The sequence below is a fragment of the Archocentrus centrarchus genome, chromosome 21 (genome assembly GCF_007364275.1).
Source record: "Archocentrus centrarchus isolate MPI-CPG fArcCen1 chromosome 21, fArcCen1, whole genome shotgun sequence".
Taxonomy (NCBI): Eukaryota; Metazoa; Chordata; class Actinopteri; order Cichliformes; family Cichlidae; genus Archocentrus; species Archocentrus centrarchus.
Genome location: NC_044366.1, coordinates 12,822,768 through 12,943,270, shown reverse-complemented (window position 1 = coordinate 12,943,270; position 120,503 = coordinate 12,822,768). Strand labels below are relative to the sequence as shown.

At 39.2% G+C, this 120,503-nt stretch overlaps 4 protein-coding genes across 6 annotated transcripts; 3 read left to right on the top strand and 1 right to left on the bottom strand.

The window, feature by feature from the left end:
* Window positions 1-12,137: 12,137 nt before the first annotated feature.
* htr1fa (5-hydroxytryptamine (serotonin) receptor 1Fa) lies at window positions 12,138-41,059 on the top strand. The gene is made up of 3 exons (XM_030758531.1): window positions 12,138-12,264; window positions 36,403-36,525; window positions 38,199-41,059. The coding sequence occupies exon 3, from the start codon at window positions 38,200-38,202 to the stop codon at window positions 39,397-39,399; it is 1,200 nt and encodes a 399-aa protein (XP_030614391.1). The 5' UTR covers window positions 12,138-12,264; window positions 36,403-36,525; window position 38,199; the 3' UTR covers window positions 39,400-41,059.
* Window positions 41,060-43,108: 2,049 nt separating this feature from the next.
* LOC115801176 (uncharacterized) lies at window positions 43,109-55,298 on the top strand. 3 transcript variants are annotated; one of them, XM_030758913.1, is made up of 12 exons: window positions 43,109-43,242; window positions 45,379-45,524; window positions 46,149-46,230; window positions 46,447-46,582; window positions 46,932-47,134; window positions 47,460-47,596; window positions 48,682-48,823; window positions 49,077-49,361; window positions 49,492-50,844; window positions 51,143-51,921; window positions 52,095-53,164; window positions 53,269-55,298. In XM_030758913.1, the coding sequence occupies exons 1-12, from the start codon at window positions 43,117-43,119 to the stop codon at window positions 53,271-53,273; spliced, it is 4,464 nt and encodes a 1,487-aa protein (XP_030614773.1). In that variant the 5' UTR covers window positions 43,109-43,116; the 3' UTR covers window positions 53,274-55,298. The 3 variants fall into 3 exon arrangements, with proteins under 3 accessions (XP_030614773.1, XP_030614772.1, XP_030614774.1); XM_030758912.1 differs by lacking the exon at window positions 53,269-55,298 and having other exon boundaries at window positions 52,095-53,260; XM_030758914.1 differs by lacking the exons at window positions 43,109-43,242; window positions 53,269-55,298 and adding an exon at window positions 43,315-43,423 and having other exon boundaries at window positions 52,095-53,260.
* A 118-nt stretch (window positions 55,299-55,416) lies between these two features.
* Window positions 55,417-64,316, bottom strand: LOC115800136 (uncharacterized). The gene is given in 12 exon segments (XM_075074461.1): window positions 55,417-57,774; window positions 57,901-58,044; window positions 58,329-58,418; window positions 58,504-58,641; window positions 58,837-59,034; window positions 59,306-59,379; window positions 60,311-60,348; window positions 60,350-60,491; window positions 60,613-60,753; window positions 61,356-61,473; window positions 61,601-61,831; window positions 64,182-64,316. Coding segments are annotated over 11 exon segments (1,443 nt in total). The 5' UTR covers window positions 64,182-64,316; the 3' UTR covers window positions 55,417-57,645.
* Window positions 64,317-65,269: 953 nt separating this feature from the next.
* On the top strand, window positions 65,270-68,739 carry c21h3orf38 (chromosome 21 C3orf38 homolog). The gene is made up of 4 exons (XM_030758420.1): window positions 65,270-65,486; window positions 65,776-65,951; window positions 66,829-67,040; window positions 67,235-68,739. The coding sequence occupies exons 1-4, from the start codon at window positions 65,360-65,362 to the stop codon at window positions 67,599-67,601; spliced, it is 882 nt and encodes a 293-aa protein (XP_030614280.1). The 5' UTR covers window positions 65,270-65,359; the 3' UTR covers window positions 67,602-68,739.
* Window positions 68,740-120,503: the final 51,764 nt, after the last annotated feature.

The following is a 120,503-nucleotide window of genomic DNA, read 5'->3' as shown; positions in this document are numbered from 1 at the left end:
TTATTCCAGCTTGAAATAATGCATTATTCTCAAAAAAAAAGACTGCTTCACACCACTCTGTTTCCACTCTGTGATGTGCTATTTTAAATGCAAGCTATCATGTCATGATGTCATTACCCTCTTTCTTAAGAGTATTAGTTCAAGATAATGTTTTACTGATAGATTGCATAGATAAACATACCATGAGCGAAAGCCAGTCAGGTCTCGCTTCTAAATTATGTAAGCAATGTAAAATAAAAAAATATTAATAATAATAAAAAAGCCTTACTTCTATTAATTTAATGGCAAGATGGACAATTTGGCTAAGACCTCAAGGACACAAAGCTGGTGGGGGGAAAAAAATCACTTAAGCCAATGACCAGATTTAGAAACAGAGAGTGCCAGGTTTTAACTTAGGCTTATACAATAATTATTTCTCCTGCAGAGAAGAAAGAAAACCCCCAACTATCTCGCTCAGGGACTATTGTCTCATTTCAGTGCTGTGTGTTCCTCTGCCCATTATAGCATATCAGCAAAGATGCCCTCATTTTCCCATTCAGTGAGTTAGCCTATGTGAATGTGTTTAATGGCAATGTGCATTGTCATCGCTGTTCATCAGATTAGACTGGTATTATCTGTATCTGCCTCTCTTTTTTAGTGCTGCCTCAGTCGTCACTGAGATGTGAGAGTGACTGCTTTTCTGAGAATGGCACATCTTCTCTTGACTGAACTAGCTGAGCTAGACGCATATTTTTGCTTGTGTTCAAGTGCGCTTGTGCGCACATGTGTTTACATGTGTGTGATCTTTTTAGCGTGTGCCAGCATCCTCTATTATCCTATTTGTGAGCTCACCCTCAGATGGCACTTTCCATTGCTTGCGTTGTTCAGCTGGACCAAGGGAACACTGAGCAGAGGCCAAACCCGCTGCAATCTGCAGTAATGTGTTGACTGGCACAGACCTTTACTGGGTTTGACTGATAAGTGCTTTCAGATGCCTGATACCCATGTCAATTTTTAGACTGCCGCTGCCAGAATTTTTGTGCTGACACACAATAAACTTGGATTTGACTTTTTATACTCCAAAAGCTCTCCTGAAATGCAAGAATTCATGGCCAAGATATGAAGCAGCTTTTGGAGTGTCACAAGACACTTGGACATGCCAGTGAAAGCCAGATTAATGAGCGGAGACACTCACATGAGTTCTGCATTTCCATAAGGGAGAGTGACACAGGTTTCATTAAAACCTCCCACATGGATACTAGGAGTTAGTGCAAATAGGCAAATGTCACTTAAAAGGTACATTTTTGTTTGTCGTGGTTAAGTACGGCAATACAGTGTAAAGTAAAGTACAGTGTGTCCCAGACAAAGGCTGCATGCATACAGTAGTTCCATAAATCCAAAATGAGTTTGGTACTGTCACAGGATAAAATGATCAGAACAACCTTTCTCACTTACCACTGGCAGTGAGATATTGGTTTAACTTGGAGAATTTCCACTATTTATGTTTGGTGCCCAGTCTTATGTATAAAAAAAAAAAATGTTTTTAGCTAAAGCAGCATGCCTCTAGGGATGACGGATGGCAGTGACAGTTGGTCCACTACTTTAGTCCAGACTGAAATATCTCGACCGCGTTAGAGTTGGCAGCGCATTTTGTGTGAACATGATGTAAGAAATAATGACATTAAAATGTCTCAGAAAGCTGAAAGATGTAACAGATGCTACCTTGTTACTGGTGACAATAATGATAATGCTGAAGGACTAAAGTTGTCCTGTTCAGCCAACCACTCCGACCTGCAGACCTCATTTCCTGGATCCCAGATGACTGCCAGGTTTGCTCGAGCACATAGTTTGTTAATTCAGTGACAGCTGATGTTATTTATTTACTAGCGCTTGTTCTAAACACAGAGTAGCTGGAATATTTTCCACTTATTTCACTGAAATAAAATGGCAGTTCAGTCAAACTGAAAGATAGGATGAGCATCTTATGCATTCTTAAGCAATCAGATTGAGATATTAGACATGATATATCTTGTTTGTATACCTGTAAAATCTAATATAAGCCACTGTCAAGCCATAAGTTTCACCTTTATAAAAAATAACTATATTTTGACTCTGCAAATAAAACAATGGGAGATGTGCTTCTGATGTTGCAACATTTATTTATCCATCCATCCATCCATTTTCTTCCGCTTATCCGGGGCCGGGTCGCGGGGGCAGAAGCCTAAGCAGAGAAGCCCAGGCTTCCCTCTCCCCAGCCACCTCCTCCAGCTCATCCGGAGGGACCCCAAGGCGTTCCCAGGCCAGCCGAGATACATAATCTCTCCAGCGTGTCCTGGGTCTACCACGGGGCCTCTTCCCGGTGGGACATGCCCGGAACACCTCACCCAGGAGGCGGCCAGGAGGCATCCTAATCAGATGCCCGAGCCACCTCAACTGGCTCCTTTCGATGTGGAGGAGCAGCGGCTCTACTCTGAGCCCCTCCCGGATGGCCGCACTCCTCACCTTATCTCTAAGGGAGAGGCCAGCCACCCTTCGAAGGAACATTTACTGTATTTAATCATTTTTAAAACTAATGACCTCAAAGTTGCACCTTGAATTTATTGTTTTAGGCCTAATTATTAAATATTAGCACGGCAAACTTAAATTATTTAAAATTGATGAGCCTATCCAAGTTGTCATAGGGCAAAAGGCAGGGTACACCCTGTACAGGTTGCCAGCCTGTCTCAGGGCCAACACAGAGAGACAGACAACCACTCACATTCACATTCACACCTATGGGCAATTTAGAACTGCATGTCTTTGGACTGTACCTGGAGAAAACCCATGCAGACATGTGGAGAACATGTAAACTCCACACAGAAAGGCCCGGGCCAGATGATGGATTAAATGTATCAATATGACCACAACATAATGCAGTTAAACAGATTTTTTTTTTTTTTTTTTTTTTAATCTTCATGAGCCTTTTATTGTCACAGATTCTTGTTGAGACTGTGCCAGGTTGATGGTGGTTCTACTTGTTGGTCATTTTTAAAGCTTGTGGTGGTGGTGTTGTGTAAGGTGTTCCTGAGAATGAAGACTGTTAGAGAAAGAGAAATCTCCTGAATGTGAACATTATATTCAGAGCTAAAATCCTTGAGGCATACATACATTTTCGATTATAAATGAAAGATCTTTGAAGTCAAGATTATTTATATAGCACATTTAAAACAACAAAGTTGACCAAAGTGCTGCACATTAAAGTATATAGCCCCAAGAACTACACAAATCTGCACAAAACACAACATTAAATGATGAAATAAATAAAAAGCAATTGTCTAAAAGGATGTTATACTGCAGGCAAATGACAAGGATAAAAGTTAAAATATGAGCTGCTGCATTCTATGCTACCTGCAGGTGGCGTACAGATGATTGAGCTATGCCAAAGTACAGGGAATTATAGTAGTCTAGGTGGGAAGTGATAAAAGCATGAATAACTTTTTCCAGGTCCTGTTGCGGGAGATAAGGTTTTACCTTAGCAATGACTCTGAGTTGATAAAAACTACTTTTACTAACAGCACTTATTTGCTTATCCATTTTAAAACAGCAGCATGACAGTGAGGATCCATATGACTCAGAGTGCCAGAAGAGTTCCTTGAGGGGTCAAATTTACCAAAGCATATATCCTCGGTTTTGTTTCCATTAAGATTTTGGAAATTGTTTTTCATCCAGGACTTAATGTCACTGAGACAGTTCAGCAGAGGCTCCCATGGATCTCTGCCATTCACTTTGATGGGCATATACACCTGGATGACACCAGCGAAACAGTGGAAATAAATATTATGGTTCCTAAAAATAGACCCTAGAGGCAACATATACAGCGAGAAAAGAATTGGGCCCAGAATAGACCCTTGAGGCACTCCACAAGAAAGGTGTGCTGCTGTAGAAAAACACTCTCCTAGACAAACAGAGAAACTTCTATTAGTAAGATATGATCTGAACCAAGTCAGAACTGTGCCTTTGATTCTGACTTCATGTTCTAGATGGGATAGAAGGATCTCGTGGTCCACAGAGTCAAACGCAGCAGACAAGTCTAGAAGTACTAAAACTGCGGGGCTACCAGAGTCAACAGTTAAAAGTAGCTCATTAAAAACTCTTGAAAGACCCGTTTCTGTGTTGTGATGCAATCTAAACACCTGACTGAAACTTTTCCCATATAAAATGCAAGCTTAAAAATGCCTGGAGTTGCTTGAAAACAACTTTTTCAAGAACCTTGGACAGAAAAAATGGTAATTTAGATATCGGTCTGTAGTTTGAAAGAACAGCAGGGTCAAGGTTCTTTTTTTTACATGTAATTAGAGGCTACAACAGCATGTTTAAAGGCAGCTGGAACACAACCAGATGCAAGAGAACTGTTAATCAGAGCAAGAATAGTTGGTCCCACTGAATCAAAAGCCTCTTTAAAAAGGCGAGAGAGAACACAGTCTGTGGGAGAATTTACAGGTCTCATGATGAACCACCTCCTTTATTGTGGAGAGTCTGACAGGCTCAGACTGCTCAAAGACAGCTCTGTTGGGAGGAGGTACTGACAGATCTGTTTCAGCCTGAGGTGATAAAGGTCTGAGAGCAGAAATTTTTTTCCACAAAAAAATTTCTTAAAGTTTTCACACAGTGCAGGACAGACCTCAGCTTGGTTTACATCTCAGCGGGGATTAGCTAGTGAATTAAAAACACTGAAAAGAAAATGAGGCCTGTGAATGTTACTTGAAACAATGTTAGAGAATTAAGCAGACTTTACATATTTGACTGCTTTCTGATATTTTAACAAACAGTCACGCAGGATCTCTAAGGAGGCATGGAGCTTGTCCTTTTTCCACCTTCTCTCAGCACATCTGCACTCACGTCTGAGAGCGCGGGTTGTCTCATCCAGCTAGGGCTGAGAGGAAGGTTTAGTGTGTCTGATTGTAAAAGGGGCAATACAGTCCAATACAGCAGTGCAAGTAGATATAAAACAGTTAGTAAGATGCTCAGTACTCAAGCTCGAGCAAAAGTCCAAATTGCTTAAGTCAGAGTTTTTAAAAGCAGTGGTAAAAACTACAGCATTTGAAGAGTTAACAAACGCACATGACACGCAGAGGATCCTCGAATTATCCCAGAGCTGGGGACTGCTGTTGTAAATAAAACAGGAATATGGTTCGATTTCAGTGGTTGAACATGGCGCTGTTTGTGAGAATCTGCATCTGCTTCTTATTTGGAAATTCTGTTGGATCTTGAGGCAAAGGTATAGAGTCTGTCATTATATCTGGGAAGATTTTTGAAGTTTAAAAGAATTTACACGTATCAGATTTTTTCAGTGTGTCTACATGTTTCTGTGTGTGTGTGTGTGTGTGTCCATATGTCAATATTCCCACAGTTTAAGGTTCTTTAATCACAAAGGGAGGGAGTACCTGAAAGCACTAACACACTGCAGGAATCAACCAAGGTCACTAGCAGTGAAAACCTCTCTTTTTCAACAAAGACTCTATTCAACTAATATAACTGAACCGTAGTTTTATATTTTTTGTAGTTATAGTTTTTTTAAGCACGTGTGGCAACAGAAAGCAGAAGTTTATGAAACAGAAAAGGCCCTTAACAGCCTGTTGCTTCTTTTAAACAGAAACTATGTATATATGTATGTGACCAGAGGTCAGCCTGTAAAACTTTGTATTCCCTAACACCAAATACTTTTGAATTTCAGTCATTTAGCAGTTGCTGAAGGTAGCAAGAATTTTGCCTTGCCAGATGGTCACTGACCGGTCTCTAGGCCTGGGTAGCTGGGGCTTATATAGTGAATATATACCCATCTGTTAAAAACACATTGGATTTGGGGAAGTTCCTCATTGGCTCCAAGGCAGAAATGCCTTGTGAAGGCACAATGGATATGTATTAGCATGGGGTGCCTATGCAGCCCAATGTACAGCACTGTACAGTGTACTTTGTGTTGTGGCAGTTTACTCCTACAACAAGTTTAAATTTCCTTTGAATTGTGATAGAATAGCCCTTCTGCATGTCAGAGCATGCAGAATGTGAGCTGTAAGACTGAAACAACTTTGTTAGGCTTTCTGTTGTATGTTCTCCATAGTAATTAGTGGGCTCTGTGACTGGGAAGGTGGAAAATATGACAACATTTATTTTGAATTGGGTCATTTTTCTAAATGAAAAGATGCTATACAATAACACTTATTAGTGTTTAGGAATCTTGCAACACGGGTGTCAAAATCATTCCAATAATGTTGTCAGGTAATAGTACAATACAAGTGGTCCAGGTTACTCTGCTTTATTGCTGCATTGGCCAGCCCTAATTGTGCCTGTTTACTGTAAACTAGAGGGCAGGAAATCATTAGGTAATGATTGTGTCGTGATGACATTAAAGAAGCCGTGCCATCCATCTGCCCCTCTTAAATGACTAATAGCTGATGGTGAAGAATAGAGTATTGGCATGTTATACAAGTGTGACCTGAGGTTGTTTCGCGCTGTCTACCTTCACTACAGTTCCCACGCTGTGAACAGAACATTTGGTACAAATTATTTGTGTTGCTCTTGATATTCAATTGTGTAGGTGGTGAAATAGCTGATTTGTTTTGGAAATAATGGACTGCAGTTCAGTAAAGCAGGAAAAATTATATTTGAATGCTCTTTTACCAAGTGCTCCTTCATCCTTAAACCTTCAATTTATTGCTCTTGTAGTGGAAGAGCACTGCATCTCGCCAAAAGCAGGCAGTGGGAGTATACAAGTGTGCATACTAAAGAAAGAAAGGAAAAAAAAAAAAAACAACTTTAAGTTTAGAGAACAGATGTTCCTCTGGCTGTCAACAGATATGTGAGAAAAGACATGAGACACTGTCTGATGATTCAAATGAGCCGTAATCACCAAAAGATCTATGTTGTCACACAGCAGAGGTTTGTATCTTTGCAGGGGTGCCATCAAATCTTGAGCATCTTTTACTGCTCTCATACTATCCATCCACCCAGTTCCAAGTTTGCCTGAAGTATCTATGAAACCTGAGGAGGGAGAGTGATATCAACACTCAAATGAAGGTGATGGAAAAGAACTATAGAGTATATGTTTTTCTTATACTATTGAAATTATGATTCTGTGGCTATATCTGTAGCAGGAGCAAATATCAAACCTTGGTACTCGGCACATTTTATGTTCTTACTACAAGCAAGGAAAGTAAGCAGACAAGGAAACAACTGTACTGATTATAATTCATAAAATTGTAACAGGTGTTAAACACAGCCACAAACCAGTCTTGCATTTAAGGAATAAATTGTATTTTTTGCTAAAGAAGAGTAAAACAATGCACTGTCCAATGCGCATGCTGTAATTTGGCGTTTTTACAAACAAGGCAGTGTTTTAAATGCTAACTTATTTTCTGACTCTAGTCTTTTGACTAGAAATGTGAGCAGATTGGAATGCATTTGACTGCATCCAGGAAGTCCAAAGACATGCAATTAGTGGGGTTAGGTTAATTGGTGACTCTAAACTGCCCATAGGTGTAAATGGTTGTCTGTTTCTCTGTGTTAGCCCTGCGACAGCCCGGTGACCTGTCCAAGGTGTACCCCACCTGCCCCTATATGGCAGCTGGGGTAGACTCCAGCCCTTCCACAATTGGAAAAGCATAAGAAAATGGATAGATGGATCTTTTATAAAACTGTATTTTTTTTTTTTTTTTGTGATTCCATCTGAATTAAAAAAATGTTGCTATTGTATTAAATAACTCAGCTAGATGTGCAGTATGAGACAGTTTTTCAGTTTTTTTGTACCTTCTTGCTTCAAATTTTTTGCAACAATACACAAAAACATTGTGTAGCCATAAAAACAACACTGAATAAAACATACGTTTCCCAGTGTGAAGGCCATACTGATGTAACCCCTCGTTATTCTGAGCTATCTAGATATCCTATCATGGCTAAATAAATGGCAGACAACATACCAGTTCTACAGTCCTTCAGAATACCTGCAGAGTTTGTGTGTCAAGTCTGTTGACCTTGTTGCATAACGTGCATGACGGCATAAAAGAATGAGTAAAATAGAACGTATAACAGTAGGAGTAGACAAGCAAGCACTGTTGTGTTGTTTTTTTTTTTTTAACTGTGGCAAACTTATAGTAATTGCAAGTGTTATTTTTTTAAACACAATATCTTCTTTCTATGAAAGATGAAAGGCTAGACAATGTATCAGATACTATATTAAATTCAGTGATGAGTCAGTGAATAAAATGCTTGAATAATCAACCACTTAAAATATTAATGATTCAGAAACGTTATTCTGTTTAACATGCCATGTATGATTATTAAAAAGGAAGACAACATTAAAAGTGTCAGATTCTGCAGTTCAAAACAGTGATAAGCAGACACACGTGACTAAAGCATGATGAGGGTTCATTAAATTTTCAGTTCAGTAATCTTCAAACTGATAAGATGGCAAAAAAAAGTCACTGGTAATTAGCAGCAACAACTGTGATTGTAATTTCTCTATTGAGAGCTCCTAATAAAGTCTCTTTGTAATGCAGAACAGAAATAGAAGCTTGGTGTGAGTATGAAGTTTTAGCTTTCTCAACTCATTAAAAATTGGGATGGGAGATCTGGTGGCAATAGATAGATAACAGTAAAAGATGGTAAATGAAAAGCCAATAAGGCTAAAAGACGGACTACCTGAGCCGAGTCTCCTCTTGCAGGTACCTGGAACTGGACTCCTGCACTGCCCCTAGAAATTGATTTAATCATAAAGCATGTTATTAGTGTTTACCTAGGAGAGCAACCTGCCCAAATGTAAATAGTTTATGCACTCTGCTTGCATATGAAAGCACAGAGCTACTAGCTCATACAGCTACACATTAATGTGCACATAGAGTTACTGCTAAAGAAAAATTTGCCATTACATGTGTTTTCCACAAACCATGCATACACACAAATCTGTGCTTGACTTGTGCAAATTTTTGAAGATTCATCAATATTTTCATCTATGAAATGTTTCATATAGTGCAATTTAAGAACTATATATATTTTAACTAAATGCTTAGCATATTAAAACTTTATTAATTGAAAACAACATTCAATACCATTAGTTTTCCTACTGCATATGTTGGCTTTCCAGTATGTTAAATAACCATAACATTTATTTGTTTCATCCTTGCTGGATGCCATCACTTTCACCCTCATTTCTTTGCAATATCCAAGGTATAGAGGTCTGTCCAATTATTGCACTGAGTCTCTGATCTTGGTTTGACAGATCAGGCAGTCCTTGTCCTCATCCTGCCACCTTCCTCTGCCACAGTTCTTGCCTTAGGGGACACAACATTCAACACCTTAATTATTGCAACCCGAGCCTTTGATTGCAAACAGCGTGCATGTTGCTCTTAATTTGGAATGATTCTAATTCACTACATTGAAATGATGATAGGAACAAAACTGGCTCATAAACATGCTTTATGGATTGATAATTCTGCATTTTTTACACAAAGCAAGAATATCTAAGTGCAAAAATTAGTGATTGAATCCTGCATTTTTGACCGACTACCTTTCTGAACCTCACCAAACATCAAGAACCAAGGCAAGCACTTTGAAATGTATCACTAAGTTAAAGTTTTCAAATCTTCTAATTGATGTTTCATTTTTATAGACCCATTCTTTTGTTTGTATTGTTTTTTTAAATGTAAGCTTTTACAATAAAAAAAAGTAAATATTCAGTCATCAGTATGCAAACATAGGGTTGGAACCTTCAGAACTGCATTGATTATTCATGGCATAGATTAAACAAGGTTCTGGAAACATTCCTCAGAGATTTTGCTTCATATTGGCATGATAGCATCACACAGTCAGCTGCATATCCATGATGTAAATCTCCCATTTCACCACATCCCAAAGGTGTTCTATGGGATTGAGATCTGGTTACTGTCAAGGTCATTTGAGTACAGTAAAACAAGAAATCAGTTTAAGATGATGCGGTCAAAAATGATAGACATGGTTGGCAAGAATACTTAGGAAGGTTGTGGTCTTTAAATTATTCTTTGTTGGTACTAAGGGGCTTAAAGTGTACTAAGAAAACATCCTCCACACCATTACACCAACACCACCCTGAACCATTGATACATGTTTTCATATACACCAAATGCTGACCCTGCCATTCAAATATTACAGCAGAAATTAAGACTCATCAGACCAGGCAACATTTTTGAGCCCATGTATAGTATGTACTTTGCCTGAGACTGGGCTCAGGTTTGAATGTACTGTAAAGCCTCAGTTTCCTGCTCTTAGCTAACAGCAGTGGTACCCAGCGTTCTTCTGCTGCTGCAGCCCATCTGCTAAAAAGAAGATGCTCTTCTGCACACCTTGGTTGTACCAAGAGGTTGAGTTAGTCTTGCCTTCCTATCAGCTCAAAGCAGTCTGTCCATTCTCCCCTGACCTCTGGCATCACTTAAATCGCCTTTCTTCCCTTTTCTGATGCTCGCTTTGAGCTTCAGCAGGTCACCTGGACCACGTCTATATGCCTAACTGGTTGCTGCCATGCAATTGGCTAATTAGATATTTGTGTTAACAAGAGCTGAAAAGGTGTACCTAATGAAGTTACAGGTGAGTGTACATCATAAAAAATGTCATTCATCACAGATCTATTGGACATGAATATAACATAGATGGCTTTCCCCAAAGGTTCAACACTTTGATGAAATGAATTTGAGGTGGATTTCTTAAAAGAAAGGACATTCTTGTGGTTTCCCAGAGTTACTCAAATGCAATTCTCTTCTCCCAGAGAAAGGGGCACTTACTATACATCTAGAGAAGCCCAAGAGTCAGTATATCAAATATCATTTCAGTTTCAGAAAAGAGTTTCTTTTAAAAAAAAAGAAGAAATAAAGGCAGTTTGTTACATGCTGTTGGTGTTTCTTTTGAGGAGCATAAAATCAGCTGATCTAGATGTTGTAGAGGTTAAGGCCGTACAGAGACTTATCTCTGAGGAAATTGAACATTTGTCTAAAAGTCACAGCTTACAAGGACAAATTTTTTCACTCTGTCTATATATGATACAGTGAAGGTTTTGTATCATTTGGCAACCAATACTTTGTTCTCAGTGACTAATAGGAGCTTCAGCTTCTCTCAAGTGTTGTTGTAGGCAGCAGCCATGATAATGCTTTATCACTGTGGCCAAGACAAGTGAACCGCACTGCAGAAAATTTCCAGCTTTATGACCAATTTATTTTCTTTTTCCAGCCTTATGCTATTCTTATTAAATCAAAGGAAGCAAAATAAGTCCTCTGTACCTGATCAGTCCTTACGACACATCACTAAGTGGCCATGTTTTAGCTCCACACCCTGCTATAAAACCAATCTACATTCAATAATCAGTCATGAGAAACTAAACATGAACCAGTGATTTCTTACAGGAAACTACACATTTACATAACACTCCACTAAATACACAGCAGAGAGCTGCAGTGCTCAGAGGGAGGTGAGTTGAGAGATTGATAACACACACCTCCAGCTCCAGATCACAAGCCAGCTCATTTTATAATCAGTGTTTTCCAATTCACTAATGATGACCAACATCTCAACTGCTAATACAACCAAAATTACATCTACTCCCTCTTTTTTCTAGTGCCTTCATACTTGTTTGCATTCTTTAATTAATCTTTTCATCACTTCCTCGTGAACCCTGCACAGATTTCACACTTCGTATGTAAAATAAGTGTGCGTCTGTAATACTGTGACTTTGCTTGCTAATGTGACCAAAATGCACATTTTAGACATCGTTTACTATTGCTACAAAGTCACACGGCAAGTTCAAGTTAAAATCATCCTTTAATCCACCTGATGCATGCATGCGCATGACTTGAGTGTGGCTCCAACACAATAAAACAACTTAATATCCTCTTTTTGCACCTATTACCCCGTTTCCGTCATATAAGATACCATACGCTCCATTAGACTAAGGTCAAAGCGAACCACTAGCAGGCTAGGCGACTTTCTGGCGCATCTGGCAAAGTTTTATACAAAATGTCATAATAATGCCCGTCTCCTTATTCGCCTTCATTACTGGAGGGCTGTTATTACTCTTATCTTGTCTTCACACCTCCTCCTTACTGACGCATCTCTCAGAGCTCTGTCTATGCTGGCCAAGAGGCGCGCTCTCGTCTGCGCGTCCCCTTCCGTCGGCACACTGACGGGTGTCGGCGTGAGCGTCGTTGAGCTGTGAATGGACATTAATGGGGAATGTAATGCACTTCTTTCAGTGACTGGTTTCTTCTGTCGTTTAATCGCTGCAGCGGAAGAGTAAGTAAGTTTATTTTCTGCAGGTTGTGCATTTATTGAAAGACAGACTGTGGTCAGCTTTTGAATTCAAGGACCGATATTAGGAAGTACTTTCTAGACAGAGATAGATTTCTATGTACCAAGTGCATATTTGGCTTAATTGATATTGCATAAATATTGTGTTGGTACCCTAATTGGTATTTGAAATGTCACTCAAATATTGCAGCGTTGTCTCTGTACGTGTATAAATCAAAGCAGAGTCCCCACTTTGCCTCCACCTTTGTGCAAAGCACAACTATTTTCATGCATATAATTCGATAAAGTCGGAACTTGATGTTCAAAAAGACTTCGACACGATGTACTATCTTCACATCTGTACCTTTCTATTTTATTATTATTATTTTTTTGTTAAAGTTGCATTCCTTCGTTTTCCATTTTTATTCAGTTTTTTTTTTTTTTTTTTTTAACCTCTCAGCTCTAACACAGCGACTTCTGTTTTAATTATGTAAGAGGGAGAACAACAAATTAATATACCTGCTCTTGGTACAGGCTGTTTTGTATTAGCTGAGTACTGCGTGGATCTTCATAGCTTATCAAGAGTGAATTATGGTGAGGAGATTCATCTTCTCTTGAAATGTTCTTCTGAAAGCAAAAGCTCTGTAGTTGCTACATGTGTGTTTGTGAATATCTAATACATCCACATTCTCTGGCTGCTCATAATGAGCCTCACATCAGAGGGAGATTTTATAGCAAGCAACCAGGTCTCCAAATACCTGCTGGAATTCAGCTGGGAGGCTTTTTTACTGCAATGAAATAGTTCTTTGACCAGCAGCAGGTTCACTTGCTTTCCTGGACCAACCCATGGAAGATCAAACCCACAACATTACATCAAGTGTGATCAAGGAGGAGGATGATGTGTGGTAGAAGAAAGGCAGAGCCTTGAATGTGAAGGGAGTGTGTATGTTTGTGTGTGTTACAGCATATGTGGAGGATTAGTTTTATAATGAAATGTGTTGGTATGACAAAGAGACAGTGAGGAGCAGTGATGAAAGGGGAGGTTTTCTTTTGTGATAAGTACACATGGCAGAAATGGTAACGATAAGAATCTTTTGATGGAAAATATAGTAAGGTTAACTTATGGTTAAGGTTGTGCAATGACTTGGTTAATGGAGAAAGTCTGTGTTTTCACTTAAGAGAAATGTAAATGCTAATTGCAGGGCTGATCTCAACTGGGCACATTAAATGCACATCCACCATCCTACTCTCTGCCTATATATGAAGGACGTACATCTTCCTGCACTGACATTAATATTGAGATAAGATGCACATATGGATGTAACTCCCAGGATACTAAGGTGGTCCATGTGTATGCATGCACAGCTAAGTGCCATCATGCCATCTTTCAGAAGCTCGAGGACAGTATTAAGGACTCTTTCATTTAATGACGTGAAATATTTGAGAAGGTCTCCACACTGGGCTCTTTTTCTGGTCAAGGTGACACATTTACTTATGGTACTTAATTACAGCGGTGAAGTTATCTCAGAAAGAAAAATAGTGGACCTCAGTGATGAGTAGCAGAGTCATACCAAGGACATGTCGTGGCTCGTGGTGTTCTGAGTCCTCAGAGTAGCAAACATTTAGTGTAGCTCATGCTAATTGATTCCTGGAGATATCAAGAACCAAACTGGTGCTTGGCCATGTTATGTTTCACCTGAAACTCCAGCTACCATGATTTTAAAAATCTAAGTCACTGCCAAAACCATTCAAAAAATTAGCAGTATAAATTTATTCTATACTGTTAAAAGCAGTAGTAAAGTAAAAGCATCCAGTCTCATTTTCATTCACGTTTTGTCTTATCTCATCCTTGCTTGTGATCATGCTTGCTTCTGCAAGCACCATATTTCCCTCATTAGCTCATTAAAGCTTCATATGTCTTTGCCAATACATTTGATTTTGGGCAGTTTCAAAGGTCCATTTATAGATGGGAAATTTATGAGCTCACATTTTACTAGTCACAGTTTTAATAGTAATGATTTTCACTACTTATACTGTATGTTTCTTAACAAGGGTTCAGGGACCTTTAGAGAGGGTGGTTGGTGGGGTTGGGAAGACATACAAAAATTTCAATAAAAAATGCAAAGCCAAAGCAAAGAGAAGCATTAAAAGCAAACAAAACATAGAAAATGAAAAAAAAAATCAATAATAATAAAATATTTAGTAACATAAAAATGAAAAGCACAAAATGGCAAGGGTGCAACAGTAAAAACAGGCACCCATGTCAAGCATTCACAAAAGCTCTCTATTCCACTAATTCACCCAGAGTGCATCACGATATTCTACGTGAGGAATGATAAAAGCATCCCTACAACTTTATGTAAATCGGAATATGACATTAATATTTCCCTTACACTGAAAGGTAGCTGAAAAAATATGCATCTGAGAACTTCTGAGAGACAATGTTGGTAAACTTAAGGCTGCAATCTTCAGCTGCAGGATTATTATTATTATTACTCCAAAAGAGATGAGCAGCAGAGAGAAGTGCCCTATGGCAATACTGAAAAATTTCTGCATTGAGGCATTGTGTTCTGAATATTTTACAGTCTGACTTTTTGCAGCCCCTCAAAGGAAACTAGCAAACAACGTATAGAGTAGGTGAACTAAACCAAAGGTGCAGAGGATATGTTTGTTCAACTTAAAATCATATTTACCTAGTGTTCCCCTTCTGTTTGTCATGCTCATATAAACTTGCTCTGTTTGTATCAGAGTGGATTTCAGTGCTGAGCTGAGAGCTTTTTCATTTAAAATAAGACTGTTTAAACATTAAAAGGTATGTAATATCTGTAGTTTTGTGGTTGGTACACAGACAAGGCCTGGTGTTTCTGTTTATACATCACTTTATACTTTGAAGGTGGCACCATTATTTGATATTATCAGCAGTGCAAATGAGAGAAAAAAAGAGTGTATCAGCAAAGTAGAGCACCTTATAATCTTTGTATTCGTTTACTGTTTTTTCCCCTCTTAAAATATATGTTATCCTTTATATATGACCAGTCTTTTACCTCATAATGTAATTTCATTAGGGCAAATGCAGCTTTCAAGACTTTTGGTCTTTCCAAGGTAATCAAATGAGGGCTGGCACATTTTTCATAAAAGTAATGGCTTAAATAGTTTTAAAGAAAGACCTTTCAGCTTATTATTATCTTGTCTTCTTTCCATTTCCCTCTGGCTGCAAACAAAGCCCAGCCACAAAGCGGATGTACATCTTTTCACTGACACATGTCACAGAATCAAGAGCCTCAATCAAAACCTGTCTAGACACATCTGACCAATTGCTACCAGACAATGATAATATGTCTTGTTGAACTCTCTGTCATGTAGCACTGCCTATTCTAAAAAAAGGCGTGCATTACTGCTTTCCAGCTACCTTAAAAAGTCCAAAGCCTCTAGGAATCAGTGTTTAATTAATTGTCACCAGTACATGGCAGATGAAAATTCAAATTAAGTGTTCATATGCCAACATTAGCGGCCAAAAGACACCAAATTCTAGACAGCTCTTGTTTTGTTTTTTTCAATTTTGAAGGCAACAATCAAAACCATGACAGCAGAGAACAAATACACTATATTGTTAAAAGTATTTGCTCCTCTGCCTTTATATGCAAATGAACTTGAGTGACATGCCATTCTTATTTCATAAGGTTTAATATGATGTTGGCCCACCTTTTGCAGCTATAACAACTTCAACTCTTCTGGAAAGGGTCTCCACAAGGTTTAGGAGTGTGCTTATGGGAATTTTTGACCATTCTTCTAGAAGCACATTCGTGAGGTCAGACACTGATGTTGGACAAGAAGGCCTGGCTTGCCAGTCAAGTTCTTCCACATCAAACTTCCTCATCCATGCCTTTATGGACCTTGCTTTGTGCACTGTCATGTTGGAACAGGAAGGGGCCATCCTCAAACTGTTTACACAAAGTTGGGAAATTGTCCAAAATATCTTGGAATGCTGAAGCATTAAGAGTTCCTTTCACTGGAACCAAGGCGTCAAGCCCAACTCCTGAAAAACAACTCCACACCATAATCCCCCCTCCACCGAAATTTGCACGGCACACCACAGTCAGATGAGTACCATTATCCTGGCAACCGCTAAACACAGACTCATCCATCAGATTGCCAGATGGAGAAGTGTGATTCATCACTCCAGAGAACACATCTCCACTGTTTTAGAATTCAGTGGCATTGTGCTTTACACCACTGCATCCAGCCACATGAAGTTTGGAGGTCTGTAGTGATTGACTCTGCAGAAAGTTGGAGACGTCTGCACACTATGCACCTTAGCATCCGCTGAGCCTGCTCCGTGATTTTACGTGGCCTATCACTTCGTGATGGAGTTGCTGTCATTCCCAATCGCTTCCACTTTGTCATAATACCACTAACAGCTAACTATGGAATATTTAGTAGCAAGGACATTTCACTGGACTTGCTGCATCCTATCACGGTACCACACTGGAATTCACTGAGACCCATTCTTTCACAAATGTTTGTAGAAGCAGTCTGCATGCCTAGGTGCTTGGTTTTATACACCTGTGGCCATGGAAGTGATTGGAGCACCTGAATTCAATGATTTGGATGGGTGAGTGAATACTTTTGGCAATATAGTGTAGCAGTAGTGCATGTTCTCATTTTTGAGAATATTATACTTGTCTAAATATTAAAAATTAATTAAAGAGATTAAACAGTAAGGGATTTTGTAAATGCAATGAATACAAACTGTAAAATAAATAAATAAATATGGGGTAAACTATTATGTCTGAAGAGTCCATCATCCAGTCCCATCTAATTGAGTGGATCTTGTCCTGGACTTTGAGAAATGGTCTCCCCCTATGGCATCTTATGTGAAATTGACTCCTAATGGAACAGCAGAAAAAAAAAAAAAGCATAAAAACCCACTAACGACACCTAGAGGCTGTAATGTCCATTACATAGAGTGTTCAGAGGAATAAACCACTCATCATACTTATCTGCACATCTTAAAAGCTTATGTAATAATATGACTTAGATAGATTTGTTTTCTGAGAGCAATGGAGTAAAGAGCATAGGATCTCATATTTCCATCCATGTATTCTATTCTATGTCTGTATATCCTCTGGGGGCTGCATCAAAGAGACAGCCCAAAAAGTATTTTAGGGACCTGAAAGTCTCACAGAGTCTTTGCATTCTTCCAAGAGGCAATGGTGTAGCATAGATCCCCTTTCCCTGCCATTTATTCCCTTTAAAATTAGTCATTTAGTTTTAATGAACAAATCAGTGAAACAAGGTCCAAAATGCAATTATTATATATAAAAGGCCATTTTATGATGTGAAAATGTTATTAAAAAGGTTTATAAAAGGATGAAGGCACAAAAATGTCACTGTTTGTTTAATTTTTTTAAAGCACAAAGAAACACACGTGTGCTGGTAGATGTGTTAAGTATTTGGTTATATTTTTGTTAAACGGGGGTGATTGTTTGTTGGAAATACCATAAGATGAAGAAGTTCAAGCTGCGTTTGCATCCTGCTGTTCCTTTTTTATCGGATAAGTTCTAATAGATTTATTAAAAAATAGATCACCATCAGAAGCAAAGTGAAAAGAGACTAGATAACTAGGGATGCCTTCTAAAGCCTAAAAATGGCTTAGATGCTGACATCTATCTATGAAAACATTCCCTACCTCCTCCTCAGTTGCTAGCATGCAGCCAGCCCTCACTCTCCCTGTACATCTATAAGCCTCATGCAGGCTCTGTGGCGTTAGTGTCCGTTTGCATAGGTCTTTGGCTCTGTAAATGCAGGTGTGCTTGTATGTGGTCCTCCAGTTCAAATACAGCATGTAGCTCAACAGCGATGATGCTGTGTGTAGGTAGGCTTTATTGTTGAAAAATTGTCTTGTACTGTAAAGAGAGTGGCATCAATGTTCAACATGAAGAGGAAGAAGCACAGAAAAAATATCAAATATTAAAACAAACAAACAAAAAAAACAGCTGGGGATCCGGGTCAGGGACATCTATGCTTATATTTGTCTACTAGGTAGTGACTGAAAGAATGAGACTGCAGATACAAGAGGTAGAAATTGTTTTTCTTCCGCAGGGTGAATGGGTTGTCCCCTAGTGATAGGGTCTAGAGCTGCTACTCCTCCACATAGAAAGAAGCCATTTGGTTCAGACATCTGACTATGAAGCCTCCTGGGTATATCCTAGGTGAGGTGGGATGTTCTGGGCATGTAGGAAGGAGGCCCCTCTTGGAAATGTTTTGGCATCCCCCGAGATGAGCTGTAGAAGCTGCCCTGGCAGAGGGAGGTTTGGGCTTCTCTGCTTAGACGACCTGGCCCCAGATAAGTGGCAGAAAATGGATGGATGGATGGGAAGCGCAAGCAATGGCACTTCACAAAAAAGTTATTGGTCTATTATGATACAGTACCTGTCTTCAATGTAGCAGGTGTTAAACTAAATGACAGACAACAACACAAACAAGAGTTCCACATACTGTCCCCTCGTGACAGTACACAGCTACCACATGCAGAAGATGCTCTGCAGAGCTCTGCATACACACAACCATGCAGAGCACTTCACTCACGGCAGGAAGCGACACAATGCTCGCCCACACTACTGAAGTGTGTTTTTTGGAAATCAGGATAGTTTGGTACACAGAGAGGGTGGTGTTCCAGTGGGACAGGTGAGAAAAGAAACCACGGGAAGTGTCAAAACACAGACAGTGCCATTAGCTTATTGGACAACACCTAGATGGTGGTAGGCATGACTGCGACTAGTCGACTATGCATTGAAATGTTCTGTTAGACTAGTTGACTAGTTTATTCTCTCATTTTAACAAGTAGTAAATTATTCACCGGGAACCTCCCTAGATGGCAGCTATAAAACCAAACAAAACTGTCAGTTTAACAAATACTGGGAAGCTTTTATTGCTTTTACAGAAATGTAGAGAGTCATCATATTCAGTAGCATTATCTTTACTTTACCTGTCTTTCAAGGCCTCCATTTCATGTGTCTGCTCTGTTCTTGTGTGTGTGTGTCAGGGTGACACACACAGAAAGGGAGAAGAGGCAACACAAATGCACAAATCTTGAAACAGAGCAGCAGCATGGTGCAGAAGCTCTCAGAGTACATCAACACCAGTATTTTTTTCTTTTTAAAACATGTAATTTTACCAAACGTAGGATCCTGATATGTTTAAGGATCCCTAATACAGCTAAGCGCACACATTCATGGTGATTCCATCTTTCTAGTGGTATTTTTGTGTAAGCAGTGCTTTTTTTTAACACAGGTAAAACACACACACACACACACACACACACACACACACACACACACACACACACACACACACACACACACACACACACACACACACACACACAGACACACACACAGACTCAGAGCTTAAAAGTAATACAAACAATGAATAAAACTGGTGTTGAAAGCAAATCAAAAAGTAAAACTTAAATATCTTCATAAATATGTAAAACCAGACTTGGTTCACAGATATTACCCAAATGGCTGTTGGAGCAGATATGCCTTTAGAAACTACAAATGCTGGATGTGCAGGTAGAGCATTCCACTGTTCAGATGCCACAGCCTCAAAAGCTTTGGATCATTAGGCAACCTGTGTGACCACATGCACAGGAGCCTGCCAGTGGAATACTTTGTACATAAGGATATGACTTTAAAAATTGCTCCTGAATGGGAAAAGGAGCCAGTGAAGAGAAATATGTAGAGAGGTGCTATAAGCTTGTCTGCTTGACCTAGTAGCAGCAAAGGACATGGGCCCAAGAAACTGCATAATCACTGGAGTAGAATTTTCTGGAGGACCTCTGTCTTATCTGTTGTGAGCTCTAAGGCATTGTCTGCTGCCTGCTCACTGCTAGTATTAGGACAGTTGAGCCTCCATAAACTCCATAAGGTTTTTCTCATAAGGAAAATAAAGGTAAATATCCTTAAAGTGGTATCTGATATTAAAACTCTCAATATGTCCCAAGAACAACAACTATAAACAGTGTAACAGAACTGAGCCTCACTGGACTCTATAAGACAATAGGGAGGGATCAGAGTCTTCAAGATGCACGGTGAACCCCAGATTTTTATGATAAGAAGTAAACCAATATAATGCAGTGCCTGGCATGCTACTGAGTCGCAAACTTCATAATCAACACGATAATCTGCTGAGTCAAATGCAAAACTGAGGTCAGGTAGCTCTAATACAGAACAATCACACGGATAAGAGGCTATTAAAAGATAATTTCAATTCTCAGAAGAGCGGCTACAGTGCTCTTATGAGGAAAAGTGCCTTTTCCAAAAGCCAAGCTGTAAATCATCATACATATCATGACTGTCTAATGTCGCAGTGGGTTGTTTGTTCAGAAGATTCTTTAGAGATTGCAAAGCAGATGTTGAATATGTAGCTATAGTTCACAGACATATCAGGGTCTAAGCAAGGTTTCTTTAAAATCAGCTGCAAAGCAGCATACTTACAGTAAAATAGGGGCAGATAAATCCTGACACTGAAGAATCAACAATAACTACTCTAGCAGGGCCAATGTTGGCAAACCCTTTAATAATGAAGAGTATAGTATTACTAGAGGATGACTTAATTTTGTTAATCAGGGGCATCAAATCTTGGAAGCTAGTAAGTTGAAATATTCTGAACTGACAGAGATGAAGCTGGACAAGTCACATGATGAATACTGCTCCTCATAACCATAACCTTATCAACATTAGAGCAAGGAACTTATTACAGCCATTGACAGAGAGGCATGGTAGAGAGAAATGGTGTGATGAAAGAATGTTATTAATAGCATCAAATTAAATCTTCAGCTTTCTTTTACGATGCACTAAATGATTGTAAGTGACCGGTGGCTTGGGCCTTCAACACTTCCATCTGAGGCAGCTGACAGCGTCTGTCATCCACATAAAAGAGTTGCAAAGGACTCAAGTCCTGGATTTTGTGGTTTTATCCACATTGTCCTGCAGAGTGGAACAATCTTCATTAAAAGGTTATTGCTTTGTGGATTGGGGATCCAGACTGGAGTCAGTGCTACAGCATTTTAGTAGAGCCTTGAATGGTATGTACTGCAAGTTATGCAGCTTAAAGGGATTTTCAGTGCTGTTCATCCAGACACCAACAGTCTGAATACAAATTTCTAATTGGCTTTTCCCCAGTTTCTTCAGTTCAGGTTGAACCTTCCTCCAGTTAATAGGTCAAATAATTCCCTCTGCTTATAGTTCAAGTTGTGTATCAGTTCAGCATTTCTTCATTGAATACAAAACTGTTAAATAAGTTATGAAGGCTTGATAAAAAAAGGAGTGTTTGATCTGATGTTACCAACACTGTGTGGCTGGTTCTAGATCCAACTGAATCACATTTGTGAGATTGCTTTAAAAAAAAAAATCCATCCATTAAATTTTCTTAACAGCTCATCCAGTTTATATGGTCGCAGAAGCTCTGGAGCATATCCCAGTTGTCACAGGGCGAGAGGTGGGCTATACCATGGACAGGTCACCAGTCTGATGCAGGGCTGTTTAAAAAAATATCTATCTGATTGTCTGGCTTTTGTCCTTTACTCATCCTGTGAGAATTGGCTGTGACCCCATCGATCCATTCCAGCAACTTTCAAAGCTGTTAACTTTGTATGTGTGGGAGGGTTGTACATGCAGGAAAAATGATGTTGCATGATTATTTGTATGTTGTGCATGTGTGTGTGAGTTATACCACAAGTGTGAGCATTGTTACTTATTGAAGTGTGCATACTTCACAGTTATGATCAAAAAGACCAAGATTTGTTATCTCCATCTAGTTATGCTGTTTGCTAAGCTTTTACTTTTGTTTACTGTCCTGGGAAGAATTTTTGATGCAGTACTCGTGCATTGTGATGTCAAAATTGGTCGGAGAAGTATCCTGAAAATCTGTTAGTTATAACAAGAAATCTCTAGCATGTTGCTTTGGTAGGACTGTAATGACAAGACACTTTTTATAATGCATGGTATTTTCTGTTTTTGCAACTGTCTACTGCCAATTCTGCAGTCCACAGAGACTGATTTTAAAGTGACAATCGCAAAAATGTAATTTACATACATGTCTGTTAAGTCACTTTCTCCAAATAAGGTCATAAAATGGTAACTGCGCCTATGGCCCACTGATTAAATTACCATACAGTATTTGCCTATGGTGATATTCCCATAAAAAGTTTTAGTCCACAAAAAACTTCAATGCAAACAGAGCATTTCCTAATCCCGCAGTGTCACATAAAATTTTTTACCACAGAGGTGTGGTGTTTCTGGCTTCCTCTGACAGTTTAAAGTCTGGGGTTCCCCACCTCTTGCTTCATCACACTGAACCCTGACATGCAAAAGCAAAAGAAAATGTGTGAACGATATGTTAAAGTTCTGGTGTACCGAGTTAGCTGAACTCTTCTGCCAGAAACTGCAACAGTCTACAGCCTTTTCATTAGGGACATCAATTGAGTGTGCGGCGCACATGACCAGTGATGCAAGGGTTCTTGGGTCCGCTTGGTTGTCATTCCTAGACCTCCTGAGAGCACGTCAGAGCAGGGAAATTTGCATAAATGGATGGATGGAAACACAAGCTGACTTTCAGTGTGAAGTAATCATGGGACATTCAGCGTACAGAACAGGAGAACAGTCCTTTTTTCTCTTTTTTGAATTGGGAGATCAGGGATAATTAGAAATAAAAAGATGCAGTGACAGTGAGCTGTTAATGTTGAGCTGCAGGGGACAGATCACAGTTAATCAAAAAGATGAAAAAAATACAATTACTTTCTGACTTCTTTATTAAAACTTCTTTTTTTTTTTTTTTTTTTTTGCTGACCCCAGACTTTTTCTTATTACCAACGGCAACTACCAAATCAGTCTTATTCACTACAGCAGATTGGTCTGAAGGAAAGGCTTTTGGCTTGAAGGGACTCCTGATCTCAGTATTTGGATACTTTGTCATTTTTAATATCCACATTCATCTTCATATCAGTAACTGTATGACAGAAGTAAAAGCATAATTGGTTTCCTTTACCTTCTGATTGCTATTAGATTTAAAAAGGAGCATCCTTCATCTTTGTATTGTAAGGCAAAACTAATCTAATCTTTATGTCACAATAGTTTTCGCTGTACCCAAAATTGATTTTATATTATGACTGAGTGTCGAGTAAGCTATACTGAGATGAGAAGTTTACAGCAATATTATATCACTGTGCTTCAAAGTATAGAGGCCCAGAAGCAATTACCACTATAATATGGTCTCTGGTAAATCCAAAGTAAATTATAATAAGCAATAAAGTAAGTAATAAAAGACAGGGATCTAAAATGTATTCCAACAAGCTTTGTTTTCCGTAACTTCAAAGTTTGCCCACATAACATGGGCTGATTAAATACAGCAGAAAGTGCTGTGTCTCTACAAACCGATTACTTGCTGCTTTCAGAAGACGATGGATTCATCCTCTTTCTTTAAATATTTCAGCATTTAATAAAAAGCAAAACAAACAAACAAGAAAAAGTTCTAGTGCACTCTTACAAATATTGTTACTTACTGTTATTACCTTCCCATATTTGACAGTCCATCCGTTTGTAGATGGCTCCAGTCTGCAAACACCTCCCATTAAAGCAGTTTAGAGGACAACCAACCTGTTAAATCATGAATTACCTGTGATTAGATTGCCACACCCAGGCCTGGTTACTGCCAGACCTGCTGAATCAAGAAATCACTTAAATATAGCCTGTCTGACAATGTGAAGTAGACTAAAACATCTTTAAAAGTAACACATCATGCCATGATCTAAAGAAACTCAAGAACAGCTGAGAAACAAAGTCACTGACATCTATCAGTCTGGAAAGTGTTACAAAGCCATTTCTAAGGCTATGGAACTCCAGCGAACCACAGAGCCTTTATCCACAAATGGAGAAAATGTGGAACAGTGATGAATTTTCCTAGGAGTCAGTCTACCAAAATTACACCAAGAGCACATCGAAGACTCATCCAGGAGGTCACAAAATAACCCAGAACAACATCTAAAGAACCGCAGGCCTCACTTGCCTCAGTTAAGGTCAGAGTTCATGAATGAACAATAAGGAGGAATCCATAAGAGAGCTCCATGGCAACAAAAAAAAAAAAAGAAAAAGTGCTGACTAAAAAGAACGAAGAGGCTCATCTCATCTTTGCCAAAAAAAAAATGATGAGACTTCTGGGAAAATATTCTGTGGACTGACAAAGCAAAGGCTAAACATTTTGGAAGGTTTGCATCCTGTTACATCTGGCATACGAATAACACAGCATTTCATAAAAAGAACACCATACCAGCGGTCAAACATGGTGGTGGCAGTGTGATGGTTTGGGACTACTTTGCTGTTTCAGGACCTGGATGATTTATTGTAAATTGATGGAGCTGTGAATTTTGCTCTTTACCAGAAAATCCTGAAGGAGAATGTCCAATCATCAGTTTGTGCCCTGAAGCTCAGGAATACTTGGGTTATGCAGCAGGGCAATGATCCAAAACACACCAGCAAGTCCACTTTTGAATGGCTGAAAAACAAAATGAAGGTTTTGGATAGGGTTGGGCAGATCGATCCAAATATTGATAGTACTGATTCCAGTGCTGGTATTGGCATTGGATTGATGCTAGTTTGATAGGATCGATGCTTTAGTTTCTTTGTCTCTTGTAAGTTCAGTACGTTGCTCCTGTTCATCACAGGTGTGCAAATACCTTCTCTCATGCAGGCACGCTTTGCTCCGCTCTTCCTCCCTGCTCTGCTGTGTTTAGTCGTTGTGCAGTCACGTGATTCGGCAGCACTGAGCACAGCCATGTGGAGAAAGAAAGAGAAGCGAGAAAGAAACAGCAATGTGTAGAGGTGCTTTATAGCTGTAAATGAAAACACTACAAACAGTGATGCGTGTTAGAAGGGAATTCTCTACTGTGGCATCACCAACATCACACAACATCTACAAACGCATGAAAGACCATGAAAAAAAGAACTTTGTCCCAAATGCAGCAAAAAAATAAATAAAATAGAGGGGAGGAAGGAAACCCTTCAGATAGACCCAGACACCCACCACAGAGACGGAGCCCACTGTCACAGTCCTTCCAGAGAGGCAAAGAATATCCAGGTAGCTCATATAATGGTGAAAGTAATGTTTCATTCATGAATTGGCAGTGTTTCAGCATTAGTTAATGTTAAAGTGTTACTCGTCAACATAGTTGTTACTTCAACAGACTGATTGCCTATAGACTACATTCAGACATTCAAATAATATATTCACTGAATTATGTTATTTGATTAAACCTGAAAAAAAAAAAAACCCTCAAACATGAACTATGAAAAATGTCTGTTTTATTTATAATGCACATTTAAACAACAGAAGCTGACTCAAAGTGCTTTAAAGACAGGCATATTTACATTTTATTGTGTTAACTAATTATTGTGGAAAGTATAAATCACAGTGATTTAGTGGTCATTAAAATGTGTTCAGATTTGGCAAATTGATGATGATTCATCTCATGACACACTGCTCTCTCCTACCTAAGCTGCCTTTATAAGTTATAAGTATTGCCATCAGGAATGCTGGTCCTGTGTTTGCTTGGTATCGGATCGATACCAAAATTTGCAGTATTGCACATCACTAGTCTTGGAGTGGCCTAGCCAAAGTCTGAAATTAAATCAGAGTGAGATGCTTTGGTCATGCATGCTTGAAAACCCTCCATTGTGGCTGAATTAAAACAATTCTGCAAAGAAGAGTGTGCCAAAATTCCTCCACAGCGATGTGAAAGACTCATTGTTAGTTATCACCAGCGCTTGATTGCAGTTTTTGCTGCCAAGGCTGGCACAACCAGTTTTTAAGTTTAGGTGGCAATTACTTTTTCACATAGGCCCAGGTAGGTTTGGACAGCTTTTTTTCCGTTAATAAATGAATTCATCATTGAAAAATGCATTTTGTATTTACTCAGGTTGTCTTTGTCTAATATAATTTTTTTTTTAATGATCTCAAACATATTAGTGTTACAAATATGCAAAAATCAAAAAAGAAACCAGGAAGAAGGGAAATACTTTTTCACAGCACTGTATATAAGAATATTCTCACAAATTCCCTCTGCAGCATGATTTAATAAAAAAACAGCCAGAGCCATGGAGAACACGCAGAGAACGAATCAGTAGTCCTGCACCAGATGGTGTGACTCCTGCAGGGCCCTGATCTCAACATTACCTAGTCAGTATGGCATTAAATTAAAAGAAAGAAGCAACTGAGAGAGCCTAAATCCACAGAACTGTGTTCTTTGTGATGTTTGGAATAACTGACTTTCCAAGTATTTAAAAAACTATTTATATCGAGGGAAACCAATGCTGTTTATAAAAGCAAAGCGAGGTCACAAGAAAAATAATTAACTGGGGTTTTTAGAATTGTATGTGACAATAAGTTTTAATTTCATATATATATTGTGCATAACCACATTTTTTCTTTCTATATTGTGTATTTGGCTCTGTATTTTATACCAGTGCCAGTGCCATATCCACCAAGTGCAAAACTTAGAACCTCAAAAGCAAACAAGCAAACAAACAAACAAACAAACAAAAAAAAAAACAGACATATCTACCCAAATCCCCTCAAATTTCACCCAAATTCTTTAGCAGTCTTTAAAAATTAACCACTTACTTACAAACACCTTAGTAACTCACCGCTCAAAACTCAGGAAACTGCAAGAATATATAATAAGCCATATTCCTATCATATTTGTTCCTGAGCTTATACTCACTGAAAATTTTGCCTTGAAAGCTTAATACCTCAGAGTAATTCAATTAGTAATTTGTAATTTATTCAGCCCCTGCAGCTATGTCATCCTTAGCATAGTGTATTCCAATTTTAAAGCTGCATACAGTAGCGCTCAAAGCTTTTTTTCACCTTACAGTCTCTTCTCACTCATCTGTTTTCAACCATGGAGAACATGCAGCTTGAGTCAGCAGGATGAAATTTCAGTGATTTCAGTTCCTGTTTCCAACAGTTTTTTGGTAATACGCACTGCAATCTCTCAAGAAACATGTTTAAAATAATCATATATGAAGTGTACCAAGAAATGTTCCATTTAGTGACCACGTCTTGACCTGCAGTAACACATTTTCCATAATCTCTCTAATTAAATAATTTCTTAGCAGAAGGAGTTAATTGATCATCTATAGCAAAAACAGAAAGCTTATTGAAATGATTGATCAGTTTTCAAATCATCTCTCATGAAGTGAAAAATGCACTTTCCACATTTGTACTTGTGCTGTTGTAATAAATTCTGGTTTGTATTACATTATTCTTTCTTTCATGTGCATTTGACACAACAAAGTCCCTTTTTATTAAAAAAAAAAAAACAAACAATCTTTCTGATCATGTTGATATATATATATATTTTTTTGTTGCCAGTATGAAACAGGACAAAATTGCAGTTACAAGAAGAAAAGAGAACATATTTCAACATGAACATTTTTGTCACAAGGACCTCACATCATTTTTGCCATTTGCTTCAAATCTCCCACCCGGTCCATTTTAAACTGTGTGAGGTTAGTCGGTAACTCTTGCAGAAAAAAATGAACTCCGGCAGAGGATTTTAGCTCCTGCTGGTTTGAGGAACTACGAATGAGTTACACTTGGATTCATTTCATTTGGCTGATTACACAGTATTTAGGCTACTTATCAGTTATCTAAATATAGATATAGGTTCAATATGCTGATGTGCCAAAGTGTTCACAAAATTTATAAGCACTCCTTAAAAGAACTATAATCAGTTTTTCACTAGATTAGCTGTGCAGTGCAGAAAACAGCTTGAGAGATGTTACACACGTTCTCCCATCGTGTGTCTTTTGTCCTGTCTGCTTTCCCCCCACCCCCCCCAACTAGTCACAGCGCATAGCTGCCCCTCTCTGAGCCTTGTTCTGCTGGAGGTTTCTCCCTGTTAAAAGAGAGTTTTTCCTGCCTACTGTCACCACGTGCTTGCTCATAGGAAGCTGTGTGATTGTTGGGGTTTCTTTCTAATGTAGTAGTGCCTTTACCTTACAATATAAAGCGCCTTTAAGGTGACTGTTGTTGTTGTGAATTGGCGCTACAGTATATAAATAAATTTGAACTGAGAATTGAATTGCTGTGGTTCCCGCTCTAAATGCAGTTAAACAAGAAAAAAACAACATTTTAAACATTTAACAAACATTTGAACATGTTTGGCTGCTTATATATTTTTCAGGAATTTTCCATTCTTGCTTTTCTCAGCAGCGTGGTAAGTGACATAACTAACAATCAACTAACATTTTTTTTTTTTAGTTACAACTACATGCCAGTAATGTTTACTATTGAAATCAATGCTCTCATCAGCGCAAATTACATTTGGCTCTTCAGCTGTAAACTGATGAGAGATAAACACTGTTGTTTCCTGGCAGTGGCTGTGGGCAAATCCACTCACTGACCACTTCATTAGGACTTCAGTAGAACTGGGTTGGATGCCCGTTTGCCTTCAGAAATGCCTTAATTCTTTTTGGTATAGATTCAACAAGGTGCTGAAAATAGCTCCTCGGAGATTTTGGTCTGGTTATAGCCTCACTCAGTTGCTGCTAATTTGCTGGCTCCACATCCATGATGCAACTTTCCAGCTCAACCACATTCCAAAGGTGCTCTATTGGATTTTCGATCTGGTGATGCTAGAGCAAAAAACAAAAGAAAAAAAAAGAAGAAAAAGCAGTTTGAGATGATTTGAACTTTGTGACATTGCATATTATCCTGCTGGGAGCAGCCATCAGAAGATGGACACAAAAAGCGGTGGACGTGGTCAGCAACAGTACTCAGGTAGCCTGTGGCTTTCAAACAGTGTCAGATGGTACTAAGGGGGCCCAAAGTGTGGCAAAAAAATATATATATATTCCCCATACCACTCATACAAGGCAGGATAGATCCATGCTCTTAAGCATAGATGACCCTAGCATCTGAATGTCTCAGCAGAAATCAAGACTCATTAAACCAGACAACATTTTTCCAGTCTTATGTTGTCCAATTTTAGGGAACCTGTACAAATTGTATTGAATTCAGCCCTCTGTAGGTTGATGATTTACATTTACATCAAACAAGCCTGGTCCAAGAGCCAGGACCATGACAGACCCTTCTTTGCTTAGTGTGGGCCCACTTGTATGTATCTGCTTGCCATACATTTCACACCAGCCCACAGTGGGCTGCCCACTGGGGGCTGTGAATGTCTGCCCACAGTATTCCCAAGGGGGCATGTGTGCTGGGTGTGGAGAACCTCAAATAAGTGTCAGTTTTTTTGTAAGTATAATGGTTTATGGTCCTATACCAGACACACACACACACACACAATGTGTGTGTGTTAAAATGACTTAAACTACATGGTTGTGCAGTCCTGACGTGATGCGCTAAATACTAATTTCTGTTCATAAAGTTATTTCTATATGCCATGTGTAAATTTTTGAACCATTCAAATTGCAGATGCATACATTGTCCTCCTTTTATATTCATTCTAACTAGATACTGCAAACTGAGGTCCAACAAAGTGTATATCAGGATTATTCTAAACATCCACATGCTGTACCCAGCAGTGTATTTGTGCTTCATAAAAATGACCGGAGGTGATCTGTGACAGTGAACACCCTGTAACCAAGATCACATTACCTGCAGAATGAAATAAAAACAACAGCAACAAATGCACTATAGCTGCTATATTTGCCTCTGGTGAGTGCTGAACCAGTTCCATCAAATTAAGTCCTCAAAGGGCATCTTGCCAGCTAATACATCTATCTCCATGAAGCAGGTAGGGAGAGCTGACGGTGACATGGTGTGTATATCCACTTGCGCACAGAAACCCACGAGACACATGGAGTGATGCAGTCAAGCCTGAGACAAGGACACAGGTCAATGTGTGAGACCATTGCTGTAAAGTGGAGATGACAGTATTTCAGTGTACTCAGAAGAGTAATAAATTTGACCACATTCATAATTAGCACAAAATGTCCTTTAGTTTTTGTCAGTTTTATCCAGAAAACCTTTTTTTTTTTTTTTTTAATCCTTATGATGGTGCTACATTTTTTACTGGTATTCTTTTATCTAAGTAAAACAGGCTGTCAGCTGAATGAAAAAAGATTGCTGGGACATTCGGAAACTGTTTAGTACAAGGTCCTGACCTATTCAGGGTGTACCCAACAAGGTTTCCCAAGTCTAACAGAATAGCCCGACCCCACACTTCAGTAATTTACTTTATCATTATATTGTTGTACTGGGAAGTATTTTTCTGTCCCAGAAAACTACAATTAATCTTCCAATTTCATATGACATTTTTTCCACTTAAAAACAAACACACAAACAAACAACAATAAAACCAGTAATTAATCCCCTTAGACTGTCTTATTTGCCGCATTATTTCTGGCCAACTCTGTCATTTACCTTCACCCCACAATTAAACAGATACAGCAGAAGAAAATAAATAAACAGACAGATACTGCTGTGCCCTCTTAGTCATTTATTTAGCATCGTTCTAGAGCTGTCAGTCACACAATCCGCTTTTTCACAACTCTCCTCCTTCACAGCGACACTTGGCAGCTTGAAGTCCAGCCTGGGCCAAACTGTGTTTTAGAGATTGTAATCCACGTGGCAGATGCAGCTTCCCTAAACTTGTAAGAGAAAGAAAAAGAGAGAAGGAGAAAAAAAAGGATTGAATGCCAGAGGAATTACACTTTTTTTGGTCATTGCCATCCTTCTGGAAATTAGAAAGTTAATGTTTGTGTGTATGCATATTGTATAGCATGCTGCACTGATTATTTTGGTTTGTGGGTCCTTTTACTGTATGGATTTGAGCTATGACAGAAAGACACTGGTTAAGGTTGGATTAAACTGACCTCTATGACATCATCTATGAAAGCTGAGGAAGGATTTTAACGTGTTTCTGCTTGGTCAGCCTCCTGGTGATCAACACATTCTGAATGTGGCAGACTGCAGGAAAATAATCATACAGTATTGCCGCTGCTTGATATTACGGTAGTCACATAATAAACTTGCAGCAAAATGCTTTATAGTATACTTTCAATATTAGCAAATAGAGAGCCTATTAGAGTAACTTTGCAGTGTTTGTGTCTCATCTGTCTTATCACATTTTCATAATGTATAGATAAATAGTAAATAATGAAAATAATACAGCAACAGTGCAAAAAATAAATTAGCAAGTTACTGTATAATTCTGAAACAATGTGGCTATGAGACAGTGAATTAAGCTCTTTCTACAGTTTACTGTTTCTACGTTTTGCTGAATTCAGGCAAAGCGACTGTTATTTTTTTTTAAGAACAAAGGAGATCAGAACAGACCAGATTCATGCTGGCTCACTGGAGCTTATCTTCAGATGGCACTGGATTGAAAGCCTGTGTTATAGAACATTTCAAGGCAAAAGCAGATGTTTTCTTTGTTGCGTCTAAAAACTGGCAGACACTGTTGCTGCATGTGTCAACCACTGCAAATGCACTCAGAGATGCCCGTACTGTATGTCTAAATATACGTTTGTGCACAAACACTGAAAAAAGAAACTATTTTCAGATGCACAGCTGAAAATACAGCAGTGCTGTAACAGAGTACAGCAGAAGTGCAGCGGTAATTATCATTTATCTATCTGCACAGAGTAATCTGCATATTAAGTACTGTTAGGTTTTCTTGCAAACTCATCCATGGGTAAATGGAAAGGAGGGTACAATTGCATCATTAAGCAGAGGAAGGCAATTTCATTGCCATTAAAGACTGATATCAAGGGTGTGAAGGAACTAGAGACCGTCCTGTGATGGGATAATACCAGCTGCAATGCCAGTGAATTCTCCTCCAGTTTAAAAAATTTAGAGTCATGTGAAAAAGAAAGCTCCCACAGGACTCTCTGTAGTCCTGTGAAAAACAAAGTACACCTTTACTGCTTCCGTAGGAATAAATAATAATCAAATGAGCCTGATGAATTGATCATCAGCAAATGCGATCACCTCTATAAAAGCAGAGATTTTGGCTGTGTTGGTCTGAAGCATTCAGGTGTGTGCTATCATAATGCCATGGTCTGCTCAGGAGTGGACTGCCCAGAAAATTCACCCCAAGGTCAGACTGTGCAATGGTCAGAGAAATTGTTTTAAAAAAGAAAGAAAGAAAAAGAAAAAAAATGAAGAGCTACATCCCAGACTCTACTGGCCTCAATTAGCATGTTAAATGTTAAAGTTCATTACAGTGCAATTAGACTGAAAAAGTGTGGCTTGTTTGAAAGGCTTGCCAGGAGAAAACCTCTTCTCACTAAAAAGTACACGGCAGCACAGCTTAGGTTTCCAAGGCTGCATCTGAACAAACCACAAGACTTCAGGAACAATAATTTTTGAACAGACCAGATCGAAGTGGAGATATTTGGCCATAATGCACAGTGCAATGTTTGGCATAAACCAAATGCAGCATATCAGCACAAATACTTCATACCAACTGTGAGCACTGTGGGGGAGGGGTCATGATTTGGAGTTGTTTCGTAACCACAAGACCCGGGCGCTTTACATTTATTGAGTCGACCATGAGCTCCTCTATACACCAAAGTGTTCTCGAGTCAAATGTGAGCCCTTCTGTCCAACAGCTCAAGTTTGGCTGGAATTGAACAACAATGCCAAGCAGCACAGCAGCAAATCTACAACAGAGTGATGAAAAAGAAAGAAGTCAAGGTGTTGCAATGGCCCAGTCAAAGTTCAGACCTCAGAACTGAAATTCTGTTTCAGGACCTGAGGACAGTTATGCAACAAATGCCCACAAACCTCAACAAACTGAAGCAACATTTTAAAGAAGAGTGGGCCAGATTTACTTCACAAAGGTGGTTCTACAGTATAAGCTATTGACACATTGAGTCCCAGGACTGCATGGAGTCCTGTGAAAACTTTCTTTTTTGCATGACTGTATGTTGAGTTACTAGAAAAAGCCAGCTTGTATGGCTAGTATCTAGAGGACAAAGGATAAATTAAAGGGCCTCCTATTTCCTGGTCCCATTATGCCAGGGGTCATCAACTACATTTGTCCAAGGGCTGGAATATTTTTCTGCAGACACTGTGAGGGCCAGATGCTCTCGCTAAGTGAATATATAGGAACATGTGAAGAGTTCAACTGCAAAACCATCTTAATCTGCCTGGACACTTTTCTTATAAAAGAGCATTTTTTAAATCTGGATCTTATGATAAAGTTCAGTAATTTAATTTCACAGGCACTGGTGAGGTGCCTTTTTTTCAAAATGTAAATACAGTAAACATCGCCTCGGATTGAAATAGCTCATGGAATTTCATCCAACTTGTAAAAAATCCATCAGATGTGTAAGTTGGATAAAATCGGATTCTTCTAAATTCTTCAAAATATCAGACAGTTTGGGGTCTAATATTGAATTCTGCAGCAATGGCTTTCTGCTTCCACAAATTTTATAATCTCTTATTTCTGCTCGTAAGTGTGAGTTTTTAGTTTCCACTTCTCTCCTGCGCTTACCAAGATTGTCTCCTGTGAAATGAACGATTCGCCCAGTGAAGGCAATCCAGATATCAAGTGACTGTCTAGACATTCAAAACGATCTCCAGGCATTGTTAGTGTGTATCTGTGCATGAACGAGCCGATGCATGGAGTTTGCGAAGATCGTACATATTCAAAGTGGGCGTGGCGGGAGCAGAGGAGGGCTTTCCTTCTGCAGGTTCACCGACGGAAATCTTGTTCTGACTTTTACTTCCTTTAGTTAGACAAGTTTCATTGCCGAACATTTTTTCTACACAAAACAAGGCTCGATTCACCTTCAGCTGTGTTTACAATCTGATCACCACCAACAAATGTTGGCTCAGTGCAGCGCAATGCTGAAAATACTTGAAGTCACATGGTCTGATCTTGCATTCTGATTGGTTCTAGGGACATGGAGGGTTTTACAGGCAATGGGAAGTGTTTTGAGGTTTTTGATAGTTCAGACTAGTCAGACCAGTATTTAATGGGTTAAGACATGACGTGATTGATTGGCGTATAGTATGTGTGGAAATGATTTTGTAAATACAATTTTCTCATTTTTGACGGAGGTGGCGTTCAGTGGCTTTTGCATCTGAACTCTTCATATTTTTCCCTCCTCACTAGGCTAGTCTTGATTTCAGTAATATTCAGGAGGCTGGATGGAAAGCTCTGGTGGGCTGGATGTGGCCCGTGGGCCGCCAGTTGACGGTGACTTAATTACGTCATACTCAGGAGTCAAACTGCACCCATCATTTGAAATGTGCTTTTATTTTCATATCAACTACACACCTGTAAAGTTTCATGACTGCATCTTACACAACTGTGAAACTGTTTCATTTGCTTCCACAGATAATAACATCTTAGTTTCAACACTCAAAATGTTGGCTGAAAATATTAGGAAGGCATTTGTCACAATGACACCGTCGCTACAAGGTGAAAACAACTGAAATGGACTGGCATTTATAGTGCTTTTCTAGCTGTGATGACAACTCAAAGTACTTTAGACCACAAGTTAACCATAGATTCATACCTGATTTTAGAAAGTAGTATTCTTATTCCAAGCTTAAAGGTGTTCGTGAATCTTTTCTTAACATCCAAACACATGGCCCTTCAAACTGTGTTCCACCAAAACTGAAGTGCTTTGTATGTTAGAAAGAAACAATAATTCAGTCAGTCAGTGTGCTTTATAAATAGAAATCTGCGTTTATCTAAAACAATTACACTAGGCAGCGGTGGCACAGTCTGACTAAGGGATGGCCAGTGCCCACACCATGAATGCAGCGGTGGAAGAATACTTATTGTACAAGCATGCCTCTGCACTGTTCTTAGTGAATTTCACCTACATATTATATCTTTGTTTATGGCAATTTAACCAAGATTACATTTCTACCTAAAACTCTTCCTCATAGGATACAGTATGGCACCACTAAGGGTTAACTATCGACACTGTAAAAACACATTTGAAAATTACTTGTGGTAAATCATATTGCTGCACTTTCTCATTTACTGGGGTAGTGTGAACTGAAATCTCTTATCTCATTTACTTGTTATATAGCCTTGCCACCCCACTCACCCACCCACAGAGCCCTGGACATACTGCCTGGGAATCGAACAGTCTCAGTAGAGACCTGACAGTCAGAGTTTGGCTGCCTGTACTGATTACCACATTAAGGGAAAGTACTGTACTTCTTGTGTTTCTATAGCAACAGTTTCCAGTCTCATCTTCAGGATACTGAGCAAGTAGTGAAGGAGAGCTGCAATGACAGCCAAATCTATGCCTTTTAATTTAATCATAGTGGCTGTTGCTAAATGAATGGTCGACCAGTGCACATTAAGTATATACCTGCAAATAGTGCTATTTTAGGACTGCTGCCACTTTTTGTGCTTTTCAAAACTTTTTAATCTTATTCATTAAAAAAAAGCCTTATTAACAGCATGTATACTACCATATCATACCAGAAAACACACATTAATCATATTAATAACCAATTAAGTGAACTGAATTGCTATAGTAATAATTGAGTAATAATAATTTGATACAGTAGTCCCATTGTTGCATGTTTGTACATGATTTTGAGTGCTTGAAAAGAAGGCAACTGGACTTCTTTAGGTTTGTGAACGTTCACCTCTCATCCAAGTAGGTTCTTTAGTTCTAAAACAACTGGCAGAGAGTCCCAGGTTATTAAACCCTAGTGGGGGGTTGTGCCCTGGGAAGTGGTCCTGAGGCTTGATGACCCAGTATTAATCATGTAATTCATGACATCACTGGGTCATTTCATCACCAGAGTGAAAGTGTGAAATCTCTGTAAGCTATTGTCCCACTCCACCATTGTGTGCACTATTGAGATCACCTGAGGGAAGGTGTGCGTGGGGGTTGGAATGCCTGCGAAGTGATTTTTTTTTTAAGCACTCTTGAGTGCTTAAAAAAAGTGGGGGTATGTGTAGGTCCTCGATGACCGAGAACCTACACATACATTTTGGGGAGCAAAACCATCCACTACACCTATATTTTAAAAATGTATCCGCCCTGAAATGTATCTTTACTTTTCGCTCTTTTTTTTTCCCCTCTCTTTTCAGTATTCCCCTTTTCACATTTCCATCTCCCTCTCCTTGTCTCCCAGGTGTTGATGAGTTCATGACTGACAGAAATGATGTGGTAGCAGGTCTGCCAGGAAAGACAGATCAGAACAAACTGTCTGCTGCATACTGAACCACCTGGATGCAACGCATTACAGCCTAGACAGGTAGGACTGGTTTAATATATACTGCTAAAAAAAAAAAAAAATTAAAGGAACACTTTGAAAACACATCACATCTCAATGGCAAAAAATTATGCTGGATATCTATACTGATATGGACTGGGTAATGTGTTAGGAAAGGATGCCACATCGTGGCAATGAAAATTATCAACCTACGGAGGGCTGAATTCAAAGACACCCCAAAAGTCAAAGTCCATTTTGCTGAAATTTTAATTGCAGCAACTCAAAATGGTACTCAGTAGTTTGTATGCCCCCCACATGTTTGGATGCATGCCTGACAACACCAGGGCCTGCTCTTAATGAGACAATGTATGGTGTCCTGGGGGAATCTCCTCCCAGATTTGAACCAGGGCAACACTGAGCTCTTAGACAGTCTGAGGTGTAACCTGGTGGTTTTGGATGGACCAAAACATAATGTCCCAGAGGTGTTCTATTGGATTTAGGTCAGGTGGGCATGGGGGGGCCAGCCAATGGTATCAATTCCTTTATCTTCCAGGAATGGCCTGCATACTCCCGCCACATGAGGCTGGGCATTGTTGTGCACCAGGAGGAATCCAGGACCCACTGCACTGGTGTAGGGTCTGACAATGGAACACTGAACAGTGTTACAGGCATAACGTTCTCCACAGCTTCTCCAGACCCTGTGATGTCTGTCACATGTACTCAGGGTGAACCTGCACTCATCTGTTAAAAGCACAGGGCGCCAGTGGTGGACCTGCCGATTCTAATATTCTATAGCAAATGCCAATCGGGCTCCACAGTGCCAGGCTCTGAGCACAGGGCCCACTGGAGGCTGTCGCCCCTCAGGACACCCTCATGAAGTCTGTTTCTGATTGTTTTGTCAGAGACATTCACACCAGTGGTCTGCTGGGGGTCATTTTGCCTGCTGGCAGTGCTCATTCTGTTCCTCCTTCCAGGAGCAAACCTTCTAGCAATGGAACATATTGATGTGTCATCCTAGAGGAGTTGAGCGACCTGTGCAACCTTTGTATGGTCCAGCTATCACTTCATGCTACCAGCAGTGACACTGACCCTAGCCAAATGCAAAACTAGTGAAAAAACAGTCAGAAAAGATGAGGAGGGAAAAATGTCAGTGTCGTCCACCTCTAAAATCCTTCCTGTTTTTGAGGATATCTCATCGTTTCCCCTCTAGCACACCTGTTAATTTCATTAACACCAAAGCAACTGAAACTGATTAACAACCTTTGCAATACTTACCTGACCAGAAGTTTATTTTACTTGATGCTATACTCTGATTAAAAAAGAAAAGTTCCTTTAATTTTTTTAAACAGTGTATGTGTAAGGAGGGATTTGGATAGATTCAGCCACATAGTGTTTCCAGGCCCTAACACAAATTTTATAATCATGCTTTTTAAATTATAAGAAAACTGATTTAATTTGACATCTTTAACTTATGAAGTCCAAAAGGCCAGATAATTGACTCTGATAGTTCAAAAGAAAAGAAAGATGTGGAAGAATAGTGCCATTTTTAAAACTCCATAACAGATTGTGGCCAGATCACTTAATAACAATTAATATATGCAGGCAAAAAAAAAAATAGACTTGTGCAGCCTTTTCGGAAAATGAATTTAGTAAAATGCAATTTCCCTAAGCTCCTTTGATGTCTCACTCTCTTCATTTTCTCTTTTTGCTTGCAGAATGGATTTCCCCAATTACACTGAAGGGGTGTTTGCCACAAGCAATGGTAGCAGGAATGACTCACTGGAGACCACTGAACTTCCCCCCAGTGAAATCCTGCTTACTATAACTCTGTCTGTGCTGGCCATCCTCACTACATTCTTCAACTGCCTGGTGATAACAGCTATTGCAGTCACTCGCAAGTTGCACCACCCAGCCAACTACCTCATCTGCTCATTAGCAGTGACTGACCTCCTGGTGGCTGTGCTGGTCATGCCCTTCAGTATCATCTACATCCAGAAAAAGAGCTGGGTCATGGGTCAGGTGGTGTGTACCTTCTGGTTAAGTGTGGATGTCACCTGTTGCACATGCTCCATCCTGCACCTTGCTGCAATTGCCATTGACCGTTACCGGGCCATCACTGATGCGGTGGAATACTCTCGCAAACGCACAGGGGCCAGGGCTGGTGCAATGGTGGCAGTGGTGTGGCTCTTGTCTATCCTCATTTCACTCCCTCCTCTGTTGTGGCAACACTACGGTGGGAATGAAGAGCATGAAGACGAGTGCATCATCATCCATCCTCATATGGCCTTCACCCTTTATTCCACACTCGGAGCATTTTATATTCCACTGCTGCTCATCCTCATCCTCTACTATAAAATCTATCTGGCTGCTCAGACCCTCTATATGCGCAGGGAGGCTAGCCGGGCTAGCCGTCATTCATGCATGACCAATGGCAGCATGATCCCATCGTCCTATCCTGCTGGAGATGGCGATGTTGATGGTGGGCCTCGAAGTCCTGAGCCTGTAAGCCCACCAGAAAAGTCTTTCTCTGAACCCTCAACTGAGGAAACTCCACGTGAACGGGTCCGCGTCTCTGTAAAGGCTTTTAAGTGCAAGTCACGCCGACATGAGTCACGCAGTGAATCACGTCGGAGCCAGTTCTACCAAGGACCTCGGATCTCAGGCTCACGCGAGCGTAGAGCGGCATCCACATTGGGGTTGATAATAGGGGCCTTTGTCATCTGTTGGTTGCCATTTTTTGTCAAGGAATTGATTGTCAATACCTGCGGTTCTTGCAGTACTTCGGGGGAAATGGCTGACTTTCTTACATGGTTGGGTTACCTTAATTCTCTGATCAACCCCCTCATCTACACCATCTTCAATGAAGACTTCAAAAAAGCCTTCCAAAAACTTGTGAGGTGCAGTCATTACCTCTGATGATTAGTTATGCATGATCAAACCTGTGTACTATTGATTATATATAAATATATATACATATATGTAAAAGAGAGGAAACAAAACTAGTGGCTTCAGGTCAGAGAAAACTGACTGACTGACTGACCCGTTGTGTCTGACAAAGAATAATTTTGAAGAGGAAAAGGATTGGTATCGGAAAAGAAACTTCATCAGCCACTTCAACAGCCTAAATGGCTCCAGCTCCACAGTGAGCTGCCGCAAAGTTCCAAATTGAAAATCAAGTCCTGCTATTTATAGAACAGCCTGAGACCTCATTGATGTTAATTGGAGTACGTAAAGGGACACTGAGAAAATGTGCTATCACTGACCTTTTTGAGGCCTGAGTTCTGAGCATTAGTGATCAGCCCCATTTAAAGGTCTTGAAATAGCTGACCATTATGTCTGTTCCATCTAATGACTTCCCTTCTGCCGAGTCCACGCAGCTGGCTTAAATACTGAACATGTGTAAAATACCACATCATACCAAGTTGTCGCTTTTTGTGGCCGTGATGTTATGAAGGGTGACTTTTTTCTGACTGTTGCAATGATTGTTAGCAGAACTAGTATATATTTAGCCCTGCAAAACATTCCAACAAATATGAGATCTCCATTTATAGATGGTTTGAGCTTCTTGTAAGTTAATGGTACTGGCACTGACTTCAGTTATTTGACAGCCTTAAAAGATATGGGGAGATATGGGTCTAACTTTCATAAGCTTTCAATGCCTGACCTTAATATACCATATTTTAAATGTTTACAATTAACAGCTTAAAATGTAGTCTATATAAAGAAAATGTTTTAAGATCTAGGGCTAAGTCATACCATAAATAATACATTCTAAAAAAAATAAATAAATACTGGGGTACCAACATAAACTTGATCTTTAACACTTTTTAGAAGGTCTATGGTTACAAATTATACAAAACACTGCCATTTTTTAAAATTGATTTTTAAACACCTTTTGGCCATTTCTTAAGGTATTTATGTATTATTTATTTAGTGGAACCAACACCCCATCTAGCTTCACTCCCACACCACAGCTAACATTAGATTAATTGAATGTGAGAGTCACCGGTGGAGAAATCCTCATTACATTACTCCCACTCAAATACTTGGAATAGAACTACTATTTCTTTATTGGTTTCAAGAGGGCACATGATATGTTGATGGATGTGGATGAGTCAAGTGTGAGGGTGTGCTGTATACCAATGAGATAATATAAGAGAATCCATAAACTTATATAGATCTCTGACAGTATGACCAATCTGCCATTTCTTCCTTTGTCTTTCACTGCCTAAATTATCAGTAATAAATGGTCCACAGCTGAAAGTTTGTTCCTGTTCTTCTACGAGTTAAGTAATTGTTTAAGGAGAATGTATCAGCATATTCCCTGTATGTATGGAAAAATGGTAGCAGGAATACCATTGATAAGCTGTATGTGTAAATTAATGTTATTATGCTATATTACATCAGTCTGCTTACTGTTTAATGTGAATAGAGCGATATTTTCTATATTTTGATTTGATGGTGCCCCCTTGTGGCTAGCAGAAAGACGTTCTTGTTGGTTATCAGGCACATAACTGTCTTTCACTGCTACAGCAAAGAGATTCATGAATCTGAAAATACTGCTCATTTAGTCTCATCAGTCAAACAAATAAAAGTAATTAGAAATATGCATTGATGTGCAAGTTCTCTCTCTGTCAAATGTTTGTGGAAAACGCGTTTGCTTCTAGCAGAATTTGTGACCATGAACATTTTTCTTGTCCACGTTTTTTGTTTCCCCACTATCAAAAGCACTGTTCATGTCATGATAAAGCCCATGTTCAGAAGTTGAAGAAAATATAGAGACCAACCTGTTTAAATCCTACCAATTCTCAGTAGTAAAATTCCATACACCTATGTTCTGGTATGATTACAGCAGATTATCTTTTTTTAAATACCCTGATGCATGTATCAATGAGGAACTACACTCACTCAATGAGAGAGCTGGTCAAGCTGTAATTCGTGCCAGATGTCCTATGATATACTGTACAAGTGGGTGTCCCAGAAGAACATCAGTGCCTTCCAATCGTGAGTCCTGCCAACTGTATTCACTAGAACACACGGTCACTACTGTGTTATTCTTGAATAGAACCTGTCTCAGCAGGTTTGCCCTATTTATTTCCAGTTTATTTCACCAGTTTCCACATAAAACATGTAGGCTGCAATAGCATGTCCACAGGCATTTGAGGTGCTTTTCACAAACACATGAAGCCCACATTTGCTGGTTATAAACAGAGCTTGCTGCCCGTCTCGTAACTATAGCTGCAGCATAGCATGTGTTTTATTCCCCAGAGAACACCAGTGCTGCATAAGGCAGAGACAAAGCAAAATTCCCTCTGTTTCTACATCCTATAGCTTACCATAGGAACCTAAAAGAAATGTTCTCAGGGGTAAAGGATGCCCCAAATCAAATTTTTCCTAAAATGATTATATATGATCATTCTGTGCACAACCCGCCTATGCTCTTTTTCTAATGTTAATGTTACCAATAAAGGCTGAATTCAGTTTAGCCATTTTACTTTCAGCTCTGTGGTATTGTGCATGTTAAATAAAAAGCAGGTGTGCTAAACTCAAACTGGTTCAAATCATATTAAAAATCTCCCTATCTATGAAAATCTCATTCTTTATGATCCGCATGTTTGATTTGGACAAGATTTTACACAGGATGCCCTTCCTGATGCAACCATTCCCATTTATCTGGGCTTAGGACCGGCACTATGAGTATGGTTTGGATACGGTGGCACTGACAAAAAAGACAGGAGGCTGAGCTGGAGGTGGCACAGCTGAAGATGTTAAGATTTTCATTGGGATGGGCAGGATTCGAAATGAGACTATCAAAGACATAGCTCAGGTTGAGTGGTTTGGAGACATAGTTAGAGAGGCAAGGCAGACATGGGTTGGACATGTGCAGAAGAGGGATAGTGGCTATATTGGACAAAGGTTGTTGAAAATAAAGCTGCCAGGCAGAAGGAAAAGAGGAAGACTACAGATAAGATATATGGATGTAGTGAAGGAGTACATGCAGAGGGTTGGTGTGACAGACAAGGGTGCTAGGGATAGGCTGAGATGGTGGCATATGATCTGCTGTGGTGACCCTTAAAGGGAGCAGCCACAAGAACTAAAATCTACCTACCTACCTATCTACAACTGTGCAGTAGGGCTAAGTCCTGTTTTGCAGTCTTCCTATTTAGGTAACAGGTATCATTCTTTCTTCATTATGAATTTTTACTCCAGTTCCACTCTCTAATTAAAGACTCACTTAACAAGCTGTAAAAACTCATTTTCTGATGATGCAGCATTCTAAAGATTAGATCTGAAAAATACAAAAAACCTGCCATAAACTGGAGTAATTATTATAATATTATTTAAGCCACAGACCACTCTTTGTATTTGATTGAGTCTGTCATGTAACATATCAAGAAATACTGATTAACGCTAGTTCCCCTATTCCAGCTGAATAACTATTATTTAAAGACATAGTGGGTACGATCTTTCATACCGTTTCATATTGGCAACAGCCGTAAAAGGAACGTAATTTACACGCTTTCACGTATAATTGCGCGGTTGCCAAGTAGTTAGTGTCCTGCCGTGAAGAATCGGAGGACGCTTTCTTACCAACCTGGCAACTTTGAGTATGCGCTGGATACAGCAGACAGTATGGCGGACAACGAAAGTGATTTGGAAACAGACGGGCTTGAATTAGCTCTGGACACGTTGTGTGCTAAACACTGCAGCGAAGAATCGTCACTGAAGAGCAAAGAGTACTGCTCTGAGTTCTGTGAGGTATGTCGGATGAATCTATATCCGGTGATTTACGGAGTCGGTGTTTGTTTATCGCTACGATGCTAGCTTTGATAGCTAATGCTATCCTCCAGAGCAGCTCTCTTAATGCAGTTATATGTGTCTAAGGCGGCGGTATAGCACATCAGAAACACTTCAGAATGTGTTACCTGGAGTTTAACTGGTACGAACTCGACTTTTGGTTGTCTAACTAAATTTTGGAGTAGTGTTTGTTTTTTTGTTTGACATTAGCTTTATAGCTAGATAGTAAAGCTAAGCTAATTAACGTTATGGGGTTTACCAAGGTTTGAATAGCGAGGGAAATGCAGCAGGTTCTGCTCTTAGTGCTTACCGTCGACATGCATTGATAAAGATACAAAAAACGTACATGCTCACAAATAGTATGTTGTTTTTAAGCGAATGCAGGAACGTATTGTCTTTAACAATACAAGGCACCCTCGATGTCAAGAAATAACATAGCTGATTAGCAAATTCCTGCTGAATTATTTCATTGTCCACAATAATCGAATGTTTTTCCCTAGCCTAGAGCATGGTGTTGGAATTAGGTAACTTAATCTGAAGTTGCACTAGTAGCAGTTAACACTATATTAAAGTTGAGTAACTTTATTATTTTGGCACTTTTAAAAACACATAGTTACAGAAGTTATCCACGTTTGGGATAAAAAAAAAAAGGAAAAAAAAATCCTGTGTAAAACAAATGAATGCAGGTTTACAAGTATACTGGAGGTACCCCATGGCGTTCATACAAAGGTGTGTGAAATATAACTGAAATTAAGAAGCGCATGACCAGGTCAAACAAACGAAAAACTAAAGTAGCGAATACACTTGAAATGACTAACTTGAAACGGTGTTTCTAAGTAAACTTCAGATTCAGCTGATCTGTTGAAGTGAGGAAGGCTGTTTAAAATTTTAACACTACAACCTCAAAAGAGTGATTGCTTGTGGACTTGAAAAAGGAATTTCAAGTTAAAAGGTTTTCGATTGGATGATTGAGGAGACTGACTGCTGGAATGAGTCTCAGCAGTTCTTCTATATAAGCAGTAGCCAGGCTGTGCAAAGCCTCATGTGTTTGTTTGTTTGTTAATCAGGAGCCCCATTAACATAAGCCTCAGCATTGGCTATTTTCCTAGGGGTTCTTTCACACTCAATACGACATCCACAAGACATAAACAATAAAACTAGCAGGTTCTTCTTATACAGATGCTAGCTACTTTTGGCTGCTCCCTTGCTACAAGGGGTCATCACAGCAAGTAGCTCTCCACGTTTAATTGTTATAAAAACAAAAAAACACAAATATTTTAGAAATCTGTCAAAAACTTGTTTAAAAGTAATGTTTAGTTATTCATTAGGTAAGTAAACTAAATTTAAGTTTGATACCCAATTTTAAGCCAGCATACTGGACTTCTCTGAGAAGTCAGAAATTAATCAAGCGTAACATTCAGCCACTAAAACTATTTTTTTTTTGTTTAGGAATGCAAGTAATTTGGCATCTTATTAAAAAAACATACTGTACTTTACAATTTTTTTTTTTCATAAAACAGTACATTTGAAAAATCTTGGATAACAACAATGATTATAAAATATCATTAAAAATATCAATTTGATTAAAGAGCTTGGCCATACTTGTAAATTATCCATTACAGAAACACAAATCAATATGTTAATTTAGGGCAGCTGTGACATAAACCTTATATTATGGTCTAATAAATTTGTTAAATCCTATAGCATTGAGTTCTATAGAGAGAACATGAAAACTACCATATTAGAGGACACCAAAAAGAAACAATCTCTATAACAATAAAAGACTAGTAACAAATTCCACCATTTCATAGCTCCATAAGTCACCATTTTCTGTATATTACTTGTTTTAACTTTGGTGGTGTAATCCGCTTTTCTGTTGCAAATCGTGCTTGATGTGCGATGGATAACATTTTGAAATGAATTCTGAATTTAACTAGGAGGCAGTAATAACAGGCAATGTGATGATGATAAACCGAGCCTGAAACCATTTTCTTTTCCTTTGTTAAAATTGCTCCTAGTAATTGCTTTTAGTTGTAGCTTTTAGTAATCATTCACAAGACTGACTGTGTTTCACATTTCTGTTTCTTTCCTGGACAGCTTGTTGAGGAGTACACAGGGCAATGGCAAGTTCCTCTCCCACAGCTGAAGGTGCTGCGGACCGCTCTCTGTAATTTCACCAAAGCCACTGCTGCCTTCCCAGATGACTGTCAGCACATCCAGTATGTTCTCAGCAGTCTGGCCTTGTAAGTACTTTATTACATGAAAGCTAGAGTTTTGAACCAGCATACTGAACTGCTGTGAGTGTCCCATGCATGAAATCTGTCTTGTATTGTTTTTATTGTGAGTCTGTGTTTGTAGTCCATTTTATTTGAATAGCCGATGCATGTAAAGTACTCTTTGGTTGGAAAATCCTGAATTGCATTGCAGACATATGACATAAAAATTTTATTACTAAACCAAAACTGAGAGACAGTTAATGTGAAAAAACAGTGTTTGAGTGTACAGTATTTCCAGTATGCTGTAAATCAGTGTTTGTTGATGTTTTCAGATAAAATTTAAAGGCTATGGTTTAGAGATGAGCCATACACCATAAAGACCATGGAACACTCCTTTACACGCTGAGAGGAGCTGGAGCGTACAGTTTTGATCCAGTACATAAAAGCAGTAGTGGTGTTGTATTTGCTGCCGGTCTTTGAAACCCACTGAACGTAATATTGTTACTTGAATAATTTGTTAACGAGAAGCACAGCATTGAGTTGATTATTTTTCCTTTAACAGTAGCGCTTGTATGGAACTGATGTTCTGGTGGTTGTCTCACTTGCTGTGAAATGTTTCATTTTTCTGGTGTCCCTGTCATCGTCTTGCAGGAGCTTCTTCGAACTGATGCTGTTTTTCAGCAAGGAAGAATTTGTGGAAGAGCCTTTAAAAGACATTCTCGATTCTTTTCAGGTGATTTAAAACGGACCTGCTGTCAATTCATATTTTTCTTATTCACACAATACACTTGCATTAACAAGCTATGCTAAGTTTTAAACTGAAGGTAACAATGCCTGTCTCAAAACGCCTGCCACTTTGGTGTCACACCAATGTTTTATGATTGAAAATGGCGATTGCCTCTGCTTGCTGCTTTAGCTCTAAGATTTTGAATGAATATCTTCTTTGCAGGTTTGCCACACTCGCCTCTTGAGGCACAGGAACATCTACCTTCAGCATGTGAAACAGATTATTAAAACAGGAGGCCCATGGGAAAATCCAGTGTTACAGGGAATCCTAAAGGAGGAAGATTTGTCACCAAATGAGGGTAGGCTTATAATAATGTGACATATAGGAAATGATACACTGTCTCCCCAACAAACAGATTTCACGACATTCCCTTTCCTATTGGTGGAAAAATGCACCACATCAGTCAGAAAATTATACGTCAACGTGTGGCATCTGGTTGCTGAGGAACAGGTGAAAAGGTGGTGAAAGACAGATGATGTTTTTGGCAATTTTTGCCTGTGATGTGCCCCTTTGTCTTGTAGTGGATAGGAATTGTTTTTTTGAAGTGGCACAAATAATTTGTGTGACATCTTTATTTTTCCAGGTAATTTATAATAATCCCCATCCTGTGACATTTACATTAACACATGAAATTCCCTTCTATACAGTTGAGGACTACTTGAGCTCAGAATTGCCAGTGTTCTTGGAGCTGCGAGTACGATATCTGCAGGCCTGTGAACGAATGCAGGAGGCAATGGCCCTCGCTAAAAGCTGCCTGGAAAATCGTGAGGCTGGAAAGCATCTGTACTTCCATCAGGCCTACTTGACCTGCCTTTACAAAGCCTCACTGCATGAAAACCTTTACAAAGAGGTGAGAGATGAAAGCAAACTGGAAAGCGTTAGTGGCAGGAAGTTCTGATAATGGACGTAGATGCAAAAGAAACTGAGAAAATTCATTGTGTAGTCTTTCTTTTTTGTTGGGCTACTATGTGTAAAAAAAAAACAAACAAAAAAAAACCTATGTATAAATCAACCAAAAAAAGGAGTTAAAGCTATAGTATAGTAGTTAGTATAATATAGTAGTATAGTGTATGAGAGCTACCAATTTAAATAAAAATGGTATGGGTTTTTGTATGCCATACATTGACTGTAATACATTTCAGAAAACTGTACTTTCTCTTCTTTCTCTTACTCAGATGGCAGAGATAGATGGCCGTGATGCAGTGGAAATAATCTGTAACACAGAGAGCGTTGAAAAAGATGAGCTTTTGTTATCACTGTGTAAAGCCTTCCTTACCCAGCAGCTACACAATGGAGACATGTATTACATCTGGTAAGTATGACCTTATTGTACTGTGGATTCTGAAAATATTCAGGGCTTATCATTCCCAAATTTCAGTAGTTTATCCCATTCCTTTTTGCAGATCCTGCCATGATCTGTCAGACTGGATGGGTAGCATTTGTGAACTGCCATCACGTCTCAGATTGCTTTTACATTTAGGGACAATCAAACTTGTAATAAAACCATGCTAGTTGTCGTGACTGTATGCTTAAGGTCTCTTGTGCAGGTTGCTACACGCTTTTTTTTTTTTTTTTTCCAGGGCCCTTTTATTATGCATTTGGTTGCATTTATTCTTCCATTAATTTTGACCTGTCTCCTTGTGTCTGGCACTAAAATATGGAAGCTTGTTTCTGCCACTAAAAAAATTAATAAATTGCCATCCAATAACTGTAAATTTTGAGTTAAGTAATTCGAAATTTTGAGTTAATAAGATAATAAGTTGGCTCTGCCAATCAGGAACCTCGGTGAAGGTATGTCATTTCCTTGTTACCTGGAAGGAGGAGGTTGAAAGCATCAGCTGTCCAACAGTTCAACATGAAAACATTGATTTCATGGTGTCATCTGCTTCCAGGTAACAGGGAAATGACCTCTTTCTCAGAGCTTTGCAACTCGTAATTAGTCAAAATTTTGAGTTATGGATAGCCAAAAAAAAATAAATAAATAAATAAAAAAGTTTTCAGTGGTGGAAACAAGCTTCCATACTAAAATGCTCCATTGTGCTTGTGGGGAAAGAAAATAAAAGCTTAAATTTTTTTTTTAAACCTTTTTCTTGCCTCACAACATCTATTGTAGAAGTCTTAAGAGAGTTCCTTTGACATAATCGTTTCTGTCCTTAGATGGCCACAAGGTCATATTATTTACACTATATGAGAAGTATATCTCAATTATTATTAAATTAAACAAGGGGCACTTGATCTTGATTTTGTTGTGTGCCACTACAACAGGTATAAATAATTGTATAAATTTCAAAAATTTGGGGGGGGGGGGGTTATTGACTATAGAATCTATTTATTTAATATCATAGTTGGCACCTGATTAAAATCATACCTGAAGTAGATGTATTTGACTTTTTGCAGGGACCTGGTGTTTATCTGGAGCAGACTGTATCTTAGGGCCCATCCCTCCAGACAGGGCTTCCTACCTGAGTGCTTGCAGCTCGCTTCCTCTGCTACCAATGTCCGAGCCATCTTCCCCTTCATAAAACTGGTCACTACAGAGGTGAGATTCCATCACAGCATCATGTTTTAGTGCTCTGTCAAATGTTAACAGTTTCTGTACTCTGTTTAAAGCATATATTTAAAGACATGTTTACAATGCTGTCAAATGTTAGTTTTTTTGTTTGAGCAGTTTAAAAAAGCAAGTGGTGCAGACATGTGCAGTCAACAGTTTAATGATTTGCTTCGTTTTGATTTGATTCTTGTATTTATTTGATCTGATTTTATTCAGCTCTGTTTTTTTTCCTTTTCAATAGCTGGGCAGCGACGGAATTCAAGTTTGTGTGGAGCTTTGTGCCAGGGCCCTGCAGCTGTGTGACATGCAGGCTGACACTGTAACCCGGTCACTCGTTTGCAAGACAATCGCTTTCCTGCTGCCCCATGACCTGGAGATCTGTCGAGCGTGTGCCCTGCTTGTCTTTTGCCAGGAACGAAGCCTGGAGGCATACCGAACTGTCTGCCTGCTTTACATGCATCCTGATCAGGAGCAGCATCCCCACAACAACCCTGTCCGGACCTGTGTACGCTTTCATATTCTTCAGGTTAGAGAGGGTGAAGAAATATATGTTTAACCTCATTTGATACAAAGCTATATTTTAAAATTATAACTTTTGTGACTTGTGTACAACTCTTTTTTTTGCAACCCCCCCCCCCCCCCCCCCCCCCCCACAGATGCTAAAGGAGCGCCTTTGTTTTGACCCCGAGTTTTGGAACCTCCTTACCTTGAGAACACACTGTTTAGAGTTGATGAATGATAAAGTTGTGAAGGCCGCTGTTCTCGATGAGATGAAAAAGATAGAGGAGAAGGCATATAGTGAAGAACTGTTAAAAAGTAACTGTGTAACTGAGTCATCCACTCAAGACTTTGTTTCATGTAACTGCGCTGAAGCTGGATTTGTGAACCCTCCAGAAGATCAAACAGTAGATGGAGAGGTTGCAAAGTGTGTTGCACCGCCAGACAATGATTCTCTGAAGAGGAGGAAATGGAGGAAAAGGCTACGAAGGAGAAAAAATTCTAGGTCAGATGATGAGTTTGACATAGGTGATGATCCAGAAATAAAATATAACCTCAAATCAACCTCTTTAGGTAATAAGCCCGTGTACTCACTGAGACGCAATCACACTAACAAAGAAAATTCTTCAGTAAAGCTCCCTCTAAATCGCAATAGGGAATACTTGTCTAGATGTGTTAAGAGCCAGATTTTGAAAAGAAAAGGTCAAAAGAAAAGGTGGTTGCAAGGTCTTCCAAGACTGGAGCTGGTACAGACAGTTAAAGAGAAAAAGGTCAAAGTTAGAGGGCGAAAACGGGGAAGGAAGCCTTTATCAAAACTGGAAGTCTCTTACCCTGATAATGAAATATCCCTTACCAAGGAGGAGTCTGGATTTGAGAAAAAAATGGATACAGAAGACAAAGAGCAGGATATGCCTCACGTGAACAGTGAACTGAAAATGAGTGAACAGAAAGAGAACCAGCTTGGGCTCTTGAATGATTGTCAAAATGAAAATGGAAAACATTCTGATTTGGTTTGTGAAATTAAGAATGATCTGCAAAAAAACAAACTTGAACAGATGAGTGATCTGAAAGAAAATGAAATTGAGCAGATGACAGACTTTAAAGAGAATGGAGAACATCATGACTTGGCTTTTGAAATCAAAGGTGAACAGAGATTGCATCATCTCGAGAAGATGGAGGACATGAAGAAAGAAAATGGGGAACATAATGGCCTGGATTTTTGTAACACTTTAAGGGAAAGTACCCAAGAGGAATCCCAAACACAGTTGGAAGCCAAGCTTTGTGAAGGTCAAGCTGCTGTTGATACTAATGAAGCTGATCCTGAGTGTGACGGCCCACTATTAGAGTTATTGGATTGTCCAATAGAACTCTTTCACAGTTACTCCCTGAATTCCAAGTCACCTGACAGTGAAAATCCTCAACCTCCAGAATCTACAGCATGTGAGGACCTTAATGGCAGCACTGAAGAGGAGCCCCATCCATCATTTGAAACAGAGTCAGCAAACAGTGAGGTAAGTTATTTGTGTACAAGTACAGATACAGTACTGTGCAAGTCTTGAGGCATCCCTTATTTCTTTATTTTTTGCTAGGATAATGGGAAAGAGGTGCAGCAGTTTATTTAAGGAGGTTTGTTATGCAAGCCAGTTATTACTAGGCAGATGTATACAAACTATATGTTCTTTTCTTCATGTTAGATTGCATTTGATTTCACATATACGCTTCCAGAGAAGTACAGTTTTGTGTGCATTGACACTACATGACTTTTTGTTCTACTGCTTCAAGCACTGATTTCATTTGTGTCTTTTTCAGGTAAAAGTTAAGAGAACATGGAAGGACAGGGCACTCCGTACTCAACAGTATTCACATTTGTCGCACTACTGCATATTCTGTCGCAAAGACTACAAAGGCTTGAATGTTATGAGGCACGCACTCTCACACCTCAAAAGTAGAAAACTAAGATGCATTCTCTGCGGAAAGCGTTTCAAACAGCTTCCTTTTGCCAAAAAGCACATTCTTGACCATATTGATACAATGTACAAGCAAAAATCCTCCGATAAGGAGCTATCCACTGAGAATACTCAAGCTGCTAATGGACTAATAGACAATGTAGGAAATAAGTGCAAGCCTTGGGATAAAAAACGGACTTCTGTTTCTGAGGAAGAAACTCTTGGACAGAAACCTGGAAGCAAAACTAGAGTGTCACACCTCAAGAGGGAAGAACGAATCATCAGGAACCTCCGCACCCTCATCAAGAAGACGTCTGTGCTTCACAAAAAATGCAAAAAACCAAACACAAATATATTCAAACAGATAGACTTCAAGGATGAGCAGGTAGCCATTAGAGACAGCCTGGTGATTGTAAGTAATCCAACTGTGATTGAAGAAGAGGGACAGGAGACACCTGCAGGAGAAAATGGTTGTGGCACGGACATCACATATCACTTGTGCCCATCTGAGTCCTGTGATAGAGTATTCTTAAGGATGACCAACACACTCACAAAGCATGCTATCAAATGCCATATTACTGAAGACAAGGTGCTAGAGAAGACTTTTGTTTGGGCCAAGCACAAGTGCACCCTCTGCTTCAGGTAAGAGTGCTTTAAATAACTGCAGATGTAATGGGGAGTTTGGCAGGCAGGACCTTGTAACTCATTTTAAAGCGCTAACTAGCATTAAAAGAATTGTATACATGTACAGTTAAAAGGTTTGAAGCTTTAGGAAGTTGATTTAACAGATTTTACACATTGTGCTTTCTCAACAGGCAGATACAGTTTCTTCAGCATTATAAAGACCACATGAAGCTCCACAATACTCATCTCCCGCACTTCTGCTACCATCTAGATTGTAAACAGCGCTTCGCAACACAGCAGGAATTAAAGGACCATGTCAATACCCACCAACCCTTCAGACCTCAGTGCCCATTCACAGAATGTGAGAAGCTTTTCTCAAGTTATCAGGGTCTTTATGACCACGAATGGAGGCACTACGTCCCAGCTCCTCAGAAAGAGGAGTTAGAATTGGGACCCAGCAAACCGATAAAGGAAAGCGCTGAGGCTCCTTGGAAGCAAAGAGTGAAGGTCGAGGAGATATGGCTGCAGAGTAAAAAGCAGCAGGAGAGTCCCACTCGTGATGGTGAGGCCTCTCATGTTGAGGATCTCACGCTAATCAACAAAACCGATAGTGAAACTTGTGGAATAAATACCCTAAACAATAATCTTTTTGAATCTGATAACTGTTCAGAGAAAACAGTCACGCATCAGCACACCCATGAGACCAAACCAACCATCAATGGATATGAAGATGTGAAAAGAAATGTGTCAGAGGGATTTATGACCATTTCCCACGCTAATGCTGCTTCAGCAACTTCCGCCAAAAGGTGTCGGAAAAGACCAGTCATCGAGATGGACCCCTTAAATGTCAAAGATCTCGAGGATATTTCTACTTTGTCTGAGGGAGTCCAGCAGAATATTTCAGAGCCGCACATCGCTGAGCACAAAACCTTCAAGCCCGAAGATCCATCCTACGCAACTTTTGTCAAGGCACCCTTCATTCGGCCACCTCCATCCACCTACCTGGATGAATCTGTGCTTTCAATGCGCAAGAGGAGGTCCATTGATGATGCTCCCAAGAAAATAGTTTATTGGAGCCATAAGAAAAAGAAAGACCCAGACCCAGAAAAGGAGCAGCAGGTGGAGTATGTGGTCCCCGAGCAGAAGATCAGACATCGCTGTGACAAATGTCTTTCCTCTTACAGTAGCCAGGAGGAATTACAGAAACACCAAGCCCTCAACACCTGCTCTACACTTTTTGGCTTTGATTCAGATGATGAAAGTAAGTTTGCTTGATTCAGTTTTCCAAAACCTATATCAAACTAATGTTTCTAACCCATTTTAACCTCAAACAATCAGTAATTTATTTTTCATCCTTATTTTCAGGTTAATATTTAGGGGAGTACAAAGAGGAGCTGTAACTGGAATGGCTGTTCCAATTCAATTCAAGCGCCAGATCACAATTTATATAGTGCTTTGTAGTGTAAGGTAACAATAATACAAACTGTTTTCTTTACCTGGCTCAGGAGAGGCCTTTATGAAAACACTAAAACTCTTTCTTAATAATCACTGACAGTGCTTAATACAAAGGGGGTGTGGAAAATATTTCATATTTTAGTTTTGAAGGAATGATTATGACATCTGACTAGATTTGAGCACATTGTTTTCCATGCAAACAGTCTTCAATACAAAACCAAATCTGGGAGAAATTTATATACAGTGTTTATTCACCTGTTTCAAAAGTATTGGTTAAACTTCTCTGTTGTGAGTCTGAACAATGTCCTGGACCTAAAGAACCAAACATGGCTCAACATACAGTGGTATGCAAATATTTGGGCACCACTGATAATTTTAATGATTTTCCTTTATAAATAATTGGTTTTTCAGATCAGCAATTTCACTGAAATTGCTGATCTGAACAACCAATGCTTTATAAAGGAAAACTTTTGCATACCACTGTAGCTGCTCTAGAGGTTGAACAGTGATTTTGTAAGAATACTGAGTTAACTGTATAAAAAACAAAATTGCAAACACACTATTCCTGTTATAAGGTCATTGTTCCACAGCCATTCCAATTTAAAATGCCTTTTTTTTGTGTGTTTTACAATGATTGATGCTAAATTTTTCCCATATTAATCTCTCTCACACACAATCATACAAAGCAATAGAACTTGATACACAGACATTTGTACATTTTTTTTTTTCTTTCATACTGTATAAATTTATTAGCTCATCCGGCCAAGAATCAGTGAGCTTTTGGCATTTATGGAATCTGTCATTGATCCACCCTTCCACAATTCACAAGAATTGCTGCTCCTCTTGCTGTATTTGTGAGAATTCAATCACACTTGCACACAATGGTCACCTAATGGGTCTTCACCCACATTGCACTCAAGGTCACATTTGTTGTTTAACTGGCAGTAACCCATGACATTCGAATCGTGAGCCGGAGGAGCTACCATGTTATTGATGATCTGGTTTGTTTTTTTGTTTTTTTTGGTAATACTTCATAATACATAATATGGCCCATGGCTAAGGCCATATTATGTATTATTGAAATCTATCCCAATTTGGGAAGTACACTAATTGACAGGTACAGTGAATCTGAATGATGGACCCGTCCACTCTGCTTTGATGTTCATGGCTTGCAAACTTGTGAGTCTTTAGAGAATTACTACAACATACAGGCCATCATTGGAAGTGTGTATTGCAATGTGTAAATAACATGTAATGCCCTGTAGTCTTCCATATGAGGGATGGACCACTTAGTTTGGGGTATTGTAGAGCATGTGAGAGCCTATTAGATATGACAGTAAAGGTGGCTGTCAGATAGCTGGATCCTCCTTCAGCCTTTGTACACTGTAAAATCTGTTTTCTGAAGAAATCCTCCAAACCCCCATCATAAATGCAGATTTTAAACTAAGAAAGTCTGTGGGCAGCAATCAGGAAGGACTGGGGTTGCCTTTAAGTCTTCTTTTGTTGTGGTCTGGCAACAATTGTGTACTCATTAAGGCCATGGCCAAAACGTTTGAAACAATGTAAATCTGCCTTCATACTGTCAAACGTTCTGTACAGCGTATGCATTATTCACAATCTAGTGCCAAGACTGAAGCAGTGTTCACACTGTAGAAAGACACAATGTAAGTAATACAGTACCAGCTTGCTTGAAAGTTTATTTTTTAAGTTGGTTTATCCAATGATTGTGTATTTCTTTATGTAGTATTTCACATTGGTTATGTATGAACCTTTCAGATCTGTTTAATACCTTTTTGATGTAATGTTTATATGAGACGGTGCACTTAAACCTGCTTATTTATATGTACAAATGTCAATAGATTGGATTTGTAAAGGTATTGATTCCCCATCTATTTTTCTTAAAGAAAAAAGTGATTACATTTGTTTGAATAAACAAACTAAACCGCTGCTCTCCAGTGTCGTCTGCTTTAAAGCTGAGGTTACAAGCAGTGAGATGGTACAGTAAATGAGAACACAAACGCACTATATGCATATAGGTCACAATTGCATATTTATTATTCAGAAATGTATTGTTTTTGTGAACTCCAAGAAAGAAGAAAAGTGTTAGAATTGCTTGATAAAAAGGTTTTTGCATCACATCTTCCTGATACGAGGTAATATTTTTTGGGGAAAAAAGTATAGAGAACATCCATAAACATTAAAATCCTTAGGTTCTATTTACTTTAGTCCACAGAGTGACTCCCACTTTTACACTCAATAATATAGTAAAGCCAAAGGTGCACTTTGTTGCTGAAGGCTTGCATTCAAAGAAAATATACTATCTATTGAATAGACTGGTGTCAAATCTGTACACAGTTGTCAGTTTCTATCAGATGTGGTTTTATACTTACTGTATTCTGATATGACGCTTTCTAAGTCCAAGTAATTCTTACAGCTACGCTCACAGACTGGGAAGATGCAGTTATGCAGAGACAGTCCAGCTACAAGCCAGCATTCAAGACTGAAGGGTATTTTAGTAGCTCATGCAGCAAATGCATTCCAGTTCTGACATGTTAATTTAACCATTTGCTTTGGTGCTGCTTGTAGGCTTGACAAAAACACAGCAGTGTGCAGAACTCAAACGCCTACACAATACTTGTTGCAAACAACTAAAAACATGCAGCATACAGTGTGATGACATCAAACAACCTGGTGTCCAAATTTGCTTTGACCTGAGATAAGAAAATCCATGACAACACTCAACACATTATATAAACTTAATGTAAGGGTATCACACTGCAAAGTGTATAATGACGCATCATACTAAAAGTTAATCCAAAAACCATCAAAAATCAGGTTAGAATATAAGTTAAACTCTAGAATGTTTTTTTTTTTTTTTTTTAAACTCATTTAGGTGGAACTTAAATGCAGCTGGATATAACTAATAATTACTAGCTGTTTCATAACGTACACTTCTAGAGACTTTTTTTCAGTTTCTGCAGTCATGCTGGAATAAAAAGCTGGATAAACGGCACATTATTCACAGACAAACAGAACAGCTACCTTATGAAAAAAAAAATACAAATATGTCTCAATAGCATTAAAAGTTGGCAATAAACATGCAAAGTGTCAGAGTGCATCCCAAACGGGTTTGGTTTTGATAAATATTTCATTTTCTTTTGAAACTGAAGAACTGTGCTAAAAACACAGTAACAGCACTTCTGCAATTTACAATGGAAGACCTGGATTAAAAAGAGGGTTAAAAAGCCACGTAGGCTAACATGCATAGAGGAAGAATAAGATTACCTATGGAGGACAGGAAGACAAACTGATCCATACATTTTAAATAAGGTCTAAGTAGTGAGCACTGCATCTGTCTGTGCATTCTTTTCAAGTGCATCAACCACACATTGTGCATCCTATGCCAACCAACTACAATAATAAATAACAGCAACACAACCAGATTTCATTTGTGCACTGAAAAAAAGCCCAGCAGTAGATAAACTGCAGACAAACTCAAAAAGGACATTTACAGAATCTTCATCTTAGCATTTCATCTTCTACAGCCACAAGCTGAGTTGTGATTGTATAATATCCACACCTATATTCAATTTCCTTTAAAAAGATAAAGCTGCAGCAGCTGATCCTTCCTTTCCCTGCAGAATGCAAAATCAACCCATTTAAATCTGTAGGTTGGAAATGCTTAAATGAAGGACCAGAGTGAAGACAGTGCAGTCCACTGCACATAAATGTGTGTGTGTTTAAGTTCAAAAGGGTTTTCATATGGCTTATAAAGGCAGTATGTTTGGATAAGCCAAGTTATCGTTGCCAACTGCTCTAATTACATGCACCACATGAATACTTCAACGAGTGTTGAACTGGCCAGAGAGGAATGGGATCATCTGACTCCTGAGTGGCTGACATGGAAAGGAGAGCCACAACAATGGTTACAGATAATGTTTAGTGTGCGTTTGATGCCTTTAATTAAGTTGCTGGAGTACACCATTTCTATGTACAAACTGCTAAGAGATGTTCTACAGACTGCTGTAGTATATACACAACATCAAAACATGGGGTGTAGGAGCTTAAAATATGACCATAAAAGTAAAATTGACAGCAATATAATATGGTGAAAATGTGCCCCTCTGCATAAAACATATGCATGGTTGGGAACCGGTGGGTTTCATTTTGTATGGACTCAGTCATCAGCCTTCTGGTTTTAAGTTGATGTAGCTCAGAAGAAAATGGACGTACACGAAGACACGTAGATGTGCACACAAGTGGGTGTTAAAGCATTTGCGTGTGTGCTCAGTGTGTGCTATTGGAGCTCCAGTCATAAGGGAGAAAGCTGACTTTGGTCTTTCCAGCAGAAAGGACACCCTGCAGGCTTGTCTTCTTCGGCGAGTCCCCCATGTGATCCAGCACCCATCTCAGCAGCTATGAGAGAGGAAGATGCAGAAGAATACAGTTCATCCATTTTTCCTACCACAAGGAAAGAAAAATAGCCAGAAAGATTCGATGCCCCTATGTAAGCACACACAAAGCTGCTGGATTTAAAAATACCTTTTCATCAGTGCCTCCAAAGTCAGCTTTGTACCACTTGAATATCTGACTGAGGCGCACTTCTTGTTTTACAGAATCTACCACACAGCCATCATCATTCTCCAGGAAAGCCTCAGCTGCTGTGCGGAGCTGGCTGTCAATATCCTGAGGTGGGTGAGCAGACCAGAATTAATTTATGACCATTCAGGTTGCCATGATTACCAGAGACATGATAAGAGACAGACTTGGGACTCAAAGAAACCTGATATGCACTCTATGGGACAATTTCACAAAGTTAATTTAGAAAACTTCAATTATAAGTTTCACAATAATGCCAATACTTCCTACTAGGACTTTAAAATACATGTTGTACACAGAATGTACAGCACTGTCTGGTCTGTTCAGCTAAGGCTTATCAGAATAAAAAAATGAAACTGAAATCCACTTACTTGTGGTGTGTATGTTTTAATAGGTGGACAGCCCTTTGCGCCACAGTTCAAGGCAAAGTGAATCAGTGGCTCAGCATCTGGAAGTGCCACCTAGTGGACAACAAGAGACATGACATTTTGTTACTCCAAAGAATACTACCATCAAGTACGTTCAGCTGCCAGAATGTGTGAATACTTGAAGTCGTGGGTCTGTTTTGGAGAAGGGCCTTCGAAGCTGTGCGACACCTTTTCTGTTCCCTCTTAGAATGCCATTCTCAATGTCCTGCAGTGTGAATACCTCTCCTCCAATCAGGTAGCTTACATAATTAAAGAACTGCAAAACAGAGAAATATATGGATTGTGGTTTTGCATCTTAAGTGAAAATACAAAAAATATTAAATGACATAACTATTTATTCATATGGTTAAATGTGCATACACAACAACTGAATGCAATTCAATATTTCACCATGCCTTATTGATATTATATATGGGGTTTAGGGGGGAACATTCTAGCTGTATGGTCCTACTCTGTATCTTTGCCACATGTTGGTGGGGGCCCCCAGGCGTAGATACCCATGTATGACTAAGGCATTGTAGAGGTTGATGAAGAAGGCCAGCTTCTCCTCACGGCTGAGCGACAGCAGCTCCACCCTCTGCAGCTGAATGGCTAGCTCACAGTAACGCTCAAAAGCAGGGTTCACTGACATACCTTTATAGTCCACAGACTGTGAGAGCAGGGATACAAAGTACACACACTTAATTTTGCCATTTCTACACGGACAAAGTAACAGAATAAAATACTGCCAAAATATCTGAATGAATGTCTATTTTGAATGTAGGTCATAAAAAGCTTCACAGTGGAAAAATACAGAGTAAACATGCTCGTATTAATTTTCTCTGTTTACAAAAGTGAAACTTCATATGAGTGCACAGCTTGCTCAGTGAAATAGTACACACACAAATGCACAAATGGGTAAGCATCAGTGAGAATATTACCTTGCCATCGGCAGAGAGATGCTCCGAGAACAATTTGAGAATCATCTCCCGTAAAAGCAAAGAGAGCTGAGCAGCTGGCAGGAAGACAAAGAGAGAGACAGAGAGGGAAAAACATCAAATAAAAATCAACACAGTTCAGAGCCAAATTACAAAACATTACATATGAGCTTATTGGGCGCTATAGCAAAACAAGTAAGTAGCTGTGTAAAATCAAGCTTGCGTGGTGTGATTGTTGGTTAGGTTTTACAGGTATAAACACACCAACAAAGTCAGGCACTATGTCTCACCACCACCACCGCCGCCGCAGGAGTAAAAGAATATCTGACAGGAAATTAAAACAAACCAAGTATTAATTTGACACAAGCCCACAGCAAAGCAGGAAATGGTTCTGAAACAAGGCTTGGATGATATACTAGCAAATAGCTGACATTTAACAACCCTGAGACAGTCGTAGGATACAAGTTTTAATCATACAAACAAAATGTTTTCATGCAAACGTGTGTGAACTCCAATCAGGGGTTATTTGCAGGCTGATACGTTTTACCAAAATGTTTTTTTTTTTTTGCTAATTATTATTATTATTATTATAGAGCATAATCTCTGACCAATTTTTGCTTCTTTATTCAGTTAACATCTCCTAAGTTATCCTCATTCACTGATGAAGATCATGAATTGAAATAAAAAAGCTCTGCAAAAAGTTTCTCTTTTTTTAATACTGCATGGTTTTTCAAGGCAAAGAATGCACTCACACCGGCAGTGCAAGTTATTAATGAAATGAATGATATTTTTATCTGATGCACCTTTAACCCCTACAACTTCAGCTCTTAATGTCACAAACTTCACTGACATACTGTAATACAGAAACCCAAGCAAACCCAAAAGGATCATATGCCAAGCTAGCAGCCAAGAAAGGGAATTGGTTTGTAGAGTGCTGCAGGACACGACTCAATGTGAACCTGAAAAGCGATGTGTGTACACTCCAAGCCTGATCTGGTCCTGACCTACCCTGCATGAGACTGCAGGTTGCAGTCTGTCCTGCGCCGAGGGTCATCCTCGAGTAGCCTATACAGTCCAACCATGGTGTCTTTTCCTTTGCCAAAATTGCTATTGTGCTGCTCACAGCCATGCACTTTGATCATGTATTTCTTCAACAATACCTGCCCAGTATTACAGGCTGCAGCCCTGGCTAGTATACACATAGCCACAATCAAGTTTTGACAGAACTGAATTTGACTGTATGCTGTAAGAATAAGGGCGCTTAGAAAGTTCCATGAGATTTCCTCTACATCATTGACAGCCTTACTTACCCATGCCCTTCTCTTTTTGCAGCCAGCCAACCAGCTGACTGCTTAAGAAGCTCTTTTGGTGTAAAGTCAATCCCCTCCAATGAGTCCCAATCATGAGGTTTTCTACCAGGTCTGCCAACTCATCTCTCTCACACATAAATTCTATAAGCATGGAATTTCCAGGCCACTCATGTGCAGATATAAACATGTTCACACTTATACAAAAGAATTTGGTACACTATATAATTCTGAATATGTGCAAACGCATGTCTGGTGCCTCCAATCTCATTGTACATCATGTATAATGACAATAAAGGCATTCTATTCTATTAGCTGGGTAAACCTATGGCTTCTTTTACTCCACTGTTTAAAAAAAATGCTTTGACGTACTGTGAGGCAGCCCAGCGCTGCTAGATTTATGCGGAGTTTCCTGTATCACCTGTCCATGTTTGTATTTGGAGCAGTAGAGGAGCATGGATGTAAGATTGTCCACATCAGCCAACACTATTTCATAACCACTCTTTGGTCTCGGCTCACCTTCAACCAACAACGAATATGCAAAACCAGACAGACTGCCTTTGGCCCATGCTTGCCTTTGATACTCTGTTACTTGAAAGTTGGGCAGTTAATATATCAAAACAAAAAGCACTGTACAAATCTATTTCAGAACAGCATAAGATGTGCATTAAAAGCATTTTTGACTGTAAAGGAAAGGAAAGTAGTAATCTTAAGAATGCAAAAACTCTTAACAATAAATTCCTAACCTCCCTCGGTCTCTCCAGCTGCATCTTCTGATTGACTCTGCTCTGGCAGCGGTGGAGCATCTCCTGAAAGGGGCTCTTCCTTCACCAGACTTACGAGCCTCCGAAGTTCTTCAGGTGACTGAGAAGATGACAGTAGCAGTTGAAATTAGTGCTTTCTCTCCCTCTTTTTTTGACAAAGCTTGTCCCTCTTAGTTCAGTGGTCATTGAGGAAGTGGTATCTTCAGAAATGTTTTCCTCCTCCTCACCAGTTTCTGTAGGTCGTCGTTACCCCCAACATGGACACTGTTAAAGAAGATCTGAGGGACTGTGCTGTGTCCTGTCAGCTCCTTCACCCTCGCTCTCAGCTCCGAATGACTACTGAGGTCCACATCATATACTGGCACCCCCAAGAGTCTGAGGGTGGCCTTAGCCTGCATGCAGTGTGGGCAACCCTGGATGGAATACACAGTTACCCGCCCTGGAGCACTGTCTCCCATCTGAAACAATAATTGAAAACCAAGAAAGACGCATGTGTATTATTATAAAAATGTGTGCAAAAACAGTTTATTCGTAAGTAGAAACCTTATCCAAAATGAAGCACATTTTTGGCCTTCTCAATCCATACAATATATCATAAAATCCTTGAAATAACATGATTTAGTTTCAAGCTCCGTGTGTATGCGCACAGATAGCCAGTGTATACTGTTTAAATATAGACTCTCAACATAGGTATGAATATTATGGTAATTTGGGGATTTTAATGATTTCTTTGAACTGTTCTTTTCTGGGGTAGAATAATTTTACAGAATACATCTTTAATGACTTAAAAAACAAACAAAAAAACAAGAATTGGGTGAAAAATTTTGAATTTATTTTGAATTTTCTTCAATCCACACAGGATTAAAACCATACATACAGGCTTAAATATATGCATACAACACCACTAGTCTTCAGTTAAATGTCCCTTACCAAACTGCATCCAGAATAGACACCTTTGGTAACTTCTGGCTGGATATTTGACCTCTTCTTGGCAGAATTGGTAGAGTTCATTTAAACTGGTTGGTTTCCTGCATGGACACAGCTTTGAAGCATAGTCAACAAAGGTTTAATAAAGTTGAGGTCAGGGCTTTGGGAAGGCCATTACAGAAACTTAATGTTAGCGTGCTTTATCCATTCCAAACCAGTTCTATATTTGTATATTTGGGATCATTGCCCTGTTTGAACACATAATTGTATTCAAGTTTCAACCATCTCGCTACTGACTTGAGGTGAAGTTGGTAGTTCTCCTTTATTATTTCCATCCACTTTGTGCAATGCACCGGTGAGGACCACAAAGCCTGACATCGTCGAGCTTGAAGGTTCTGGAGCAGGGACTTCATTCTTGGTCAGGACCCTCTCAGTCAATGATGATGTAAAACTGGCTTCAATGTGGATAATGGTGCTGCTGTTTCAGCAGTTTCCAGTTCATGCCAGGCTTAAGTCTTGGTGGTTCCTGGGTTGTCCCTAAACATCCTAACCAACTTCCTCTCATCTGAGGGTGACAGTTTGGGTCTCCTTCCAGACATTGGCAAAGTGGCGACACATCCAAATTACTTGTATTTACATACAACAGTTTGAACTGTACCCTGGTACCCTGCATCTCGCCCAATTCAATTCAGTTCAATTTTATTTATTTAGCACCAAATCACAACCTCAAGGTATCCCATTGTTCTGAGTATTGGTCAGTCCAGTTAGTGCTGTCAAACAAATCTTTTTTTTTATTTTGCCAAAGAGAAACTACTATTTGTCCTGGATCTTGTCAAGGTAAAAGACACTGGAGGATCTTCAGCACCACTTATTAAAATATTTAAGCGAGTGTATGTATATATTTTGAATATATGTACTTTTGATCCTGCGTAGATTAGAAAAGAAAATTAAAAAATAAATTCAAAATGTATCTAATTCTTGTTGTTTGAAGTCATTAAAGATGTATTCTGTACAACCATTCCACCCCAGACAAATAACAGCTCAAAGAAATCATTAAAAGCCCAAAATTACCATGACATTCATAACCATGATTAGTGTCTGTAAACTTCTGACCACAACTGTATGTAGATACAGGTTTATGTGACAATAGTATAATTTACTTACCTCAGTAGTTTAGTGTGATGATCTCCTGCCCAGTTGAGGGAATCACCCACTAATTATAAAACCCTTCATCCTCTACAAAAGTGACTGTAAGGAACTAGTTTGGATATATGGGAAGCCACTGACAGTTTCCTCCTCCTGCTCATTTGTTAATATTTCCTTGTGTTGAAAGCAGGCCAGTGTGATGTGCATGTCCTGTGAAATATATATCTATTTTTTGCAATGACACAGTTCCCCAAATCCCTCTGACAGCTTTAGGTTTGTAGAAGATCAATATTTGTCTATGTTACCCAGCTCCTAGGTAAAAACCAACACCAAATACGGGTCAATATGCAAGGCTTTGTTTCTGTTTCATTGCACTTACACATTTCAAATTTCCAGGAATTTAAGCTCTCCAGAAGCACCTCCAGGTCTAATCACATTACCACGCTCATACACTTGGATTATATTTCAAGAAAAGTGCCAAACTGTAATTTGTTTTTATGGAATATGACTAAAGATAAACCGTGAATATCAACCAGAGGTTGAATGTAAATGCTGACAGATGGTAAAATAATATTAGATATTCCCCAAAATGTTCCTGTAAGTGAACAACAGTTTAGCTAAGAAAACTAAAAAAGAATGACTAAATGTTTCAGCTGCACTGCATTAACAGCATACTAGCTAAGCTAAATGAATAACAAGCTGAGGGTACATTAGCAAATAAAAACAAAACGTTACCTTTCGGCCTCCCTTACTTAACAGCACAATATTAAACTGCACAACGTATCCTCTTAGCACCGTTAATTAAAGCATTTTAATAAGACAGCGTAACGCCGGCCAATCGGGCTGACCAGCTGTCCCGTCCGCGCATCGCTACCGCGCAGGCCAGCTGATAGCTGTTTGTCTTATGATGCCTTCGGGTGCTCACCGTACACTTAAAATTCCGATTATTTATTATAGTATGCATCGAAATTTCAGTTATCATTATAGATGACAAACTTTATGTTATCGTTTGCTATGACAGCAGAATATAACCTCTGTAACCTAAATTACGCCTCTAATAACTCCAAGAAAAACGTAACACCGCCCCCCCCCAAAAATAAAATAAATTAAAAAAATAAATAAAATAAAAAATAAAATTGAAAGATCATGTAATGTGAAGAAGACAAAAAATTCTGTTTACACTGTGAATTAATAAGTAAGTTCAGCAATAGCCTGATTTCTGCCAGTGTGCTGAATTTCAACCAGCCGATAATCTCATTCTAAAGCAATGAGGACAAAGAGGGAAGCCTCAACTCTATACGATTATTATATGATTGTTTGCCCCAAAAAACATTAAAATACTGGTTTATGGAAAACTGAATGATGTGAAAATTTGAAATCTTTTTTGAAACATGTCTCAAATGTGGAGATGTAGTGGTGGATAGATGAAGGAAGAAACCTAAGTCTTAAACATAAAATCCTATTATAGTGAGAAAACGAAGTGATTCACTTAAGATTCACATATTTTCTACAACCCTAAATGCAGCGAAAACCCTTCTGTGCGACATTCGTTTTCATCCGGCGATCGAATATTCCCAAGAAATTCCGGTGAAATCACATATGGTTAACTACAAAAAAAAAGAGTCGTTATGTAATTGCAACGCATAAATATTTGAAACATTATCAACTTATTTGTATATATAGATTAAAAATAGGATGACAAATTGCGCACATAAGAAGCTCTCGGTAGCTTTTTGTTGACAACACTTTATAAGTTATCTGCCGTCCGAGTTACCACGAATGCATCAGAAGTAGTACCATAGCAACCAGTGTTTTGAGCGGATCCTGTTCCCACTGCTGTTTGTTTCCGTACGGAACGATTTCTGGCAGGACTCGCAGGGACGAAAGCGCTCCACTATTTTTGTTATGCAACAATGTCAGGACTGTCAGAAACAGAGCGTGCTGGGTTTACAAAGATACTGAGCTTAATAACAACAAGCGACCTATTGTCACTCAGTGATACGGTAACAAATAAGGTGATAGTCGTGGAAAACGTTACGGGTAAGGCTTTTATTCAAGTTCAGATAGCCAAGAGGAAGTCAGTTAATTTAAGATGCCGAAGTCTTTACTCAGCGAGTCATAAAATGGCCTTAAAATATTTGTGTCATACTTTAACCTGTGTGTGTGTGTGTGTGTGTGTGTGTGTGTGTGGGGGGGGGGGGGGGGGGGGGGGGGGGGGGGGGGTGGTAAGATAAATAAACTACTTTAATGCAAACTTCTGGTGTTATCGCTCTGCCGGATAATTACATGATTAGCTTATCTTGCACTTTCTGTTCATCTGTCACTGTAGAGGCTCAACAAACAATCCTTTCCTTCACTAAAAATGCCGAGGAGCTCCTGAGAAGAAAGAAGGTTCACCGTGACCTTATATTCAAGTACCTGGCCACCGAAGGTGTGGCGATGCCGCCGAACAGCGAGAAACACACGCTGGTAAAGAGGACGCTGGAGCTGTGGTCATCTGTACAGGTAAGGCAAGATATGAGAGAAACAGCAGCCACTTCCGCGAGTAAATGTAAATGTTTTATTCAAAGCAGTGAACGAGGCCTACATCAATCGATCCTAATGTGGGGCCGATGCATCATTTATTTGGGATAGCTTTGTTTACAAGATTACAAGGGGAAGACAAGACACCGATATCACATCAACAGCGTATGTGCGGAAAGAAAGGTTTTTAATTTTTACAGACGTATAATGCAGGATGATATAATTGGGATTATTCACACAGTGTCATCACACACATTTTCCACCATATAATGAATATCAGGTGATTTCGTGCTGTGAAAAAGTAATTGCCCCCCAAACCTGAAAACTGGTTGTGCCACTCTTGGCAGTAAAACAAGCATTTGTGATAACTGGCAATGAATCTTTCACATTTCTGTGGAGGACTTTTGGCCCACTCTTGTTTGCAGAATTGTTTAAATTCATCCACATTGGAGGATCTTTGAGACTGAATGACATGTCTAAGGTCATGCCAAAACAGCTCAGTCAGATTCAGGTAGGTTTAGATAGCTCCTCTCCCTTTTATAAATTTCATTTATCATTTTAAAACTGCATTTGGTATTTACTCTGGTTATCTTTCGTGAATATTAAAATTTGTTTGATGGTCTGAAACATCTAAGTGTGACACATGTACAAGCAGCACTGTATGTTGATACTAGAATTTTTTATTTCCCAAAATTCAGGATCAACACCAGCTCTAAAATCAAGACTTGGTTAGGCTTTATATTTTAGATCAGTAACCCACCTACTCCTGTTTGAGCAAAGAAGTGACCTTTCAGTTAATGTGGCGGTAATTCTCTGACACTGAAGATCATCTGTGGCAAAAACCTCTCATTTCTTTAAGGCGGTGGAAGACGAAAACCCTCAAGGAGATGCGGATTCTGATTCCTCAGATGTGAAGTGTGGGATGGGCTTTGACCCGCTGGTCCTCGGCCAGCAGTTCTGTCAGTGGTTCTTCCAGCTGTTGAACAGCCAAAACCTCTCACTTGGCCAACAGCCTCAAGATTGGGGACCGCAACATTTTTGGCCAGATGTCACGTTACGCCTCCTCTCCAAGTAAGAATGTTGTTAATAGCGTGAGTAAAAGAGCATTTAAATAATACTGATGTTGTCATAGCGTGGTTTGTAACATTATTCAGATTCATTTTCTGCTTTGGGCAGGATATTTGTTCTGATTTTCTTCTTACAAAATGTCTAGAAGAGGGAAAATCAACCCCAAAACACTGATAACAGAGTTGTGTCTTTCGCAGAGCTGGCAGTGAACAGATGGAGGAGTTTCTGGGTGCTGAGCTGGTTAGTCTTCGTCTCTTGGCCCTGACGAGGGAAGAGCGCCTCCTCTTCAGTCCCAATCTGGAGCCCCACGGCCTCAAAGCCTTGACCTCTCCCCATGGTTTGGTTTTGGTGGCTGTGGCTGGGACTATCCACAGAGACGCAGCCTGCCTGGGGATCTTTGAACAAATATTTGGCCTTATCCGCTCCCCTCTGCAGAACAACAGCTGGAAGATAAAGTTTGTCAACCTGAAAGTCAGAGGGCAGGATGCTCTTGGCGGGACAGATGTGGCAGCGCCTGCTTTGACCTACAATTCCAGTGAACTGCAGCTTCTGTGTAGCCGATGACAGTCAAGATACAGTTTTTTTTCCTTTTACATTTTTTTTATCCAAAGGTGGTTTGAGTGAGCATGCTTAACACATTAAATTATATTTCTGGGCATTTGGGGCCACAAATTGGATCTAGTAACTTTTCTAACTTATGTTAGCAGTCATGTGAAAATGTAAAGGTAGGTGCAAACTGTTGCATTTTAATTTCATTTAAACTGTGGTGCTGCTTTAAATATACTGTACCTTGTTGCAAAGCATGTAGTGCTTTGGCAGTCTGTGCCTTATGTAAAATGTACATATGTAGAAAACCCAATTAGAAGGCATGCTGGTAATACTTTTACACTTGTGCTGTAATGAGAATTACAGTACCGCTCAAAAACTCATTTAGAATTTTTTCATTTTATCTCAACTGTAAAAATAAAAATAAATATTGTAAATGACAGTGATTTTTAATTGAATATCTTCATACAGAGCAGCCCATGCTACGCAGACAAAATAAAATACTTCATGTAACCGAGTGTACTACTTCCCTCACAGAACACAACAAACTGGCACAACAGTTTTTAAACTTGGGTTACGCGACACTGTGCCAGCAGATGGCTGCAGAAAACGGGCACCTTTATGCCTATGCAGATATTTTATTAAAGTCATTCATGATTCCCTTAATCAGTGTCATTTACAACATTTCTGAATAATTGACAGTTATTTTAAAATGATGAATGTGTTTTGTTTAAAAAAGGAGTTGAGTGACATAAGTGGCAAACCTTTGAGATGTAACATAGGCCGTTACCTGCAAAGAAATACCATCTGTCTTTATGTGACACTACAAAGTCGAGTGATGTGCTTTCGTGGGATGAGTTAAAGTTCGCCCGTAATGTTTACAGTTAAATCCGATTAGCAGCCTGTCAGAAATGCCAACAAAGTAACTTAATTCATGCAAAGGTCTGAGGCGAGTATGTCTAATATTTAGACAGATGTGTATCTAAAAATGTTCTTACTGGCACCACAGCTTTAAGCCAGTTTGTTATTGTTCATTGCCAGGTGTTGAGTTGTTTAATTAAATGGCTGGGAGTCAGAGATAGGAAAGCACTGCTGTAAAACTGACTCTCCTTAATGAGCTGAATTACAAGTCTAATTTGTGCGTTTTAATTTTGTTGTTTTAGTTATCTCTGGGTACAGACAATTATACTACCACTTCTGCTTCTTTGGGGGGGGGTGTCACCTAAAGCGAATCATCTGCTTCCATCTCACCCTGCCCTTAACATCCTCCTGTGTTGCAGTAACCCTCTGCATGTCCTCCTTCGCTACATCTGCAAATCTTCTCTGTGGTCGTCCTCTTTTCCTCCTGCCTGCAGCTCCGTATTCAACATCCTTTGTCCAGTATATCCACCCTCCCTCTTCTGCATGTGTCCAAACCATCTCAGCATTGCCTCTAACTTTGTCTCCAAACAGCTCAACCTGAGCCGTCTCTGATATACGCATCTCTAATCTTGTCCATCCTGGTCACAACCTTAACAAAAAACCCTTCAACTCTGCCACCTTTCAGTGTAATGCAAATACTGTGGAATCACTCGTAGAGGTACTGGTTTAGTGGAAATACATGCTCATCCTGTGATTCCCTGCATTTGTTTAGAAAAGCTGGCTCTGTGGCATTTTAAATTGTAACCAAACAGTGCAGCTGTGGGCAAAATAACAACAGACTGTGGTTTTTAATTTAATCTATTTTTTTCCTGTATTCCCTTTTGTCTCGGAACTGCATAATTCTGCACAAAATTTGCTTGATGAATGTAAGACTAATTTAGCCCAAGCGAAACCACAACAATGCCAGTCAAACAGAGCTTTGATTTACTCTAGTTCATCATAGAGTCCAGATGCTGTGCTGTCCCATGACACGTTAACTGTTGCCCCTTTTTGTGATTTACACTCCTATAATGCCAGCAGAGGGCAAGCAGTTCAATCTAGTTTTATTTATCTAGCATTTATCTCATAAGACACTTGAATATTAGAGAGCGAACCCTATTGATCAGACGATCCCCCGTGAGCAAGCACTTGGCGGCAGTGGGAAAGAAGGCCCTGTTTAAAGAAAGAGACCTCTGGCAGAGGTTTTAGGGAGGGGCAGTCATCTGATGTGGAGAGAACAGGAGAGCGTAGGGAGACCCTGAGCAACACATTAAGCATCGGAGAGAGCACACAAAATTTAACAGCACGCAGTAGTAGGATATGAATGCATCAGGAGTCAAAAGAGGGGAATTGAGCATTGATGCAACCATATATGCTTCCTCTGTCAGCTAGCCAGAGCCGGCTATCATAGAGCATATTGTAGCCTGGCATTTCTGCTAGTGGCTCTTAACTTTTAACCCTAAAAATGATATTTTGAATATCTCTGACAGGGTTGATATGTTATTTTGTGTAAGGGATTAGTCTCTATACATGTAGCCATTTTCATACCCTTTAGGGAGGTTTCATTGCACACAAGCTGCCACACCACACTGGCAGCATTTTACTGGCTGGTCAGACATCTCATATAAAAATACATATTTACTAGCTGTGGTCAGGAAGAAAAGAAAACTCAGTGGTACTAGGCTTACTTTTTATTGGCCAAAATGGCATATGATGTATAATTTCATCTAGATCCGGTCCAGACAGCTGAGATTCTCAATACTGCTGTATGGAATGAAGACAGCTTCTCCACACAGGTCTGAGAGCAAGCCACAGCATTCAGACTCACCTGCTCTGATATCAAATGTGAGTAAAATGCCTCAGTTACACATGCTATATATTGTACATGTGACCTGTATCAGGACACTAAAATTCAGTCACGTTACTTTGCTTTTATACCCGGTATTGAAATGTGCTCTCGGTATCAGTTGTGCCTGCAATTTGTTCTATAAATAGTTGGCCAAAGCTTGTCAATATTCATGGTATAAACTGGGTCACATCTTAATATCTGATGTAAGTTGGGCATATGAAGGGAGCATCCCAGCCTCTTCATTAACAGAACCTCAATGTACACCAACACATGAGCAACATCCATTCATGCCTTTTTTTCCTTTTACCCATATTTCAGCCAAACAGTAAATTAAAAAAAAAAAAAAAAAAAAAGTGACTCCTTATTAGTAAAATGGATCTGTTTTTTCCGTTGATTCTACTGCGTCACTCTAGTGAGGACATGTGGGGTCTAGTGGGGTGCAGATATGCCAGCATGACTCTGTGGCTTTGGTGGGAAATGTTACATGTGGGAAATTATTCTTGGCAGCCTTTTTCAAAGGCCCCTGGAATACTTAATATCTGTGACTGTATGGGTCGGAGCCACACGGGTCTTTGTGCTTTATAGGGCCATAGTTGTGGTGAGGCGAAACCGCTGCAGCCATTGATCTCAGCCTGTTCACCTCTCAGAAAGAATAATAACAAGCTGCTCGCCTTCTGTCTTTATGGCACTTGGCTTCTCTGAGTTTTAATAAGCGGTTTGGCCACGGGTGCAGCTCTGACGCACGGGTTCAAAAATACCGCTGCAGTGGCGTCTGGTTAGGGTTTTGACTCCAGAGAGTCCCCCCCCCCCTTTTCACTTTAGCCCTCCACTAATAGGGAAGTGTGTTTCTTATAAGGAAACATGCTAAAACTCAGACCCACAGTTATTTGAAATTGCTTGTGGGTGATGAACCATGGAAATGGCTACTTTAATTGTAAATACATTTTTTTCCACATTATGGCTGATTAAATGTATGTTGTGCTCCTAGAAAAAGCCTCATTAGCTATAACAGGGGTGGCTTTATTTATTGCTGAATGCTGACAGTCTGATCTACAGATTTATCGATGCCCAAGTGTTTTGTTTTTTTCTTCTTAAATGGCTTCAGCTGTAATATTTAAAGTGGAGCCCATGGACTCCCAGTGTTTTCCCAAACCATTTAACAAATCCTTGAATTGGTTCCAGAAGTTTAATCTTGATGTTTTAATTGACTAGAAAAGATCTCAGTACTGTGTACTATTATCAATTGTGTGGCCTAGGTAAACATATTTATATAACATGTATTGTTTTGGGATTCTTTTGATTTATATCATTCATTCAAATCTAAATTCAAATAGAGATTTGTTTATTAAGAAAATATTCCATTAATGTATGCCCCCCCCCCCTCTGGCCTTATGTTGTCATGAGGCCAGAGGGGGGCACTCAAACTCCACAAAAAAGGCAAGACTTTGATCCACAGTTCACAAAGAGCGGAGGGGGAGAAAACAAAAAAGTACTTTTAACATCATTGAGGAAACTCATCAATTTATAAGAGCAATCTAAGCTGAGCTTATGTTACCAGGCAATTTATATCTGGCCGCATCCATGAGGGAAACTGTAAATATTTCAAGCTTGAATTGTCCTCCATTAAAGTAATGGGGTTCTAAAAGAGAGACACGTTAAACTGTTGGCTTTCATAGGCAGTAATTTATCTGGACCGGTGAAGGTGTTAAGAGACAGCTTTGACACAGTATTCTCTGTGGTCTGCATTCTCTGGACAACAAATAGTAGGATTTATGAATGGAACGCAAAAAAATCAGCTAGTGGCCAATGATATTTCTCCTGCTGACAAAACACATTAGAGGAGAATTCAATCAAAGTTTGACAGTTGTTTTATCATCTTGTTGGACTTGCCCTCCAACCCAGTAGTGTTTCATAAACCTGCACACACTAAAACTGCACTGGAACAGCCACATAACTTGTGGCTGAGGAAATGAGGTCAACATTGTTTGGTGTTAAAGTCTTACTCCACTGTTCTCCGACTCGATATTTTCAGTTTCTGAGGAGGGGTTACATTTTTTTTTTGTGGGGATTATAAAGCTGACACACGGCTGTGGTCTTTTTTGAATGGTTTTTGTTTGAATTGTTCCACTGCTGTGTAATTTATGCTGATTATTCTGCACATTTTCTTCCACTAATTAGTGCACTGAATTAATTACTAAGTAATTGATGGATGTGGGGTCAATATGAGTAATATGATTTGGACACATTCAAATCAAAATCTGTGATAAGTGGGAGTAGACAATGGTTAGCCAGCAGCGATAGAGCTCTATAGATTCAAAATAAGAAGTTCATCACATCAAATTAATGGAAATTACACACTAGGCTTTGTGGTCAGAGCATATTGATGTCATTAAGAAAATTGGGAAAGGTATATAAATGTTAATTGTTTTACTCCCTTTGTTATAAGAATGTCATTAACTCATCTGCAGTGTTGTTGAGTTGTATGCTTTGCTGCTCATAAGAGAGACTCAGACAGAATAAAGCTGTCAGGTGTAGTTTTAGGAACTCTACACAACAGCAGCATCGCTGAAATGCACAGCGCACAGCTTTGGTTCTGCCCAGAAGTTAAACTTTACTACTTTTCCTCATAAAGAAAAGCAGGCACACCTCAGTCGTTTTCAAGCAGACTAACTGCTGGGGCTAATGCAAATCCAAATAAATGAAGCTAAGGAGAATGTCATTATATCCCATTTTATCCACTTACTTCTTGCTACAGTGTAATTGTACTGCCTTGGAAACATTTACATTTTAAGCACATTACACAAATGAGGCACAAGTTCAACAACACTGTCACATCGGCAGAGTCATGTTTGACCACATGGCCTTTTTAAAGTTTTTCTTGGGCATGTGCATGAGCAATTAATTGCTCTCTGCGTGCATCATAGATTAACCCCGCAGGATTTGTCTTTATTACATTCCCATATGTTTGAACTGACATCACTGCTCCATTTTTAACACAAAATGTTTTGGACCTGATGAGACAGCCGTCACAGTTCATAACAACCCCTCACTTGGCCTGGCAGTGTATCCTTACACATGCATCATTATCTCATGTAAACAGTGGAAATGAGAGACCGCTGGGGGAGCGAACGTCATTCAAGGCAACAAAGTGAGGGCTCAGTGAAAAGATCCTGGGCGGTGACACTCTCGTTTAGCGTCAATTAGAGGAAACAACAAGCAGAACTGTTCCTGAAGGCATCTGGATCTGATGTGTTTATTTATACTGAAGCAAATATGTGTGCTTGAAGGAATGTGTGCATTCAAGGATGTTTCAATCAAAAAAACATGGAGGCAGTTTAGATGTACCAAAAATGTCCCTCACATTGTACTTGATGTACTTTAGCTGAGCTTGAACACAATGCCCTCCCCACTTCTCTCCCTCTCTCACTTTATCTCTTTGTGTTCTTCTATCTCTCTCTTTCACACATAGTAGCGCCAATGTGCCGCTTTGCAATGAGTCCCTTTCGTATGCAGTGCAGGGCCCCCCATGAGTTCCTTCCCTTGGCTCTCAAACTAAACAGAGAAGATGGTGTTATCTAAATGCTGCCAGGAGGTTGTCAGCTTGTATTGGGCCGGGCTGACCAAGTGGCCTGTTGGCGGATGCGTGTTGATGCCAGGCTCCCAGTGCCTTCCCTCTGTGGACATCTGCTGTGTGTGGGAAAGCTGTGGAGTTTGTCTGTGGTTGCATCTTAATCCGCCATCTCTTCAGCTCCAGCCATGCCTGGCCGAGCAAACCAGCAGCCCTGCTCGCTTTGCTTGTATTAATTGCCCTTGCCTGGCTCGCTGTTTGCTTCTGATTACACTCATTAATTTCAATTCCCCTGGATGCCACAACCACCGTAGCTGCCTTCAGACAGGCACACACATACACACACACACACACTTAAATGTATTATTGTGAAATATGGCATGGAAAGGGTCAACTTTTACCTGCAAATGAAGCAATGAAGAGGAGACTGGAGTTTTTCAAAGCAGCCATTTTGACATGTCAGTGCAGCGTAAACACAGGTGTAATTAATGACATTAATTAAGGCCCTGTTCCATTTAGATGGGCAAGGCCACAGGTAATGTACGTGCTTTCTCATTGGAATGACTGTGACACACTAAATAGAATGAGACCATCATTTATTTTATCAGTTACCCCTGCGTTTACCCTGGTATGACGTGCCAAAATGGCTGCTTTGAAATAGCCCTGTGGGCAGGTTGATGAACAGCGTATGAAAGGGATTCATGTGTGGCTTGTTTTTCCCTGTTCTTCAGCAGCTCGATGCTTCAATGTCAATTGCTTCACTGTGTGTGAAGCAATTGACATTGTGTGTAAATATGAGCTCTTTTGTTCTCCGTGTTTATGTTCTACGCTTAAATGTTTTAAACATTTATGCATACTAGTGCATAGCTGATAATGGATTTTCAACGCTGTGTAATATGCTTAGAACTCACATGCCACATTTTCATCCCTTTATTTAGATAAAACAGTGACCTAACATCATCATCATCATCCTCACTGTTCAACCCTGCAGTAAACCTGTCAATCCGATCTCTTCATCTTCCATGTTCTTTGTCTCAGACCTCACATAATGTTTATCCTCACCTAACTATTCAAACTAGTGCAAGCCTGCCAACATTGCTTCATATTTTCCATGTATGGACAGCCAGAAATGCATATTTTGATGGACACGACCTTACATTTTAAGTATGAATTTGTGAAGAATCGAACATCCTTTTTTCCCCCTGCATGTTCTCATTCAGCACACCTACCTAATGCTGCAATTATAATTCAAAACAAAGGGAAGGTACATATATTATAACTGCATTTGAGTGGGAGGGCAAGTGTGTTTATGCAGTGCTCCAAGCATCTACAATTAAAGGTGATAAACATTTATTTTCAGATAAGATGTGCACTGCATGCATGTTTGACTCTGCAAGAGGCTGCTTTTGGTTGGCACAGTGGTGTTGGTGATTTTAAATTGGCCATAGATGTGATTGGTTGTCTGTTTCTCTGTGTTAGCTGTGCGAAAGTCCAGTGACCAACTTACCCCATGGTAGTTGGGATAGGCCCCAGCCCTGCCACAACCTTGAGCTGAAGTAATCGGATGGACTGTAATCTTTCTAATCAGATGCTGGCATATGAAGAACCTCTAGGCCAGGGATAAGATTTTTGGTGCTGAAGCTTTTTGGCATTTGTAGTCTGAGTAAAATTAACCTCTGCTGATCTGATGGCTAGTTATCTTTTAAAAATGTATTTTGCATTTATAGTCACACTGTAAACAGTGAGTGGTGCACTTTAGAGAATGTCCAGATATCAGTTATCTGGATATCTAGATATTGGCTGTCTACACCAAAAGCCCTGAAGCTCTCAGAGGCTAGATCTTCAGATCTAGTAAAAGCTAGATATGGTTGCAGTTGTTGCTTTTGTCTGCAAAATTTACTGACCATATGGACAGATGCAAACATCACCATTGCCATTTTTATGTCACTAGCAGCATCACTGTATTTGTTTTATACCTCACCTGGCTTCTCCTTGAGGCAGGGAACAGAAAGAAAGTCACTGTGACCCGCTGTTTATATTGCTGAAGTCCCCATCCAAGCAGGTGGACCATGGCTAGTAAAACCCCAACATCTGGGCTCATAAGTTGGCCTTGTAAGTGGCACAGACTTGGATCAGGACAGCTATAAAAGATTACCTTTTTATTTTCAAGACCATACACAATCACTTTCCATTAAATAAATGTTGCATCAGTTTTACAGCATCTTTTTTGAAAACATGTTCTGAATAAATCTGATGGGAAAATACACTGTTTGGCTAATAGCCACGCATATTTTATACATTTTAGATATTTAAAACAGAACACAGCTACTTTCTGGATAACACATTATTAAGATCAGTGTGGCTCCATTAACGTGCTTGTTTCTGTGTACATTATGCGCAGATTGTATTTAGTCCACAGTACTGTCATCAGCTTGTTTTTTCATCCTGTAAAAGGAAAATGACATACCACGCTACTCCTCAGCAGCCACTAATCTGTAAGGAGCAATAAACCTCTCCTATAATACCAAGCTGTGTGGCCTCTTGCCTTCTGTCACTCTATCGCCTCAGAACTTGAACTTGGGATTTCCTGGGAAAGTGGGGCTTCTGGACTGCCTCGTCAGACAGCTGTACCTTAAAGGGCCTCATGGGGGCATCACCACGAGGGTTGGTGCACTGGGCTGTGATTTGATGTCCAGGCACAAATAAAAACCCCTGAAGCTCGACAACTTCCTTGCTGAGCCCATGTAACCCAATTAGCGAACCAGTCCTCGTTCGGAGAAAATGAAAACATTCTGGACTCGAATTCCCAAGATGGCTGTATTCGTTTATTAAATTTCTTGTTTCACCTGCTTCCTGAGATTTCCTAGAACTGACTGTAATGGTTCACCAAGGAATGACTCAACAACTCAATATCGTGGCAGCGGGTTGCAAATATACTGTACTGCTGACTTTTCTGAATCCTGCAGACAAGCCTGAGTTCTTCACATCATTGTTAAAGGACTGCTATCTTTCTAAAGGGCACCCAGATAATGAGCACAGATTGCATCAGTTCTGTGGGTGCTGAAAATTTACACTACCCAGTGGAAAGAGTAGGCTATGGGGCTGAAGACAGTGAAGGGTGAGGCAAAAGAATCAGTGCTCTAGAAGGTCATATTGATTGATAAAGCACCCCGTGGATTGAGCTGTGGCTTGCTCAACCCCCATAGTGTGTTTGTTGTGGGATACCAGACAGCTGCCTGAAGGCCCTGAACAACACAGACAGGCAGAGAAAGACAGTGAAATCAATGACTGCCTCACAAAGGGCTCTTACAAGTTCTCCCCAATCATCTAAAGTGGCTCCCTTGGCACATCTATTTGCACCTAGCTCCAGTGGAAAAAAAAAGTGTGATTTGTTAAAGACATTTCAAGCTAGCACCTCCTGCACTGAAGTAGCTATTTACAACAAAGAAAAACTCATTCCTCTGAAAATTATAAATATTCTGGTATAACAGAGAAACTCACACACTCTGTGGTATGTGAGACATACCACAAAATCCATCTGGAGAAATCCATGGGAGGATGGCTACATTAGCCTATTGAGACCAGAACCCTGGAGTTTTCCCATTCCCTCCTGGACCTCTGAGAGAGCCAGATAGATCTCCTCAATGTACTGACAGCCAAGTGTACTCATCCATCCTCATCCAAGAGACCCGCAGGCGTCATCAACCCCGTCGACATTTCCCCAGATGCAACCCCAAAGAAGAAATCTCCTGCCCCAAGCCCAGCAAGTGATGGAGCTGGGAGTATCTCTGTGGAGCCTCTGTCAATATGTCATCATCGTCACAGCTGCCAGTTGGCAGCACAGTAACCCGCTGCAGATGTGTCAGCAAAACAGTCTCCATTTTTATTATTGTTTCTTTCCAATGAATATCCATTGCGGGATACCGTCTTTTCTGTATTCACACTTTCGACCATAACTCAAACACACCATGATGTGCTTCCCATTCTTGTGATGGAGCGGCATTTGTGAAGATGTACAGACACTTGGGGAAGTGTTTGTTTTCTTTAAGAGGGGGGACTCTTAGGCGGGTGGAGCTCTATAAGCAAACCTAAGCACTTCTCATCCAAACTTGGCTGTGCTGACAAAACAATTTTAGCCAGTTTGGAGAACAAACCGACCATTTCATAGGATTATACACCTTCAATACAAATGTAGTGCATGAATTATTTAGTTTTATCTTTGTGTGTGGAGCTTCAAGGGGAAAATGTGAGGCTTTGACTATAAAGAAATACTTTAAAAGTCTCCCCTTTGCTACAGGAAATATGATGTTCATAAAAACCTTTGAGAGAAGCCTGTGTAGAAGAACAGGTTAAGTATACAGCTCGTATACTTTGAAAGAGATGCCAGTGTGCCTTTCAAATATGTTTTGGCTGTGCTTACTGCATAATAACAGTTCTTTTAAATTATATTTTCCAAGCTACTGTGGTTTGCAATAACAGCCCACAGCAGTAACATTAATGCAGAATTGAACAGTATTTATTCATTTAGAAATTAAAGTGCACTGTAAATATGAAACACTTTCCTAATAGCTGGGAAATCACAGTAATATCGTTGCCATTTGGAAAACTAAACATTTCGGGGCCTCATATTATCAGGCTGGAGACATGAACTGTCTATACTGGATATTGGGATTGGTCAGGGAGGAAGAGACAAAGAAAAATAGGCAAATGAAGGAAGTGAAGAGGCAGAAGCAGAACAACAACAACAACAACAACAAAATGTTGACTTCTATGGACAGTTCCTAGCAACATGTAACTTCCCAGCATGTTAGAGAAAGGTGCATCTCTGCAGCTATTGCAAAGAATTTATTCTGCATGTCAAGGATGAGAGTAAAACAAGTCTACACATGTTGCCTTGACCTTTCCCTGGATGTAGTGTAATGCACAGCTAATAGAGGACAAGATGACTCTGAGATTTCATTTCAGAAGCTGTAGCGGTAATGGCAGCGATGATGACCTCGACTGAATTACATGCAATTAGATTTGAAGCATTTTAGATATTTTGTTTGCTTCCCATGAGATGCAAATAAAGAAAAGTTTGCATTGGCCTGGGTTAAAAAAGAAACGTCGACTGCACAAATACATGACATCATCTTTGACATTGGTTTTTGTTTTGTGCAGTCTTGTATTACTGGTTGAAACTCTTTAAAATGTAACATGGCACCACAGCATTCACATAGATAGAATTATATTCATATTGCGCCTGTCAGAATGGATTATTGCTTGACGGAGGTGGAAACTGCTTGTTGGGTGTTCTGTGGCCTTTGACCGAGAAATATTTTTTCGTACCTGACTCATCCATCTTCATTTTCTCATGGTGGTTATTGTGCCGTACAACATTAATTCGTACAGATCGAGGTGTTTGGATAACACACCCGAGAGCTTGGAAATGGCATCCACCAGTCGAACTTTGCTTCAATAAGGGATCAGGTTAACCTATATTTATTACCACGACTGAAGCTTTTGGTGATCACATTCTTTAGCTTTCTAAAATGTAATGACATACAATTTATCTTCTTTTTCTTTCTTTTTTCAAATGCCTTTATTGTTAGAGCCTCTGTGTAGTAATTTCTACAAAAAACTGAATGCAAAGGAGATTTCAAGTCAGTTCATCCCAGCAACAGTCAATGGCCAGCCTTTCAAGTATGCTGACACTTATTTAACTGCATATTATTTTACTGTGGATACTGCCAAATGCCTGATGCTTTTAAAGTGCTCTTATCTTAACAGTCAGATGCAGAGAAAGGGAGAGGGGGACAAAGAAGGTCAGAAATAAATGATGCGCTATTTCTAAAACAATTTACTGTCTCTTCACTGGGAATGCAGGATTTTGGACAGTGACAGGTTTTATTATTTCTACCTTGGAAATTAAAGTGCTTTCTGCCAGTTGTATTCTGGAAGTCTCCTGAAATTTATATTACTGACATAACTGGGAGAAAACATCATTTTATCATGCATTCTTTGCAACATCTGCAATGAATAAAGTCCCAGCTGAAGCCTACAATCAATAGACATCTGCCTTGGTGACAATTTGACAGGCCTTCACATCTTTAATTTTGCCTCCAGTTTGGTCTTCAGCAGGTAAAAAAAAAAGTATAAAATGACAAAAGGATATGTTAGAAAAAAGTTTATTTGTGCCTCTTGAGCACTAAATCTTTTTACCCTCAATGTTGTGAGGGTTCAAAGACCTTAGCCAAAATATTAAAAGTCCTGAAAGGCAACTCTGTCCTCCTCTGACTCTCCAATCAGGTCTAGGGTATGACATCTATTCCCAGCTATGTTTTATTAATCCATCTGCATTCCCACAAACTAGGCCAGTTACACAAAGCTCAGACTATTCAGTTGTCCTTTTGTACAGATAGTATTACATGTTTGTCTGCTTTTATACTTTAGTTAAATGGCCTTATCTGAGAACTGTCCATCCGGGGAACAAAGGCAGATGGGCACTGTGATACTGAATGTCTGCCACGTGGGTGCACATTCTATCAATATGACCTTATCAATTTTCAACACAGCAATGCACAAACAAATCTGCAATGAGTTTCTGAGACTTGTGTGAAAACAACAGTAAAAAGCTGCATTAATTCATAGGAATCTTCACTGTCCTCTGTGCAGCCATCCCCTTCATAAATGCCACAGGGCATGCACTGAGTCTAGACATTCGACCACACAAGGCGACACGGGCTGCCCCCTAGTCCTAGACACTGCCATCTGTGTATATGTCTCTGTGTGCTACTGAGTCTGTGTATACTGAGCTACTTGCACAAAAGGAAAAAGAGATTCATGTGGCACACATGTGCACCACGTGGCTCAGACTGAAAGTGAGTGAGTGTGAGACGTCCCTCTCCCCCCCATGGGTACAAGGGATCTGCGGCAGACTTGTCACCCTCCCTGGCTACTGCTTTAATTAAAGCCCTAATGATAGGTTTTCAACTGAGAAGCAAGTTATCATCACACATAATCGCTCCGCACTAGTTAGCCTTAGCAGAATTGCAACCATCTGCTCTGCTAAAAATACAGAACAGATGTAGTGCACATACAGTACTTCTATTAGGAGACCTTCAGTATGTTAAATAACCAAAAATAGATAAATAGAGAAAAATCATCTTATGGAGATAATTAATGAAATCAATTATAACATTTCTCCATATGCTATTCATATACACTGATCAGCTGCTGATTTTAAACTCTTAACAAGTGAAATATAACCAAAAATAAAAGAAAGAATTTGGAGCAACTCTGACAGTGGTCAACTTGCCATGGGTAGGAAACCAGGTCAGAATGGATAGTACCCACCAAAAAGTGGTCCAGCAAAGGATAACCAGTGATTAGGGTGGCTTATGATGCATGTGGAGAGCAAAGCTGGCCCATGTGGTCCCACAGAAGAGTTACTGTAACACAAATTGTTGAAACCTTCAATGCTGGTAATAAAAAGAAAGTATCACACAGTGCATCATAGCTTCATCTGTACTGAGCTATGTAGCAGCATACTGGTCAGAGTGCCCATGCTGACCCCTGTTCGCTGCTGAACGTGCCAACAATGGGCATTTCAGTGCCAGAACTGGACATGGAGCAATGGAAAAGGGCCTGGTCTCATGAATCACATTTTCTTCTCCATTCTGTGGATAGATGGGTGAGTGTGGGTCATCTGCTTGGGGAGGATATGGGAGCAGGATGGCAACCAGCAGGGATGGTGCGGAGTGCTGTCTCACTCTCAGCTCATCACATTGTGATGCGTGGACAGGATGACTTGGCGTTTCTTGGAACAGAGAGAATATTCCTTCAGTATAATTTCACCAGGCTTGATCATCTGATAGACTTTAACAGAAGTCTCTCACTGTCTGAAACTGATGCCATGAAACTGTAATGAAATGTTCTTTGCTGATGTTATCCCTGTCACTGTCCATCATGCTAACAAAGAAAATGGAGAAGACAGTGCTGCAGATGTGAAAAGTTTCCTTAATATGTACCAAATGCTATGAAAGCATGCAACTTAATTTAAAGCCAAAACTTTCCCTCATCCTAAACACGTAGTGCCTGAACCAAAAAAACAGCAACTAAAGAAAGTCAAACTATTTACGCCATGACCATGCCACTACTGATTTATTACTTCCTCATCCAGCAACATGTTATTCTAGAGCACTACCCTGTGCATAAAAAATAACAGTGTTGCAATGTAGCACGAAGGGGTCCTGACCATTTGGGAGTGAAAATGATTTGCATTAGTGTCCTTGTTGTCTGATGAGACAGGACCCCTTCAGAGGTCTTGTGGAGTTTGGAGTGGTCTTTTTTCAAAACAAGAAAAAAGAAAGATCTGTAAAACTTGATATTTGATCAGTTTTCATGGAAAGGAAATTAGAGAGGCTTTAAATTACACCCACATAACATGCTTTATAAAAGAGAAATACAACTGCTATTTTAAAATCTTCATACATCACTGGGGACTGCATAAGTTTCAATAAAAAAGAAATCACAAAGACAGTTTTAGTGTTTTATTGTTTATTGTTTCCATTTTTGATTTATGTTTGTGTTTCACTGATCGTATGTTTGATTTCTTGGCCTAAACAAACTTATTAAGCTGCAACAGACTGCTTTTGCACTTTCATTATGGTGGTTCATTTTTCGTGCACACGGCAATGTGATTTATTTATGATAAATCAACCTGAGGTCAACTGAGGAGCACTTAGGGATTATTTACTAGCTCTGAGAAAGTCATAGTCTAGCTGACAGAAAAGCTGTACCCTAAGAGCTGATGTAATTCTCCTCCTCGTTGGGTGCCTCAAATGCTTTGCTGATAGAAAAAGCTTTGGCAGCAAAGTGCAAAGTGATGAAAGCAGCTTGCTGCCACTGATGTAAATCCTGCCCCTGTTTACTAAGGTTTCCTGATCAAAGGAAGGCGGGAGAGTTCGAGGGTCTCATGGAGAGACATGAAATAAAGGAGAAGTTGCAGACTTGCAAAGCTGAGTCACTGTAGGTGTGTGTTTAAGGATCTGCTGGGTTAATAGTGTAAGCGCATGTGGGGGAGTTTATTATGGAGGCTTAATGGCCTGCATTAGGCTGAGAAGCTTATAATGGTTTGGTTTTTCATGCCGTTCTGAACTCATATTACAGGTCATTTGCTAAGGCCTTTTAAATATGCCACTATTAATAAGGACTTATAGGTGTTTCGAACCTCCTACTTGGTACTTAATAGATAAGACTATTTTATGCTGCTACTTATTCTTTTAATTTATCTTGTTTTTTTGTTTTTGCTAATTTGTCAGGTATCCTTCAAGTACACCCTGTGGCACCCTTCTTTTCTGTTTTTGTTTTGTTCTTTTCTGTGTATCTGGTGCCCCCCAGCAGAAAGGGAAAGTGAAGAGAGGATGACTCAAACAAAAAAGGTTTACTGTCTGCAGTGTTTGACAACCTCTCCCTGTGGTGCTCTTTAATCATTCATGCTTCATTAACTGCCTATCTGTTATCATTTTGCATCTTTCTTTTGAAGGGGATGAGAGAGGTGGAGGACTATGTGGCAATAATCAATTTTCTGTACCAGAGCAGTGGCATTTTTATCAAGCAAAGCAGAATAAGGCTCAATAAGGCTAACTTCTGGATTTCAAAGCAGGTCTGTAAGTCCTGTAGTACTTTAAAGGATGCCTGTCAGTCCCATATATACTGTCTCTAATACTAAAAATGCTCCTAGAAAATAATTCACATCATGGTTCACCTTATAGGTTGATGTCAGTTCTATCTCAGTGAAGGAGGACATGCAGAGAGTTGGTGTGACTGAAGAGGATGCTAAGGGTAGAGTGAGATGGAGGAAGACGATCTGCTGTAGCAAACCCATACGAGTGCCCATGCACCATTTTTTTGTTTGTTCGTTTTTTGGCTATTTTCGAATGAACATTTTTTATAAGTCAGTGAGTTTTGATGATGGACTAGCTGCACCTGCTCAATCCATAATGGAAACTCAGTTTATTCCATACATGCGATTAAGGTTAAGGATAGGATAGGATAGGATAGGATAGGACAGGACAGGACAGGAGCTGACAACAGCAGATAGACTTTCCTTATCTGAATTGAGGGGAATTTAAGATATCACCATTGCAGTTTTTAGATACCACAAATTAAGTTTTAACTAGTTATAGTGACATCGATTGATATCTTGATATCTTTTAATTACAACTAATCAAAATTATGTAAATATGTTAAAGTGTAATTCTGCCTGGTCTAAATGTGATTACAGACATCATGATTTAGAGTTTATCCATCCATCCATCCATGACATGCAAATATCTTTGGTTACTGTCAGAAGCTGGAGCAAGTGGGGAGTAATTTCTACCACAATGAAGTTCCCATTCACAACAGATTCCTTGATAATAGGCTCTTTGTATTTTGTGGCATTTTCTAATGATCTTTCTTCTGCAGCCCAGCTGCTTCTGTTAATAACACCACTGTTCAAATGAGTTGCTGAGCTAGACACAATTGAAAACCTCACACGAAGAAAATCACACAACAACTCAGACAAGTCACGATGAAGTTTGCCATATCTGGAACCATTATTTTGGCTAGTCAAAAGCAATAACACTGTCATTTTGACTAGCCTGAATGATGTGCATGAGTATGGTACAGAATGTCTGATTAGAAGCTCAATCATACAAAAAACCCTTTTTTATGTGTTTTCCTGTACTCAAAGACATATTTTTACCTTTACTTACCAGCTTTTAGCAACTGTAACACCATCATGCTTGACAGTCCATACTATAACTAGAACGGTTTCTGCTGTATGTTGCCTCTGTGTCCTCCTACCTGTTCCACCTGTCCGTCACTACGCTTTGTCGTCAACCACCCAGGATGTGCTCTGTTGAAATGCCAGAGGTAACAGAAGTAGGGAAAATTAATTTCTTTTACAGGGAGCCAAACAAATATCTATGCCTTACTAACACTGATTTCACAAAGTCTCTGTTAGTTTTAGAAGTGAAGATGATCCCAGGATTACTATTGTTGGGCAAATATATGTATCCACAGCAGAACGCTGCTACTCTCCAAACTTTGTATCATCTACAAACAGCCAGAGTCAGACTGTATCACTTTGTGGCTCTGAATGGGATTACAGAGCAGTACTACACAGCAAAGAATACAATATAGATTATGTGTGACTTGAATAGCATTTCAGCTCACTGAGCATTAAAGGGAAAACATGCATAATTGTTACTTAAAAACAAATAAACAAAAAAACAGTCAATCAGTAAAACAGTAAATCCAGCCACAGTTGAAACTCTTGGCAAGCAACCAGTGGAGAGCAGGATTAACCAAAAAGTCAGTGTCTGGACTTGACCTGCTTATTGCATTTATACTCCCTTAAACACCACTTATAATGTCCTGTCCTCTGACCTCCAGCACCCAGCAGGTGATGCCAACAGCTGGAGGCCTGGAAGTTTTGTCCAAGTCCAGATTGTGTAGCTTCTTCAGCAAATATTTATGCAGGTCACTCATTAAGTTTGCTGCTACAGCACTGTGCTCCGATGTCTATGTACAGTAGAAATGGAAGAAAATGCAGCCTGAAGTGGTGCTGTCCTCTAATGTAAGGTATTCTGCATATTACATCTTTAATCACTGATGCCATGACTCATACTTTATGTAACTGTTATTTAGTAAATATCCTGAATTCTAATAATGAGCTTATTGGTTAATCCTGTAACCTCAGGTCATTACTCATTTGTAAAATCTGTTTCTGTTTCTTCTTGGAAGTATATTTATGCCTTTCTCGCTCACTTCTTTGATCTCCTCTGACCACTTACCACTGTGAAGCTCTGATTCAGATGTGTGCTGCTTATGAGCCATGACATACATTAAACCACTGGTCTTCACGGCTAGCTCTTAACCAATGTATCATGACAGGCAATTGACTCTATGTGATCTCTCTGTTCCTCCTGCTGAACTCTGAAGATATGATCAGAGCTGGGGCGCAGATGTGAGGCTGGGAAATGGTGGCAGTTCACTTGAGCTGAATTGTGCCCCGGAGAGAAGGAAGTGTAGGTTTTCTATCAGATGGAAAGATCAGAGGAGATGGATAATTCAGTTATCACATCTGCGGTGATTAGGGGGACAGGACGCAGTTTGTTGATAAGGATCTGCTGGCTTCTTGGAGACTGTTTTCTGTCATTAGGTAACTGAAAAGACACTCTTAGAACCACGTCCTCTTTTAGTTTTCGCTCTCTTTTCATTTCACCTCAGTTAATCTTGTTTTATTTATTGTCATCTCGCTTATTAAGGGATCAGTGAACCTGGAAGAGATTATATCCTCTTTTGCTCTTTCATCTGGTCTCATTTCATCCTGTTCTGATTCTTCTTGAGTTGTTGCCTTTCATCTAGTCAAATTTTTGCCTTGACTTCGCTCCTTTTTGTGTGACTCCTCACTTCTGCATGTGTCATTTACAAGTTGTCTGTGAATTTTCTGTTAAAGAAATCACAGGGTTTCAGCCTCCATGTTTAATTTTGTCCCAGCTCATCTCATTTTGCCTCATTTAGTTTTAGACTGGAGCAGTAAGACACAGAAAAGATACTAATGAAAGAAATACCGTTATGTAAAAAAGCCAGCAGTCACTTTACCAACCAAGTCAAGTAAATTTGCTTTCTCATTTTAATTGTTCCCATTTAATTTCTCTTCATTGTGTATTATTCTTTGTGTTTATTATAAAAAAATCTTATTTTACATTTATTTTCATTTTTGGCCTTGCTCATTCTTATTTTTATTCAGGTCTGAAGGCAAAGAATCATATAAATAACGCACTTATCATGAAAGTTAGTCTAGACAAACAGACTCACTCATTCGATTCAATTCAATTTTATTTGTATAGCGCCAAATCACAACAAACAGTCGCCTCAAGGCGCTTTGTATTGTAGGTAAAGATCCGACAATAATACAGAGAAAACCCAACAGTCAAAACGACCCCCTATGAGCAAGCATTTGGCAACAGTGGGAAGGAAAAACTCCCTTTTAACAGGGAGAAACCTCCGGCAGAACCAGACTCAGGGAGGGGCAGTATTCTGTAGCGACGAGCTGGGGCTGAGGGGAGAGAGACAGGACAAAAGACATGCTGTGGAAGAGAGCCAAAGAGTGTCAATAAACAATTCCTGCTATTCCTTCTTGGTTTTCCATTAATCCACACTATTCCGTTAATGGAAATCATTTTCTTCTGTGCTAAAAAAAACAGTGTTCATGATTATATCATCAATGCTGGTAATCCTAAAACTTGTCCATATTGATATTTGAAGGAGTTCTTTATGCTGGCCTTATAAATCAGCCACGGTAACTCATATAACCTCCTCTAAATCAGTTGACTAAACCCACAAAGAGCAGCAGCACAGCTCACCTGATCTGGAGTTCATAATAGAAATGAATATGATTTACTTCTAACTTAGCCCACGCTGCACCACTACAGCTGATTGTAGGGTTCCCACACTTTAACTCCTGACCGACTCAGTTTTTCAGTTTAGGTATGTTTAGTTTTGCTATGCAGGAATTCACTTCTCTGCTTGTGTTCTTCATAACAGATGTTCAAGTGGAATACATTCAATAGAATTAAAATTTAAGTTGAAATAAAATTCATATTTCTTTGTATTAATATTATTTTATTACATTAATATTGCAGGGAGAGGCACTTTTACTTTTATGCTTTGAGTACATTTCAGAGCCTGTACTTCTTCACTTTTACTTGAGCAAATAAGCTTTAATTAACAGAAGTATCACTACTTCTACTTAACTGAAAATTGTCTGTACTTTTACCATCGCTGCTCACACTGGCTCTTCTTGACATTTCAAAGTAATTTGTCTTCAATGCCACATTAGTATGAAGTGCTTCGTTTAGTTTGGGAAGTGGCAGAGATTGGGTGCTGCATGGATGAGTAAGAGGAGTTTTAGTGAAAAAGAACAGCTCAGAGTAACTTATATAAAAAAAAAGAATTAAGAAATTAATATTAAGTTTATTTTGGATTGTAGTTCAAAATTAAAAATTGTGAGCTATGAGCATGTTCATTTTAATCTGCGTGAACGCTTCCAGAGTGTGAAAGTAACCATGTTGTTGTTAATGTCAAAGGCCTCCTCACTTTCTATCACAGTAATCAAAAGCCTGACCATTTGTGCACTTTCACACGCAAACACACACTAAAAGGAGTCAAATCTGTCTTTCTTTCATTTCTTTCCTATGTCTCAATTCCTTTTTTAATCTATTTCTGGGTCTTGTACTTCTCATACTTGTCATTATCCTGCCATTCTGACCATTCTAGATCTCATCACAGATTGCTAAATTACTACTGAGAGCAAATGACACAACATGCCTGGGTGCTTTTGTGTATTGGTGTGTTGGCATGCATGTGACTTACGCAGATTTTTATAGTAGCGCATTGTGTAGCCATCTGCTAAAAGCGGATTCAATTGAGTTTGAATATGTAGTATTTCATCTCAAGCCCTGTTAAATCTAATAGCTGTATTATGAATTATATGCCTGCATAAAGTTAGGTCTGTAATTTGTTGGACAAAGACACACATTTTTATAGTTTTGCCTCTGTATGCCACCACAGTAGATTTTAAATCCAACAATCAATGTACCATTGAAGTGCCGACTTTCAGCTTTAGTTCAAGGGGTCTTACCAAAAAAACAGTTTGGAATTACAGCAATTTTCAGATTCAAAAGTAATTGGAAAAACTAACATAATTTTATATATGAGGATTGTTTTTAAATACCTGGATGAAAATCCTTTGCAATCAATGGTGGCTTGAAGTTGAAAACCAATGGACATCATCAAAAACTGTCTCCTCCCTTGAGATGCTCTGCCAGACCTTTACTGCAGAGACCTTCAGTTGCTGCTTGTTTGTGGGTCTTTCTGCATTTAGTTTGATATTTAATAACTGAAAAGCTGCTCTATTGGGTTGAAATTGAGTGACTGACTTGGCCATTGGGCAGTATTTCTTTGCCTTGAGAAACCCATGGCTTGGTTTTGCAGAACGCTTTAGGTCAATATCCATTTGCACTGAAAAGCTCAGTACAAGCAGTTTTCCAGCACTGGGCTAAATCTGAGCAGAGAGTATAGCTCTGTACACTTCAGAATTCATCCTTCTACTTCTATCAGCAGTCACATCATCAATAAACATGGCTTGGTTCCACTGGCAGACATACATGCCATGAAATTGCCTCCACTATGTTTGACAGATATTGTGGTATGCTTCAGATTATGGGCTGTTTCTCTCTTTGTCCACACTTATCTCTTCACATAATTCTGGTACAAGTCTACCTTGGTTTTATCTGTCCAAAGATTTTTCTTTATTTTTTTCCCCAGAACTTTGCTGGCTCTTTCAGATGTGTCCTGCCAACGTCTAATCTAATAATTTTTCTTGAGTGCTCCGTATTTACATTCATGATGTCTCTTGGTTGTCAACCTTGACAACGATACACCTACAGTACCTGATCAAGAGTGTTTTTGACTTAGATGCTGTGAAGGTGCGTTTCTTAGCCATGGAAACAATTCTGTCATCATTCACTTCAGTTGTCTTCTGTGGTCTTTTGGGTATTTTGGTGTTACTGAGCTTTCTTTTTAAGAATATATCACATTGTTGATTTGGATGTCCCTATTTTTTTTCCTCCCTCACTTTCAGTACCATCTCATGTGGTGCCATATTTAAAATGACAGTGAAAAGCTACAAAATACAAATTCAACAGTTCAGATAACAACTTCAGATATTATGTCTGCTTCATTTGTAATAATATATTAAGGGAGCAGGCTTCACCTGCCCATGAAAGTGCTTGTATCTCAATTGTCCAATTAATTTTTAAGCCTCTTAAAATGGGGGACTGTGTATAAAAATGGCTGTAATTCTTCAACAGTTAATACAGAATTTTGTAAACCATATTGAATTAAAGCTGAAAAAAGTCTGCACTTCAGTCACATCTTGATCGTTTGATTTAAATTGTGTCCTTATCCAACAAATTACGGGCCTGGCTTTATGTATTAATAAATGATTTTTCAACTGCATTTAATATTGTACATATCCTTTATTTGTACTGCAAACAAACAACCAAACAGCTTTTATATATATATATATATATATATATATATATATATATATATATATATATATATATATATCTATATATATATATATATCTATATCTATATCTATATATATATCTATATATATATATATATATATATATATATATATATATATATATATATATATATATATATATATATATGACTGCATTGGTCTAATTTACATAAATAACAATTTTTCTAATTGGGGTAATATCAAATAAGTACTCAGAAATTTCAGTCTCTTTAGTGACTCATGAATAGAGTTTTTGTCAGTGCAATACATACTGAAGACATACTGATTAACCTTCACAACTCAGTTTAAAGGCTATGTTTGGTTGCCAGCTTTTACCCCCTGCAAATCTCCACCCTCAAGTGCTTTGAAAACATGTAACAGTTATTGATTTTTCCATGGCACAAGCAAAAGAGCGGGAATTTGTCATTATAGTTATTATAAACATCCAAAATATCCTGAATGGTGCTGCATCGAGAGTCACTGAATGCTCTTCCTACTCTCACTATAACAAACATTTATAATACCACCAGCTGCATGCAGCTCTGCATGGGGGCAAATCTTCAGATCTGGCACCACAAACAAAAGTTTCTGTGCATTCTGGCAGAGATTACTGGCATTAAAGATACAACACACCAACAGATACACTGTTGGCTATGTAGAAGAGAAATGATGAAAAAAATGATTTGCGGCTGGCCAAGCATTACAGCTCGTGGCAGAGGCACAGATGGTACACCCACCACCACCACCAGGTATGCAATGGTTTGTTGTCAATGTGTGCCTGAATAAAATAGATAGCAGCTATAATAGAAACCAAAAGAAAAATTTCTATTCTATTGCATTTCATGTTAACACTTAAATTGCTCAAAAACATTGCAACATTACTCAGAATTAAAATACATATGGACTTCTTTTCAAATTTCACTGCCCAAAAGCAAGAAATGTTTGAACGAGTCACCACCTGAAGACTTCATTTGTTGACTTCCTTCTTGTGGTTAGTCCTTGTTACTGTAAATCCTGTGACCAACAGTTTATTTTTTTTTATCCCACCTGCATAATTGTATTCACAACCTCTAAACAGTATTCTATGTAAGGGTTACAAAGAATGTGGATTTACCACACTGTTTCACCTCAGACCACACTGATGAGTGAGGTCAGAAATTGCACCTGCAATCCCACTTAGCACTGCAGCAAGGGAAAAAGTTGAACTAGTCTAGGTTAGCAAGGAGTAATACAATATTTATAGGGATTTGGGCAGTTACACACTCCTTAGGCTGACAATCGTCTACAAAAGTTACTACTTCAGGACTATTAAAACATTATGGTGCCTTAACTCATCATGTATAGCAATTTACTAAAGTGAATCAATTCTACAGGACAGCCCAACTGTTGTCCTAAATGTCCCTTTATGTATTTTTGCTCACCAGTATATAATAGTGCAGCGCGTATGCATGTTAACTGTTCTGTAACCAACAAAGAGTGAACAGTATGGGTGTAAATTGTGCCTGTAGATGAGTTTACAAATTGTTTGTCTGCATTACTTGGCAGTCCAAATTTGAGTCCAGTTTCTTACAGTACAAACTAATCTTTACCATACTAGAATTGCCACAATCAATTTAGTCTAAAAACAATACAAAAGCTTTAGAAGTACAGATTTAGGAGGATTTGATAAACAGATGAACTTTATCCAGGTGGGATTACATTTTTATCAAAATGTGTTTTGCTAATTTAAATGAGCTACATATGAGCATAATTTGAAAAACATAAAGGCTGGCTTGCAACTCACTCAGAGCTCCCAGCTTCTTCTTAGCTGTTCCTGTCTCTGTTCTTTCCGCCTCTCCTCTGCCTCTCCTGCTTGTATATTTGGGTATTTTGGTTTTTATGTGAATGCTACCAGAAACCAAAACATGAATTTGTCCTCACATTCACTGCTCTCATAAAAAGGAATGGAATTAAATGTGTGCTCAAGTGGGTGACTGTGACAGTTGGTGAGTTGGTGAGGCATGGGAGTGGTGGTGGTGGTGGTGGGGGGCTTACTATGGATTGGAGGGCTTTTGGGGCTGTGGTGTAATTAGGGAGCTGCAGTACTGCTCACCTGCATGTCGACCGCACAGATTTGGGCCATACTGACTTGCTAAGTAAGTATTTGCACGCAAACTGGTGTAATTTGATCTAACCCAGTCTCAAGCGCTGCCATAACTTTAAAAATTGAAGAGAAGGAGGTTCTCTTGCGGCTCTCAGCTAGCAGTTTGATTCAGATTTTATTATCTGTGCTTGGTTCTATAATAAGCAGGAACTGTCCTGTCCGATTAGGCATGCTCGGCGGCGCTCTTCGCCACCCCCTGACTTGCTCCACCACCACCACCCACATCCAACTCCTTACTAAGGAAAAAGGAGGAGGATGATGCCCCCAACAATATTCATTTTGTCTCTCCCTCATTCTCTTTTTGTCTGCTTGGGTAGGGAACAGGAGGGGGGTCGCCCCTTAAAACTTAACCCATTATTTGCTGTGATATTTCTCTCTTTTTCCTCACCCTTCCCTTTTTGTGTCTCCATCTTTGACTTCTGCTGGGCCTGTTCACTTCTTTCCTTACTCCAGCAAGTAACCCCCCATTTACATTAGTCATATTACCAGTTTGTCATGAAAGTCAAAATGCTGGATGAACTGGAACATTTAATAAAGAAAAAAACACATTAAACGTTTGCATTAGCTGATGTATGAGCTCAGATATATCCCAGATAAATTCAAACTTGTGCACTCAGTTCTTGTTTTTTAAAGTGTTTAAAGATGTATGCTGTACAGTCATTCCACGCTGGAAGAAGAACAGTTTTAAGAAATCATTAAAAGCCCAATATTGCCATGACTTTCATGAGTGGATGTTAACTTTTGGCAGCTTTAACTGATCATGTGTATCTGTCTGTCAGTGCATGTAAGTCTTAGGTCACCCACTGATGAGTAATACATAGCAACTATAACAAATTTCAGTTACAAACTTGTGTTGCTTCTTACACTGCTTCATTTAAAAAAAAAAAAAAAAAATTGCATTTACATGAATTTTAACTACATAGTCTACTGAAAACATGAGTTGTGTTCAAATCTTTTGAGAGAACAATTAAAAATTTGCTATTAAGACCATGGAAAAACCTGCATCTCACATCTGGTTATTAACTTCAGTTTAATTTATTATACATTGAAAAAGTAACTACCATTCATGTTTTTTAAGCTTTGAAAAACCCTTTACAACTTAGACTGGAGTATTCAGTGTTTTATGTGCCAGAATTGCTAATGTGTTTCTATAGTTAATACATCAGTTAGCATACAATCTACTGGCTTCTGAGTTATGATCAAATCCATAAGGTCTTTGGTGTCTGTGTGTGTGTGTTAACAGTGTGTCACTTTGTGAATGAACATCTTCTTTTTTTGACATTAAACTTATCAAATGTAAACAGCCATTCAAGACTAATGAATATAAGCATTTGAAAATGCTTATATACACATTTAATTCTGCACGTTTTTTTAAAAAATTAAATTCAAAGATCTTCTTTTTGGTTCAAAAGCCTATTTTTAAGGTGTTGTTCACAGGTTTCAAATATGCTTTTTTCAGTCTTTATTTTTATATTCATATATCTGAAATCTCTTTTTCCCCTACTGATTAAGATGCTGCTGCTTGGGCCTAGAATTGTGCTAGTGCTTGGCTAAAAGTGCTATTTATATAAATTAATCTGATGAAATATCTGTAAGCCTCTTTCTTCAGCAGTCTGAGGCTGTACTGCCTGAGGCAACCAGGCAAGCTGCTGCTGATGAGAGGGATCTACACCGGGATTCACATCTTTATATTTGTAGGCTACAACCAGTTCCTGGACAACATTGTATGAGGCCAGATTTAATGCAACAATGGACAAAATATGTCTCACAAAACTGAACAACAAGGTGGATGTTACCTTCTGCACATTTTATTTATGTAATTTTTTTTTCACGGCACCATAAAATTGACCCAGGACTCGTTTCCAGTAAATAGGACAAGTGTTGCATATGCTGTCTGCACATTTTGGGAGGGTGGGTTATGCAAGCCTCCTTTCACTGCTAATTCCATCAAAGCTTTGGGAACAGTTCTAATTGGGCGTCTCTATTTTTGGTCGACTTCCAGCCCTGTTTTGCTGCCTTTGAGAAAAGGCAGCGCAGCAAATGTAAAGCTGTGTGATAACAGGGCCATTCGCCACAGTACTGAGTTTGACCCTACAACCAGCCTCCATGACGGATGTGAGATGATTCCTAGCCCTCGAGCTCAGCACGACACACTCAGCACAACTCAGATACACTCCCAATCTCTCATTTTCCTGTGCTCACTGTCTTACTCTCTCTTTCTCTCTCTCTGTCAGTCTCTGTTACTTTACCAATTGACTCAGGGCTTTATGCTGTCTATTTAAAGCTGCTGCCATAACCACCTACTGCTGCTTTAAGAAGTGGTGACTCACCTAAACAGATCAACCGAGTTGTGTGTATGTGTGTGTGTGTGTGGGAGGCAATGTTTTATCATCTCAGTTTTACTTTTCTTGGGCCTTTTCTGTTTTGCGACAAGTACAGCTGTTCTATAATGAAAGCACTTGTCGGCAAACTGGTATCTGCAGGATCCAAAGATTAATGCAGATGACCACACACACACACACACACACACACACACACACACACACTTGAATACAATTTGTGTGCTTAGTGCTACTGAGTTATGTGTTATTCTTGGTGCATTCAGGGGACATCCAATTTATGGGAAAAGCAAATGAGCAAATTTGCATTTTCTCTACTTTGCTTAGTAATGGGGCATATGTAAGAGACTATATAAGTGCAAAATGAAGTGTGAGTGAAAACTGCATGTCTGCAACGACTAAATATGGCTGCCAATTAGAAACAGACAGGGCAATGCATAGGGTGCATTTTGTATCTGTGGCAAGAGCTTACAGGCAGGCAGGCAGGCTGAGCAGTTTTCACTGCCATGGTTTTGAGTCTCCTCCTCACTTCTCTGCATTATTAAATAAACCCTGAATAATTCACTGCCCTTCGTATCAAACAAATATTTTTGCAACTTGCACCTTCAGAAAGGTGAGGAGAGAACAACTGAACAATACTGAGTACCATGAAAGGTGAACCTGTCTATAACCTGAGCACTGTGTCCAGCTCCAGGCAACACTGTGAGTGAACTTCACTATAAGGGAGCTAAATTTCATTAGTCATTTCCTGATAGAGAACTTTCAGTCTTTAATATTAACTGTAATGGATAAACATATAAATGGATGTGATGTCTATGTAATATGTTTATATCTCTACGCTGTAAATAGGTATTTTTTCTCCTCTTATTTCAGGTTTGTACCTCTTTGCGTGTTAGATTGTTATGTAAAGTACATGAGCCATTCGAGGACAGGGCAAATAAGGTTAGATTTGGGTTGACCTGCTATTTTGATGAATATGATTTGACAAGAATCTCATTACAAGTAATAATGGTAAAGTGAGTTGCTACAGTATGTTACCATGCAAACGCTGTGTGGTAAAAATTTTCGGACCTTGCCTGAGCGATGATAGGTGACATCTAAATCCCAGCGATGACGCCTCAAAGTCATGGCAGGCAAGGACTGACTTGTGTGCTGACTTGTTAGTCACGCTTTGATGCACAGTTTAAGGAGGACTCTAGGAAGCCGGTGCAATGCGCATGTGCCCATGGCACACACATGGACAAACCCACATTTTCTGCACGTTCACACAAAATAACACACAGCCTCTGAAAGCATAAAGGGAAAGTGGCTGCATCATTTGGTAGTCTGACATGAAGCATTGGTTCTGTTTTTTCATAAGATGACTTCAGAACAGGGTTCTGGGTAATGATTCATAAACATGGTCATATTACAACATAAAAAAAAATGCACCAAAAACTCAAGATGCCCTTGAAATAAAATAAAAAGCTAAATAGTACTAGCAACAGATACTTTAATCCACTTTTTTGTCTGATGTATTTAATAAATGGATGTCCCCCTGCAAACTACAATATAATGCATTGCATAGTTACTGGTTTGTCTTTAAAAGATTTTTCTTTTAAGATTACATTTCAGTTTTATGCATATTTAAGAATCCCTCATCTAAGGTATTGTCACAAAAAAAAAATAGCTTTGTAGTCTCTTCAGAAGTAGTTCAAAAGAATTTACAATAATATTATTCCTCTGAAAATTAGTAGAAAATTGACCAATACCAGCATAGAACCCATTACAGTTAGAAACAGATATTTAAGTTGTGTATTTGTTCTTAAATGTATGTTATAGCACAAGTAATCTTAATTTGTTTAAAACACATACAAACCACATTTTCTTCACCTTTTCTCATGACTTCTATTATAAAAGTTGGGAATATGGAAGTCATCCATAACTACAGGAAACAGTAAAAAGTCAAACAATTAAAACTATTCTAAAATAAAGAAATACATGTTATTTTCCTATAATGTATTAAAATAAAAATAAACATTTATACTTTTTCTATAGTTACATTTTTTAGTGATCCTTCAGATTTAACAATATTTCTTGATATTTCTTGCTTAAAAAAATGACTTTGAAAAATAATATAAAATTTAGTAAGGTGGTGAATTGCCAGCAAAATAATCAAAAAGAACTGGCAAACTTTATTAAATTTTCTTTGATACACTGTAATATAATATTATGTACTATGATAAAAGACTCAAATATTAAGAGAATAAAACAGGAACATTTTTATTTTGCTTGAAACCAGTCTGGGCCCCCATATGTATTTACAACATTTACCTTGATGTTTCTGAGAGGTTTGTATATCATTTACAATTTAATTTCATTTTACTTTTAGGCTTTCAAAAGTTCATTATTTTCTGTATGTAAAATTATATTTATTATTACTATAAACAATATATTTATAAAAGTTTGCATGTAAATAACCCAAAGTGAAAATACCTTCTAAAAAATGTCAACTTTTTCTTGTAGGCCAGTGTGTACATGAACCATACTGGCTAAATGCCAGAAATTTGCAAGCGGAGCTCGACACGGTCCATTTATTAGAAAGGTGCTGGCTCATTATTTAGCAAGACGGAGTGAAGGAACTCTAGTAAGCACTCAGCAGCTGTCGGTGCTCTGTCTTCACATGCAATAAAGTTTGTTGCCTCATGTGGGGGATCTCTCCCTCTTTTTGAAGCAGACTTTTTTGGTCCATAATTTATACATTTACCTTACTTGCTTCTGCGTGCGTTGGCCTCCTGCATTTTTTAAAGGGCGGGTATTGAGGGATTTTCTGTCATGCTCCCTTGCTTTGTTCTGATCACGCAAGCTGCAGCCATCCCACATACAGGAACACTGGCAAACACGGGCCTCACTCGTGCCAGTAAGCTGAAAAAGAAACACACAAGCACATACATGCATACATACAGGAGCGGCGTCATACTAACAAATAGTCAGCGTGCACGCAGAAAGGAAGGTCCACTTTCTTCTCTGACCCTGGGACAAACTGTCTCGTTCCATTGCGTGAGTGTTTTTCACACAAACTAAGCCATCCGTGTGTGTCTCAGCAAGTGAAGGGGTGTTGAATCTTCCTCTCACACCCATGCATGTGAAAGCAGTCTACCTCCTCTGCTCCCCGTGGAGAACACATGGCAGACAAAAATAGAGAAAGAGGGAGAGCCCAAGATGAACAGATTAAGAAAACACAGAGATAGTTCCTAGATAAAGTTCTGCTTCTGAATAATTCTCTCTTTTTACAACAAGTTACGTGACTTAAGAAAAAAAAACTTGCACTGTACATAACATATACATTTATCACACCTCATAAATTTAAGGACTGCTGCTTATTATTTTATTAAATTATAGTGAGGAATGATTGGAAATTATTTCCAATTATTATGGGATAGTAGTGGTAAGTTTAGGTTACCTTTAGCAATTTATCTATCAAATAAGAATTTACTTAAATCATGTTATTCTAGCATACGGTAATGAATAAATATACATCATGACTCCATAAATGTGTATTTTCTTTGACTTGCAGAGTTTTTTCTTTTTTGGAGATGTTTGCAACAGATCAACATACTCATAGAAGTTTATGTGGTTCAAACAATGAATATTTAACTAATAAAATGAAACTATATGATTATAAACAGTGTTCAACTGCAACAGGTAAGAAAATAAACACAAATCAAAATTACTATGTGGCTTAAATTTTCTCTCCAGCAAAAAAAAAAAATAAAATTTTTAAATAAAATAAAATTGTACAAATTTCTAAACTTTCAGTGCCTCTTCTGGCATTTTGATTCAGAAGTGCATTAACTTGTACACTTAAAAAAAAATAATTCTAATATTATATCTTAATGGCAATAAATTGCAAAGCTTTTAATGTTATGTGGTGCCCACAATGTACTCTGATAATTTTTTAACAGTTATAATACTTATTAAAGTATTTATTTACCATCCATCCCCCCAAAAGGAAAAGAAAAAGTAAAACATTTACAGACAAAAGATTATGTATTAAAATATAAAACCTAAATCAAAATCTCATGTGTTATATTAAATTGTTTATGCAGATATAGTTTGGGTTGTAATGAGGTTGCCCTTCTTCAAAACTCTCCCTTAAGGAGCTTCATCCTCATCTTTGTGTGGTATAATATTCTTTAAATTGTTTCCCCCTTTTTCACCTCCACACCGCAATTTAAATGTGTTAAATCAAAGTTAATATTCAAATGAAAAGCAACAGTTTCGCAACAAGTTCAAACAACTGCTGTGTGCAATTAAATGCAGCCGTTTGACACTAAAATGACACTAAAATGCCAAATAAAAATGCCCTTTGTGTCTTTTATAGATACATTTTTTTTCTCCTGTGGTTTCATATCCTCTTTACAGTAGGTAAAGAAATTTTAGCTGTTTTGTACCTTTGATTCCGAATAGCTTACAAAATACATATTTCATTAATCATGAAAAGTTTAGTATAACTTATGTTACACTATATTAATGCTACTTTAATTTTTTTAAACACAAAAAAGTTTAATAAATCTTACCCTTATTTTTAAAATAATTTTAAATCATGCGTTTTTTTTCTCCAGCTACAATTAAAATGTAATACATTTATATGGCTCAGTTAGCTAATATTAAAATAAAATAACTGACACGAGCTCATCATTTTCACTTTTGAAGGTATTCAACAGAAGCATGAAACTTTTCTTACTGTCCAAAGAAAGTTCCTGATGGACAGAGACACCCACGCCTCATCTCTTGGTCTTTTTCTCTCTCCCTCCTCCATGTGCTGTCATCTAGATTCCCTCCCTTACATGTAAATTTAGGTCAGACCACAGTCTCTTCTCAGGGCTTCAGAGGAAAATGTGGAAATGGATCGTTTCACACCAGTTAATCTGATTGGAAGAGAGTGAGGGAGAATTGAAAACAACAGGGTCTAATATGAAGAACAAAAGAGGGGAGAGGAGGACTAAAGAGTGGGTATTAGCACAAAAAGATAAAGGAAGATGTAAGCAAATGGAAAGGGAGGTGGTTAAAAAAAGGGGGGGGTTATGCACAAATAAAGAAAGAAAGTACAAATGAGGAGATGAGAAGAATGGTGAGAGTAGGTACAGGGCGACATGAGGACAGAAAGATGGGCAGAAAACAACAGAAGGAAAGAGGAGGAGCACAGATGAAAAGAAAATAAAGGAGAGAGGAGAAGAAGAAAGGAGGGCAGGCTAAAGAAAGGAGAAGAGATAGGAAAGAGAAGCAGACAGGAATATGCCACTCACGTCTGATCTTAGTGCTTTTTGCCAGCATCTCAGCTCTGAGTGCTGGCAGCGCGCATACTAACAGACAGGCCATATGGCTTCATTATGAGGCATCCCCACCCCCCAAACAACACACACAAACAAGGACATACCACTCTCAACAAACTCATAACCATACACACACTTGAACAATCGGGCACGCACACACAGACACTACATACACGCAGGTGCAAACACTTGCAGGGAGAAGAGGAGGTGTGTGACGAATTGAATGAAGGGAGCGAGGAGGAGGATGTAATGGCACGTTGAGTTTTTCTACCTTCGGGAGCTCCAAGGGAGTGCAGAGCTGGCCCAATTACTGAGACTTACTTGGACCCACACTCGCACATATGCAAGTTACACACTCAGTCACGCACACCCGTTCTCAATCTGGGGGAACTGGGAGAACATAATCATTATTATCAGATACAGGGAGAGCAAATATTTGGAATAAAGACGTGCAAATCACAGTCTTTATGCAGATGTAGCAACTCCTCTAGCTGCATGCACGCACACACACACGCATGCACGAGTGCGCACACACGCACACACACACACACACGCATGCACGAGTGCGCACACACACACACACAGACTTCAAGGGGATGCCAGAGAGGAAGAGCCTTACAGCTGTCAAGGTGTTTGGAAAGAAGGGACTGCCTAGATAAGTTGCACTAAATCAGTTGACAGACATTACCTTTATTAATGTCATGAACCAGGGAATGGATGTTTCTGGTCAAGAGTTCCAAGAGCTCGAGCTTTGTGCTTGGTGTAGTCCCTCACTAGAGGTCCATCGAGGTGTTGTTGACTATCTGTTAGAGTAGCAATAACTGTACTCTATGGCAAGGATGTATTAATTTGTACACATAGGCCTAAGGATTAATCGGCAACCCCCTGGCAACCTCCACACTAGGAAACTTGTAATCCATGAACAGCTGGTGAGTGGGTTCTGCACCAAAAGCCTCCTTGTGATTGCTTTGGCTGAAGCAGACTGTTGCAGTCACTCATTGTTTGCATGGAGGATGCCAACTTGTCTGCGGTCCACCAAGGATGCCAAGCAACACAAACTGGAAGCGACCATGGTTCACCTTCAAAGTAAAAGTTGCATCACACCGATGTGGCCAATATGTTTCAAAAGGCGCAACTTTTAAAAAGTTTTATTATTAGTCAGTTTGATGGGTCATAGGTAGACAACACCACACAGCAGGTGTTTTCCTCTGAGTTTCTACTGCTCCCTCTCCATCCTGAGAAGAATTTTAATTCAAATGTGTGTTTGTGTGCTATACTGGTTATGTAAAGTTTTCCTTGAAGTCCCATATTTCTCTCCCTCTGACTTTTACAGCCTTCTGCATGGAAAGTTCACTGAAACAAATGCATTTGATCCTTCTGTTTCTCATATTGTTGAACATTGTTAATGATCTCTGTTTGATGGCATTTTTAATAAATATTTGATTAGTGCAAGATGATTTATGCCTGCCATCTTTTATTGCTCTTCTGTATTCAGAATATTATTTTGGAATTAGCAGGAAAACTGAGGTATTTAATGGATTTAACAGAATCCTGCAGAGCTGCAAGCAGACATTTTTATCAGATGATGCGGTAAGTATGGATTTTTCTGTGGCTTCCTATTACAGTATACACTGGCTTATTGAATTCAACTGAGCATGTAATCCTGGAATTGCTGACTCCTCTTCATTTCAAATCACTTTGTAATTCACTTGACATTATTAGATACCAAGACATATGTTATTCTAATATAATCACTTATTTGAGTAGCTTGAAAACACATCAGTGGGACATTTTGATGGCACTGCATTGACTTTACTTAGCAATTGTCTGTGAATTCTCTAGCCTGTGATGCAGCGCGGGTGCATTTAGGTCGCTGAGATTTGCGTTACAATTTACAGAGCAGACACACACAAACCGCACATCAATGGTCAGGTTTCTGTTTCCTTGTGAAATAAGAAAGCATAATATGAAAAGATTCTATACTTTGTGTGCAGTGTTTGAACATAAGGTACCTGTAAAATGAATTTTTGGATATAGTGATTTATCTAAAAATTGAATGTCAGTTTGATTTTATTGCATTGGTCTGCACAGTACAACTACAAAAGAGAAAACGTTAAAAGTGTTTTCACACAAATGGTACGAACGAAACATTCAGTTTACTTGCTGTCTTTGACAATGTCGAACACTTTACTGAGCCTCTGTTTCCATTGTTCAGGTTAATTCATCTGGGCCAAGTTATAAGAGCAGATGAACTGAAGCTGATGAAAAGAGAATGGAGCCCTGCATTCTCAATCACCACTGAACGGGTACTCATGGTTCGGTGTGTGTGTGTGTGTATGCGTGGGGGTGCCTGTTGCCAGGATACTGGCCGATTCCAGTCCAGAGATCCCGCTGTTATATTGGACAACACGCTTGACCCTCTGGTGACCCCAAATTGGCCCCTGACCGGAGTAGTCACACCTAATCAATGCAGCCATGCACACGGTGACTCAGTTAAAGGCTGGTGCTGCCTACCTGCTGGTAGCAAAGAGCAGGACTGTGGATCAGTATCATACAAAGTGACATCTGCAACTGTTTAAAATCACATTTAGTATAATCACTCTTTGATGTGTTGTCATGAACATGACATGTGGCATTTGAAAAATTTTAAGTGGTTCCAATTCCATTAAAGATTTTGGAAGTGGCAAAATAAATCAAGGGGAAAGTTTGTTATATGTCTTTACTGTACAAAATGCAGTGCACACTGTAGTTACTGTATATTTACAGCCCTGCTCATTGTATAGACACTTATTTTTTCATGTCATGTGCTGTAATCTCAATGGTTTCGTTGCACGTCAGTTTAACTGCGGGAGGAAAGTTGTGTTACATGTCACACCGCTCTATCACTCTTAGTGCTTCATGAAAAATAAAAACAAACACAAAAAAACAAAACAAGAAAAACAAACAAAAATCCTGAAAAAGATCTCCAAAATGACAAAAAAAAAAAAAATATCGGAAAAAACGCAATCAAAAGACATGAAGAAAAAAAACTCGCTTTCGTGTGGGTCGAACGAACAACTGGCTCCGCATAACAGCTCGTAGTCCCCATCTGGCCACAAATAACTCACAGTAACTGAGAATATTTGGGGATTTCCATTCATTTTTGGCAAGGAAACACAGTATATTCATTCAATATGGAATCATTCACCCTTCAAAGATCAAATATAGTGCAGTGCTGGGTGTGGGAGATTGAGTATAAAACCCTGCCTCTCGATCTGGCCTGTCATTGGTCTGTCAACAAATACAAACCATGATAATCCCACGGATTCTTCGTTCTGGGGCCTGACATAAGGAGAATTATGACGGCATGTCCAGTGATCGCTGAGATTGCTTTAGAGTGGCCAGCTGTCTCAGACAGTTCAGCCTGGTAGGGCTTTACAACATGACGCTTGTTTCTAGAAAAATTAAGAAAGGAGAATCAGAGAAAAAAAAATACTCCTATGCACACGAGTTTGGAGGAGAATTAAAACATAATTAAACTCTGACTTTTTTGGTTGGTGATCGATAGCAAAACTCAAGAGAGCAAACAGTTATATTTTTAATGAACAGTGTATGAATTCTGAGTCAAAAGGTGCATCAAATATTTCAGCATAAAATCATGCCAATTTTGAGTTACGGGGTTACATTAATGGAATATTCTGTTTTTATTACTGTCTCAATTTTGCTTATATATCCAAAATGTCAATTTCTCATTTAAACTATGCAACCATTGGGGAAATGTACGATGTAGCTCATGACCATTCATTTTTAATCTATGTCTACTATTTATGTAAGTTGTCATGCCCATTTCTATCTCCGTGATGTTATTTCTGAGTTTTGGGCTAACTCAGCAGTGTCGAGTTCTGCCCTTCTTTATTTTATTGGGTGCAACAGTATTTGGTTCTGCATTTGATTTTTTATAAATTGTTTTATAGATACTTCTTTTTTAAAATAATTAATCAGTTACAGAGTCATTACAGTTCCAAATTTAATCGCCACAATCACAAGTCATGGAAGAATTTGACAGTACAATAAATATCCAAATGGGCTTTAAAAATTTTTCATTTCATGAATCTATTATCACAAAACATGCTTAATTGGAACTATGGAGAACTACTAAAGGGTTTATTATAGTTATTAACAGACTGAAGCATTCATTATCTGGTGCAGCAAAAAAAAAAAAAAAAAAAAAAAGATTTTTGCTGTGGCTCTATGCTAATTATGGGACGTTTCCTGGGTCTGTATGCGATAATTTACTGCACAAAGAAGCTTTAAGTTATTCTGGCTAGAAAAACAAAGTACAGAATAAGAAGAGGGGAGCTGGCAAGGAACCTCTGGCAGAAATCAAATCTGTTTGGATAAACACAACATGCATAAGCGCTACTCCATATTGACTTCATCCAAAATAACAGAGCACTCTAAAGGCCTGGCCAACATCCAGCTTGTTCACACTGGAAAATGCATAGGCCAAAAAAAAAAAACCAAAAAACCAAAAAAACCCTCCACCTGGCAAAAAAAGAGGCCTGACCAGTTTTAACGTCCTCTGGTTATCAGAATATTTTTATTATTTAAATGAAGCGTTTGCATTTTAATAATTTTTTTTTTACATTTTTGCTTCTTAGCTTAATACAGTTATCTGTAATACTTTTTAAAATGACAGTCAGACATTATATTGCAGTTCTGTTATGTGATTAAAACACAAGAATAACATATTACTCATTGGTGGCTGCAGGTGCTCAGTTATATGGATAATGGAAAAAAAATGGTAAATAAGTGAGTAATAATTTTTAACTGATTTGTTTTTTCTTTGAAATATCATTTACCAGCCAGAACTGAAGGGTTGGGAAAATGGGGCTTTACAGCTTTGTTCCCAGTGTGCAAGAGTAAAACATTTGACGGCATACCTGAGCCACACCTGATACCCAACTATCTAATTTTGTGGACATTTTCTAATACATCCACACAAATTCAATGGAGAATACACAGTAAATTGTAAAACTTATTATTATTAGATCCCCAACATTAATATTTCTGCAAGCACTCACAAAGACAGAGGGGAAAAAAAAGATTTCTGAATGAGGTAAAGTTAGTGAAGAAAACCTCACTTCAATGAAATTTCTATTGTGAGGAGAACAGACTGCTCCTTGCAATTCTTCTATTACATAGAAACCACTATGTTCCTGCTTTTTGGTCCTTTCATTGTCGGAAGATTCAAGATTCGCACTGTGGATCTCTCGTAGTTGGGCAGGAATCTTATTGCAGCTGCATTTTCCTTCCAGATGTAATTTATCAGCATAAATCTGCCACTCTATCGGAATGATTAGAAGGTTTGTCTTGGCCACTGAAGCTACTGAACCCATCCACTTTGCCAGCTAACCAATCTATTCACCTGACCACAGCACCTTTAGTCTTATAAATCTAGTGGACTGTTTCACTTATGCTCTGCGGCTCTTTTTACTACATGTTTGTCTCTCTGTGTAGTTTTTCGTTGGTGTATATTTGCATGCATGCAAACATGTGCGCTTGTTGTATGTATGACCCAGCCAACATGGCCATATTTAAGCATCTCTTCTGAGAGACAGATAAGAGGTTTCCTGATTTGGGGCGTGCCGTGCACATCCATCACAGCGGCAGTCTTGTTTTCCAGTGATTTAAGACTTACCGAAGCGGCCCTGCTGGCCACTGTACTCTGACCACGATCACTCCATCACCCGCCCACCTCCCAGTCTTAATGACACTACACAGACAGCCTGGAGCTCAGCTTATTTCACTGTATCTCTTGCTTAATACCTTTCTTGTTTTAACAGTAATAATGCATAAAGCCTAAAATAACAATAAAGTGATGGACTCTATAAGACCAACTTTAGTAGAAATGTATTGCACAATTCCTGGTCTGTGTGGTGTTCAAATGCTGGCCGAATAAACACCTCATAATTATAAGTTTGATGCGTAAGGATATTTAAAACACTAGCAAAAATAATTTTGGTCAACTTAAACTTCAATCACACCAAATCCTTGATGGCATTAGGAAACTATGTCCACAAAAATGTCACAGTTCCTGATTTTCTTTTTTCTTTTTTTTTTTAATTTCAAGTTAATATACTCACACATCTTCTCTAGAAGTTTTTAATTTGTATCTGTTTCAAGTAACATCGGCATATTGAGAGTACAGCCGAATTGTCCTCAGTTCCTTCGGGCTTGGATTTTTTTTCCTCTTTTTTTTTTTTTGGAGTGCCGGCTGTCCATTTGCACAAAGCGGATTTTGCATCAGCCAGCTTAGAAGTGAGCATTGCTTTGAAGTGCTCTAATCCTTCCTCTACCTTCAGACAACCTTTCCTGATCCACAGCAGAGTCACAGTGCCAGCTAACTGCACTGGCAGGATTGTCCGTACCATTTACCCTCAGATATACATGCATACATAAAAGTATACGTAGTCTTAAAACATACACATATATTTTACAGCATAATTCTTAAATACATAAGGAAAAAGTGCATCCAACGACACAAAACCATGCAGACATATAGATGAGTCTGTTTTTATCTCTATATATGTGATTATAACTAAAAAAGTACTTTGGCATTATTCATGGAAATTGTTTGTTTGGTGCAGAGAATAATCTTCATCACTGAATTAAAAAAAGGCATATTAACCCTCATATCAACCCCAAATAATACAATATATACTTTTAACCAAGAAATGCAGTTTTCTCTTTTTCCATTCACACATCTTACTGTAGCAGTTATCTTGTCATATTTTGATGGGTCCTAATTTAGATGTTTCTAAGCAGGCTTCATGGACTGCAGAAATTTATATCAAATGTTTTAAATGAGCTGTACCAACTCTTCCAGCAAGACAACTAGTTAATTTGCAGTTGCTTTGATTTGAATTTACTTTACAAGTCATCAAGCCACTACCCTAAACAAAGAACCACTGAAGATGATGAATTTACATAACCACATTTCCATATTCATATAAATGTAAACAAGCACATGGCGTACACTTCTGTTTTCTTCATAAACATCCAAATTCACGTGTATACACAACAAAGCAGTGGGAAATCTTACATTAGATCCAGCCGAAGGCCTCAAATTCACTCTGAGTGAAAGTTTGCTCTTAACTGAAGAGGCAGAGCTATCAGAGTGGGTGGCATAACCAAGCTGACAGCCCGCTGTAGACTGCTGCTCTTTATTTGCCAGACAGAGATCAGCAGTTTTCAATTTCCTCTTTGCGGCACACTTGAGCCCACACACTACCAAGAAACCCTTCAACAACAAAGACAAACTTGTTTGACTGAGGAAGATAACTAACAATTGGACAGAGGGGTGGATTATCCAATCGTAACTGTTGTTGGTGGTGGGTGGTCTTTCTGTTTTCATACTCCATTCTCTATGGCTGAACGTTCGAACCAATCCTCTGCCAGATGGGGTCACTAAAGTCTCACCAACAGCACCCCTATTGGCCAGGGTTTTATATGGCGTAATGGTGTTGAGAGGAGAACAATGGCTTACATCAATAATAGAACAGACCAATGCAGTGTGTATGTGTTCTGGTCAATATATTTCAACCCAGCTGTTCAGTAATACTGTAGATTTGTGAAATATCCGCATTCCTTTTGGGTTGCGTGCCTTACATGTATGCGGGATATTGTAGGTGTGTGTGTGCGCGCCTGTGTGTGTCATTGCCTACCCGGTGCTGGAACCAGACAGTGTATATTGGCTGCCTCTCTGTCCGTTCTCTGTGTGCCAGTTCTTCTTCTGAAAGGAATCTCAGGCTTTCAAGGCTTTTTTTTTTTTTTTTCAGGGAACTGCTCATCAAAGACCCTGAAAATGATATGCTGCTGGTTTTGAAGTCAATATGCCATTTTTCACTTTGGATGAGTCCTTGGTTGGTTGAGGTTCTGTGGTTCTTTCGCCTCATATTTTTGTTATATGTAAATGCTTTTATGTAAATTCTTTCCATTGTTTTTCTGAGAAATATTGATTTAAATTGACAATTGTAATACAATTTACATAACTTGCCCTGATGTTTATACTCCCCCACCCCCCCAGTGTTTTTAAGATCTGCACATTGGTTTTGAGTTATACTAAAAAAAATGTAAAAATAAAAATCAGGCTGCTCTTCAAGACCCTTAAAGGATTATTGGACATTGTAAAATACAGTGTGGAAATCATTATTTGATCCCCTGCTGAATTTGTTAGTTTGCTTTCTTAAAAAGAAATGAACAGTCTCTAAGTGTTTCGGTAGTTTCATCATTGGTAGTGCCTGCAATTGATTGATTGGTTGTAATCTGTGTGCCACATGGGCACAGAGGCAATCTGTGGGAACTTTTTTTTTTTTTTCCCACTCAATGACATGTAAATCAATTTATAACTTTTATGTAATGTGTTTTTTCTGGATTTTTGATTGATCTTCTGTCTCTCACCATTAAAATGAAACTACCATACAAATCATTTGAAATTGATAGAAATTTCTTTGTATGTGAACAAACTTCCAGCTCTCAGACCCAACTGGTCGCAGCAGATGACTGCCCCTCCCTGAGCCTGGCTCTGCCGGAGGTTTCTTCCTGTTAAAAGGGAGTTTTTCCTTCCCACTGTTGCCAAGTGCTTCCTCACAGGGGTCGTTTTGACTGGGGGCTTTCTCTGTATTGTTGTAGGGTCTTTACCTTACAGTATAAAGCACCTTGAGGCGACTGTTTGTTGTGATTTGGCGCTATATAAGTAAAACTGAATTGAATTTTCTTCCATTGTAAGGGCTATAAATCACAAAATCCTGAAATAGCCTCTTAAAGTGAGCCAAAATTCCACTAAACACAACTGTTAACTGTTTTATTATTTGATGCAGGGCAGTACATCACTGACTGTGAAGCATAAGTTTTGAAACAATCAATAAGCAACAACAGAGCCCCTACTACCACCCCTTTCTCCCTCCAAAAAACAAAATAAAAACAAAAACATAAAACTGACATGCCTTTGTCTATCCATCTTTGGACCACAATCCCTGCCAGGAGAGGGTAGCCAATATGGTTGAGTTTTTCCTCCCAAGCTGTGCTCTCTGAAGATTTGGCCAGACAGCCAGAGGAAAACTGGAAAGGGAAATTTTGGGAAGGGGGTGGGGTGAAAAGCAAAACACTAGTAAGACGATATAGGATGATGGACCTGACTTATCCCCACAAACATACGGAAGGTACAGTGAGATGACACATCTCCTCCCCCTGAAACAATGAAGACTGCTTTGTCATTCTGCTAATTGAATGTGATTACAATATAACTGGGAGGGAATGATTCCACTCACTGGCAGGGGTGAATCTGGGTGCTTGTTCAACCACAAATTACCTCTTATTGAATTAATTTTCTTTGACTAAAAATTGGCAGAGAAGTCATGTATCATCAAAGAGCATCACAGGATTGTTTGGACACAACTGTGACAGTGGGTGGGACAATTTGTTGCTCATAAACAAAGAACACAACAAAGAGCATAGCTGATGCTTACTTTAAATGAAGAAACATCCCTAGGTACTCATTAATTGGGTGTCTGAGCCTATAGGCAGACTTGTTTCTTCATGTTTATAAATGCACACTGAGTACAATGGATGTTAACTTGCTGACATTCTGACCCATGAACGTGCCATAGATTCAGATCTTATCTTTCACAGTTGTGGCACTAGTGCTTTAACAATGTCTCTTTACAGACAACATATAAACACCGGCTGTAATACGCAAAGTGACCTTTGTGGTATTTCCCACCACTGTGCAAGTCTCCAGGACCACATCATGCCATGATGAAACACACAAACACCCACAAGGTGAAAATATAGTTATTGCTGCGTGTAAAACTTTGTGGTCCTGTCAAACTCTAAAGTGTCTTTGTAGTGGAACAAAAGAAACTGTCCAAACATAAATAAATAAATAAAAAGATTGGTACCATTACAAATGTCCAATTCCTGAAAAACTGTCTGGCAATTTAGGTACTTTTCACCTCTGTTTTCTTTTTTAAAAAATGTGGCTAGCCTGCTTCTACAACACATAAAATTCAATTATAACCCGTGCTTGTTGCCTCCAGTGGCACATTTTTAGTGTTCTTACCTTATTAGCTTGTATTGCTGAGTAAAACATAACTTCTGCGGATGAAAAATGAACAGCACTTACACTACTGCTAAAAGCTGCACCCCCTCAAATGGCCATTTGAGGCTATCTACAAAAAGTGAGTCAGTCGCAACAGGTTTGCATGTTAAAATGCTCAGATTTAAAATGCTCAGCTGGTGTTACTGAAACTCTCTTTTTCTTATGTTTTCACATTTAGGCAATAAACAAATGTGAAATGCAATCAAACTTTTAATCAGAGGGAAAGTGTGATTTTTAGGACATTCGAGTCTAACATTACCTGGGATGACCTGGGTTTATCGCTTATAGCCGACTCAGAGACAGGAGGGTCACATGTCTAATCTGCTGACAATAAGTAACTGCAACAATTTCAGGAAAAAAATGCATATGTTTATTCCAGTTTTCTTATATTAGAGCCTGGACTTCAGGACATGAGGCTTCAGGTGAAGAGGAAGGATGAGGATGGAGTGGAGATAAGAGAGGAGAGAGAAGTCTTGGAGGAGGTAGATGAAGAGGAGGAGGAAGAGGAGGAGAAAAATAAAGATAAAGAGATGATGAAAATATAAATGTGTAAATCTTAGATATATGGTTTGAAAAAGCAATTTGTCACTATCAAATTAAAACTAACCTATAATTGACAGTTTTATATATATATATATATATATATATATATATATATATATATATATATATATATATATATTTTTTTTTTTTTTAATATATATGTACATATATATATCCATCCATCCATCCATCCATTCGCTTCCGCACATCCTGTTAAGGGTCGCGGGGGGGCTGGAGCCTATCCCAGCTGTCATAGGGCGAGAGGCAGGGTACACCCTGAACAGGTCGCCAGCCTGTTGCAGGGCCAACACAGAGGGACAGACGACCTTTCACACTCACATTCATGCTCTCATTCACACCTATGGGCAATTTAGATGCATATATATATATATATATATATATATATATATATATATATATATATATATATATATATATATATATATATATGATTAGTTTTGGCTTCACAAAAACAAGATGGCGACAGACAAAATGCCCGACCAACAGCCAGATTTATTTAGCCTGAGCCAGTTTAGTGCATTATCAGTTTTGTGACTGAAAGTTGTGAAGACAACTATTTTTGCAGCTGGCCTTATTGCATAGTAAGTTTCCTTTTAATAGTACACAATTTGTGATAAGAGTTTTGGAATAACCCCCACAAACATGATTTACTAAGGTTTGGGAGAGGTAATCTGTGCTATATTTAAGGTAACATAAATTCTTGTGTTTGATGTAGCTGTGATAGTTGCCACCTGGAGTTTTGATTTATTTGGAATGCTAGTGGGAGGTGTTATCAGAACAATTGCATAATTGGCAAGAGTGGATTGCTCAAAGCTACAAGTGCAGTGCCAAGACTTTGGCTCTGTCCTGTAGCTCTTCAGTGAGTCCTCACCCAGAATATTTAGAGCCAAGTCTAACATATTTTTGGTCCACACTAATACAGATATTTTGATGAAACAGAACACAACTTAAATGAACTTAATGTGGACCGTCGGAGGGATGGGGGAAAGTCTTGGGAGCCACATTTGCGGTCATACTTATCCAGAAATGGCTTTCTCAATCTTCAAGACCCCCAACAGTCCACAGCAATATGTAACAAGAGTTCATGATGCTATATTGTTTCCAAGGGAAATATATATAAAAACTGCACTTACGTTATATTGTTTTGGTTAGTACATTCTTGCATTACTCACTCCCTCATCGTGTTTCGATGCATTAATTTGTGCTGCACTTGGGAAAAATGAGTCCGTCATTATTGAAATGAACCGGCCAAAGCTTTGCTTATAAATTAGTGCATTATCACTAATTCATCAGCATAAGTTTCCCCTTGGTCCATTTTTGAGATTGCGGCCTCACGCTAACTTGCCCTGCTTTGTAATTCAAGCCCTAAAGGCTTCAAAATGTCATAGTATATGCGTCCATCTTTTATTTATATAACTTACAGTTTCATAAAATAGTGTAAATAACAATAATAACCAGTCTTTAAATCTTGAATGAAACACACACGCATACTGGTGAGATGACAAAAATTTGGCCGTGCAGTTGGTCTCCTCAAAGTGTAATTTAGGCTGTCATCGTTCTTAATTGTATTTTGTCTTTTCTTCTCACTGCGTGCATCTTCCTGAAGATGACATTAAAATGAAGGGAAATATGTTTGTTTGTCACTTGCAAATCCTCTACCACAGCCACATACGCAGAGACATGCAAACACAGCCATCATGGAGCACTCATTTCTTCTAAGAAAACTAGATAATATATGCAGTCAGAAAGCAAGTATTTGAGAAAATACTAGAGTGGTCTCCACACTGATGGTTTTTAGTTGATAAGGTCAAGTCAAAGACATTACGTTTCCATAAAAGAGGCCTGTTTCACTACAATTGGTTAATCAGGGTAAACGAAGCCCTTAAATGTCTAAATAGTCGAAGGAGCCACTGTGAGTTTCTGTAATAGTTAAACTGTCATCATAAACCTTCAGCTCTTTTCTAGCAAATACAAGAGTGTCAGATCCATCTGTTAAAGGCAATTTTCAAAGCTGTTGTAATAGATGAGAAGAGGATGATGAAGAGGAAGTGAAAGTATCAGTTAAGCAATTAAACTGACGCGCCCTCTTGTCATCCTTTTCTCATCTTCTTCACTTCCTTTTTCTCCTCCTCCTCCTCCTCCTCCTTTTGTGCTGCTCAGCATTCATTAGACCCGACTTCCCCAAACACTGTTTTATCTGCAGGAAACTTTACTGTGTTGAACTCCTGATCACCCTGATAAACCGCCAGGCTAATTAAACAGAGACTCATACAATGTGTTCTTGCATGTGTATATGCATATTTATGTGTGTATTTGTGTGTGTAATCCATGGAGTGTGTCTCTTTATCTCTTTTCCAGTCCCCCCTCCCTCTTCTCTCTCCTTGTCTGTCGGGCTCAGGGAAATGATGCTGAATGCTGAATGCTGAAAATATGGCTCACACTGAAAGCAGCATTTAAATCTTGACAGTGGCTGGGATTAGGTAGGTAACGAGGAGGACAGCTTGAGGAAAACAAGGCAGCGAGGTGAACTCGAGGACAGGGAGGCGGAGGAGAAAGATTCTGGGTCTTGGTGCGTGGAAAAATGGGACAAATTTCCACTCTAAGTTCCATAATTATCCCTAAAACGAACTCAGTTTTTTAAAAGTTTCACTTTGATGTTTCTTTTTTCACTTTTAATGATTGTCAAGCGTTTTCAACTTCCTCTCAACATAAACTTCATCTCAAATGGCCTGAAGTTTTAAACTCCTCTCGTGGCCTTTTTTGTGTGCCATCATTATCTGTGAAAAAGAAACCAAAGTGACTTCCAGAAAAACACTTTAAGGAAACTGTGGCTACATTTAACATCAACTTTCCTCCACTATGTTAATAATTAGCTCACATGTGCTGTGCTAAAAATCAAACACAATCCTGATTGCGTCTTCAGCTGCCTGCCATCGCCTTTGGACTGCAGCCTCCTAAATCCTAATCCCCTCCCCTATGAGTCCTCTGCAAACCTCTGCTTGATGAACATGTGCTGAACTGACTCTGTGGGCTTCCTCTTTTGGTCTGATGAAAGGATGAGGTGGAGAGAGGAAGGACTGTGCAAGGGAACAGGAGAAACTTTACAATTAAGCTGCAGCTCTCTAAGAAGTCTGACATATACACGTCCACATAAGGGCAAGAATGCACAAACAGTACATGCACCCAGTTCCACGATTAACTTGCGGTTTCTTGACTTGACAAAAAAAAGGGAATGGGGGTTACACCATATGCTGGCCTAGCTGTGTGTGCATTGCATATGCAAAGCTTAATATTTTATGTATGAGATGTTATGCAATCTCTATGTCAAGTCCTTACAGTTGGCCTGCATTTCTATTCAGACAGCATAGGCATTTTTCCCCCATTTCTTATTTCAGGCTTTGCATTGACATTCACATTGATATATTCCATCATATCACTCACAACAGAGAGGTAAGCTTAAGTGTATGGAAGAAGGGCAATCCAAGCTATACTGAGACTTCACTGACACACACTCGCCTGACACTAGTGTTTACCATTCTATGGCTGGGAAAACTCTCTAAATATAGTGAAAATTTATAGGGGGAATTGTTAAAGTATTAATGGATTTAAGAAAGCAATGTGAAGTTGTAAGTGAAATCAAAGCTTGCAGTCTCAATCATCCAATAAAGTAGAAAAATTTGTATTAAAAGACAGACAAACAGTGCTGCTTGTTATATGAATCTATACTGTTGCTGTCTCCTGCACATAAAGCACCAAAAGAAGAAAAAAAGCTCACCTCAAAACACCTGGTCAATCATTACATGAAGTACTTTAGCTCCAAATATCAGTAGAAATTTGGAAAAGAAAGTGAAAAAAAAATAATAAAGTCAGATATTGTCCCCCAAAAACCAGACACCGGAACCGGCTATTCAATTATCCAGCAAGCAGCTCTGATATATCTGCACCTTCAGATAAAGTATTTGGTGGTATTAGATGTAGTTGGTGCAGCTACCACTGATCTCTCTTCTTAAAGACTCTATGGGGATAGACGTGAGGAAGATTTGAACACTCTGTGATGTCCAGGGTTCAGCTTGCTCACTGATATCCTGAATCCTGAGGTTTCATACAAAGATTTCTGGCCTGAAGTTGGCGATAGCTCACACACAAAAACACACACACACACACACACACACACACACACACACACACACACACACACACACACACACACACACACACACACACACACACACACACACACACACACACGCCAATAGAATAGAATATTTCCCAGAAACAGGTGTAGCATTCGCAAAGTTTATAATACAGCACAGCTGATGAAACTTCATTGAATGTATGTTACAATTATAGAAGGACAGTGACAGGTATTTCCAATTTTAAAGCACAAGCCCACTTTTGACCCCATTTATCAGTCTATAACCTTAGTTGTCAGTAATGTGTCTGTGCTTCGGTGCTGTCACTTCACTGTCTTGTCAGAGAGAAGCCCACAGAGAGAGCACAGACAAGCCCTCTGAACTCTACCACTCACTGGTTCAAACCCTGACACATCAAGCACACATACACACTCTTAACTAGTGGAGCTGGCTGCTGGAATTCTGACCATCAGACGTCCATGAAAAATGATACACAAAGTCACTTACTTTTTTGTTAGTTTCAGCAGATTTTGTGACATTGAAAGCTACAACTTGCTTTGTTTTTCAGAAATTAATTGAAGTGCTATTTCTTTTGAGATCTTGATTAACACAGACATATGGCTCAGCTGCTGCATCCTGTCATATTATTTCCATTTTATCTCTATCTAAATAAAACCTTTGGTCCATCTGCAATAGCTCAGCATTCCAGTAAATACTTTTTCAGTTATGCAACAGTTCTTGCAACACAATTCGTGATTTATTCACTTTCATGCTTTTATGGGGCCACACAAGGCTTATGAAATTGCAGATAAAAAGAAACAGCAAACTACCAGTTTAGCAGGAAAGATGCAAAATATGATGCAGCAAGAGTGACATAATATTTCCAACAGACAACAACAATGGGGTTACTGTGGAGAGATGCAAAAAGTGCAACAATGACAGAGCAGACACTGGAATATGGATGGTGTTGGCTTGTGTAAGGTACATTAGGCGACATAGATGCAGGGAGGCATTGCTGTGTGGTAACAACAACATAATCGACTCAGAAACATTGAACGCTCCCCTGTTACCATGTCCTCTTATCCTTGTGGCTCAGCAGCAGCCTTTGTTATTTCTACAATAGTGGCGTTATGCTGGCATGTCATCCTTTCACGGTCATTGTTTCTCACCTTAGCTCAGCGACAAGGGAGAATGTCTCAGTGGAAAAGACTCTGACCTCTGTCATTCTTTTTGTTTCCTCTTTTTGTTTCTCTCTCCAAAATCCTCTTATATTATTGAGAATTCTAAACATTAAATGATAATATATCATTATATAACAGAAGATACACATATATAGTGTAAATTATTTGTTTTCATTTAATCTTTCATCTTTTATGTTGCTTTGTATATATGACAGTTCCCCTCTTCAATCTCAATTTCTTTTTCTTTGACGATTCTTTAGCATCCCTTTCTCGTTCATTTCCTCTCACCCACATCACCCATGTGGTATTGGTGATATCTGTGAGTCAGGGGACCAGACACTTTCACTCACACACACACACACACACACAGTCACACTCATTACAGAGCAGCAGCTGGAGTCTGAGGCAGTATTAATCCTATTTCTGCTTGTTAATGGGATTATGTCTTTTAATTAAAGGCAAGTGGAGAGCAATTATGAGCAGTGAGAGGATGTGACACAGTTCACTGTCATGTCATCCTGTCACTTTTCAAGGTGCTCTCATGCAGGTGGACTTGGATATGAAGCTTCTTTAGTGTTTCGTTTAATAGAAACATATTTCTACTTCTTTTCAACCAGTACGTTTATTTGTATATCAATTTTGTCAGCAATTAAGCTCCAAAATACCCCAGTCTATTGAAGCATTGATATTTAGTTGTGTATTCCTTTGATCTCTGGAGTGACTGTGGCTGCGGGTTATATAGACACCTGTGCTGACAGTCCTATTCATTCGTGTGCCTCACATGAGGAGTGCCATTCACTGAACTGAGGAGATATATAAGGAAAGTAAATTACCTCACAAGAGAACCTCTAACACATTTTTTTTCTTTTGATGCTTTATGTTGGCAAACACTGAGAGAGACATTTAAAAAGAGACCTGTTGGGCATTGAGGAACAATTATGAAAGTAGTTAGATTGCTAAGGTGTCATGCTGACAACCAGTTGGCAGGTGAGGGTGGCTGAGCACATCCAGAAGATCAGGAGAAGAATAAAGGAGATAAGGGTGAGAGAAGCTGTTGTCTTAAACTCTTACCTAACTTAGGCCCCAGTCCTGTGGGTCCCATGGGCCTGCAACCTTGCTAAAGGTTGCTGTCTGTTGCTAGGTGAAATCAGTCACAAAGAGAGTGCTGCACCAAAAACTTCCTTGTGATTCCTTTGGTCCTTAGCAGATTGCCGCCGGTCCCCACTGTTTGCCCGGAAAATGCTCAGTTGTCTACACACACTCGCCATTTAGTCAAACTGGTGATGGATTCCATCACTTTTCACAATTTCACTAATGATCTGTGAGTAGTTGGTGGTGTTTGCAGACAAGCTGGTGTCTGTCCTGCAAACTGCTGATGACTCCAGTGACCAAAGAAATTGCAAGAAAGTTTTTGGTGCAGCACTGTATACATACATCTTTGCAAGTGATGTAGAATACTGAGGCAGACTCACTCACCTTTTGCTGTTAACATCCTGTTGTTCCTGATTAAAATCTGTGTAACCAGAAGACAGCTGTTTATCCCCCGGAGTGTTGGACTATTAGACCCTATCACCTTTATTTTTCTTGTTTATACCTTAGTTTTTGATCTTGCCACCCCATTGTTGTCTTCCAGACCCTTGATGTTATACCTTTTGCATCAGTTTAATACCCATATACCCTCTACTGATTGTTGTCCCCTTCCATCCTCTTTTATGCCAATATTTTCAGTCGTTCAATGTTAGCTTACCTTCCCAGCATCACTCTTTGGACTGTTAAGCCCACCTTAAACCGGAATACTTAATAAACAACACCACCTATGCAAACCCTGAGAAACAGCACTTGGATTCATGTCTTCAACATGACCACTTCCACCTAGTGACTGCCAGTAACAGTTGCCAGCTGTTCGGGTAATACACATTTTAACCTCATCATCAGTGGTTGCCAGGGGTCGCCGACCACTCTCTTGGGCTGTGTGACAGAGGTCTTAAGTTGTTTTTCCCAAGTTAATATCAACTGTTTTTTTTTTCACAAACTACATTCTTGTTTCAGGAGCCAGATTCAGGAGTTTGTAAATTTTCCATGGTTGCATGGTTTTAAATGCTGACCTATAGCCTCATTGCCTGTTTAAAGGATTAGTTCTTTCCTAATGAGCTAAAACTGGATCATGCCCTTAATTGTGGCCAGTCTCTTAATTTTAATTAGATTTCAATTTGAACCATGGCATATAAGAAACAAAGAGCAGTGGAGAGAAAAGCAATTGCTCTACAGAAATTTAAATACATTTAAATGACATCACAAGCTGAAGTTGTTAAAGTGGGACAGAAACTTTTAGAGAGAGGCAAAAGAATGACACTTCTTCATCAATCACATCTGCCAGCTGAGAGTCTGATAATGTGTCAAGCATGCACGCTGCACGCCCAGGTATGCGTACACAAAGTACATGTAGGCAAAAATGTGGATATGAATATTAAAACCACCTTTGGCACATCTTGGGAAACTGAAACCTTTTTTTTTTTGTTAATCATGTTCACAATCATATATGCTAAACTAACAGTACTGGCATGTAAACACATACAAACACACACACACATTCACACATACTGATACACACTTAAACTCTTTTCGATCTCCTGTTACCACACTGCTCTAATTACCTGCAGTTGCAAACATGATTCTGTCTTTATCCCTCTATTTCTTTCTGGGTTTTTTTTCTGAGAACAAGAAAGGGTTTTGTTCCAATTAGTCCCAGCAGACAAGTAGACAGCCACCCAACCAGCCCTCAGGATGATTAAACTCAACACACCTTCCACTCCTCCTCCAACAGATTAACACACAACCACGCTGGAGGCAAAGAGACATGGAGAATGCTAGAAAGAGAAAGAATGTGCAAAAAAGAGAAACAGAGACAGTAAAAAAGGAAAAAAAAACCAGAGAGAGTGATGAGAACAGAGGTAAAGGTGGTGAGACAATGAAAATGGAAGGAAGGCTCATCTGTTGCTTCTTTAGCATGTTTTCATTCTCATTTGTTTCATTTATTGAGAATTTTGGAGGAAATTTAAGATAAAAAACCTAAACGGGCTAAGTAGTGCTTTCCGATAAGGTCTGGAGCCTATCCCAGCTGTCACTGGGCGAGAGGCAGAGTACACTCTGTACAGGTCACCGGCCTGCTGCAGGGCTAACACAGAGAGACAGACAACCATTCACACTCATTCCTATGGGCAATTTAGAATCACCAATAAACCTAACCCCAATAACTACATGTCTTTGGACTGTGGAAGGAAACCAGAGTAGCTGGAGAAAACCCACGCAAACACGGGGAGAATATGCAAACTCCACACTAAAAGGCCCAGGCGGATTAGAACCCAGACCTTTTAGCTGTGAGACAACGGTGCTAACCACCACACCACCATGCTGCCTTACTTGCTCCTCTTTCCCAAGAACAAAGATCTTGAGTTTAGCTTGGCCCGTGACATGTAAAAAAGAAGGTTAAATCATATATGGGAAGTAGTGGTTGAGTTGGAAAGTATTAACCAGTGTAACGCTAGGAATTTTACCCAAGGAATCATGACTTCAGACTGGTATCAATATGCAAAAGTAATACATGTTTGTCATACTAAGAAGCAGATGAAGGGGTTCCATCCATCAGTAATGTTTGATTAACAGTAGCAAAATAATTAAAGTGCCATTAATCAGTGCACAAACACCAGGGTTAATCTTCACAGCTGAGGCTTAATAGAGAAGAGATGCACTACTGAGAACAGGAAGGTAAACCTACAAGGAGCCACCGCAAGGCACACGCGCATCGCACATCCACACGCAGTCCCACACAAACAATGAAGCCTTAAACCAGGTGCACAGAGACAAGGTGAAGACAGTGCAAAGCCAATGCCCATTGGAAGAACCCACCCACTACTTTTGCCTTATTTTGTATTGTAAAGCACTTTGTGACTTTTGTTGTTGACAAGTGATTTATAAATAAATGTTACATTACTTTACTTTACAAAGCTAGTAGTAAAGAGCCCCAGACCCAAAATGATGACGCCAGCCAAGCAGCCAAAACTTTTTTTTAAACAGGTAACAAAAACAGTAATGAGCAGTTAGTCTTGTATTCTAGTACTGTAGCCTCTTTTTCTACCCGTGCCTTAGTGTTAGCTGAATTGTGACCACAACATTTTTCTGTCACATGCTGTTTGGGTTGGTTTTCAGCTGTGCTCTGGCCTTTGTGTCAATGCCTAAACACTAAAAAAGAGGCTGGGAGAGAGTGTCCTCATCATGACAATCCAGGCAATACATAGGTAATGCAAAATCCATCCATCCATCCATCCATTTATCCATCCATCCATCCATCCATCCAACCTCCCTGGTCTGAAGGTGCAGGGAAACAACCCTCTCATTCAGCGGTAAAAACCTCCAGCATAACCGCATCAAGCAGAGGGGATAGAAGGATACAAAAGCCGTGCACTGAGGTGAGCCCAACTATATCTTGCTGGTATCGCTCAACCTCATGTACCCACTCAGGGTCCTTCCCCACCAGAAAGGTGACATTCTATGTCCCAATCACCAGCCTCGATAGCTGGGGATCAGTCCGCCAGGGCCTCTGCCCTTGGCTGCCACCCAACACAATGCACCCTACCTCTACAGCTCCTCCTGTGGTTGGT

Excerpts from the sequence above, each read along its gene's own strand:
- htr1fa (XM_030758531.1), top strand. The coding sequence starts at position 38,200 with ATGGATTTCCCCAATTACACTGAAGGGGTGTTTGCCACAAGCAATGGT.
- LOC115801176 (XM_030758912.1), top strand. The coding sequence starts at position 43,117 with ATGGCGGACAACGAAAGTGATTTGGAAACAGACGGGCTTGAATTAGCT. Across the intron at positions 43,243-45,378 it reads ACTGCTCTGAGTTCTGTGAG|CTTGTTGAGGAGTACACAGG; the intron begins GTATGTCGGATG and ends TTTCCTGGACAG. Across the intron at positions 49,362-49,491 it reads TACGCTTTCATATTCTTCAG|ATGCTAAAGGAGCGCCTTTG; the intron begins GTTAGAGAGGGT and ends CCCCCCCCACAG.
- c21h3orf38 (XM_030758420.1), top strand. The coding sequence starts at position 65,360 with ATGTCAGGACTGTCAGAAACAGAGCGTGCTGGGTTTACAAAGATACTG. Across the intron at positions 65,487-65,775 it reads AGTCGTGGAAAACGTTACGG|AGGCTCAACAAACAATCCTT; the intron begins GTAAGGCTTTTA and ends CTGTCACTGTAG. Across the intron at positions 65,952-66,828 it reads AGCTGTGGTCATCTGTACAG|GCGGTGGAAGACGAAAACCC; the intron begins GTAAGGCAAGAT and ends CATTTCTTTAAG.